Genomic DNA, 141,739 nt, shown 5'->3' with positions numbered 1-141,739 from the left:
TGCACGATATATATCAGCAGTCATTACTATAAAGTATATTCACATCTCAGCAAAATAATGTGCGTCATTGCACAAAAGAAACATCTCATGAAACTTTCAATAATGATTTTAATAATGAAAGAAATATATGAAAATATCATATAATGATCGAAAAATTAGAACAATCACGTCATATTGATCATCACAGATTACAATCAGTAACATTATTATATCATGATTGCAAAAATCAATAAAATAAATTAAGTTTTTTTATCAGTGATTCAGATTTGTGTGTGTCAGATTTGTCGCATTATTATCGATTATAAAGGAGATCGATTATATTACTTGATGAAGGATTATTTCATTTGTGCAAGTTATGTATTCGATAAATTGACACTTGTGCATATTTAAACAAGATATTTTTTCTAAGATTAATTAATTTAAAAAAAAAAATCTATCATTAATTATACTTAATATATTAATTATATTGTATTGTAATGTATATATTAAATATCAAAGTAATTAAAATATTACCTGTAAGATTATATTGTCATAAGCAATTAAAATCATATGTTTTATTATTGTATGTGTCTGTAATTAATTTTTATGAAAAAATAGAGAAAGTCTACTAAAATAAAATTATATATCAAAATATAATGTACATAATTATATATATATATTCTCTTTTTACAAAATAATTTAATTATATACACAAATATCGTTCTTTTAAGATAGTTTAACTTTTGATAATATTATATATCATAAAATAATTGCAAATATAAATTATATAAATAAGGTGAAAATTATAAAACAACATATGACAAACAATATTTGATCGAGTAGTAACTGATTTGCAATGCACTTATTTATCTTGCAATTTGTTTGCTCAGTCACTTCTTTCGCGATTGATTATCGGTATACCCGCAATAAAACAGACTTCCGTCTTGAATTTGAATTTCATGGCGGGGCTCCTCTCAGTGTCACTCCCAAGATCTAATAATAAAGAGATACTTTGTACGCGGAGAACTGCGGAAGGCAAGAGATATGTACTCTCTCTCGCCGGCGAGATGTACGTCTTCTCGCGATATCTGTCGCGCCGAATCTGCGTCGAGCATGTGGTCTGGCGGTGTTAAGATACAAATTGAAAACCATTTAGCAAATCTCCCCGTCGTTCCAAGTGTTAATAAATTCAGGTTTACGAGGGTCGGAGGGTTACGTGTTATGGATCCGTGCGCGCGCCGAGAAGCGCGTCGCTCTAACTTGCATAAAGGCGACCGCGCGTATCTACGATTCCTCTACGTATGGGATCCCCGCGGAATATTCTCCGAGGCATCGGGACGGATCTTTTTATCGCTCGATCGAGCGGAAATTCGCGTGCGGAATATAAGGTCGTGCAATTTGTTGAACCGAAGGTAACGCGTACGCGGAGAGAAACCGTTAATAAAGGCATGATGGAGAGGTGAAATTTTCAAGTAAGGATAGACGTGTTTTATATGTCGCTTCTGCGTTGCGTTATTTATGCCCTTCCCACGAATCGATTTTGTGAGATAGGAAAAATTGTGATAATTGTGAAAATTATACGCGTGATGCAACAGTAATATTTTCCAATCACAAAATATTCATCGATAACTGTCATGAAATAATTGCGATTATAGTTATTAATTTAATAAATATTATTTAAAAAATGCTAGATTAATTCTCTACATTTTTTTTTCAGAAAAATCGTATTTGTTTCTATCGTTTATGCCATTACTGATATTAAACGTGATGGAAACGATAATACAACAAGTGCGCTTGTTGTATCTTTCAAAGCAATATATCTCGAAATTATGCTGCTGTCACAAAAGCACATTGGATTGTTACTTCGCGACGGACGGTGGACGAAATTTACGCAAACGCTACGCTCTCCCGGAAAAGTCGATCGGCTCGCAATCAGCTTTCCGGCCAGCCGGCTGCTTTATCTCCCTCGGTTCCGGGCCGCGAAAGATACAGAATTTAATACAGCTTCTACGTTCAATAAACTCCGGCTGCGGCCGCACGTGTGCGCCGTACATACACGCCGCGTCTCGTGTCACGCTAAATTCTAACTCATCGTAGGAGAGTTGTACGCCGTAATCCCCCGTGTTACTGCCTCGACGCGAGTCCTTTGAGGGTGAAAACGTTACCGGGAGAGTAAAGGGAGGGCCGGCCACGCGCGTGCGAGACGAAGTAGAAGGCTATCGAGGCACGGTCGTAGTTTGCGGGAAATCTGTACATATAATACGACGTAATAGGAAAGAGGAGATTTCAGTCGGTATAATGCGGGGTGGAACATGGGAGGGGGGGGGAGGAGAAAGAGTGAACGTGTAAGAGGAGGCAGCGGGGCGAGGGAGGTATTATCTGCGACGAGGACATATACACGGGCAAACGTGTGCGAGGAGAATCGGGAGGAGGACTTCGAGAGGATAGGCAAGCGACTCAAAGGCAAATATGAAGTTTGGAAATTTGGATTAGGACCTTCTCTCATATACCGGGACACGACACGGGACACGGAAGGGGACGGTCCGTCGATGTCCCTTTTAGAATGCTCGCGAAGAGGAAGGCGGGAGTAATCATGTATGGATGTTGCGAGTTGAGGCTTTTCTACGTGGCAACCGACATCAAGCTGCTTAGACGACGATCGAGGCTGGAGTTGACTCGCGAGGATTGCCTAGATCATGCATTATAAACTATCTAATCGTGAATTGTATTCGCCAGACAGATGATTTTTTTTTTGATAAATTTTAGATAATTATTTTAAGAAGAAAAAAAAATTAAACTATAGATCGTTAAATTGTATGCAAATTATTTTTAGGATTTAAATTTTAATTACCAGTTTTAATAATTACAATTCTCAATTGCTATTGATAAAAATTTCAAGTGCGTAAGATTCTAGATAGGGATTATCAATAGAAATATAGAATAGAGGTACGAACATGTGAATAAGTAATAATATTTCTCTACTTTTATCTCGAGGAATCTGAATTATTACTCTTGAAATTACCTTCTACTACAAATGTAACTTGTAAAATTTATAATGTTATGATAATGAAAGAGCATGGTCGCGTATAGTATCCTCTAATGAATTATTCACTGTTCGCTTTACTTCTAAAAAAGCGACATATATATATATATACCTAATATAATTTACAATTATAACTAAAAAATTACAACAAACTATCTGATAAACGTAGGAATAAATTAAAAATTCTAATAAACTATACTATCTCCAAAAAGAGGGGAGAAACTCGACATATGAATAATGGGAGAATTACACGTGTATATTCCGTCATTTGAGATACATTAGAAAGAATTGAACTTGCGAGACGTAAGGGTGTAAAGGGTCAAATAAATTCTGCTCCGAGAACACTTCCGGGAAACGTGACGATCGCTTATCTCCGTCACCGGAGTGATTCAAATTCGAGAAGATAATGTGTCGGCACTATATACCTTCCTTCCCACACCGCGTAGTTACGTAAGTTGGAAACGCAGCCATCCTCTCCCCCGGTCCCCTCTCTTACCCCTTTCAGTTTCCGCATGGACGTAAGGCAGGGTAGACGCTGGCTTCGCGGGCGCCCTTGTACACCACTCGACAGTAGGATGCGTTATATATCACGGGGAGAGAAAACTTGCAGCATAGATAACCTACTTGAGGAGTTAGCCCGCGTACATGCAAATTTCTGAATTATTATGCCGCGCCGAGTACATTATGCGAGCTACCGCGCGCCCTCCGTCGCGTCGCCTCTCCCCGATCCTCCCCCTTCTCTCCCAGCCCGTCCTTTCCACCCCCTCATTTCACCCTGTCTCGCGCCGGCTCACGACGAGACGTTGCTGCAGTTATCTACCCCCGCCCACCTATCCTCGCCAATTGCACTTTGCAATTAATCTCCGATACCGCACGTGCGCCGGAATAAGGAGAGAACAGGGGAGAGGGAAGGAAAGAGAAAAGGGAACCGGCAAACTTCGAACCGAAAGTTGGCGAATGCGGCTTGTGCATCTTTTCGCTTTGCGTAAATACCTGTCAAGTCAATTTCGCAAAAAAAAAATTATTAATCAAGAAAAAATCTATTTCTTTCTTTCTTTCATAAAATGATTTAATTTATAAATATAATTATATAAATGTAATTAAAAGATAGCGAGATGTATTATACACTTTCGTGTTGCAGAATCGTATAATTACATTACTTTATATGTGCGATCATTGCAGCGCTGCGTTATATTATTATTAGAAATATTTCAATAAATTACAATTAAATAAAAATAAGCGAAAAAATTATTTACCATGACATATATTATTAATTACTTATTGTGCCACGAACGAGACTCTCTTGACCACTCTCTCAGAGCGTGTAATCCAATTATAATATTACAGCGAACGAAGAGGAGAAAAATTTATTCGACCGGAGCGCGCAGTTAATCGAATTTGCCGGACAGTTTCCGATATCGTAACGCAGGGCGCGTCATCGCAAGGGCGCATTCGTGAAAGAGTAGGTACAAGATATAAGACGCGAAGCTCTCTCTCTCTCTCTCTCTCTCTCTCTCTCTCTTTCTCTCTCTCTGGAAGAAAAGACTCTCCGCGTAACACTTTCTCCGATTAATTGCATTAATTGTCCCGGGGTAATATCAGTCGGCAATTAAGGCTGCGACGGCTAATTAAGTTCAAAACGGAGACATCGGTCCGAGCAGCACTAACTCCCACCCTCCCCTATAACCCTTCACCCTTTGTCCCTCTATCTGCCTGCGTGTCGTTCTATCGCTCACCGTCGTTCGCGATAGCGCACAAAGCTGCGGACTAACTGAATTTTCTTGAGCAGTTACAGGCGTCCATCAAAGATCCCGGTGATGGAAGGGCCCTCATAAGGGCCCTCTAAGGGTCCCGCTTGTGCTTCCTTTTCGCGACAATTAGATAGGGCTGTAATAAATTCTTCGCAAACTACCAATCATGTCAAAAAAAAAAATTGCAACGCTCGCAAATGGTTGCGCAATCTAAATCTTTTTTTTCAAAGAAGAAAGAAAAAATCACGTCGATCTGCCGCAAATACCGACGGCGACGTTTATGCAACGTTTTCAGCGTCGCTCTTCTCAGCGATGTGACATCAAAAGACTATAACGCAATTGTTCGAAGCGCGCGTTGCAAGACGCGGACGAAAAAGGGTAGGGAAATGAAGCGGAGAGAGAGGGAAAGGGCGCTCATCGGCGTGGAGCGTAGGATCGGCCCTGAGTATCCACCTCACCTATAGCTAAACGCATCTAGTCTGTATACTGGGTGTACGCGATAAGTAATTCACTTAGACCTCTATTGAGTTAACCCTTGCTGCTGCCGTGTCTCCATTTAGCCTCTGAAACCCGCTGTTCCGGTGGTACTCCCAACCTGCTTCTCCCTCTTTCTCGGTCCTCCCCATCCGCGTCTTCCATCGTGGGTTGTCGTTGGACGATATTAAAATTATCGAGGAGAACGCACGTATACTTCGAACACCCCTTACACAGGGATGCAGATGCAACGCGAGATGCGCGTCGCGTCTCGTTGCGGAAAAAGAGACCCATGATTCCGCGGTGATTAGAAATTTAAATATAACAAAAATGTTCCAGAGATAAAATAAGAAATTTAAATATAAGAATATAATTCAAAAATATATTTTGAAATTTGCACACGCGAATGCATTTTATGCAAAAATAAAACACGATGATTCTCTAACGATGTCTTTTTATAACTGTCAAAAAATTTTAATCGTAACGCAATTAATTTATGTTATTACATATTTAAATATTTATACATGATGGAACACATTTATATAGAACTGATAATTTCTCTAATGAAATATTACTTTTTAAAAAATCTTTTTATTTTTGTGCTATGTGCGAATATAAATAAAGATAATTATGTTTTCACAAATTCAAGTCTATTTTTTTACGTTATCAGTTCTTCAAAATTCTCCGCTTTAAATCATGAAATTGTCCGCTTTGATGGTTTCCTTGGCGAATGATTGATATCCGCTCGAATACGTAGAGTGGAGAACAGACAGATATGGAGGAAGGAAGGTAAAAGGTCAGGTCATATTGCGGATAGGCAAAGTAAGTATCTACCTCGTCGAAACGTCGGCGTAAGACCACTTAGAGCAAGGGTTCGTCTCTTTGGGAAAGCTTACGGCGGGCCCTCAAAGTGGCCATTACCAGCCGATGGTTGGCTCGTAGATGGTCAGTAAAATCGACGGCTAGCTCTTCTACGCTCTTCCCCTTCTCCGCTCTCGTTCCACGCTCTTACTCACTTCCGGTTAGCATTTCCCGGCGAACTTGTCCAATTAGATGTGTCAAGGGGTATCGAATAATTATGGCGGTTTATGGTGGCGGCCGCATGCTCTACGGTACTCGATTGATATTCCAGAAACTGTCTATTTTCTCGGTTTTCGATGAGATTCCAAAGATACATAACGATGTATGAAAGATGTAAACAAATCTACGCAAAAATTACTTATTTCATATGCATCTGAATTCGATCGTCGTTATATTTTTGAGAAACAGATTGATTCTCTTGTCAGAATCTTTCACGATCCATCCGATGACAGTTTCACGATGCGAAATGTTCAATGGACAACGCGTATCACATCTTGTCGCACATGGTCTACAAGATCAAAACTACGTTAACATACGCGAAGGGTTTGATAATTGACCTGTTACCTACCTACGTACATATATGCGAACATTTGACAGTTACTCGATAGTTGCCGCCTGCTAACGTCCTCCTGGTAAGCCTCGGGTGTTACAGTTGCTTCGTAGTCTCGTCATAGTAATAATGTTGTAGTCGCCTAGCTCTGTCATTGTTGTCAGAGTTTTGGTACTACTGCAGAATTGATGTTCGCGGAATTATGTCGCCGTCCGTTTGTTTATACAATTCAATGTAACTTTACATACGGTGAATTGATAATATTTTATTACAAAAAAACCTCGACAATGATCACAATATCCTCTAGATAAAAATACTTCTAGAAATAATGTAATTAAGATAACAAAGATAAAGAGAAAAGAGAAAGGCGTGTCAATTTATGTTTGCGTTCAAAAAAATAATAGTTTATGACATAGCGATAGCGTATGCAAACTACCTTTTAAGAGAGAGAGAGAGAGAGAGAGAGAAGAAGAGAAAGAGAGATAGCTTCTTTATTCGTTTGCCACTTCAATTACGGAACCGCAGAAAAATATCGCGGAACAAAATTAATACTGCAGGCTCATCGGAGCGGAGTTTTAAAAGGACGTCTGTAACGAGGAAGGGTATCGCTCGCCTCGCGGCAGGACACGTTTAAAGAATTAAAGTATCTAATGCGAAAGAAAGATCTTCGAAGCTGCCGTTTGAAAGCGAAGCATTGTCTGCTTAAGCCCGGCATTCAGTGACCTTTCTCTCTCTCTCCGCCGCGCGACCTGTCTCTCTTCCTCCTCGGATATAAATTGCGAAAGGTAGGATATAGAACGGGGGGTAGGATCGGTGGAGGGAGAAATAAGAAATTAAGAGAGAGTCTTAGGAGAGAATAAAGCTAAGAATTAAGGCGGCGGAGAGGCCACGGAGAAGAGGTGAGTAGAGGAGGAACGGACGGGGAATAAGAAGGACAGGACGGGACGCGGAGAACGGACGCGGAAGTAAAAGAGAGAACGCGAAATGAACTGAAACCACTGCTGTGGTGCTCGCTTTGGGGCTTAAGTCCTCGGAGGGATTCTTACTCGCGCGTCATTTAACAAAACAATTAGAAGTTAACCCCTTCCTGCGTCCGTCCCATTCTTTTCTTGCGAATCTACGTCCCAAATTAAGGAGATTTTTTTTAACCCCTTAGAGAAGGCATTTTTATTCACGCAAACTTACGTTCTTTCAATAATTCTTCATCGATATGTTGGCATATCAGTAGGTATTTCTCGCGTGTTAATCTGAAATACATAGTACAACGTGAGGAGAGAGAACTTTTGGAACAATATGAAGATAAAGTTTTATGCGAACTTTACACGAACGGTCCGGGGCAGTAATATGCTAAGTTGTACGGAGCACAAACTTTACGCGAACACCGAGAAGAGCCGTATTATTAATGAGATTCAGTAGTCCTTTTCCGAGTTTTGAAACTTAATCCTCAGAGTACCATCCGTGAAAACAATATAAGAATATTTTATTAGATTTTAATTGTGTCTGATTTCAAAAAGTCCAAAGACAATTCTCTTGCATTCTTATATACAACGTAATGCTATTATAAAATTTATAATTGATAACGAGCGCGAATCAGCCCGTTCAAATTTCTAAAAATAAACAGACTTGATAAATAAACTCGATCCAACAATTTTCAAAGATGTCAATCGGCGCTGTAGAAAAAGTTTCCTCTCCCACTGACTGACTTCCGTATCATTCCGCGAGTTTCGCCTTTCAAGATAAATAAATAAAATTCTACCATAAGGCAAAGACATCCGGCACCGCCACCCTCTCGCTGCGTGAGACCGCACGGGTGGAAACCACCCTCAATCTCATTGCTGACGGTCCCGTCACCCCCGTTCATCCCTTCCGCTCGTATTCGAGAATCGCGTTGAGCTTCAAGGAGACAAAATAAATATGCCATCCATGTTTCCCCGTCGCGGCCACCGTGAAATGTGCATAATCCTCAAACGAAGGCGCAGGAGGGGCGGTTCGAGGTCGGATAGAAGACCGGAAAATCTTCGTGGGGTGGGGGTGGCGGGGGGGAGGGAGGGGAAAGAGGTAGCTTTGGGCGAAAAGATTTCTACCAATTATCGACGGCTCGCCTTTTGATCTGCGTATACCGCCGCGACGCGTATGTTGATTCTTAAAACTCTTATTTCTATTTGAAAAACCCGCAGAGAGAAGGAAACTCCGACTGCCTACCCCATCCATACGATCCCTTTCTACCCATCATCGCGCTTTCGATTCGCGGTGAATATTCTGCCAAAGAGCGGTTATTTCTAGAGCAAAGAGAAGATGCTGGAATGCGTAAGATCCTCCGAAAAAAAACTCCTTTTGCATTTGTCCCTTTATCTCAAAAGTTTTTAAAATAGATTATATAAAGGAAAAGAAAATATTTTTTTTTACGTTCTCTATTGTAAATTCACCGTCGTATCACACATCGAATGTTTCGGGGTATTTTTACAAACAAAATTTGCAATAATTCCTTCGTATAAGGAAAATATGGATTAGTCATGATATATGATTAAAAAAAGAAATATATTTATTATTGATATATGTCAAAAGTTTTTTATATCAAAAATAAAAGAGTGTAAAAGTACAATATATGATACAATAATAATTATTCAATTCAGTTCATCTGTTGTAATATAATTTCTACAAACATTATTTTTAGTTAAAAAATATGCAGGTATAAGATAACTAATTTTTTGAGTGACTCTTGTAAAAAACATTTGTGTAAAAAATTAAAATATTTTATATAAAAATTTTTCCCTTTTTGATTGATACATAAGTGCAAAAAAAAAAAAAAAAAACTAGCTCGGCGTAATTTATGCAATCAATGAAAATGATCAATAATACTCTTCGTTTTTTATTAATAATGTGTCAAAGTGAACTTGCGCGTAGAAATCTTAGAAGTCGTAAAGACGATCGCGAAAGGAACGATTCATCAAGATCTGCGATTCATAAAAGACTTCTAATCCCGAATCGCGACGGCGCTTTGCACCGATGGGTAGAGTTGGGGTCGCGGCAACTTTGAGTAGCCATTGTAATGTTAAGCGTCCATCCCCTTTTCCCATCCCACCCTTCTCACCCCATGCCACTCACACTCTTCTTACGACCAAGTCTGTTATCTCGACGATGCTTTCACAACGGAAACCTCAGCCGTTCTCCTCATTTTCCACGAACGAGAGACTAAAACAATGACGAAGAAACGTAAAGATCGCGCTATTGTTATTGCGGTTATTAGCTAATGAATAATTCGCGCAAAACCATTACCGTCTATTAAGGTCGGAGGTTATTGCGCGACCGCTACTTAGTAGCATTCTCTTGCAACATAGTAGCCGTAATTAGTAATAATCCTATTGGAAAATAATCGGGTATGCAATTGCGAAACGCGATTGTTACGATTCGAATGGTCATATAAGATGTTGAATGAGATTTTTATAAAAAAGTTTTTAATATAAAAAAATGACAAAATAAAAGAAAAATATATCAGTTTATATAAAAAAATCTTAATAATTCAGTTCTTTTGATATCAAATTTCTCTTCTTCTTTCACATGAATAACTTTAAATGAATTATTATATTGTCGTTAATCACTTATCCAATCTCGAGAGGCGCATGATGATCGTTATACCGGACGGGTGGCGAAGGTCAACGAAGAGGAGACAAACCCTACGTAACGGACTGTTCATGCGAAAGCCACCGAGCTTTTTATCGATGTCACCCCGTTCGTCCGTCCGGTCCAGATTAATTTCATCATGAATGTTAGCCCAACACTCGAGATCCAACCGCGAGCAAACACCCTTCAACGCGCTCTATTAACAGTTTAAAGCGTATTACAGTCGCGTCAGGCTGCGCTTCGTACGCACGATCAACACCAACGAGTCATGATTCGTTCGTGAATAATGACTTTACCCGCGGACAAGGAAAATTTATAAGAAGACTTTTCATTGTTCAAAGCTAAATTAACATCGATATAATTTTAGCAAATTTAATTTTAAGTGAGATAGATAAAAAAGTATTTTTTTATTATTATCAAATATAATCGGGTTGTTTTGACATTTAAAGTCAATGCAATTTATTTGTCGATCAGTACTTGACTTAAATTTAATAAAAAAGGGAGAATAAATTTGAAAGAAATTTTGGCTGAAACAATAAAGTCACGAATGCAGCGATGAGAAATGGAATGACGATTTGAATAACGTTTTCAAAAAAAAAAAAAAAAAGCACATTACTAGCTTTCGATGGAAGCAGTCAATTAAATGTGTCTGGTAGACTGGAAGCTTTGAGTGTACGTTCCACGTTAGTAGTACAAACCAGAACCAAGGCAGACAGAGAGTAGACAGAGAGAAGGAGAGAGAAGCGGAGATCGAGGTATCGAAAGACAAGGTAAAAAAAAGATTCGAAGCACAAAATCTTCTTCTTCCTTCTTCCTTTTTCGGTGGAAATAAAACTGTTGTATCTACTAATAAAGGCGGAGTCTTACTTTTAAAAGCGCGCACTTCGCCCTCTCCATCTCTCTTCTTCCCTCCGTCTATCTCTCTTTTTCTCTTTCTTCTTCTTCGTCCTGCGTTAAAATAGGAGGGATTAGTTCCTATGGTAGCGCGGGGGCTTAAGCATTGATGAGGTTTTTAAATGGGTTCTCCTTTGACGACGGTAAGAGAACGCGAAAGGCGAATAAGGGTAGCTACGACAACGAGGGCAGAGCGAGAGAAAGGTAAAGGAGGGGAGGGGGAGATAGGGCTGAGGGGGCGGGCGATATTTACCGGGAGATTAAAAAATCGAGGGAAAAATTAAGTGTTACGGGGGCACGCCCCTGTCCTGGACTTAATTCTACGTAATCCTCTGCTAAGATCGCCGAACCTTTCTCCTCCCTCCCCCTCTTCTCCTCTTTCTCTTTTCTCTCTTGTCTCGTCATCTTTCTATTCCGCTTCAGGAAAGATCGATCGAGATTTTCATCCTCTTTTATGTAAGGATAGATTTTCTATCGCTCGTTAATCGTTCAGGATTATGCTTGTTCAAGAAAACGAGAGGATTTCTCGAGGAATCCGTAAAATTTTGCTTACAACGGTGAGTTGAATGACTGGAGGTTGAAGAAAATCACGAAGGTAGTCTCATGTTTGTCTCTGCTTCGATAGATGAGTAATAACCGGACGTTCTCTTTATGAAAGCGGAGAAAATAAAATTCCGCGCGACTAATACAGTACGGCCTTGCAAGAGGACTTTTTCCCAGCCCCGCGTCGCGCTCAAATAATGGAGCTTAATTACATGAAACCAAGTCGATATATTGGCGGTACAAATATTTAGAGGGCGAGCGGTGATCGTGAAGCGATGTTATTAGTAAATTAACTGACATCAAAGAAAATGCGAGCACTGGTCACTTACTCTGTTAATGGAAAGGTTGCATCTTCCTACAGCGATATACATATATGTATATGTTTTTATGTCTAGGTATTTACAGACATACAGTTACATGTATACATTGTGTACAGAAATATATTTTTAGATTTTATATTTCTATATATATGTTAAATTTTTTTTTATTCTCATTAAAGTTGTTAGATTCAGTTGTTTAGATTTTATAGATAAATTATTGAGCTTTATTTATATTATATTGCATAGATTTTTTATGCCTATGCGTATCCTACCAATAAGTAAATATATGAAATATATGTGTAAATAAAATTGTTTAATATAAAGAAAATTTACAAAGTAAAATTAATAGGCCAATAAAAAAGATTATAAATAATTTAAAACGCAATAATTTATAATACATATAATATAAAGAATTTTTATTAAATTTTTTTTTATTTCACTTGAATCAATATGTTTCAAACGCATGTTAGCTGGTTTGAAACAATCGAATCCCCCCGATGACTCTTTTACTTATTTATGCAGTAAGAATATTATAAATGACCGCAAGCTTTTCTCAAAATCGCAAATCGTAGCTGTCGTCGTTGACGAATGAACGCGTTAATGGTCTTCACTAAATCGTAATCTCCGAGATTGTCGACATTTAAGGGGATGAGATAACGCTTACGTTTCTCGACAGGAAGCTGAAAGATTCGCGCGTTTCCTCTTCTCCCCCTTTTTCCCTCCGTCTCATCTCTAGGAGCGACTCCACTTCGACCGGGTGTCCGTCGCGGAGGGTCTTAAGGGTGATTTTTTCTCGTTTCTTGGCCTCGCCGGACTAAATTTCGCGCGTTAAGCTCTCGGCGTAATCCCGCCCTTAATATTCAAAAACGTGATCGCCCTGCCAAGCGTGCCGAGGAACTAGCGCAGCTAGCTCGACGATAACGGGGGAGGGAGAGCTTTTCATATGCTAATTGGCATTCGTCATTTTCTTATGGCGCCGACTTAAGTGTGCTTAAGGCTGCTAACTCCTTCCTCGGCGTTAGAAAAGCTAGCTAGGCCTTGTCGGAGTACCCGTAATTGGACCTCTAGCGAGATTTGATCGGCGCTCACATGCCGATGAATCGGGCGAATACGAAATTCGTCATTCTTAGAAGCGTTCGGCAGCTCCAGTTTGGCGGAAATGATTCAATCGAGTTGTAAGATGGAATTTCATATCAACGAGTTTTTCGATTAGCTATCTTAACGCTTATATTACTATTTGTCTTGTGTTTAATTTTAAAATTTAGAGGTATATAAGCAGCACATAGAATCTATACTCTTTGCTTCAATTCTTTAATCAATTAATTTTTAAATATTTTATCAAATAATCCTCAAATTTAATTAACATTTGACTATCAAAAATATCCAAAATTTAAAAATATGTGTGCATTTGATAAAAGTTACAAAATTTTATAAGAGAAATTTATATATGCTCTCTGAGAAAAATAGTTTTTATATAAATTTAAATTAAAGAGAGGTCTCTCTCTCTCTCTCTCTCTCTCTCTCTCTAATTAAAACACATTATTGAACTGTACATCGCAAGCCATGTTCATAATAATAACATAAATATTTAAAATAAATATCTATTGTTAAAGGAATCATATCGTCTGATTGAAGGAATTGATCTGTCGCCAAACTGATCATTGAACAAAAGCAAGTGTCAAGATAAATTTAGTTGCACCCGTTTCCGAATATCGACAGTATTGTGATAAAGAACAAAAGCTTATGATTATCCATTTTACATTCAATACGAACAGCGCCTAGTCGAACCGACGCACACCTCCGTGCAATATATTGGTGTCGGTAACGCTATCCCTATATCTTGGCACGTATGTATTACATACTGTAATTTTATCGGAAGATATCTCGGCGGCATATCTGTTAAGAAGATAACAGCTCGTATTCGTTGTCGAGTAATGCCGCGCCTGTGCGTTGTAACGCTAACATTTCTAGCTCCGCAACGAGAGAGGTAAAAAGACGGAAGACAAGCCTTTCCCGAAGAATGAAATTTTACGCGAGATGTTGTCATCGTGCGAATGTGTCTTGTGAATGAAATATCAACGCGAGATCGATGAATGCGATTTTTTCATCGACAAAAAGTATACTAGGACGGAGCAAATCTGAGTAAACGTAAGTAGATATCTTTCCAGAATGCGATATTTCATCTTTCGTAATCTTATTTATTCTTTAAATAATTACATAATTATAATGAATATGTAGTTTTGTTATTATTTTATTTTTCATTAAGAATTTGATATATTAAAACTTTCATAATTCCAATAACAGAGAATGAGTCATGATGACACATAAGTCGATGTCAGACACATGTTATTTATGCCTTTCTTACGTATTTTTTACTTCTTTAATATCATAGATATATATAATGATTACGAATTAATAATGTAAAATTTAATACGAGTCATAAAGAATATATTCTTTTTAGAAAAAAAAAATTCTGTTAAGTAAAATACTTAACAGAATGAAGAATTGCACGTGGAAGACACTTTAATACATTTTGCTTTAATTAATAGGTGCACCATTTCGGGAAAAAAAATGACAGTCCGTTTTCCGGAAGTGATAAGAAGTGGATCGGAAGTGGAGGGTGGTTTGTCAGGACCGGCCAATCTAATACCCAGCCAGTCAATCGATTGCGGTTGCGGTCAGATGCAATGTCCAAAGTTGGCGAAATTTGCTACGCGAAAACTCTTCGTGGGATTGATTTGCTGGATTGGCGTGGTGCAAGCCGCATCGTATGCTTATTTTCGTGTGACAGGATCGACGATAGCTAGAAGATTTCTGATTGATCCTTATTTAATGGGTGCGGATTTATATATAATAGCAAACATTGCTATTACTATTTCTTTCAATCTTTATAATAATAATCGCGAAATTGTGAAGGTATTATTCATTAAAAATTATAAAATATTTATTAAATTTTATAAAACACTTTTATGCAAACCATCGCGCTTTAAATGTTTTGTATTCTTTATTTATATGTTACGTTATTTTTTTCACAAACTATAAATTTTACGATAGCAATAATATTTCTAAATTTGCCTGATATCCGTTATTTGAATGAACATTTGATACAGCAAAAATCTAATATTTATAATTTTTTAAATAACACTTATCTTTTTCAGAATGGATTCTTGTTGTAGCAGAATTGACGCCTTTTATCCTTGGATTAGTAGTAGCGTACTGGGGCGATAGAATACACAGAGCTTCATGGATAGGAGCTTTAACCCTTTTACAGAGCGTTTCGTTCTTCATATTGATAATACCTCATTTAACACATCGCGTTCGCGTGATTGAAGAAACGCTTAATGTCACTCACATGTCATTATATGCCGGTCAGTATGCTCGGGATGTAAAGCTCTAAAACAGAATATTTTTAAATATAATTATTTCTTTTCTGACATTACTGTATTACTTTTTATTAGCATCAATATTTTACATAAATTATCTTGCATTTAAATTATCTAGCATTTAATCTATAAGCAAATATAAAGTAATTTTTTTCACAATCAGTCAAAAATATATCTTGAATTTTTTTTTTTTTTTGTAGATGATAGTCCAGAATTATGCACTTCTGGATTGTCCAGGATTATCATAGAGGAGGAAGAACCTTGCTACTTTACTATGGCCATCCTGATTTTAGTATCGATTGTAACTGGAGCAGCAAATATATCATATTACGCCCTAGGAATTTCCTATTTGGACGATAATACAAAAATGAAGCACGTGACCGCCTTCATCGGTGTAATTGTCGCTGTAAAAATTATTGGAGTAGTTTTCGGATATTTTCTAGGCTGGGGATGTCTTGGGTAAGTTTGACATATTTTCGAATAAATAAATAATTATTATTGTAATGTATGCCTTAAAATTCTTCAAAATTGAATATACTTGTAAATTAATTGTATGTTATAATGTACAGAAAAAAATGCATATTTATTTTTTGACTTATCGATTCGTTTAGGATAGACGCGGAAAATTTCGACATCATAAAATCATATCAGGATCAAATCGGAGCATGGTGGCTTGGATTTCCGATCTTATCTATATTATTGGTGATCCCTGGTTTGTTACTCTCGTGGTTTCCCCGAAGATTACCCTCAGTGGTAATTAATTGGCTTTACATAAAACTGTATGATATAAAAATTATATATAAGAGTTAATATAAGTTAATATAATCTAATATAAATTCATATAAGCTTATCTTCTTTGTATTATATATTATAATATTACAATTATATATTAATTACCTCTTCTTATAAAAAATATTTTTCAGCTTATTTTATAATTATACTTACTTTATTTTAGGTTGTCGAGCAAGCTGCAGCTTCACTTTTTGATCAGTCTGCTATAAATAATCGAGCACCTCATCGAACGAGCGCTCAGAAGGTGGGTAGCTCCGATTTTTGGCCGTCATTCTGCAGATTGGTTACTAATAAAATTTTGATGTGCAACATCCTGGCGATGATATTATGTGCGATAGCGCTAATAAATTTTATGATGCACGAGGATATTTTCTTGGAATCCAGATTTCACGTACCAAGACCGACAGGAATGCTCCTTGGATTTAGCGATCCTCTGTCGTCTAGACTAATCACCAGTAAGATTAATCGAGGCTTCTCTTAATATGCATAAAGATAAAACGCTCTTTCAATGCGAGTTATTTCAATATCAGCTTGAATAAGATGTTACAAAACTCTGTAATGAAATAATAATTAATCATTAATATTTGGTACAGACAAAAAGAAATTAAAATTTGTTTTACAAAATTATATATTTAAAATGTAACATTATTAGAACTAAAATAATTCCTATGATTTGCTACAATTTACTGGCAAATGTAATATTTCACGTTTGATTCTAGCTATCATGAGACCCGTTCTGATTGGCCTAATTGTAATCATCAGTGGTTTAGTCTTAGCTAAAGCGAAGCCGCGGGCAAAGTTTATTATTAGTTACAGTCTCATCATCATAATTTTTACAGTGGCGATTATCATCGCGCTGATCTTCGTCACCTGCGATAAGCCGTCTATCGTTGGTTTGGATAAAGGCTCGTAAGTGCAGCTTAGATTTAACATCCATCATTTTAAGCTCTTAACAACAATAATAATATTATAAAAAAACAACGCGTTATCCTACATTTCGTTATATTAATTCAGTAATTAATACAAATTCATTACACAAATCTAATTGACTTACATTTTCGTATAGCAATGGACTGTTGAAATACTGCAACAAGAATTGTCGTTGCTCAAAAGATTCCGATTTTCGACCGGTTTGCGACAGCTCAGGAAAGTTCACATACTACAGTCCTTGTTATGCCGGCTGCGCCACAAACATTTATGTTGACAACGTCAAGATTTACAGTGGTTGTAGTTGCGTGGAGGAAATGACAGGATGGGGTAACGATCAAGCGAAGGACGGTCCGTGCGAATCAATTAAATGTCAGGCTGGCTGGATGCTTTTTGAAGTAATTGTGCTTGTATTTTTTATTGAAAATCAATATTTAATGTATTATACATTTTACACGGAAGTTTTTTCTCGCAAGCAATAAGATATCTAGATTCTAGATCAATCGTGATTCAAAGACTTTTCTTTTTTTTTTTTTTCATTTTTTTATTTTTTTTTTCTTTCAGTTTGGAACTTTGTTGGCGTATGCGTTAGTCGCTTCCACTTTTATAGGAGACTTATTGATCAATATAAGATCCGTCTACAAGCAAGACAAGGCCATCAGCATAGGTTTTTCGATGACATGGATCGCGATTTTTGTTTACCTTCCCGGCAAGATTCTCTACGAATACGTTTCGCGTGAGGCCTGCCGATACTGGGGTAATCAAAGAGCGATCTGCCATTTACACGATAGCGAAAAACTCGCCGATTATCTGTGCTACTTAACGATCCTATTCTTGTCCCTGTGTGTCTTATTCAAGATTATCCTTTGGTTTCTTTGTAAGAATTTACAGCTATACGAAGAAGTCGAAAGTAAAGAGGATCAAGAAAATGTGCTGCAAGAATTAATCGAACAATCAGCAATAACTGAACAACAGGAAACAATACAAGAAACAAGAAATACTAGTAAATATTTTTTTTTATAAAAATAAAATAATAAAAAAATATTATAATCATATTTTTTTAAATTAAAATTAAAATAATATTCGCAGATGACACAACAAGACAGGTGGAAGTGGTTATCGAAGCAGAATCAAGGATACTACCAGAAACAAGTGTGTCGGAAGATAATCCGTCAAAGGAGGATGAAAAAATGCAAAAGAACGTACCACTGAAATATGGCCCGTTGGGTCAGGGCGATCGCCGATCGACGGGCTCGAATCCCTCAACAAATCACAATTCGCGATCGATGATTCGAAATCTCGACTTCGAGGATGACAGCTCGAGCGACGAGAGTAAGAAAGAATCGAGTCCGCGGGTCGCTTATGCACCGCTGGAACTTGACTCCGACGTCGAGAGCGATCTGAGTAGCACCGGGCCGAGATCGAGGAAGCGTGTTCCGAGCAAAGATTACGATGAGAACGATCGTTCTTCATCCAAAAATTCCTCTATAAAACGCTGGTTTCCAAATCCTGATCACTACGAGGATCCATTACGAGCCAGGAGTTCTCGATTCAAAAAGTCGAACGGTTATCAGGATGGCTCCTCGAAAACAGGTAGTTTCGAGTTCTCGAAGAAGGGTCAAGAGAGCAACGTGTCCAAACAGGGTGACTTCAACGAAGTTGGCATACCGATAGTGGATCCATTTCCGGAAGGAAAGGGCAACTCTGGCGACACGATGCACTCGAAGGACGTCAAGTCGTTGATCGATCGATATGAGCAGAACGTGAGTCAGGAAACTCTGAATGAAGATCGGTTATCGGTGAAGTCGGCGGAGGACGTGAGGAGTCGACCGGAGAACAAGATGGGTATACCGCTAGTAGCTATGGTTCCTGGCAGGTCGTCCTCTCGAGGACGATCCTCTTCGGGCTTCGGCAGCTTGCCGGATGTGCAGAACAAGAATTATGATCTACATTCGGAGAGACACGCGACTCCAAGCCCAAAAAGTTCCGCTAAGGGAAGCAAACCAACGTATCAGACCGACTTGTGAAATAACGACGCGTGATCACTTTAATGCGATGATAACGCGTGACGCACATGATAGTGACGGGTGATTCCGCGAATATTTATAAACGCATAAATAATCTATTAATAGAATAAAGTGTTATCATTCTAATTTATATGCAGTGAAATAAGAGTTTCTAACGATACGGAACAAAAGTGTGCATATAATACTATCTCTTACATTTAAAATATAGAAAATATTCGATTTAATTTGATATTTAAATAGGTAAAATATTTGTCGCGATGTAAAAACAATGTTCTTTTTCTTTAATTACAAAACATCAATTGTAAATTATGATTATCATATGTATGTAGAATTGACATTCTGCCATTAACGAATATTCAGTTTCATCTGTAAATCTAAATATTTTTAGTAAAGAATAAAAATAGAGCCAGTTAATAAAATTTTTGTTTTGTGTTTCATGGCATATTCTATTCGTAAAACAAAATATATACATCTATATAATAATATCTATTAGAATGTGAGATTGTTCTTTTAAATATTTATTACAGAATTAAATCTTATCGTATTTTTCAATTTTATGAATTATTTCGTTCACTTGTTAATAATAACTTTTTGTTGTTTTATTGTAACATTTTACACATAGATTAAAATTCCTTATGAAATCATATTCCGAGAAATTTATATTTCAAACGGAGGTAACACACACATGTAACGCACATACACACGTGACCTGAAGCGGATAGATACGTATTTTTTTATCGTGAGTAGAGATAAATTACAGTGTTTCTCACTAATTTACTAATCCAATGTATAACCGTTATATGTACAATTATTTCACTTTATAGATGATTCACACTAACTAATGAATCATTAATTTCATCAACAGCGTAAGTGATGTATATCGGATTATTTCAAGTGATTTATAAATGAATCCAAACCAAAAGTCCATACTTATAACAATAGATTCACATCCGTTGTACAGCCGTTTACGATAAAATCAATCGCAATATAAGCTGAATTTAAAAAATAAAATGGTGATCGCTTCCCTTTTGCGAACATCATGGATGATCGGTTCTATCTAGGTTGCTATGAGCTTTAAATATCTAAGGAGGTGCTTAAGGTACTTGTAGAGTCTTTATTTGTCGATTCTCGCGTGCCTCGCGATCTTCGTTCGATCGAAGCTTTCCTTCGCACGCCTCGAAAGGGGTGAGCTTGATTATCAATAACCATTTTTCAAAGTGTCTCACCCGGCTCTTCGGCTATATCCTCCAGTTCGATTTCCTCGTCAAAGATCTTTACGCCTTTGACGAAATACCAGACACCTACGTCGAATAACGTGCCGATTGTTACGAAACCTGGAATGGCAAAGGGGAAACAATAATTGTAATAATGCACGAGTAAAATAATTGTATTTCTTGATTATTTTATAAGATACTCACTGGCTGCGGTAAAGTTTAGCAAGTACCTCAACGCCTCGCCGTTATACAGCCAGCAATTGCCCGTCCCTGAACACGTTTTACCCCATACGAGACAGGTTTTGTCTGTGAAAGATAAAATATTAATCAATCTGTAAATAAAAAAAAGATATTTACGATATGTTAACAGTAATTTGAATTAATAAAGGATTTCACGCTACTGAAAAAAAAAAAAAATAAATAAACGGAGAGTGCTTTCTTCTATCTTCGTATTTGTCATTTGATAACGTGCTATAAGATCTATCTCCGTAATGTCAGTTATTATCGCGTTTGAAAAATGAAGTTTTTATCACTAACCCAATATAAATCCAAACAAAATAGGCGACGGTATGAAGGCGAAAAGGCTCATTATCGTTAATCCGAAGCCCATGGCGACCGCCTTGTCCTTCTCCTCGACGCATCTTACGGAAACTAGAAAATTCGACGCTCTTCCAGTTGCGCCGCTGAATTTCAGAAGACACACTACCGCCAAGAAGATGTAGAACTTCTGCATGCAGTCGACCGGACACGAACCAGGAACTGCCGTTCCCAGAGTTTCCACGGTTGGTTCGGTCGTATCCAATGGAAGCTCAGTAGAGAACGGAAAGGTGACGTTGGCAAACGAATGCGTTAACGAGCGTGCCAACTTCGGTTTCACGCAACTGCAGTCCGTATAAACTTTGCTGCCGTTACTGTGAAGCTAAAGAAAGGATGCATATAAATTTAATATGCTCCTATACAAAAAATTCATCTCCGTATCATAGGGAATCTCGCCTCCAGAAGTTTTGCTAGTAATTTAAAAATTGCTAGCTAATAATAAAATAAACATAAGTAAATTCTCCTATTCTTTTTATAGCTCCCAGTTTTTTTCCCAAGGCGAGATTTTCCTACGCAGCGAGATTGCATACAGGGACGAACCTTGACGTTGCGACAGCCGGCGTGACACGCGGATATAAACGTTTGCCCGTATTCGGAGCACACGGGATTATAGGTGACGTAGTCGCAGTAGCACTGTTCGTTGCAGGGTAGGTGAGTTTTTAGGACGCCGTTCGGCTGAATGGCGATCTGGTTGTCGTTCGCCGAGCAACCGAGAAAGGCGTACGAGATCATTCCCAGTATCGATATAATGCCGATCATGACGTTCCACGCCGCCAGATATCTAGCTTTCGGCTTGTACTTGGAGATTATCAGGCCAGAGAGCAGGATCCCGAAGGCGCTGAACACCAGGCCGACCGTGCCGGTGATTAACGACGAAACGGACGCCGACTGTTTGTACTGGGTCTCGATGTACTTGGGCATGAAGATCCAGTAGGGCATGTAGCCCATAAAGTAGAAGACCGTGGCCAAATTGTTGCACATCAACGTCGTATTCGTCAGCAACCGTTTAAATGTGCTCAGCATGTCCGAGATTGACGTTGGTAACTCCGACTCTTGTTCGCCATCCTGCTTAATGCTGCTGCCCGACTTGTTGCGCTGCAGGGCGAAGACTTTGCGAGCTGCCGCTCGCGGCAAAGTCTTCGGAAAGAGAGCGATTATGCTCGCGAAAATAAAGAGGAGAATCGCCAAAATAATCCATCCTAGCCACCAAGCGCCTAGCCACCTTGAATATCACGAGATTATGTTAATTATGTAAAAAAAAGATATATTTTTTTAAGTAAATGAATCGTGTCTTGACAAATGATTTATTATTTTATTATATTAGTCAATTTTCTACGTACCTCGGATCTTGCATCGTGATAGTGGGAGTTAAAGTCGGACTGATGTAAAACTTTAGAGAGAACGAGGCCAGCCCATAACCGATGGCGGGTCCCAACATTCTCAGAAAGTACGAGAAACTGATCAGCGCCGGCGTTTTCGATTTCTGTATATTATCGTCCATGTAGGACACGCCGAGAGTGTAATAAAGGGAGCCACCCACTCCGGATACCAGCTGGGCTATGAAGAGGAGCACCTGCGGCGCAAAGTTCCCGTCTTCGGCTTTGCATTCCATTCCGCGATTCTCCTTTCCCATGCAGAGAGATTTCCGACGTTTGTCAAAAATCATGCTCGCATTTAATGTACCTTGTTTCGCCCTATATTCTTTGGTCAATGACAGGGCATCTTCGCCAGGCCCGTATAGAAAATGCGGTAGCATCGTTAGACAACAGAAAAGTACAACCTAATAAAATAAAAAGATTTAAATAACATTTTGATAACATGATTTTAACATTTAATCATTTTAAGCAACGATTTACGTCTAAGCCTAAACTAGTTTGGAAGAAACTATTCGAATTTATATTATACATAAATTTATATTTATTTTTTTTTTAAATTTATTCTTCTCATTTTAATTATTATTTTTTTATCATTTATTACACTTTAAATATCGCGATATGATATCAATTTGATGTAGGAGCTCCGTGAGCTTCGCGCAAGGCTTTTTTTACTATCCAAAGAATGGAGCTTAGCTAAGCATACGACGACGAGAGTACGATGGCAAGAGGCATGAATGAGCGTAGCTACGATTCTAACGCTTCCTAATTTAATTAAGAACCGACCAATCGGTGAGTTATGACGTCTATTCCGGCTCCGTTCCTAGGGGCGTGTGCCGACAGCTGACTTTTATTTCTTGCCGACATGCGATCGGTATGCATGACGCGCGCGATTGTTACGCGGTACAAATTAATCGCAAACATCGAAGAGTGTGGTAAAACTTACGGTATAAATACCGAAAGCGATCCATCGAGGCCTGTGACCCCTGCCTGCGTAATACGATAGAACGATGGATACAAAAAGCTGCGAGATGTCGTTACCCACTGTGATGAGACCTGTATAATGACAAGAAGCGAGCGTGTGTTTAGCAGACGATATATTACACATATACGATATAAATTTTTTCTTCTTGGCCGCGCGATGGTCAAAAATTGCATAGGGATTTGTTTAATAGTATCCACGTGATACCGTCACGTGTACGATGAATTTAATTTTATACTACTTTTGAAGAATTTTACATTGAATTACAGTGGAGAAATTGTGCTTTAACCGAGAAACATTTTGAATCAAAGTGATAAACTATATATGTATAATATTGCATACCACATAGCACATTTATCGTTCACAAAAAATTTAAGACGATCTATTTTTTCCAGAGTTATTCCTATTTCAATTTTCCATTTACTATGCTCGCAAAATATTCGTAAATTTATCAAAAAAAAAAAAAAAAAAAAATTATTTCTGTAGTTTTTATATAAGAATAATGCCTAATAAAATGTTTTGATAAATTTATCAATTTTCCAATATGTCATGAATTAAATTTATCATCGTCATAATATACAGTATCTAAGAATAATATTTATATTATTTTAATAATATTTATCAATTAATTTATCAATTAATTTTTAAAAAAATTTATGGGTTAAATTTATCATGCATAATATACAATGTTTAAGAGAAGAGAGTGTATAATATATACCCGTTGTTTTGGAGGGTATTTTAAATCTCTTCTCGATGGTGGTGATGGTGCCATTGAAGTAAGCGTAACTGGCGGAAAATATGCAGCCGAGGACACCGTAGAGAAAGACGTACGCTTTCTTGTTGGCGAACTTTTGCAAGATCCGGCCTCTGAAACACCAAATGCCGCACGAGGTATCATCGGTGATGGGCAGGTCCCTGAAGACATCCTCGAGGCCCTTGGGCGTCGTGGGCGACGACGGTCCCGTGGACGGCGTTGTCGGTACCCGTAGCAACTTCAGATTCTCCGGCCCGTTCTTCTCGTGGTTCGAGTTGTTCTTCATCTTCGACCTAGTCGTCGTCGTCGACGTGACAGCCCGTAACTGGCAAAGCACCTAAGCAGCACCCAGCGGCTCTGAGTCTCAATACTCAGTTGACCTCAATCACAAGTCTCACGATGATTTCGATATGATTTTGTCGTCCTCGCGACCCTTGGCATCGCTTCTCGCGTGCCGCACAAAGTCGTTTTTCGGATTGCTTCCTCGCGCACGAAAATCTACTCTTTCTCTTGCACTATTCCCGTCACTCTATCACGATCACGTGTTCTCCATGTTTCGGACGCATCCGGGCAACACCTACGCCGTGAGATCCGGGAGTTGACTGTGGCTGTGTGGCGCGTGCGGCTCGTTAATTTATCCTACGAGGATGCTCAATGAGTGACGATGGCGATGGAAGAAGTTAAACCTTGAATCGGACTGAAGACAATACGTTATGTATACAATATGTTTGTATAACAATTTCAATCTAAATGCCAGACGGTATTATCGGATTGTAAGTATTGGAACAATATATTATCAGAATAATATCTGTGTAATTGTGACTTTATTATAAAAAGAGAGATTTTAAAAATACAACTGTAACTTTAATTTGAATCATATTTTCCTCATTGATTATAATCATATGTATATTTTCTATATATCTGCATATCTGTATATCGTATATGTGTGTATTTTTAAATATATATATTAAAATTTTATCATCAAACAATGCTAGACATAAATCGTGTGAAAAATTTACGAAGTCACCTACTAATCCGAGGCAGACACCGATCAAGTCAAAATATATGGCGGCGAAGGTCTCTTAAAAAAAGAAAAAAAAAAAAAAATTGGACCACCGATTACCGATCGCTTCGCGGCCGCGAGTCGATGTGATGATTCCTTACGAAATATAGATTCGCGTCCGAAAACGAGCGATATTCTTCCGCAACTGAGATGCTTAAGCGCAACAGAGAGCAAGCCATGTTCTGTGCCCGTTGGAGGATCCCCACTTTGCGTCCCCGAGAAACCGATCGTATTAGAAAGAGAGAGAGATCCACGATGGTAAAAGATCTTCTTACACACACACACACACATACACATGACAGTCGCCTCACCTACATGATCCACCGTGTCGTTATCAAGCGGGTAAATTCTGTCTCTAGCAATCAGCCTATTCCCCCCCCCCCTTCGCTCTCTCTCTCTCTCTCTCTCTCTCTCTCTCTCTTTCTTTCTCTGGCTGGTCTTCTCTTCTTTTCTCGCTTGGACCGATCACAATTCTTTCGTTCCTCCTTCTACGACTAGGAACTCTAATCATCCACGAACATCGCCCGCTCGGCTCGTCTCTACCTGCACCTGCACGAATGACAAGAGTAGGGATGATATCAGTGGTTGACGCAGAAAAAGAGCAATTAATAGGGTCAGCACTCGGCGCCCCTATTGCGAAATCGGATGCTTGAATATCAAAGCATTGGAATGAAAGCGCTACTTTTATGAGCTACCGCGTAAATAATCGCTGTGACGTGATAGCCTAATTTATGGCTTAAAGCAAACTTTGCTCTCGAAGGATCACACTGTCAAATCACGATATTTATACATTTGGCACTCTTTGTGATACAAATTAATAAATTACTTGTCGCTAAACAAATATATTTACGAAAGACCTCTCTTCGGCAAAATAAGTGGTTACTTCTTTTCCGATGATAGTTATCGAACATTAATTATTGAACTCATTTTATCCAACACTATCGTTGCTGTTCTCACAGCAACGCTCGACTCTTGCAGAAATGGGAGACGCGAGATTAACGCGAAAGCACAACTTTCCAAGAGCGCCGTTCTACCTTCGAGCGGACGCCCGGCGTCCGTTTGAAGAAACGGGGCATCCCTACTCGGGACTATTCGCGATACATACGAAGACCGCGGCGAAGTCTTGGCTTTCGGTACGGCGTTGCCTAAGCTCGTTTCTAGTCAACCTCCGGGAGCAGAGGCACATTGTCGACCCATTATGATTTAATAGAGCCGACGTGATGTACACACGCGCGCACACATACAGGCACTCGCAGTCTAAACTCTTCCGTCTATTCCCGCGCATTGCTAATGGCACACATCAAACAGCTATGTCGCTAATAGCTGACGGGTAATTGCTCGAGCTTAATTTTTACTACTACGGCGGAATGGAGATCGATCTCCGCCGAGCGCCGCGTTACATTCGCAATCGTAGCTCAGCTGTTCTGAGCATTTTCCGGAAAACAATCAATTATTGTGAATATTTACAATATAAATTTGATCTTCAGATACAAAAACGCGAACATTGTCTTTTTCGCATTTCCTATACTTAATGACGTTTTTTCGTTATAAGTAAGAGATACCATTATCACAAGATAAATTTAAAAAAAAGAGAACAGAAAAAAAGAGAAGAAGAATCGACAATCACTCTTGTTATTTAAAATAATCTTAAATAAATAGAGCTAGCTATCTCATCTTGAAAAAGAACAGTGATAGTATGAAATGACGTTTGATACAAATTTTCTTATCACGACGGTGTGATTTATATCCATAAATGACTAACTAAACTTCTGTTGTATGCATGTCTTACTTAAACCACCAAATATGACGAGCGAAAACGAACAAATTTCTTAAATATTTATAAATCAAAGAATCTTCGAAAAAGAGAAAAAAGTCATAAACATTCCGTACGTGCGAAATCAACTTGTCAAATGATACTGATTCGTTGATTAATCTGCGACACGGCATTCGTATCGTGATTTGCAAAAGACGTTTTTCTGTGACAGTATTTACTTGCTTGCAAAACTGCCGAGACAAATGAAAAATTTACATCTACGATAAGAACATCATAAATACACTGGGTACACGCAAAATTCTTGGAATCTTCGATTTCTTCTGTTTGATACACGCAAATAAAATTCGCAGAAATACCTGATATCAATCTTTTGCCACCTTAAAAGCCATCGCTGAAGAAAATCCATTTCAAATTCTACTCTTCTCTTTAAATAGCTCGTAATTATTCGTGCGTAAATTAAATTTACTATCAATTATATTAAACGTACGTCATCTTCTCTATATCCTCGTGCATAAAACATTAATATTATTTACCGATTATCGCAAAATTATAGAACACGCTCCCTTTGCATTTCAAAATGATCGATTGCATTTCGATTGCATCTCACGGAAAAAAATTTCTGTCTTCAAAGAATATTTTTGTTAATGCAACTGTCAAGTGTTATTTAAGTGAGTAAAAATTAATACAAGAAGCCTAGATTCATCTTTCTCGCAGTGCATCATAGCCGTCAGATTTACGATACCTCGACGCGAATGACGTTGACCAGATATAATGTTGGCGAGACGTCTCTTATTACTGAAAAAAAAATCCAAAATCCGCTATGATTTATAAACTTTGTATTTGCACGATTTACGCAATCTAAAATGTATATCACTCGAAGGCTGCCATAATTTTGGCCACGTTTTAAAATTGAATTTTTCTTGTAGTAACTTTTAAGTCTTAACTCATCTACTAATATAATCATCGTTTTTATATATATATTTATTTGAAATTGCATACTTTTTAAGCGTTTCATAAATCATTTACATCAAACATATCGATAAATTTAGATCACCGTAAAGTGTAAATTGCTTTCTAAATATAATACAAAATTAATATCATAAATTTAAAAACCAGTGGTTTTGTGTAATCAGCACATATTTTTGATATACATATATTGTGTCAAATAGAATAAAAATTAATCTAGGTAAGATAGCGAAACAATTTTTGTTTCAATTAAGATGTTATCTAATTACGATGCCATTTCGCGAGACATGTATATAATTAGATTTGAGAACAATTAAATTGCTCTAGTTTAAACATTTGCTTTTTTTAATCCGAATAATCTTTTGAATATTATATTTCTAAACCGCACGTGCGAGACACGTGTGTTTCACACGATACCATGAATTAATTCTGTCTCAATTTCTCTGCAGTTGCGCGATGTCCGGCCTGAATTATCTGACAAGTTAACTTGTAAAATACAAGGTTACTGCACTAGTACATCGGCAAATTTCGTTAGGCGCTTCAGACGGTACAACCCACTTGCGTTTGTAAATTACGCAGTATTCGTAGCAAGAATCCCAGACGAGCAATATTAGAATCGTTATTATTACACTAATAAATAGCTAATAATCAAACAGTATTTTTCTCGATTATGGTATCTTTATACGCAATTAATTTTCTATGCTTACTTGCTCAAGTTTGCGTCGTTGTATTTTATCATACGACAAAAGAAACATTAATTTGTAAAAGAAACATGCTGTTATACATAGAAAATATAATATATTTCCATATTATGACTGCCCGTGTGCAATTTGAAGAAAAAGAGAATCACGATGCGGATCAAGACAACATGATCGATAGCAAAAACGGCGCTTGAAAGTGGTGGAAGGTGAGTAAACCGATTGCTTCCGGTCGCCTATATCACATATGCTTCTGTCCTTCTTTATCGAGCAGCGAGACTGCTCGATAAAGTACAGATCGGACTGTACCTCGACTTAGAAGACGTTGATGAGGTCTATATGAAAGATGGGTCAGGGTCATGCACAATGCAACCGTGTACACACAACAGCAAAACTTCCTATAATGCTAGATCGAGGCGCAAACAAGCAACAGCTTCCATTTCTTTTTTATTTTCTTATAATTAATAAAAATTTATCCTTATATATATATATATATATATATATATCTTTTTTTCACATCTCATTAAATATTTTAAAAATATTATTGCGTTAAAAATAAAATCTATAAAAAGAATAACAATTTATATATGAATATAAAGATTAAAATATTACAATAAAATAGTATTATAATATCACAGTCAAAAATATGAAATATAAAATTATGATTGCTATATCAAAAAATACAATTTTTTCCCTAAAATTTTTCTATGCGTATTTTTTTATATTAAATTATTTTAAATTATTAGTTATATATATAAAATTCATAGAAGATTTTTGTTGAATCTTGAGAAGATCGCAGCATCATCAGCATAGCAATGAATTCTTTATCCTCGTCAGAATTGCTAGCCATCTCGTAGACCTCATTTTTCTTTATTTGCGACAGAATAAGGTAGAACGCTTAATCGTAATGCCGAAGCGCATCCTCTAATGGTGTTCCGAAGGATGCGATCGATAGAGACGACCTGACGTCACGGAAACGTCGCGGAATTCATTACACGAGCCGAACCGCCTGCTTTAGCTGGGTGGGCTTAAAAATTAAAAGGCTCTCAAACAAAAACTCCCTTTTTACTTCCAGCCTCGTGGGATGTAATCCCTTCGCCCGGTGGTGCCCCGTCGACCCCCTCGAATTTCGACGGTGGCTTGAAAACAAAACCTCCAAGACTTTACCTCTATCTTCCATCTCAGTAGCTTATTCTTTCTCATTCTAAAGCCGAGGAGCGAGCATGGTCGATTTGCCGATGTACTTTTTCGAATAAACCCTTCCTTCTCTCGGCTATCATTACATTCTGCTTGCGGGAGATTTGGCGAATGATAAAGCAATAAAGGGTGAATATTTTATCGAAGCAACGAATCCGTTCGAGGTTGTTTGGCCAAGTTTAGCCAAGAATAAAAATTGGAAATAACATTAATAATTAATATAAGCACTTTTGATATATGTATGTAGAGAGAATTCTTTTACATAGAATTTAAATCAATATTTTTTTCTTTGTCAAACTTGTTTTTTATGATAAAAACTCAAGAAGATCAGAATTAAATTGTTGCGTTAAAAAATGACAGAATCTGATGGATGAAACACGAAAAGAAAGAATATGACGTCTTCTAACAAAAATATTTATAGTTTATTTACAAAGATGTAGGAACAAGCATGATTTTGAAATAAAAGTTTAACAACAAAATTGTAACAATTGTAACACAGCTTCCAGCTTTCGATTCCTTTAGAATCTTAAAAATGCAACAATTAAAATGCATTATGTCATTATTTACACAATTAGCTGTCATCTAATAGAATTATTGTTTTATTTATTAATTGTCGGGATGTTCAGCGTCAGTCAAAGTCGAAAAATCCGGAATATGTAAATTTCAGGTACCTAGAAAAATACACAAAACCCTACTTGACCGCAAGTGTTATAGATGACTATGCTCTATCCTCTGGTTTAAATTTCCATTCGCTTCTTTTTTCTTATCAATCGTGTTATTAATCGCGATATCTTCCTTCACCAACTCGCGCCTCTTGTCATTTTCCGCGGCGCCATATAGATCCAAATCCTTGCCGAGATAACAAACCACAGCATCGAATAGTACTCCTATCGTGGAAAATCCTACAACATGAATGCATTCTTTATGATTGAAAGCAAATGACACGAGAGACAATATTCGGACTCATTTGATCCGATAAGATAACTCCGATAATATGCGATATATAACCGCTATTTTTTTATATCTACGCGTTTTCTTTTTATCTAATCGACTGTCGGACAAATATAAGTAGTTAATAAAATATTAGGTCAATCACCCACTGATACCTACCGGCCGACGAGATGTTCACCAAGTATCGAAAATTTTCCCGGTGATGAAACCAACAGTTTCCCCTGGTTCCGCAGGATTCCTCCCATATTAAACAGGTCGAGTCGATGATGGCTCCGTAGATAATTGGTCCCGGAATTAGAGCCAGCAACGAAACCATCATTAGTGTGACGCCCTGAGCAAAACTCTTATCCCTCTTTTCAACGCTTCTGTAGTTCACCAAGACATTACCGATTTTGCCGGAGCAGGCTAGCGTATGGATCACACAAGTGAGCACCATGAAATACAAATATTGCCCTTTGCAGTCGCTGATGCACGGTCCCGCTCTGACCTTGTCGAAAACCGCGGGGAACGCTTGCGAATCAAGCAGATGCATCTGCTGCCCCGGAATAAAGGATGATTTACCGGAGCTAAGATACTCGAAGTGGCCACCGACTTGCTCCGATTCGCTTAACGGCAGGCAACTACAATTCCCGAACTGCTTGTCATCTAGAATCGTTCGACAACCCGCGTGGCAAGCGGAGAAAAAAGTCGTCTTTGACGGTTCATGACAAACTGGCGAATATTTCACACTCGCGCAATTGCAATCGGCGTTGCAACCAGCAGTCAAATTCATTCTACAAACAAATAAATCGCACATAAAAATATGCGATATTAGGGATGGGATGGGATTATTAGTTTGCGACTCTTTTACTTAGAAAATTGAATTGTGAAGATATATACTCACTGCATGGTTTCTAAATCTACGCCGCGAATTCCTGCGTCCGAGCATCCGAAAAACATGAAGGACACTTGTCCCGCGACGAAGCAAATGCCGACAAATACGTTCCACGCGAGGAGCGGCCTGGGACCCGGTTTAAACTTGCTGATTACTAATCCCGATAATAAGAATCCTAATACCATACCGATTAGTGATATGGGACCTGAGAAACGAGAAAACATAATTATGGCAAATGTTTTTAATTGAACGTATTTTTCCGCCGCAAAACTTGAAATCAATTATTTTCTGCAAACATTAAACAAGAAAATTACTTCACATTAAAATTTAATTTATTTCATAACATACATTAAAACCTCTTCTTTTTTGATAACGATTCTTGTTAAATGTTATCGCGCAAAAAGATACTTTATAAGAGATAGCTATCAAAGTAAAAGAAATTAATACAAACGTATATAGATTAACATATATACATACCTGTTATTACAGTGCCGGTAGCTGCGGATGTGCTGAATTGAACTTCAAGATATTTCGCTAAGAATGTGATATAGGCCGAAGCGCCGAGTATATAAAATACGGCGCTTAAATTATTGCAAGTTAGCAGCCAGTTAGTTAGTACTCGTTTCATGGCCTTTGGAAATTCACGAATGGTCGGTATGTATTCAGCCTCCAGAGGAATCGGCTTTGTGGGTTCCATCGGTATCGGTGGCTTCTGTTGCAGCATTAAATCCTGCCTCAAAGGTATTTCGCCATCCTGAAGCAAAATGTCTTCATTAATTTGATTTGTTGCTACTTAATTCTTAAAATTCTTTGCACGTAAATTATCTATTTATACTTTTAGTTTATAAATTAATCCTTAATATTTTTAGAAATTACAAAAAATTAATTAAGTTTTTCTTTTTCCAAGGAACCGCTTTCTTTATTTCTCTCATATAAATAAATATTTATTTATTGCGTCTTTAATAACGCAATAAATAAAGAATATATTTTTATGACAGAGATAACAATATGTCATATATGTTATTTCGCAGTTTGAAATTACGGGATACTAAACAAAATATTGGTCAATATTATATTGGATGATATTATATTTATTAAGTTAGAGTGTCTTAACGAGAAATACTCTTCACGTCATTGATAACAGAATTTTAATTTCAATTTTAATAATATTGTGATGTCTGAATAATTACCTCCTTGGGAGTATCCTCCGATTTAGGAAGATCACGTGGAAACATAGCGATCAAAACGGCGAACATACCCATTGTAACACCCAAAATGATCCATCCGAGCCACCACGCGCCTAACCATCGCGGATCCTTTTGCGTAATAACGGGATGGAGCTTTGGGTCTATGTATAAACTTAAACAAGCATAGCCCAACAGAAATCCGATCGCCGGACCCACGGTGCGTAAAGCAAAGGTAAAGCCTTACAAATATAAAATTAGGAACCTAATGTTAGATTTTATTTCTCTAAATTCTTATCAATAATGTCAACAATTATCGTATTGTAAAAGATTGATAGCTTATGTTGCAAAAAAAATGTACAATTTAAAAATATAATAATAATAAATATTTGTAAAAAATAATTTGTAAAATTTTCCAGATAAAATTACACGTGTGACGAAACTATTTTAAATATTTATATTTAAATTCACTTTGTTAGAATATTTCTTATCTGTTTCTTATCTGTTTCGATAATAAAATCATTATAACGTGTTATCGTGGTATTAAAAAACACTTTTTTGCATCTACAGGTAAAAATAAATTTAAATCTCAAGCATGACATATTTCTTTGTTAATTTAAGATTAATAAAGATTATCAATAACATAATAAATTTATCAATCGTTGATTCTCACCTAAGAGCATAGGTGTATTTTTCTTCTTCGTGTTGTCGTCCAGGTACGTCTGTCCCAGACCATAATAAAGAGTAGTCCCGATACCGAGAATAAATTGGGAGATGAAAACTAACAGTCGCGGGAGAAGACTGACGCTCAACATAGTTTCGGCGTCGCATTGTTCCGGTTGGTCCGTGTGTGAACAAATTGTGAGATCGTTCGGGATGCTTGTCATATTCAACAGGGTCTGATCCAGATACTCTTTCGTCAATGCCAAGGCATCCTTCCCGGGGCCGTATATGAAGTGCGGTAGGGCCAACACGAGACAGGACAATGCGCTCAAGCCGACTCCAACCGCGATCCATCTCGGCCGATGACTAGATCCTCCGTAGTAGGTCAAGATCAGAGACAAGATCTGCGAGATCTCGTTACCCGAAAGAATCAGCCCTAAATGAGAACAATTTTGATATATTGTTACATTTAGATGAATTAGTGTGAGATTTTTGTAGAAATTTCTTTATCAATCATTCTTCTTTCTAGTCTATCGCTTTTTGCGGTTGTCGAAATGGAAACTTGATATAATTCTAATCATTATTATCATTTTATAATAAAATAAGATGAAAATTCCCATTAATTTTTAATATAAAAAATATTAACATTGAGCAATTTTGATATCAGATATATATTAAACGTTTATATAATAAAATAATTAATTTATTATTTGCCTCGTTAAAATGTGCAACAACTGCGGCGTTAAGATACAATTGTAATTTGGGCTTATTTATTTAAAATATGAAAATCAATAGACATTATTGATATACAAAGTTTATGTATAAAGTAAATTTGAATTATCAAATTATATCGTTTTGTAACTTAAAGTAATATGTCAACGAAAAGGTTCAAATCTCAGAAGGCATCTAATTAAAAGGTAATATCTCATTAATGTGATTCGAAAATCTTGTCGAAGGTGAAAATGATATTCAATTTCACTGATGCAAATGACTTGCTCTTTTCAGTTCGTCACATGCTATATTGTAAACAAAGGATTACCTTATCATTTCGTTGTAATGCATAAACGTCAGTTATTAGTAGACAGTCATCTTCCGATCTTTTAATTTTAATCCTTTGAGCTCTTTATAGGAGTGTATTAAAAACTTGTGTATATGTGTGTGTATATGAATTCTCCACTAATTTATATTATATCGTCTTTTAACTATATATACTATTTGCATGTGAAAAAAGTTATCGTATTTGAAGAAGAAAAAGACAAATTTATTTTTTAAATCAATTACCGATAATGAATATTTGTTTATGTATATTTCTCTCGGAGAATTATTGAGATGTCTTTCCACACAAACGCGTTGACATCTCGAGCGTTCCGAATTCGTATATGTATAATACTCGTCTTCGCTTGTCAGTGCATGTACGGTGCTCGTTGTACGACAGATTTGTCACTTCTATGATTGCGACACGCTACTTACCTACTAGATAAACGCACACGGAAACGCCATTTGTGTGTGTGCACGAATATGAGTATAACCCGCGGATGCTCGGCTACTCGGCTTCGCCGGCAATGGAATCCGAGGCTGAAGGCGATTATAAGACGAGAGAGATGACGTTCAAAGTTCTGCTGTGTCGAGATAAAACGCGATTCTTCAAGCATAAATAATAATTGAAACTCCGAGCTTTTTTTCTTTAAACTGTAGTCTAGCACGATGCCTAAGATGAATTAATCTTCGATTAAAGTTTTAATCGCATAATCCGTAAATGTGTGATGTGTGTATCTTCATAATTCAACTGTCAAACGAAGCATAATCGAGCTCCTCGTGTCTCTTATAATATTTTACTGTACGTCAGTTATATGGGAATGAGACTCACCAGTCGTACGACTGGGTATCTTGAATCTCTTCTCGAGAGTCGTCAAGGTGACAACGATGTAAATGAAGGCCATCGCCTGGACGGTGCCTAGCAGACCGTAGACCGCGATGAAGTTTCTTGGGGTGGCCCGATTTCGCAACCATTTGGGATAAATCCCACATATCCCGCAGTCTTTACTCATACCGCCGGTCGCCTTAAAAAAGATTAATCGAAATTTTTTTTTTTATATAATTAATCGACTTGCGCTTATCAATAAATTAAAGAGACAGTCTATGTCTATGATATACTATTAACTATTTTTATATATTTAATCTATTATTTATATATCTTTATATATATCTAATCATGTTAATTAAATATATACTATTAGATTCCCTAGTTTTTATCTCAAAATTTTTGTCAGATCAATCATATTTTGTATGAATCAGCGGCTTCGGCAAAGAAGTTCCAAGGTATTAACTTTCGCGATAAAAGCATCGCAGATATCATTAATTAAGTCAATGCGCTATATAAAGTATAAGTGAGAGGGAGAATGGCATCGTTGCAGCGATAACGGAAGTCGATGATGACTTGCATCGTTGATCACAGCTCGTCTGAACAAGTATCGGATATCGGATAGCGCGTAAGAATGAAAAAAAAGAAGTTGAAAGACAGCAGTTGTTCGCGATTGTTTTCGAATCGTTTGTGCGGTCGATTGCCGCTCGCACGCATTCAGTTTCCAGCGTGCATACAATTTGCAGCGTGCACATTCGCGAAAGTTTGAAAAACACGGAACACGTGCGCGTCGCGATAAAGCCCGTTATCTTTCATCGTGTAAGTCACGTAATTATTAATACGTTAATATGAGGCTGTGATATAAATCTCGTTGCTCCGCAAATACATCAGTACTTAGCGACGATAGTAGCAATGACGTCTTTCTAATGCATACGTAACGTTACATAACTCATTTTTTTTTTAAGCAGAAGACACCGACCTAATCTCATTGATGTTTACAATGTAAGCATCCGCAAACAAATAGCGAACAAAACAATAAATCATAAAATGCATATATAGCAAAATTTTTTATTTATTGTATCCTTCAATTCCATTTAATTTATTCATTCTTTCTGCTGATTATTTTGTATATTAATGCGAACGAATCTATATAATTATCTTAAGATCACGAATATCTTTCTTTCTATATATTCTATAATTATAAGGTATTTATATCTATCAGTTATTAACAAGCTATTATGGATCTATAAAAATGTATGTAAGTTATAATCAATTTGTTTTAATGTAGATTAATTTAGAGATATTTATATAATAATATTAATAATACATAAAGAATAATAATATAAATATATTTTCTGAATTATCTGAAAAGAGAGAGATTGCAATCTACAAATCTAATTAAATTTATTAAACCAATAAATAATTCAAATAAACCTTGTACCTAGTGTTGTCAAGCAAAATGAAATACTTTGCATTTTTAATATAACAACACTGATAACATATATGTTTATTTGTTTTTAAACAAAAAAAGATAATCATAAAATCAATTTATTTAATAATTTATTTATTCGATCAATCTTATGCACTTTTTATTAAAAATATTACAAAACATTATAAATATTATAAATGTCATAATAATATCATTATATATAATAATATAATTAATTAGATATGCAATTTCGATAATCTTTAAAACTCAGTTTTATATATCATTGGAAACGCTATTCACTTTTTCGAGCAATTGTCTTCATTCTGTATGTATCTAGATGCAATTACTTATGTAATTGTGAATTATCTCAAGCACGAGTCTCATAGACTCAGACACGGACGCTAATATAAAGTTTGCCAATTATCATTTCCGTCTTGTAAAGATTCCTCGTAAAAATGTCCACAAAATTATATAAAATTCTATGATTATTTTATTTTGTAAAAGAAACAATTGTTTCAAAACCAAGAATGTTTTTATTGCAACATTTTTTCTTTTCTTTCATCTGTTTTTAAATATAATTATGTTTATGATACGAACGTGAGTTGATGTTACGCAATTATATAATAACAATTATAAAGAAAAGAAAAAAAAAATAATTGCATTTTTATTCATACATCAAAATGATTTATGTGCTATAAACATTAACGATTGATATTTTAATATTGAAAATAGTTATGGTGCATAGAATCGTTAAAATTTTTATAAAAATATTAAATATATTTAAGATATGTATTATCTCTCTCTCTCTCTCTCTTAATTTATGCGAATATGCTTCATCATCGTTTACGATAAATAAATAATCGTTACTCTCATTCTAAATTTAGAAGTAAATAGAAATTGTTGATGCGTTTCTACGATGCGTTATCCGTTATTTCTGGATAATGGCAAAAATGTAATAAAGTTAAATTTTATATTCTAAAAAAAAGTATCTCTTTGAAAAATGCTTCTTTTAAGCCCCGCATGAAACGTCATAAAGAAATATTTATATGATATGCAAAAATGTTCGATGTTGAAAGAAAAGGAAGTGCGTCAAGGATACACTCTCACCTTGATCTTGGACTTGTGGATACAGGAGAGACTTCCGGGCCGCGATTTCCACTAGATCGCGATCCTCCAGTCTTTTCCTCGCCAAGACGCCAAGACGGCTCCTGTCTACCGGGTTGCTTAGAAATCACCACCACGCGCCGCGGCCGCTCTAGTTTGCACGGATAAATGCCGGATAACTGAGCCTATTCGGTGTATGTCAATGGCAATGCTCCCCTACTATTTCTTTATCAAATCGAATGATAAGCGGAACGTCATTCAAAGGACACCGCCGATCAGACACCAGTGCTGACATCTTATTACCTACATCCCAAGTGATTTTACGCGGCTGAAACCGTAAGGTAGCGAATTCATATCGAACGGTTGGAATCTATGCTAAATAAAGTCTATAACAGCTGATTGTCTGTTTTGGGACAACACTCGCAACAAAAATCTGATAGAAAATTACATCGCTATATGAGAGTATTGATGGTAACTAATGTTACCATCAACTGGAATCGACATATATTTAAAGATCCATGTCGAATTACAAATAGAATATAAATTTTCCTGCGAAATCTTGTTAATAAAGTCGTCTTTAATCATCAGAGTATAATGTAGCGTTTTTTAAAAAAATGTATATTTCCTAGGCCTTACTAAAAGATTCATAATTTATATATAATTATTTACAGCCGAACCTTTTTTATACATTTAATATTTTATTATTTTATTAATAATTAAGCTTCTGTAAATCATGTATTTATATCAACTCAATTTAAATATATATATATATATATATATATATATATATATATATAAATGTTAAAAATTTATTAAAATCTATTATTGTAGAAGAGTGAGGGTCGCACGTTGAATAGAAATCTAAACTTATTATAAGATTAAGTTTATTGAATTACTAACAATTCAATTTATCTAGTTTTATTATTTACTATCTCATTATCAGTGCAATTTTCAGATATATCTGACAGATAGATTCTAGGAAATGAGAATTTTTTATCAATTTATTTATACTTATCTATCATCTATAACTGCGTATATAGTTCAATTGTCACTTTTCCTACTTTCATAATTTCATAACTCTTTTTCTCAATATTCCAATTTATTTATTATGTTATTTATTATGTTATTTTATTGTATAATTATTATTTTATTTTATCTATATCATCGTATTACGCGTTTATATCCGTATCATAGGGCAATGATAAATATGCTAAATACTCTTGTATAAAAGTCATTGCCATTTAAAGTATTATTTTGTTATTAATTCTAACGATTTTGTATGTTAAAATTTAACAGCATCACATACACAAAGGGTGCTGAAACAATAATATTGTAATAATATATTTTCTAAAGATTAATTAATCAAAATTTTTCTAATTTAAAAACATTGAAATTACAATAATCTTCGAGTAATTGAAACTAATTTCAACACTACATTGTACATTAAGACTTTTGACGATATAATTAATCTTTAAAAAACATTGTTAAAATTTTGTATTACAGTTGCTGGATACTCTGTATAAAGGATCCAGCCAAATCATCGTGCCATGTCATAGCTCAGTTATTTTTGTATAGTTGTTACGGTCCCGCGACGAGGGTAGCACTCCCTTTTGCTTGTTTTTGCGAATCATCGCGACGCTCTTTCTCGCGGCCGATCTCTCGCAAGGCTATTAGATTTATCTTTAGCCGCCAAACACGACGATGCCGAAATCTCTTCTGTCAGATGACGAAGCAAGTGTAGAACAACTTGAGCGTATATATATATATATATATAGATCCCGCTATTTAATATGATTAATAGATATTGTAATTATTGTGAAATGTAAAAAAAAATAGCAAATCTTTAAGCTTATATTACATTAAATTTTTTTTTTTTTTTTAATAAAGAAAATAAATGATATATCTGTTGTAAATGGTATTAAATGTATATATGTGAAAAGATATTAGATTCTTATATTGATAATTTTTATATTTGATCCTGTCGTCGTGTGTATCAAATTAATACACGAAGGGATATGTATAATTGACTGGCAAAAATACTGACGTCTTTCTCTTAATGATAATATATTTGTTTTCGGTTCTCGTGAATCTATCAATAGAGCTATTAATATTTTAATATTATTGAGGATATAACAGGCAATATATATATATTACAACCTATGTATAATTAATCCTATATACAATTAATTCTAGGAATATAGGATGTTCAAAAAGATGATCGTACCCGCGATGAGAGCACGTATTCTTGTGCCATCATCTGAGATTTTCTCTATTACCATCCTTTCTTCATTCGCAACGGAAGCTTTAGTGTGTTTTATAACAAATTCCTCAATCACGTTACGCTTACATTCTGTCTCTTCGTTAAGTACATGAACAATAATATTATATAATTAATAGCAATAATGATAATAATAATAATAATAATAATAATAATAATAATAATAAAACGTGATAATATCAATAATAATGTAATAATATAATAATAATAATAATAATAATAATAATAATAATAATAATAATAATAATAATAATAATAATAATAATTTATTTGCCTATTACGTTATGTAATAATTCTTACTAAACTAATCCGTCCCTAACGTCTTCTCTTTCTAACTTTTTACAAAGAATTTCGCTTTTGGTTTCCACCCTGCGTATTAACTTCTACTTACAAATCTAACAAACCGAGTTAACCCCATTTAAGGTTTGAAAGGGTTTGGGACTAGACAACCACGTTCCTCAACCCGATCCTAGTTGATTATGTTTTGATATTCCTTTAGCTCCTCACCCTTTCATTGAGCCTCACTCCTGTACGAGTTAGCGCGTCGAGCGTTGCACTAACAAATCGCTGACTAGTTTCTAATCATTACGGCTACTCTCGACTGTGCTAATTAAGGCACTGGATCATTAAGAGTAGACGAACGTACGAGTTTGAGAAAAGTCGATCAGGTGTCAGGAAATTATCGCAGTTCAATACGGTATAATTAGAGGCAATACTTAAAACGTACACAAAACGATGCGCGCCTTCATCGAAATAATTAATCGTTAAAAAAGATTTAATTTTTTTTGTCGAAAATAAGTATATATAAGAAGCATTAGATTCTTACAATTAAAACTGATTTACAAATCAGATCGATTCATTCGCTCCTCGGCATGTTCGCCTTGCTATAAAGTTAGTCGATGTTATATTTTGTCTAATACATTTAGTTGATTAATTAATGTGACAAGGCCTCAAAATAAGACACTTGATCGTTTCGCTCTAATGTGCGATTTTAAGGCCACTATGGCTAGATTAGATGCCTTCGATAACGTCTCGGCTTTTCTCTTTCTAAATTCACATTTCTTTTTGTGTGTGTGATTCTATCTCCCGATAAATCAGTTAACGTCTTAACTAGTAATATGCGTAATATGTTATAGCTTGTAATAAATATCGACGTATTTGTATATATATATAATATATACGTAAAAACATAGTCTGCTAATAAACAGAGAGCCGAAACAAGCAGTGCGAAATAAGAAAAAAGATATCGGTAAACAAGTACTTTGGAAGATACGTATACTTTGTTATTATAACGCATTCTCTCTATGTATAGATATACATCTACAGACGGTATTCACATAATCGTGTACCTCGAGAATAAAGAATTATAATTACAATAATTATAAGAACAATAATTATATAATTAGCATATGTGCATATATACTGACACACACACATACACATATATGTGCATATATGTGTATGCTAGTATCAATAAGAAATTTTTATTCAATAAAGAACTCCAAAAATATCGGCGTAAATGAGATTTTCTAACAGATTGCGATGTTTCCTTTTGAAGTACATTATTCAATGATAAAATCAAAGCTGAAATTGAAAAAAATTGCTAACTCGTTTCAATCTGACGAAGAAAATTAGAAAAAGAAAAATAATTATAATTTCGAGATGGATAAACAAAGAATTGGCACGATATAAAGCAAACATAAACAGCCGAATTGCAAATGTTGATGCGTTTTTTATTGCTTTAACAACAATCGATCGAACAGAATAAATAAATTTTCGGATAGACGTGTCTTGAGGAATCTTCGATCGATAAACGAGATAAAAAAAAAAGGATAGAAATGAATAGAAATCCCGTCCCAAAATCGTTTTTGAGAGAGAAAGTGCAAGCATTTAAGAATGATTAATCTTGCTGATAGTTTTCTGCGTAAATGAAACATCATTAAAGACGATAATAACAACAAAGAAATCGAATGTTTATTTTGTTTCTCAGGTATATTCAAAATATATTTTACTGTAGAGCTTTTACTATCTATTATTCCCATGCTACAAGCTGGTATAATTACGCGCTAAACGACTGTGAATACCGTCCTAAACATTATTCTAAAAATCGATTCATTACAGATTAATCGCAATCATAATTGCTTCCTTTTTTATTCGAAAACGCCTGAAAATGTAACCTAACAGCTTATGATACTACAAATCTTGTTTACCGCGTTAAGTTTTTAAGTTCTACTGAAAATTTACCTAAAAATTAAAACACGTTGCTCTCTCCGTGCATCTCTAAACCTGAATGTATAAATGATTCCGAAATTTATATTACTAGAACTTTCGTACTAATTTTATCGATATTTTAAGTTTATCGAATTCGCCTAACTTTGTCGAAGACAGATTGTGTCGCAGCTATGAGAGAGAAGATTCACGTGTATATCTGACAGTGTATTTGACTGACAGTTTTAAAATTGACTGTCAAAGAAGTCCGATTTTAGGAACCACCGACGGAAATGGATAGGAGCAAGGAATTAGTATGATTATGATCTCGATGAGCTTGAATCTTAAGAAAGTTAAATTTCAAGAATCATAACACGCGGTTACATTTAGATACACCACCTCTCATCTCGTAATATTTCGAAGTAGAAATCTTACAGAATAGCATTGTGCCCAAAAACCTATAACGGGCGTTTTCGCGCTTTTAACTCTTGAATGCGCTTTCAATTAACCCTCTTTTCGGCTCTCAAGTTCCGATTTGATTGAGAGTCATTTTCTCGAACGAGCTTATTCGAGTTCGCTATAAATAATCGTAATCGTAGCTCTCTAAAAATCGTAGAGTCTTTTCTCTAAAATTTCGCGAAATGTGTGATATTAGTGAAGAACAGGCCGATATATCGGCTTCATGAGAGAAATTGAAAGGAGGAAAAATTTAAAGTCAAAGAAGCAAAAAAGGAAGAATACAGATTATACAGACTTAGTGAAAGAAGTCGCGATTCGTCATTCTCGAGGGAGCTGCCACTTCGTCAGATCTTATCCTTTTCGCGGTTCTCGCGAAGATATTTCGATTGATTTGCAAGACACGATCGGGAACATAAAAGTCTCATGGAAATAGTTAAAATGAGAAAGCTTGCGAGCCGATTCTCCAAAGATGGCGAAAATGAGTGCATTTTATGCACTCCTCCATCTCCACTCCTCCCTCGCTTCATCTCTCACGTAAGAAGGCTCGGCTACAACTGTCTCTGTCTCTGTGATGGTCTAACATCAAAAGCGCTTTATTGCAATCTGGCCTCCTGAGGTGTCGTCTGATACGGCAGGCCTGGAAAAGCTGCCCCAGCTGCTGTTGCCGCCGCCGCCGCCGCTGCCGGCAGACCCGCAGCACCTGGCAATGTGGCGTAGGTGTACGGCGTTACGTAACCTGCCGCTGCATTAGCTGAAAGAAAAGACAAATTTCTTTTTTCACAAATAATGTATATGTATACTTATAATATTTAATTAAAATAAACTTTTATTTAAAAAATTTTGAATCTGAAAAATCGTCAAAGAATTTGTAGAGTTTAAATAAATGCAAGTTAAAATTACAATATATGTATATATATATATATATGAAAGATGTCCCAAAATTTCCTTTTAATAATAGATTTCTTGACCGAAATTTAGAGTGCATTTTTTATATAATAATAAAAATATTGAAAAATTTATTATTTATTGCAATTTTAATTTTTTAATTTTTTATATCATACATTTTTATATATAATTAGACTTCAAATTAAAATTTTATTAAACTTGATTTGATATTAACTGAGAAACATAGCTTTGGCTCTCCAAAATTTAATTCGCAAGAAGTCTTTTTTTTTTAATCGCTTATAATTCGAAAATCATTAATGACATTTTCTCCGCGACAAAATCGAGTCCATATTAATGAAAAAATCTGTCGTTAAAAGGATATTTGATAATTTTGGGACAGTCCAACTTTACATAAAGATATTGATAAATAATGAATTACAAAAGAAGCATATGCAAGCGATTTGTGCGCATTGTAAATCTTCTTATCTTGTGCCTTAGCTTTATTTGGGAGTGCCGTTTACTCGTCAATATGTAAAGCGGATGGTGCTCGTTGGCTACCATCGCTCATCGCGAGGCCGTCACGACACCGTCACCATCACCACAGACAGCGCAGACAGACTGACAATATGTATATAATGCATCAATGTCTAGTTCATGAAGCGCATGCAAGACTTTGTCCTATTCATTGTTCATCCACTATCGAACAGTGAAGCGCGCGAACGGTACAACTACAACGTAAACGATAATGTACGCAGTTATTAAAGCAAAAAATATGAATAAAAAAAAAAAAAATAAAATAAAAGAATATACAAAGTTATTAATAAGAAGTGAGATATTCTACTTCACAGAGAAGGCTGAGAGTTTTTCTTACGAGAAAGATATTAATGCTGATACGAGAGGATTGCAAAATATTCAATGAACGAAGTTGAGAGAAAGCGAGATGTGTGTCAACGCAAGAGAGAGAGAGATGTGTAACAGGGTTCCCACGAAGGATCCGTCAGGAAATGCCCAAGGCTCTTGGACAGGATAAACGACGCTTTATTGCATCCCCGCTTTTAAGTACCGGCACACACATATCTGACATCAAAATTATTTATTCCCCCTAAACCGCGCGTGTAATCCGACGATTGTAGCGGAGAAGATGTACGTCGGAAGTTGCACGTTTCCCCGATTCAATCCCCCTTCGCATTATCCGCGCGTACCCCCTCACCCTCTCCCCCTCTCCCCGTGTAAAAGACGAAAAAACCAGATCCTGTGAGAACCCCGCGAAATATTTATTAAGCACTATAGGAGCAGCCCCGAGATAGATGCAGCGCAATCCTCCCCTTTCCCTCCCCTCTTTCTCTTTCTCTCTTTCTCCTCTCTCCTTTCCCCCTATCTCTGGAGATTTTCTACCGTAATCACGCAGCACGGACGGCAGAAATTGCGGTAGGAGAGCTTTCTCCAGCCGTTGCTGATGCGCCAACGTCGCGGGACCGTTTTGCTGCTGCTGTTGCTGCTGTTGGTGGTGTTGGTGGTGATGGTGTAACGGGTAGTTGCTACCCTTACTCTGGACACTATTCAAACACGTACCAGCCGCGGCCGCGGTCGTGTACGGATACGCCTCGGCGAAGTTGTACGAGGTGCCCGGATAGGTCGCGGCGGCCGCCGCCGCGTTCTGGTACTCGTAGAACTGCGACGCCGCGGCGACGGCGGCTGCGTGGCTCAACTGCGTCGCCGGAAGCGGTACCAGACCACCTGGCGCCGCGGCCGCCAGGTAAGGTGACTGGTACACGTAGCCTGGTGGTACCCTGCAAAACGAGAATGACGGTCGGTTATGGATGCTGATGCGGTGCGGATCCAGCTACACTCGTAGATCCCATTGCGGCGAATGTGTTTGTGAATTTATTGCAACGCGCGTACTATCTGACGATAACGGCGAGATATTTTTATTCTCGCGAAGAGCGAAACAATAATAGATTTGATGACGTGATTATATCCAGAGGTGAGCGTGATAATAAATAAATCGAAATAGAGGAAATAAAAATATTTTCGTATCACTTCTACTATTGTATCATAAATGATTGAGATGAGATAATAATTCGTTCATATTCGTTAATTAAAATCCTATTTAAAATATTTTGCCAATTGTAAAAATAATTAGAATTAATTTTAGAATATTTAGAAATAAATATTTCAAATATATTCTCGTAATCAAGTAAAATAATTATTAAATGATTACTTTATAATTTGTATTTAAAATGTGCTTATCGCTGGAAGTAATTAAGTGCTCTATTCCACGTGAAATCTCTTTCACAATTTGACTGTATAAATGACCGTATCTATTTTGCACGAAAGCATCATCAATTGTAAATATTTTAGCAAATTTTGCTATATAAAATGTTGGTACGTAGATAAACAAAATGCGTCTAGTCCGCGAAGCAATAATTTACAAACAAAAACACCTAGCTTGGACCAATCGAGAGCCATCAGACAATGTTCGATGCCGCAACTTTTGAAGAAGGTGCGGCGAAATAAATCTGACAGGTTTCGTTCGGTTCAATATACTTTTCTCTTTTTATGGAAAATAATTTTATGGAAATCGGGAAGAAAAAATGGTGACGTAGCAATGTTACTTGTATCATGATGGTGCGTGTACATATATGTGTGAAGTTTTTTTTTTGTATAATATGTATTTGATGTAGAATTCGCGATGTCAATTATCATTTAGGATAAATATTTAAAAACTCGTGTTTCTCGATCGCGCGTAAATAAAGAGGATGATCATTAAATGTCTTGGGAATATCTTGAGCAGACGAACTTCTATTCGCGTGCATGCACCGTTCTTACATCGTCGATTCCTCGACTCGCAAAGCATGCTAGAAGTCTGTCGGAAACGCGTGACGAAAAACAAACTTTCTTTAATACGTGTCGCGTTACAAGAAAATTCCCGGCTCGACGGTCTTTCGCTCTCGAACAGCTCTCTACCAACACCAAAAGCACGCAACACCAAACGGCAGAGTTGAGCGAGGGACCGAGTTCTCTTCAATCGATCTTCGCGTAACAGATGAACGACCATAGCGGAAGATGCGCGTCTCTGTGTCTCGATATGCATCGATCGGTGTGCCAGAGAAAATAAGTAATAAGTATGCAACATATTTATATTTCGAGTTCCGAAGTAACATATCTATAAAAATCTTCACTCAATCGTATATTCTGGAAAATAAGATACACATCTATTTGTATAATGTATAATATTTATCCTTTTTTATATGTGTATATATTTCTTGTCAAGATGCGCGATCTCCTATGGTGAATTATTCTGTATATCAGGTGTATCGCGCTCTTTTTCTATAAGTCTTTAGTTGTAAATTTTTCCCAAATTGAGTCGATTTTTCCTCAACGCCAATTTAATTCAAGGCAACTTTCTAATTTTCGAGATTAAACGTCTGTATAATTAAACCGTAAATTAAAATTTTGCTGCACATAAATTTCATTTTAAATTAATTATGAATTTCAAAATTCGAATATTCGGAATTTTTATTATACAAAATAATATACCGATTATACAAAAAAAAAAAAAAAAAACAATTAAAACCGGTAATAAAAAAAGCTGCAGTCATCGTGTTAATAATATATTTCTCCCATTTTTCTTTTCATTACCAAAGTGCATTCAAATAAAATTTAAAGAGTATCCAAAGAATATTTTAAAAGAATATATCATATAAAATATCACTTTAATAAATTTTTTATACAGACACTGTATTTTTTACTTTGCAATAAAAAGTCACGAATCTCGCGTACAAGGTATAAGAAAAAATATTTCTCTTCAATATCAGTACACACAACAAATGTAAGTATATGTGTGAGTGTATTTTTGTCGAATATTTTGTGGGAGAAGAAAGGGAAGACGGGAAGTAAGTTGGCAAGTGTGAAAACAGTAAACGTTGCTCTCACTGTGGTATCAATAATAAGGCGAAAAACGTACGCAACAATCCAAGAAAAAAAGAAATCTTTCACGTGTTGGCAAAACAACAACAAACCAACGACAAACGTGTATGTAGGTGACTGCACGAAATATAAATACTTCTCGGCACACGGCACACGATTATCTAACACCAACGTTAGTACCTAAAATTCACAGATCTGAAGAAACGTCTCGAGTTCACTCTCTCCGACTTTTACAATCTTCGAATATACCGTAGAGTAGCTTAAAGCAAAGGATACATATGTATTTTTATAAGCACTTTATTGCAGATTTAGAGAGATAAACTCGATGGATTAAATATAAATTCAAAAAATAATTTTTATTAATTATTAAATTATAAAATATATGAAAAGTTAAAAGATAAAAACATTTATAGTCGCGCATATAATATTTAATAAAAATGTAATAAAAACGTGAGCAAAAATTAAAATAATCTTTCGAATTTTACTCAAATAAAAAAATATAAGAGAAAACACTATCGCGTCATACACTCTTTACAATCAAATACATGTGCATTTGCGCACATTATATTGTTTGATAAATTTGTTCGCATGATAAAGACAGATATTGTTGACTGCATCATGCATTCATGCATGTGTGCATCATTTGCGTCATATAATATTGTTTCAATCAATCAATAATATTCAATTTTGAATATGTCAAAATTATGTCGAAATATTGTCTTCTCTAACTCTGCGACAAAACGTAAAAAAAATACAGAATATCCTTTATTTTAAAGTACTCCAAAATATGTCAAAGTTTCAAGAAAATCGACGCGAGACGTCTCTAAACGCATCCTTGCAAGAAAGGAAGAAAAAAGATATTATCTCTCTCTCTCTCTCTCTCTCTCTCACGGCAGTGCCTCTGTCTCTCTTACACTTTTTCTCTTTTACTCTCTTTGCTTTTCTTTATTTCTTCTTAAATAATAACACGCGGAAGATGCCGACCTGGCGAACGTTCTTCAATCCCGTGAAATTTGTTCATCGATTCGAATTCTTTCTTATCGATGTGTACTCTGTGAATACATAAAAATACAGGTAAATTTGTTGTTCAACTTTATCGTATTCCGAAATTGATAATTTATTATACATGATATTATTATTATTTTTAATCATTTGAATATATATATATATATATATATATATATATATATATAATTTAAATAAACAATATACAATGATTGTTGTTCTTTGTCGTTAAAAATGTTTCACTTATAACATTTCAAAGTTTTAAAGATTAATCAAGTAGATTAATCAAATTTTCACAGAGAATCAAATGTAATTCATATGAGAGATGTAAAATTAAAATATTTATATATAAGGATAAATATCCGACCAAGTTTTGACAAATTATATTTTGAAGTCACACATACACATACACACTACGTCTTAATCGTAATTTTCTAATATAGTCTAATTTAATGGTATGGATATATTTAAGCAAACCTACTCTCGACATGCGATCCCAATAAACCGCACGCGTATGGAACGCGTAGCGTGCGTAGTAAATTATGAATTGAGAGCTAACGGATATTCAATGACCGATTAAACATCAACGGAATTCCACCAACGGAAGTATTTCGAGAGACACTGTAGGAACCCGGTCACTTTCCCGGAGACAGCCCTGAACTTTTTAACGGATCGATAATAGCCAGTGTGTCCAGTCTACGAAGGAAATCAATATGTCGTCCTGCGGCTTCGAACAACACAGGGCTCATCCGCCTATGTCGGATTGGTGCCCGCTGATCATTATCGCACAATCGCAAACAATCGAGAGCGCTTCGACACGCGTGTCGCACGTCGGCGCTTAATTCGCGAACGAGTGAGTCTCACGTTGCAACGGGGGAAGGGAAGAATGTCACAATGGACACGTAGAATCGACGACCTTGAATTGGAGCTGTCATCCAGGATGGATGAGCGCGCGATCGATGAACATTACACGAGGCGGGAAGGACGAAATTGATAAAGGTAGAAAAGACCGATATGTCCCCACATCGCGCTATAACGCCACGTCGCATTGCGGATGGACAGTACTTTCATCCGTGTTATTTGAAATGAGCGAGAATTCTTTTACTCCGGTTCTTTTACTCGCGACGATTTGCAGGAGGAAAGAAGAGAATCATCTTCGTGTCTGAAATTTTATATTGGATCGTGTAACGAAGATGATTGTTCTAGATGTGTGAAGATTGTTAGAGAGAATAAATATAATATTAATTATAATATTTTCTTACAATTAAATTTTTATTTGTATAAGATTTTTAAGGAAAATCCGCGAGTAACTTGATAGAAACGCGTTTGCGAAAGGAAAATAAAATGTGCAGCAAAAAAATCGAGAAATATAAAGAGAAAAAAATTTATGCAACGACGCTTGATACGTAGCTTTTTATTTTTCCTGTCGCAAATTATTTCGGCTCAGTCAAGTTTAAATTTTCGCAATTATTCGCAGCATCATCGGAATGTCCCGACGTTATTCTTAACCGAGACAAAGAGATTCGCAGAACAAAAAGAAAAATGAATAGAAACGCGTCATGTGTGATAAATAAAACGCGACATGTTGCATGACAACCGATCTATCTATACAAACACACGCGTGAAAATTAATACAAGAATTGTCAATTTTATTGACATCGAAGACAGTCAGCCACCTGCTGGAGTTTTCAATGCCAGAGGTATATAAATAAAGATTAGTTTTGACGTACGAGCGTTGTAAAAATATCTCACTTGTGTTTTCGTTTATTCCAGATTTTCGGGAATAATCTTAAGCTTAATTCTTACTAACTCAGTTTAAATTCACGAAAGTCAATCTTCTCTTTTGATAAAGAGAAGATTATTAAGATATTTGTTGGTAGGAACGTGTTTGAGAAAAAGTAAATACTTGCCCCCCTACGTGTATTAAATACTGGGCTAGCTATTTTCTTTGGTAAAATTTATGTAAGAAGAAGAATAGAAATGTATGTGAACTGTATATATTTCGGATAAACTTTTCAGGCGTTGTCCAAGAACAATCGACTTTATTTCAGCCTTTACATGAATTGTCATCTCTTTGAGGTTCAAAGCGGAAACTAATGCTTTCCTACTATTTCAATAGCTTCAAAAATATTAGACATATACATATGTCGATCGAATTCGAGTTCGAGATATTTGCGAGACGACATATATTTCCATTTCATAAAAACATAAAGCCGATTGTTTGAAAGTCTGTTAAGAAATGAACGACTAGCGGATCGTTACTTACGTCAGTAAGTAGTATAACAATTCGTTCCAAATAAAAGTATCAAATGTTTAAAAATTTGATTCTTAGACAAAATTAACTCCAAAATAATAAAATCAATAAATCTTGAATAATACATATCACTTGAAAACGGCAATTTTTGAGGAGAGTAACATCAATAGTTTAATTATCGCATTTAAAAAAAAAATCATTATTTTTTCCGGAAGGAATATTAACTTTTAACAATGTTCGACATTTTATAGTCTGGTAACACAAAGACTCTGGACACGAAGGACGACACGTGGTAACGTGCGAGCATGACGTACAGAGTCGCTCTTTCGTATAGCCTCTAGCTTTTCCATCGCCTTTTTTTGTTCTTCCATTTTCCATCGAATTTATCTGTCGGTCGCATCTCGGCCGAGGTACGTGCATTATGGATGGCTCGCGTGTCCTCAACCCCACTTTCCATTCTGTTCTCCTCGTTCCACGTGTGTTCCCAGACCGGCGCGTCCGTCCCCGACCAGTTGGCGATTTCCAATCCCAATTGCCCCCTTTCGTATTGAGTGACAGACAAGTATGCACGAGAAAATCTCATCCAACGCTAAAATCCACCTCGCGGAGAAATTATCGTGAAAAGACAAAGTGGAAAAAGTAAAAAAAGAAATTGAATTGTTTTTTTATTGCAAACACTTTTTTCGTGCTCTAGTGTAATTTCCATAATACGTGGAAAAATGCACGGCATTGCGCATTAATAACAGTAATATCTTTAAATATGTGGTGTCAAGGGAATGTTTATGAATTGTTGATGCCTATATATGGGCGAAAAAATGTCCTCTGCATGGCCTCGCGCATATCGTCTCGTGGGAATCGGTATAATTGACAGAAACCATATATAATGTTTCCGATTTCCATCAAAAATTATAAATTGCGCGAAAGAGATATGCGGTATTTTATAGCGACGTCCAAAATATCTTACAATCACGCAGCAATATTTTGATGTACATATAGTTATTTTTATGTGCTGATACAATAATCCACACGGTGCAAAAATAACAATAAATTTCGAACTTATCGTCGTTTTATGGAAAGATTATACTCGACAATGATTTTATTAAATTTTTTCTTATTTTTATGTATTTTTTGATGCTGACTCCAAAAATGAGGTCAGATTTTCTGCTAAGGCTATGTTTTTTGTAACCAACATATATATTTAAAAAATCACACTAGTTGAAATAAGTTTGATTTTGATTTCGTTAAGAAATTTATGAGATTCTAGATCTATTCACATTTAATGTGTGCGAAATAATATCCGTGGAATGTCATCCTTCGGTCTGTACCTTTCGTTCTTGAGACCTTCGTGCGGAAACGGGGCGGTTTTAATGCACGCATAATTTTCACAATAAAGAACCGCGTTGACGGCATGTCGCGACGCACGACCTTTTACAAGATCGATGTAACGTACGAACGGACGAAAAAAATATACCGCATCACGGCGATTTCCGTGAGAATAAATGCGCGTATTATTGTCGCTTCATAGCAATTTTTTAAAACCAAGAGAAAAAAAACATTTCGAAGAACGTCCAAATAAATAAAAATAATGGCAATTTTGTGAAAAGAAATTTTATTTTTGCTAAAAAAATTGAGCATGAGTGAAGCAATTAATCTTCACATATTACAATAGAATGGACATGACAATTGTAATGTAAAAATGGAATTAATTAGGTTTAAAGTCAATATCGATTATTTTCCCAATTATTGTCACAAAATGACATTGACGTATTGTTGCTCCTTATCGTTAGCAATTTCTTTCGCCTTCGTTAAAAAAAGTACCGCGTAGTAAAACGCTAACGAGAAAAACCGGCAGGTAAGAGATATTAAAATCGTCCCGTAGTCACGAAAAGGTCCCGGGTCGTCCCCTTATGACGGATCTAAGTGACCACCCTCGATTTCCGACGCAAAGTGGCCGCGCGCCGCGATTAGGATCTCCCGACTTTTCCCTACGTTGTGCCACGACATACGTAATGACGTAGTATATCCCAGAGGGTGAATCGCACCAACGGGGATTGTTCAATCAACTCCATTAATTCGTACGTGCGAGCCGCTACGACCCCTGCGATTATGGGGGCGATCGTTAACGATGAGGACGATGAAGCGGAAGCGCGTGTTAGCGGAGCGGAAGCCACCGAAACACCTCGCGCGACACGTTGTTACAACAAACGCGACACGAAAGATCCCGGATCTGGTAACCGATATTTTTGTTCCCTTTTTTACAGGAATGCCGACTATTGGCTTGTATGAGGCCGAATATCGAGCGTATATAAAAACATGTGAATCTGCATGAAGGAAAATTAATATAACAAATATAGAAGCGCTGTCGATAAAATGATAAGCACGTTGCTATTACATTATTACCCGTAAATTATTTTGCCTATCTATATTTTCTTTTTCAATAATACAATAACTCATATTAGATATTATAATTCCAAACACAATTCAGGGACAATTTTTGTAGAATTAAAATATGCGTGTTTGACATTTTTAAAGTTTGATTTATTTTTGCACAAGGAATCACCTCTCTTTTCCCTTAATATATGATTGGAACCTCAGTTTACCATAAAAAAAAAATACGTGAAAAATACGAGAACATCCTTCGCAAATTGACATTTTCATTTTGGCATTCATATACGCGCATCGGTTAACCTGGCGTAATCTTGCCATCATCTTCTTCCGTATACTCGCGTAAGTGTGTCACGGAATGCGACGCGGTCAGTTTTCACACGTGTGCAGCGGTGACACGTGATGCCCGGCAATCTGCGATCGCGCGGTTGTGCGTTTCCGTATGACGGACTGGACTCTTACATACACGTATATGTATATAATATGTATGTGTGCGTATGTCAATGCACATCATATGTGTCACTTGCGCGAAGCACTTTGCACGAGCATGGTGCGCGAGCGCGGATGTACATTATATATATATGTGTGTGTGTGTGTGTGGTGTGTGTGTGTGTGTGTGTGTGTGTACATTAGACGACGGAACTATGCGCAGTGCACGGATTGTGCGGGCGCCGGCGCCGTAGATAATCCAATGGGATGATCTGCCAATCCTTGGAAAGCAGACCAGACCAATGGTAACTGCGAAGGGTGGTGCTACTACTACACACAGACACACACACAGACACATACACAGACACATACACACGCGGCGATTTAATTGTTCTCGGTACGCACGTCGTTTCTCTCAAATATGCTAAAAATACGATTCGGCAGACGAGATACGTGACTGTGAAAGGAGAGAGACAAAAAAAGTTTTTTTGTTCTATAACTCGATTAAAACACCGGAAACGAATTCTCATAGATGCCCGATTGATAAAGCGATTATTTAACTATGATATATTGTCTGCAAATAAATTAGCTCATTTGTTTTTTAAATTAAAGGAATAATATACTCGATAATTAATTAGATAGTAAAATTAAAATTGTGCACGTGTCGGTTAAAATATATTATATCTAGAATAATAGTTCTAAAATTTCAGGAGATTACATCCCGGAATTGCGCTCGTTCTAAAATGCAAGCTTAAATGCGGCCTCAATGTATTTATGTAAATGCGATACAGAGCGCCTCGTGTCTCTCGCAAAGCGATATTACGACTTGCGTCAGAAGAGCGACAACGACAGGTGGATAGAAGCCGCGGGGGCAATGAAAATAGAAATGGACCTTTAACGCGCGCGTTCTGCACCCACGCGTTTCATCTCTCCGAAAAGATATGATCGTGTACCTTATTCCCGTTAACGAGACGGAAATGCTCCTCCGCAACGAAGTGGTACTCGACGTTTGAATCGATCGTTTCACAAAGACCGTGAGTCAACGTTTTTACGAATGAGTCAGAAACAGTAAATTTTTTTCCTAAGATAGCATTTAGTATCGCATAAAAGATATGTAGCTTGCAACGTGACGATTTATATTTTAGGAGCGTCTTATGTTTCCTGCGATACATCCATCGCTGAGTATATATACATATATATAAGGCAATTCGCAGAAGAACTTAATCGGAAAAAGTCGAAAAGCTAAATATCCACATATAATAATAATTATATAATAATATAAGATTTAAAAATACTGACGTACTGTTTAAACATCAATAAAAACATATGTAAAACGTCAAAAAGGTTAACTTTCTAATATTCTTCAAAAAAAAATTCCTAGAAATCATTGATTTTTTATTTTTGATATTGCTAGAATAGACTAGACTCTTATTAATTCACTCTCGATTTACAAGGTACAACGAACGAGTAACAGCGCGAGCGGAAGTGCCGAGTGAGAGCATAAATAAGCGTGGATCTTCAACATGGTCCGACGCGGTATCGTCCAAACGTGTAACTCGCGTTAGAATCCTCTCGACGGAGCCCTCGAATGAGCGGTGGCGGATAGCAAGAAGCTGACACGAGGGACAGGTGGTGCTAAATAAAGACTGGACCGTCGCCAGCGCGGCACCAACATGGCCGGCCGAGACGTCGTCGTCGTCGTCGTCGTTGTCGTCGTCGTCGTCGTCGTCGTCGTCGTCGTTCGCTTACGACACGGATTTATCAGAATCGTTTTCTGACATCTACCGCGACGTCCGCGGTGTTGGATTTCACTTCTCCACCTACATTTAGCTAATTCCACAACGCCCGCCGCGCTTTACGCATCTACGCCTATGCGTGACGCCACGCCAACGACACTGATGTGACTTTTGTTCGCTAAATTTTCGATTCATTTTGAATTAATTAATTGATGGTTTGTTTACTTGTGACGAAAAAATTTCTGCCATTGTTCCACATGCATTAGCCCGTCATTACGTCCTGCAGACGTGATGTCAATAAATTCGATTAAATTAGATCGCATCAATGAGAATGAGGTATTTTGAGCAAACATTATAGAATTAGTCTAAAAATTTAATCAATAACAATTTATGTATTTTTTTTTACGATAAATATGGATTTGAAATTTTCTCTCACTATGATTTTTTCTGTTTGTCACAATTTTCTTACGTTATAAACGTTGCAACAAATAAAATTAATTAATAGAGCTAAGAACTAATTAATCTGCCCGTGGAATTTCTGAAAAATTCTGATCCGCAACGTCGACCATGCTACTAGAATCGATTGGCCCCTTTGCATGGGGCCTTGCTGGATCGCACAAAAAACGAAGCCCTCCTCACGCGTGACGCACTTACATATTCACGCTTCTTTTACACGATTACGACACATTTCTCCGCGAGACGAGGAAAAAACTAAGACGTCTCCCGCGGTCCTTCATTAATAAACGAAAGAAAAAAAAAACGGGTCTCTCAGATTACTTCGTAAAAAAAAGGAAGGACGCCGCCACTCAAAGAGCGATAAAAAATCGAACTGTAAGAAGCGTTTCGTTAGGATCATACTTCTTCCCACAGTCGCGGAAACAACCGTGGATAATCTTGGAAAGACGTCACGCAATTGTTCGCAATAATAACGCCAACTTAGAGTTGGTCATGCTGCAAACTAATAATTACGCGATAAACACTCGAGTAAAATTAAAGAAAAAAAAAAAGAACAATTGCGGCATCATATTTCGTTATTATACGACAGAGAGCTATACCGTGTTATTTGAAAGTCCAAAAATCACCCACGTACAACACCAAAAAATACAACACCAATAGCGACACCAAGTGTAGTGTAAGCCTTCACCACACACACAAGGTTATTAATATATTATATATATATAGTGGTTAGCGGATCCTATACAAGTCTCGAGGCGGACATCCGTATTTTCATGAAAGAAGACACTTCGATCGACCTTATCGCATTCCAAGGAAGGAGTATATCTATTTAGCGTTCCTTTCATCCCGACCGGTATGTCAATTTTTCGCAAGATTAATTTTTTTTCATATAATTTTATTTCAAGCTCGCGCAAATTTTCCGCTCGATTGAGATATCGTAAATAAAAATCTCAATAATCCAGTAAAATTAATAACCTGTAAAGGAATAGCGGATTCTCGAGTAGCACACCTCAATTATTGATACGGGCGCTATTTTATGCGTTCGATGAGATTTTCGTGCGGCATTGAAGTATCCGCCGGGCCAAACGAGGTGAACCGCGATAGGATCGATCGTCGCGCGATCAAAAATTAATACGCACCGTTCGTGTCTCTCGACGCCGGTCGATTTCCGGCGAGGAGCCCAGGAGGAAGAGACTCATGCGCGGTTCGCGAGGAGAATCGCGGCCGTGTTCCTCTTTATTCATCCGAATTCCAACGCGCGTCTCTTCATCTCGCGGCTCTCCTCCATATGCTACTCGTACTCGTTTCTCGTTCTCGCGGAATCGCGAAAGGCGTTCGAAACGAGTAAGCGCGAGGCCTGCATGGTCTATGTACCTCGAAAGACTAAATATTTATAAGCAATGGCCGAACGGTTCTCTGGCGGATCGGAATGGATCAGATACGCCTCTTCCTTGGCTTGCGTTAATTTAACGAAGAAACCTACTCCGAAATTTATATGGCTCTTTATGCCGTTCATAATTCTTTAAATTAAAAAAAAAAAAAGAGAAAAATATAATCGGATGAGCTACGTTTCAAAAAATCAGCTTTTTCTACGAATCTCGTTAAAGTGTCTGATAAAGTACCTCGTTCGTTTCGACTACAAGATAAATAATCCGACATGAGAGGAAGCACTGCGAATCGAAAATTTGCATCTAAAATTGGAAAATGTTATTCTCGTTCCGTTTTAGCATTCCCGCCACCAAAGGCAAAACAAAATAGCAATTATAATAAACGAAGTATGATATACATACATGATGATCGAAAATAAATGAAATGCTAAAAGGTGCGAAGAAAGAAATTTTTCTTTATAATATAATAAAATTGTTTAAGAAAGACCTCATCTGAGAACAAATAAATAAGCAGATAAATGGATTTACTCGTTAATTTATAATTTCCAACTACTAATTTCAATAATAAGATATTGTAAATCGATAAAATAATTATATGATGTCATTATTTAATTAATTGAACAGCAATTAAAATATTGCTTAATTGAACATATATTTTTTTATTTCAAATTTAATTTTTATCAATGCACATCTCAAGTAAAAAAAAAAAAAATTACTCTAAAAAATTCATCTTTTTAATATAATTTTGAAAGACTTTATTAAAGTTAAGAGAATTTCATACGCAAATTATTTAATATTTAAAATATATCTTTTTTGTGGATTAGCAATAATACCTTATCTCCTGTGTCTTTGTTTTTCTGTATATTTATGATAATGAAAGATTAGACTTGAATATAATACTAGTATATCTCGACTTTTTACTTTATATGAACGGTAGTGTCGAATCGAAGAGGTATAAGCTATCGATGTTGTAATTTATTATATCACTCTTATTATTATCATCATTAAGATTATTCTAATTAAGAAAAAAGAGTGTAAAAGAGTAAAGATATAAAATAAAATAAAAAAATATTAAAAACCAGTAACAAACAATCGCAAATCTCTCAGCAACCGCACAATCATTATCATCACTTCACGTCAGTTTCACCAAGAAAGAAAAAAACACAATCAAAAAAGAAAAAGTACGTTAGGAAAAGAACAACAGGCCGATCCTCGGAAGATCTTTGCTATGTACTTTATGGAAAGAAACTTGTAGGTACTCATACGTGTAGGTTTCTGATACGTGTGCGTGTGCCGCTTTCTCTCTCATATTCCTTTCTTTCATCGATCGCTAATACATTTCTCCTTTTTTTTCCTGTCTCTTTCGCATTAATATAGAATCCTTAGAACGGCCCTTGGCCCTCTCAAAGATCTCGGAAAGAGGACTCTCTGCCTGTCTCCTTCTTACGCGCGCGCGCGTCAGGATGCTGAAACGTCATTAATATGCTGTCTTTACAAAAAAGTTCGTCAAATTATTCGACCGTGCGAATCTGTTAAGCCGAGTATCTTCTTAGTTTTCAAACGTTGCATCAATGACTATTAATTTCCATCACATTCCAATCCAATATTTCCGGGAAATTCTACGCGAAAGCGAAATGTGCTCGCCGTAAGGGTGATTCGAAAACTTTATCCGTCAACAATGTTTGCAAAACACACAAAAAATTCTCAGTTTTTCCGCGACAAATATCGATCGGTAAATTTGTATAAACGCCGCGAAAATAGCTCATCTATATCTGGTAAAAAAAAAACTATTCAAAAAAATAAAAAAATTATGCGGAAAAACGATTTCATTGACTCGCAGCGAGAGAATTTGGTAGTCAGTGACTACACGATCGCGCTACAAACGATTCTTCTTGACTTAGATTATTCTAACTACAGTTACGACATATGCGTTCTTAATATTCCTCGACAAAGCACATAAATGTGTACTCACCCATATTGGCCAGGAAGTACTGCTGGATAACCGGCCCGGATGCCTGTAGCGAACGGGAATGCTGAAAATCACAGACGTAATCGGTGAATCTCAGTTTTTAATAACTGATTCTTAAATTTTTATTTCTTTGTTATTATAATCGAGTTTTTTTAAAACATCTTTTTTCAACAAGAGATGCTAACATAAAATTATTAATAGAATCCTTTTCTTTTATATTTTATATTTTATATAAAATATCCGTCTGGAAAAATTTTGTTGGGAATAATGCAATTCCGCTATTTCTACAATATAGAAATAAGTTTAAAAATTGTTACTATGATTATTGACATTTCGACTTTCTCTTTAAAGAAAAAATAGTCAAAAAGATTACGAGTGAATAAAAAAATATATGATAATTTAAGAGCGCGTCCTCTTTTTTAAAAAATCTTTTATTACAAATACAAGTAGAAGTAGTGACAATGTGAACAATACATTTATAACCGCACGTAATTCATTGCACATCCAATCATGTAACATAATTTCGGTTCAAAGTTAGTAGAAAATTCCCAATAAAAATAATTCACATTTTTAGCTGAAAATCTGTGTCATGTGCCACCTTCTATGGCATATTTTATTCATTATCATGATCAATATAGAACCAATGTTCCGTTAAAGGAATCTTGCCGAATCAATATACGAAATTATTGTATTATAAAAACAGCGAACGTGATATTTCTCAAAGAGATAATTGAGCAATTATTCATCACGGACATTGATAATTCGTGCTTGCCGTATCGATGATTGAACAAATCATCCGATAAAGAAAAGACTTGCATTTGCTTCCTAAATACATTTGTGTGCGTTTTGTCATTATTCTTTACTTTTTTTTTTTGGTGTTATCGAAACTTTCTGCCTGTTAACGATTGTTTAATAATCGTGTGTGCGATTGCGGCAGACGTCAGATAGGAACAGACACGTGCGTAGAAGCTGACATGTAGGTATGTACGTGATGCGTGCACACAAACTGGGATACTGATGCACCGATGGCATGCTCGCTATCGGAGAGTGCATTACGGCGCGCAATAAACTTGAAATGGCCATGCAATCGAATATAATGATTCTTATCCTATAAAGAATATGTTTCACTTTTTCTGACATACTATAGCGCAATATAAATAAAATTATAAATCTTCTTTTTCAGAATTATAATTGATAAAATACTATCTATCTCCTTCAACAAAATTTAAAGTTCTCTATAAAGATCGATTAAATGAAAAAAAAAAAAATAATAAAAATAATTCAAATATTTCTGCAATTTCTTTATTTTAATTAAGATTAAATCGTGATATTTTTCAATAGAATAAAAATATTATTTAGAGAAAAGAAAATGCCAGATAATATGAAAAAGATTTAAAAATATATAGAGATAAGAATGGATGTAAGCGCAAAAAACGATTTTATTTTAGTGCAAGTATGATAATCTGCATCGGGAATAAATTAGAAGCAATTCTTATATCGGAGAAAAAAAAAACTAGACAATCCGGTACTAGGGTTAAGGCAATTTTAGACTTAAGTCTTGAAGCGCCAAGCTATGTTGGCTCAAAGCCATTAAGAGAATTCGAGGGAATGACTCAAGGAACACTTCACCATTTAGCTGATCGTCTTTCGGTCCTATTGACCTTTCCACAATATATATATCACAATATGATTGTATAAGAAAAATTTTATTGTTATTTATCTATTAGATGAAACTCTTTTTGGCAATATATCAAATTATTACTTTTATATTTTGAATATTATACAATACTTTTTCTTTTAACAAAAGTAAACGATTAACGCTTTGATTAAATGTTAACCTTTCATTAAATTTAGACGATTAATAATAAATAATTCGACGGAATTATTCTACGCCTTTCAAGATGCGTCGCATGACAACATATTGTGGCGACGAATGTATGTGAAGTTTCGGAGATTCTGGCAATATATCAAGCGGAAAACTTGTGACTGTGACGCAAATATCAAAAACAACGAGAACGAAATGCAAAGTACGACGTGACCCTAAACAAAAATGATGATCGCGACTCTAATATTAGAAGCGCGTAAATATATATTAATTCTAATCGCGAGTTAATCCGCATAGCAAAAAAGTTTAAAAATTCTGCACAAATATAATTAATTATAACAATTAAACGTAAAACGTTATTCTGTCGATACCAATTACATGATATAAAATTCAATTCGACTAATTGCAAAATGCGATTAAAAAAATTGTGCAATTAATCTAAAAATCTCGATATATTTTAGGAATCAGCTGTTATAGAACTAGAAAAAGAGGACAAAACAATACGAACAACGTTTTTTATCGACCAAATTAATTCATATAATTGAACGACGTTTCTATATAGAGTTTATAAAACAATCTTCGAAATAGTTGGATATGTTTCAGTATTAGGTCGGAAGAATAAATAGCTAGCACACACATTGTCACACAGTTACAAAAATGATAAAATGATAAAACTTACTCGTTTGCAAATTACCCCTGGGCTTAGCTCCGAGAATGGCCAAGTTGACGTTTGCCTTGCGACCATCGATGATGGGATTAGGGTCTTTGCATGCCCTCTCTGCCGCCGGTCTATCCCCCATAATTACCTGCATACAGATTGAATTTATCCTTCGATTAATCAAAAATGTGCTTACGTATTTTTTTATGTATTTTGTATAAATGTCATTCAAATATAGATAGTAAGCTTTCATTTCTATTTCCTGTTCAACGCATTTTGGAAAAAAAATTAATTGTAAATTATAATCCTAAATATAAGACGATAGGTCAAATTTCATGGTACGCATTCGTTACAAATATAAGACAGCGTTATTTGAGCGTTATCGTCAAGTATCTCGCGAACCAAGTGATACAGTCACCTTAGAATCTTTTGCCACATTCACTTTAAAATTTTAAAAAACTAGTTTCAAATAAATAATATTTTATAATAGGTTAAAAAAGTAGATTCATCACTACAATGTTATGGCATGTATATACAAAAATATATTTGCGCATAAATTTAGTTTTTTTTATACAAATATAAAAAAAGACTTCTAAGAACACGCATTATTTTGACTTGTGGGATACTTTTCGATAAACTTTTGTAAATAAAGAATTGTGTAAAATAAATTAATTTTCTAAAGATATGAAAAACCAATCTCTCATTTATATTTGAATAATCTAGTATTTTATCATCAAGATTTGTTTAATATCAATGCAAATGTTTTTTAAAATCGATAAGTTAAATAATCATAAAAAAAGAGAACGCTTTCACATCGCAACATTAATTCATCGAGAAACAATACGACAAATGACACTTATTTCCATATAATCAGCATACGTGACGATATGGATAATGTAAGTTATACGTGATACAAAAAAAAGTAGATATGAGTACTCATGGGAAATACGACTTACACACAATGCGAAAGAAAAGGCATTATTACGAGCGGAAAGGCTAAGCTTATTATGTGCATATATATATATATATATATATATATATATATATATATATATATATAAACAGATTGAATTTATGGTTTCGAACTATAAAATTACTATAGAGTCAACCCGTTTAACTAATTAATTCTATCGATCACTTTTTCCCATCTCAACAGTTCGATAAAAAAAGAATGTAATAACTTTTTATATGAACGAGCTACATCTATTCACTTGTAATTACTTACGAAGCCATAGCCTCTGCTTTTGCCGGTCTGTCTGTCCGTGATGACGACCGCTTCTTCGATATCTCCGTAAACGTTAAAATGTTCCCTGAGACTCTTGTCGGTAGTATGATAGGGCAAGCCACCGACGAACAGCTTCGTCCATGTCGTGTCTTTTTGTTGCGGCGTAGTACCCGCCAGGGCACCCAGCCCTTGCACCAGCTCGTCGGGCGCTGGGGCACCGACGGCGCCAACCGCGCCCACACCGAGACCAGCGGCTCCCGGCATCAGCATCCTCCAAATTTTGGCGAGATCGCCGCCGGACGGAACAACGACTTGCTCAATCTTGACACTTTCTTTGGTACCTCGGTCAATGTTAATCACGCCACAGGCCGTACAGCATTTAGACACGAAATCCTCTCTGCTCTGCAAACAGAAAGTCTGTATTAATATTAGATTAATAAGTAGAGAAAAATAAGAATATAAAACGTAACAAAAAAGTCTGAGTGAGTTCTACTGTTATCTCATTTTAGAATCATTGACAAAATCAATATTTAAATATATGTTTTTTAAAAGATATATATGTTTTTTAAAAGATAGAGTTGAAGTTGTATTTTTGTTCTTTTTTTTTTAGCAAAAGTTAATATAAAAAGAAAATTAATTATGGATATATTTTTCATCGAGAATAAGGAAATAATAAAATTTAATTTCTAAAATAAAAATATTACAACACTTCTTTATTTGCGACTTATTTGTTAAAAAACTCAATTTGAATTTAAATTGATTAAATTTAAAATTAATTTTTAATTTCTGTTAAAAATTTAGTTCTACCTTTTCAATTTTAAGAATAGAATTTTTTTATTCCATAAAATATGCAGCAGCAAAAACTTATTTTAAAATGAAACAAAATATTTTGAATGAAATCGATACGATATGTATTTTCGTCTATCGTGAATACTCCAGATTTAAATATCTGTATCCTACGTGAAAACATACGATGAGTGAAATCTACACACAGTATACCTATTTTTCTTTAATCTTACTGTGTAAAATAGACAACAGCAGAGTATATATGTATATATATCTCAGTTTTCTATTTTAATAAAAAGAATAATATTAAAATCTTCATCTCTTTATTTCATCTCTTCGCAAAAGCAAAGAGAAATTTAGTTTAACATAATCGAACAAGATCTCAATTATTTCTAATGTACGCTAGATGTTCTGAACAGAGTAATTGTACGTCACGTAATATATTAAGGAAGCTTCACTGAAATCGATATAAATAATCAAACATTCTTATTCATTTAATGATGCTTGATCTACATTGTGCCCTCAAAGTAGCATGTTTGTTACGGAAGAATTAATTTGTGTACCGCGCCCGTTGCTGTTTAATTCAACTGCGTCCAATTAAGGAGGCCGCACGCGTGCGGTTTAGAAAGCTTTGGTGAAAAGGTTCACTTCTCATCCCTAGGAGGGTGAAAGAACTGCTGCACTTGGTTATGCAGGATCGATACATAATGGACATATGTGTGCGTGTATGTGCGAGTTTCGTGCAATTACATTGCAACCAAATTGACACGCGTGCACTATAACGATGCGTGTGCGTTTTAATGCGTATGTTAGCGGTGCTACGCTACAATTGTGATCTGACGGCGGTAAACAAAGTGCTATCACTTTTCTCACCAAGAATTTTATTTTGCTGATTTGTAGGAATATACGCGTCTTCACTCGCGTTAACTTCAGTGAAAGGGGAATCATAATTGATTGAGTGAAATGGACGTGGAAATTCTTACGCAAAAAAGAGATATCGCCACTAGTTAGATGCCAAGCAAAACTTTAAAAAACAATTATAATAAATAATATAAAATTACATTAATTAACATGTAATCAACAAGTTGAATGCGTGTAATCAATAAAAAGATAACGTAATATAACTTTCAAATACAATTTAAAAGCGATAAACAAACAAAGAAAAAAATAAAATATTCTTTAAACATTTTTTTAAAAAAGTGTTTTTAAGCATAAAATAAATTTCTTTAGCATACATTTTCTATAAATATAAAACAGCGTGAAAATAATATTACCATTTATTACCAGATAAAAGAAAGAATTTTCGATTTTGTGAGAAAAATTTATTTTATGTTATATCCTAATTTCATAAATAGCAAAATTTTACTTCTAAACAAAATTTACAAAAATAGAACCAAGTGCGCGTGAGTAATCTGCTATCTAAAATAACATTGCCTACGTAATAAATCATGTCATGACGTGAGCTCAACCATAACATAGCGCAAACGATCTCTAAAAATGTTAAAATTATTGAAATGATAGATTTTTATAAAACATTAAATATAATATACGTTTAACACAATATAATTAATATACTTTTTCAAAATTTCTATCTAAAAATTCGAACGATCAGTTCAAACATCTTCTTATTAAATAAGCATTAAATATCATTAAAATATCATAGCGTTCGTTATAAAAAACATGCAGAAAAATCTATCGATAACATTCGAGAAAAGTGATCAATTTTTTAAATATTGTTTGTATAATATTTATCCTCACATATATAACAAAATAATAATTCATATAAAAATCAATCTAACGAAGAAAGTATACAAGATAAAAGAATAATCTTTTCAAAATATTATCAGCAATATGGTGATGCAACGCAGCATATACATGCGCACACACATATGTGTATACATCTGCGCTCGCTACTTCCTGCAGTCCACGCAGCACAAGAACTGATGGACGACGAAAGCGAATCGTCCTCTAGTTTCGTCTGACGCGCGTATTATTTTCGTCTATCTTCTCTGTCCGATTCGCTCGAATCGATGATGACTCCTCCAGGCACAAAGAGAACAAATAAATCTCCCCGTTCTCCTACTGCGCAAAAGTTGAACCCCTGTATCGGGGAAAATCCGATGGAACAACGACGGAAGAGCGAGAGAGGGCTTTACCCCAGAGTGCGACGAAGAAAGTTATATACGAGGGACAAGAAAAAGGGATAGGGAGGGAAAGAAGGAACCCTGACCTCCATCCAAGGCTCCCTCCTCTTCTTCTCTAAAGAAGGGTCTGAAAAGGGAGCCAGTTTTGCTCCTCGCTTAGAAAACGATTCGAGGGAACCAGGTAGTAGGGCATTTTTCGTATGGCTCGTCTTTCGAGTTTCTGCAATGCGTTCTATGGTGCCGATGGTAGAAGAGGGAAAGAAAGACAGCTCTTTTTCTCGTTTCTTTTTCTTCCTCCTTTCTCGTTTCATCGCAACGCGTTCCCATACGCGCTCTCGCTTCTGCTTGTCGGTGCGTATTATGCGCGTCGGGCCCTACGGCGAGGACAGAGGGGCCCCTCTGCTGCAACCCCCGCCTACTCTCCTTGCCCACCCCTCCTCCTGCCTTTTTCTACCGGTACTTCGACAGAACGATCGTCCGTCCGTTCCCGGTCGAGATCCCCCAAAACGACGGCGGCAGCTGCTGCAGAAAACCGGTGCAGCACGCCGTATAATCATATTGTTGTATTGCCATCACCGCCCTCTCCTCCTTCACCATCTTTCGTCCTAGACGTTCTAGTTCACGTTAAGCTTGTCGGAACATTTTCTCAACAAATAACTTAAAAATAATTTAGATTCTTAAGTGTAAACTTTATACATTATTTAATTTTCGAATGTCGATATATATTTATTCTAATTAAATGATACCGACATTTCGTGAAGCTAAAAGTGCTGAGAATAATAATTTTAAAATTAATGTTCTTGTTAAAGTGACACAATATATCGTTAGATTCAATAAATCAAAATGAAAACCTCGTTATCGATATTAAATTTCTAGAATATAAGATTTCTCTTCATCATCTATTTAAAAGCTCTTATTCTTTGACAGATCACGATTTATAATTCTATCTCTCTCTCTTATTAAAAAAAAAAAAAATCTTTTAACTTCATAATATAATTTTGTCTCGAATTCTGTGACTGTGCAGTGTCGACCAATCCTGGCATTGGCAGAAGTACTTTCAACCCTTCAGGTAGTAAGAGGTACCCGCTCGCAGAGGGTAGAAACAATAGCCGTATGCCGGCTGGTTCGTAAGCCGGCGGAAGCATACGGTAATCGGGTTCCTTCACGATCGCAAAACACGAAAATTTCGTCCGATTCTCAGCTGTGTTCGCCGACCGTATCCCACGAAACAAAGTGTCCTTCCGCGGTCTTGTTCGCGCGCAATAAAATTTATTTGCCTCGATAAAATAAATAAAATCATACAGATGAGTGTTGTTACGCGGTACGGAAGTTGTGCAGAATATCTCTCTGTCCCTCAAAAGGGAGAAAGAAAGAAAGAACGCTCGTGAAACGGTCTCCTGTTCTATGGAACACCCGTTGAGAGACACTGGTTTTTAATAGCCCACACGTGGACTGTGCAGACACCCCGTGGTGCACGAGAAGAATGTACTTCTCGGAGACGCGTTGCACTTAGGCGACAAATTCTCAGCGCTATGCGTAACGTCGGGACGTCGGGTCGTCGCGTCGTTGTCATCATCCTCGTCGTCGTCGTCTTTCAATCACATCAAGCGTGTGGCGTGCATTCGGCACTGGCCGATTGCCATGCGCTTTGCGAAAGTCACGAAAATATCCTCTCAGCCAAAGTCGCAGACAGGCCAGACTTTCGAAAAATACACGCGTGGCTTTCGTCGTATTTCGAGAAAAAATGTCAGCTATAAGCGAGAATTAATTACAGGCGCGAAAAGAGCATTAACCCGAAGACGTGCCTACGGTTTTTTAAGCATCATTACCGCGAAAATTCTCTCGCACGTATTGTTTCTTTTTATCATAAAAGAATCTCCGTATTGATTCCAAAAAAAAAAAACGAAATAAAAAAGATAACGTTCTTCTATTATATTGAAACTTATAAGCTTAATAATACATTTGATACAATTTTTTTAATCGTTTAGATTTTAATGTATTTTTAATTAAAAAATATATAGATTTTTATTTTTAATTATTCCAAATGTATATTTAATTAATGCTAATTGATTTTTGGGCGAATTTGATTCACCTGCTCGTAATTTTTTTTTTTTTTTTGTAACATTTATATATGTAACACGTCATTGTTAATTAAGTATCGAAACAACTGTTTCCTATAGAAGATAATCGGTACATTAATGTTATTCGCGTTTTTCCGCAAAACTTGCCACGGCGAGTTATGGTTATGCGACACAGCCTCGCCACGCAACCGATAACGTCATTATTAAATTGTTTGCATCTCGTGCAGGAACACTTGTTGAAGCACGATTGACAATAAGCGTGTATGTCTGCTAAAAGTTTATACTGCTGGCATTGACGATGTACGGATCGTCCGAAGAGCGTTATGCGCTACTTGCACGTTGATAGCGTGAAAATTGCATGGCTTGCTCTTTTTCTGCATCGAAGATATCGACTATGTAAGAAAATAGCACATTGTGAACCGCACGTTAATCTCTAGGGAAAGAAAGAATTATTTCGTTCCGTGCTATCGGAGAAATTAAAAAACTTGGGAAATTTCAAAATCTCTGCTACGTTCTCTTAACTAACTTTTTTTCTAGATATAAATATAATAAAATTTTATTTTCATGGATTTTATTAACATATTAGTTAAATATTAAAAAAAAAAAAATTACAAATATTATACATATACATTATATAATCTGACGTTTCTTTAAAACATAATATCGAAAAAGAATATTAGAAACAATATTTTTTGTAAAAAATTATTAATTAATAATTAATATTATCAAAATTATAAAAAAAGATCTGCCACAATGAGTGATCAAAAAAGCTTATATAATGATGCAAAGTAGATCCCATACTACATTGTATCGTTTACATTTTATAAAATTCTCAGAATTCGGCGAACTTCCGAAAGAACATCGTACATTAGCATAACTCGGTCTAGACTAATCCCGTTACCTCTCAAGATAAGGCAAACATAAAAATCGTAGCAAACTTTCGCGAGCAAATAACTTCCACATTCCTGTGCAAACTTACGAAGTTTCTTTTACGCGACTCTCGCGAAGAAGGAAAAAGCGATCGGGTAAGCCCTACATCACTGAAAATCCTGCTTGAAATGCTTCCAGGATACATCACCATATGGCTGGTGAATTTATGCTTTAAGCTAGTCAAAAAATCTAAAGTTTTTAAGCTTCGTAATTTTGATAAAGTTTCCATACCTGAGACTTGACTTTTTGTCACAACATTAATATGGGATATATTCACGAATATATACAATGAATATGATAAAATATCCTATAATAATCACGGATATTATTCTGAGCAGTTTTTCGGCGAGAGGCGCTATCACCTGCGTCCGTTTCCAGACGTACTGGCTCGGACGAAATCGCCGGGCACAACCGTCGGGGTTTATTAATAAACATCGGGGAACACGTGCCCGATCGTCGTGGCAGCCCTTTGTCGCGGCCACCGGGCCGTTGAACGGGGGTTGAGAGGGGACAGCTGAGTGAGAGAGTGAGAGAGAGAGAGAGAGAGAGAGAGAGAGAGAGAGAGAGAGAGAGGGAAAGAGAAGAAGCAGACGGTTTTATGAAAGCGGGCAAGATGGCCACACGAAGTTCCGCCGATGAGGATAAACAGAATTTCCTGCGCGCACAAATTTGCGCCATTCCACACACACATACATATTTATACACACATACAATCTGCCGAGGAAATCGGATTCAGTCGAGACGCCACGCCGCGCCGTTTCGTGCCGATTGATCGTATAGATCGCATCGGAGAGCAGGGATCCAGGGAAGCGCACGTTAATACCGTTCGCAAGACATCCAATTTTTTTTATCAATGCACTTCGATGTCACGATTATATCGGAGAGGAGAGAACGTTGAACGATTCTCTTTTCCCCGCCCCGGCGACATTATTTTCTCTTTACAATTGGAAAATTAATTTCCAAAAAATGTATCAGAGAGTTGACGATTATTGTTATCGCATCGGTCAATTAAATGGATTAAGATTGGTATTACGAATGTGCGATGTTTGCAATTTGTTCGCGATAGTTAAAAGACAAGGTTAAACTATAATAGTGAATTGCAATTTTGCATTCTTATATAACAAAACTATGCGCGAATGTTTTGTCCGTATCATAATTTTTAAAGCATATTATATCACTTTAGTTTTTATTTATACGTCTACTCTTTTCTATCTTTCATCGCTTTATTTCTTTTCGGTAAAAAAAATCGAGTCATAAATATGAAATTCAAATCAAATAGAAATGATAAATGTTTATCTCAATCATAAAATTGTGACATTAGTCATTCTATAAATAAAAAAAAAATATTTCTCATTTATATATAACTCAAGAATTATAAATTAAGCCACAATCGATCTTGTCGTCGCGCGCCTTTTTATAATTATAAAAACCGCGCGATGTGAAAACGCGTTAAGCGATACGCTGTAATGATAGCAATTAAGGAACGATGTTATCAACGTTAATGAGTCGCGCGACTCCAAAATTCATGCAGCGAGCGAAACGATAGCAGCTTTATACACGGTATGCATTAAATATGACGCGTGCTAACGCGCAAGAGCAATGACTTTTTTACGAGTTATCTTGCAATCAAGCGTGTGCTATTTTCGAAAGAAATAACGGTAAACCTAGTGCCAATCGAAAATAGATCGATCGAAGAGAAGAGGAACGTGCCGCGAATTAATTACTCCTGTAGAGGCAATTAGAAAATCGATCTAGGAAGAAGATTGGTACAGTTATCGATAGTGTGTCATTGCGTATTCGGAATATTTCTGTTATCTCGTTATAATAAAATATAATTTTTTTTAAGTCAATTTTTTTTTACTAGAAGTTTATGGAAGAATCAACACGTTAAAAAAGTTTACTCACCTATATTCACTCTCGTCGCGCTATGTATGTATGTGTCCGTACGTCGCACTACAATCGGCCGCCGTAATAATCCCAATGATGATACACAATCAGTATTACACAGCAAAATAAGAAGGGACCCACGTGATGATCTGACCCACGCACTTTGCGAGAGACGATCGCTCCACTCCGGTTGGAAAAGATACGCGCTCTGGGCACCTCTTTTTATTTGTACGAGTACGTGTTAGCGAATCACCATACGCTGAAACGGCGCTCTTCTTGTGACCGCGAGCGCGCGCGAAAAAAAACGCAACCGACACCGACGAAGGCCCACGTGCGAGTGCCTTCGAGTCGAGTTTGAGTTGTCGCGGCTACTGCGCGGCGCTTCAGTTTGCCAGCTGGCGCGTCTTCGAGCGTTTCGATTGGCTCGTTTCCGCCACGTGCGTGCGCAGGCAATCCTAATATACCTGGGAAGAGAAACGAGCGCTGAAATTCAAAAGAGGAATCGATCGACTGTTTTGACGGCTGGTGCTCGACGACGCTTGTTCAGCGACGAGGTGCTTCTCGCAAAGGAGTAATGACTTGTCAGATGATCGATTGTTTCAATCACCACGTATGCAGGTAGATTTACATGACAAGTATTCTGTATTCTCGCGGGCGAATTGTCTCGATTGTTTTACTCCCTTCAAGAATAGATTTTTTCTGATATAATAATATGTATGCTGACATTCTTTCGGTTTTTTATACTAATTAAAAAAGTGATTCAAAATTTTCACAGACAATTAATATTCCTGTTAAATACGAATTATAAATGCAAAGTTTACAAAGATAATCATGTTAACCAATTTATAAGAAATTAGAATTATTAAAATATACTAACGTAAAATTATGCTTATATAATGTTGCGAAAAAACATACAACATAAAAAAACATCTATAATATTTATCCAAGTATTATTTAAATTTTATTTTTGTCATAAAACAATTTTTCTTCCAGAAACTACATATTACAAATTAAAAACAAATATAAAAACATATTTATTAAAAAAAAAAAAAATTATTGTAGAAACAGTTATTAAAAGAATTTTATTATAGACTCGGAGAAATAAGTTTCTCTTTCTTTTGTCCTACAAGAATTTCTCTTACGAATGGATAACAAAGCGAAACGATCCCGTAGAATCTACGAAGCGAGGCGATGGTCTGCGAAGGAGCATCAGCTGTTCGAATTATTATCGTTGCAGACGACGGCAGATGTTCACTAAGCCTGAAACGCTCTCCCCCGAAAGCTTTGAACTCGCTGATCTTTTTTCTTTTGAGCCGGTGAAAAACTCGCGAGGAAAGCGCACCTTTACTACGAAGCCACGCTTCGCACGTGGCTTGAACATTAATATCACGCAGCATACGCAGGAAACGAATGCATATTACTTTGAATTATAGAATAAAAAATATTCGGCACCCCTACTATTATTCTCATCTTTTCATAAAATTGCATTAATGTTATCATATACTTTTGTACGTGTTTATATGTATATCGTTTAAATATATCGTATATTTATACTTTGTAATAACAAAATGTTAAACATATATATTTATAGTCTCATTAATTTATATCAAATTTATTTCAATACGATCATAATGTTTTAACTAACTATGTTTTGGATAAAAAATCCAACAGAATATTTTATTACATTGTTCTGTGTCTTAGACAAGATTATGTCGCATTAGTAAAAACTTATACAAGTTACAATCATCTTATAAAAATCATAAAAATCATAAAAATGATCATAGAAATAATCGTAAACAATTTTATTACGCAAACTTTCGAGGATAAGCAACCGAGGCAGCGATAATTCCTAGCTGTCCAGTTAAATTCCCTTTGATACCTTTGAGGATACGACAATGCGTTCGGGAACATCGCATTGTTCTCGAAACCTGCCGTTAGTTATGTGCGACGGAATATAGGATATCATCGTCCGTCCGCATCGTCCGCGTTCGAAGGAGACCCCATAGGTTCATGGCACGCGCTGCCAGCTGCCACACAGCTGTCTTTCCTCTGTCGTCCCCTATACACGAGGCCAGGGTTCTTACCCGACCGTGGTGCATTTACCACACCGAACGAACCGTTTCGCTTCTGTGTGCACGACGCACGTGCGTACGCGCGGCTCGACGATATTTTATTGGCATGAGCGTTGCGACGTGCGGAATGTCCTTTCGAATCCACGTATGTAAGAACGCGAATATAAAAAAAAATCTGGTACAAAAAGATCTATAAAAACGCTCCCAACAATTGCAGCAAATCGATATTCTAATCGCATAAAATTGCGACTATTGTTAACGACGCTGTTGTCAACTATTATTAATTATTTATTAAGTAACTTTGATCATGTGCAAAACATAATTAGATTTATTTCCGACCCACAATATTCAAATGTAAATTTTAATTATTGAAAATCTTTTTAATTTTTCCCATATTATAAAAAGTTCTTATCTCGCTTTTAGAAAAATATATATACATATGAATTTGAATATATTGCAAGACAGAGGGAAAGGGGGTAAAGAATTATATATATATCATATTTTTATATATCATATTTAAAGGCTGAATAGAGTTGCTCTTTCCCGCGCGAAATACATATGTTAAATTGCATATACAATGTTACTGGAAGACGACGCATGGGGCTTTACATTTGCGGTTTCCCATCCGGCTCGACCGGCGCAGCCTCGCAGGAAATAGTCCTGGAGAGTATCCTAGAGGATATAGGGCTATCGGGTTTCTCGTGGAAAAAAATGAGGTTGCCGGCGACAGAAAGTGGACAGGAGAAAGGGATATACGAGGAGATGTAAGTGCTCGCACGAAAAATAAAAAAGATAGGAAAGGGGGAAAAGCGAAGTGCACACGCCAAGGGCCGGAAATCCCAGGGCATTCAACTCTGACACCCGGTATATATTTAGATTTAAAGAGACCCGATTTCGTAGATATGTACATGACGCGATTAATTGACAGTTCGGGTCTTTAAAATAACGAATCTCATATTATTGCAAAATAATAGTCGAAAACATTTTTCAATCACGTCGTTAAAGTTATCGGATACTTATCAGATCTTTGATTTGAGATGCACAGCAATATATTAGATGCTATGAATAAAAAACCGCGCTATAAAGTTCACGAGATGACACATTGAAAGAAAGTCATACGGCAACCAAACCTATTCAATCACTTATACAATAACTAATTGGAAAATATATTTTAGATAAAATATATTTCTAAACGAAAAATATGCGCAGAATATTCATATAATGTACTTCGAAACGGATTTATTTACGATATGTTTGTGAGAAATAGACATTAAATTGGTCGGCCACGTGGCGTTTGATAATATCGTTTTTAAAGAAAGCTTGACACTTCCACGAAGGAAATCGATCATTTCCTATCTTTCGTGTTTATTGCACAATCGCGCACGCAATCGGTTCACCCACATATCTGCGCGTATGCACGCGCGAAAATCCACGGAATTGCCGGCAAATGTATATATTATATGATACATGTCATTGTATCATATTCTCCCTGCATCGTATATACACGCGCGTCACGCTGAGAGTATATTAACGATCGAGAGAAATTATTGCATGTAATCGCGATGTTTCGCGATTGACTTTCCGGCTTGTAAAGCCACCGTCTTTCGCACGTTTTTTTTAGGTCAAAGGCATTGAATTACATAATCACTGAATTATGTATCATATCTGAATATTTTTTATGCGTTTCCCGCATAAAAAATGTTCAGATTTTTTTGCAAATGCTTTTTACCTGTTTTTAAATATATATATTTTAGATATATCATATTAATCTATTTCGCAAATTTCTTTCTAATTATCACGTGCTGATTTCATATGAAATATAAATATGAACTATAAATATGATATTTTTATATGTAAATGGTATTTATATAACTTTTATAGAAAGAGAAAATGGTGATAAAACCGTCAGTGCGTGTTTTTTTTCTACGATTCCTCAACTTGTTGCCGCGAATTATATGTTGCATGCATAATTTAGATTGCAAGAATCTGCCAGCTGAAAAATTACGCGCGAAAGCTGCAAGCTACCGTCTTTAGAGACACAATACCAGCAGTGGCGGCCTTCTCGAAATAGACGAGGAGCCCAGCCCTCCAAACTCGTCCGAAAATAAAACAGGTTTCTTCCTTGCGAGCGATGACGTTCAATTGGTGGGCTCTGACAGAACAGTCATTTATTTATTTTTTGATATTCATTTCCGATTGTCATTGCCGTCATTGCTATTCACACCGTACAACAAATTTCGCATAATATTAGCAAATTATTTTATTGATTGGCTTGCGCAAAATCAAGCCCGAACAACTGTGCAATCCTGCAAGCAATTGTCCAAACATATTACATACGTACATTTGAAACCTGTAGTATCAAGAGCGTGAGTTTCTCATAATAGTCATTTTCGTAATGAAGTAATACTGTTATACGTTTCGCAGAGTTGTTTTCCATAATAATATCAGGGAATTTGATCGCAGAATTTAATACATATACTGTGCGTGATGTAATTTAAAGTTGATAGATTATACAATTTTCCAATTTCTTTTAATTACACACACATATATATATATATATATATATATATATATATATATATATGTAATTAAATAATTAGATAATATAAAGTTTAGTACTAATGATCAAAATGTATCATTATCAATTTATAAAGAATTATATACTTGTATAAAAAATCCAAATAAACATATTATATGGAAATTATTTAGATATTAATTATATTTAAATTGATAAAAAAGTAATAAATCAACATGCAATAAAATAAAACTAATAGTACAACAATGTTATAATAATTGACAGTATCAATGCACTAATGCTACAAATATTTTGTAAATAATTACTTTTTTTTTAGTTCGTACAATGAGATGCATGTCATGAAATATTATGCAAAATACATTTAAAAATTTATATAATCTTTATTCATATATATTTAGTAGAAAATAAGAATATGTATATATCGAAAGAGTAAAAACTTACATAGGAACTAATATATCAATTGTAGAAAAAATGTCACATATGTGTTTCTTAAAACTTGCACAAGTTAAATCCAAAAATTAATTAACGCAAATTAATAAATAACATGTTGTCAAAAATGCATGATAAATAGCAATATGTTTTAAGCATATAAATCTTTAAATTATAACTTGAGATTTCTTGTAGATCTTATTTATTTCATAGATTAAAATAATAAATCTGAAAATAATAAACGTATAATAAAAATTTTAATTTTTCACAAAATTACCAAGTATAAAAAATTTTGAATTGAAATTTAATGAAAGCGTGTAAATAACTTATGTCATAGGTTTAAAACCGTCATTGTATGGTGGCTGATATTCCGAATGATAAAATCGGTTAACATCCGTGCCGGCATATTCGTTTACTTGATCGGACGGGAATGGCCCAGAGAAGGGTGGATTGAAATGAGAGCTCGAGTAAACGTTATACTTGTCATTTTGATAAAAATTAGGTCGTTGCTCATATGGTAAATTGTAATTAATGTGATTATGATCATGCGCGTTCAAATCTGTCGTGAGATCCACGTGGTTTATGTTCTGCGGATACCCACCGTAATATTCTAGATAAGGCGGATGTTCCGTGTAATAAGGATAATAATGCGTTTTGTTTTTCGGTGGTCCGAAGATGATTTTAGATGGATCTATTGTCATAGCCATAGTTGTATTTTCTGTCACGGTCTGATTCCCGGCGATCATGTTTGCATCTCGAAAATTCAATGTTGCTCGCGAATCGTCGGCATCCACTTGGAGATCTTGATGCTCTCTGATCGATTGATTCAAGAAATTGCCATTTTTTCGCTGACCTTCTTTGCATCCGCGTATCTAATGAGTTTTGTCAATAATATACATTAAAATTTACACGTAATATGCTACATCAAATCAATACAATAAATAAATGTTTTCTTTCAACATGCTTTAAATAAGATACTGTATTTATTCATGAATATAATAAATTAATGATAACTATATTAATTAATGATAATATGATTAATTCCAGCTTGAAAAAAAATATTTAATTGGTTTAAAAAAATTTTTTTTAAACAAAACTATATTATATATATTTCGAAATGGAGATAAAAAAACACGTGAAGAAATATTTTTGTTAATAATAACATAATAAGAAATATGACAGATAAAACAACAATTAAGTTAACGATTGCGTAATATGTCGCATAAATTCCATATATAAACTAATACTTCAATACATACTTCAATACAGTTCATTATATCATTGTAAACCGAAATTAAATTACAGACGCATATGTCTAGCGATTCATATGTAAAAGTTATGGAAAAATAATGATAGACATAAGGAAACCTTAATCATATGAACATCTGTCGTACAACTATATGTCATTGTATGAACATTCAGTAAGGCGTTCTGTTTTTACATTAGTAGATTTCTAGTCATAAACTCGATGTCAAAGACGTACTTTACAAATCATCTTACAAGGAAGTTTTTAAAGCTCGTTTTATATGATTTTATTTAAATATCAGGATTAGCAATATAGAAAAAAATATCGTATTGTATTATCATAAATAGATATTATCATAAATAGATATTTCATACAATTAATTCTGTTTCGTACGAGTAATTGAATGCATTTTTGACTTCTGAGAAAGTACGATACTTATCGCTGAGTGAGATGCGAGATCGAGATAAAACGTTGCGTGGCTTTCTGCTCTAATTTCTATTTGTATATCGCAGCGCAATCTATTAAATTACTTACCTTCTCTTCCGCGTTCCGATCGACTTTGACTTGCAATTCTGTGCAATCGTCAGCCTCATCCTCGCCGTTGCCCGTCCTCTTGTTGTTCTTGGTTTTTTTCTCCTCGTCTAAATATTCTTCGTTATCTTCCGCCAGATCGATCAGCGGTTTATTTCCAAATAGACCGATCACTTGCGACGATAGATCGTTATGCGACGTCGTTTGAGGTTTCGCCAGATTGATCATCGGCGTGAATCCAATGGAACCGGGAAGGAAGAACGGATAAGGTAGCAGGGGATAAGGATTGTAATAGGCGGCGAGATAAGGTGAACCTTTGGAAGAACCTAGGTTTAAGCTAAAAGATGTCTGTGGCAGTTTGGCGATGGTCTTGGCAGTGGAGGACGCTGCGGTGGCTAATCCTCCGAAGCTGAGACCAGTTAGAAAGGCTAAACTATTCAGAAGTCGCGATTTTCTCCTATTCGTCTCATTGTCCAGAATATTTGACTCGTTATTATGCATCGACTTGCGCTTAGACATATCGGGATTTTTCCACAAGATCCCCTTCTCGATCGCATGAATATCGTTTCTTTCGACGAGTTTAGTATCTTCAGGTTTGGCAGTGATCGGAATTGTATCACCCAGTGTCTCTGCAAGAAGAAAAAGAGTCATTAAAATGAAATGAATCAAAAGATTGCAAAGATTGATAAAGAAAGCTAAAGTTGTTTACCACTGCAATATACGGCGACGGTTATTAAAACGATGATGAGGGAACCCATTGTTACCGCGTCGTGATCGGAACAAGAATGAGGTGACATCGCCTAGACTCTTCGACGAAATTAAAAAGCTGCGGGTCGTCCCGCATATTTGCTTTCGAGAAAGTGTGTTTCGTAGATATTGATTTGATAATTACATTAATCTCTAAGCTTTCTTCCGGGTCGTGACAGTTACACTGGAAAATGTGAGCTATCAATGCAGGACGCGCAAGATTATTTTTCATTGTACTAAACTCTTTTTAAAACTTTCATATTAGATTTTATGTGCGTGGAAAATGTATGCATATGTTTTATTAAAAAAATAAAACGGCGTAACAATAATGCATATCTTTGCACGGCACTTCCGATTGCGGAATAATTATATGAAATGATGTGCATTTTATTATGTGATAAGAGAAAGTAATATTCTGAAAAGTACGATCCCCCGACATTTACACGGAACCAAAACTATGCGCTTATCGTTATAACAATGCTATTTCCTATTATTGACATATATATATATATATATATATATATATATATATATATATATATATCTACGCACAATAATATAATCCTAAGATCGAAAGATAAAAGTAATAAAAAATTGTGATAAATTTCAATCGTTTAATTAATAATTAATTGAAGCTCGCATTTTGGAAAAATTTAAAGTTTCGGAATATATTTAACTCTAACAACGAGCATTGATAAATAATTATTATCCATAAGATCGAAAATAAAAGGATCATAATGAAATTTATAATTTTTATCTCCGTTTCGATTTTTATTTGCAATTATGAATGATAACATTATGATTAAAGATGTTTCGTCGCAGTACAATTTCGTTTATCAAAAGGTAATTAATAGTTAATTGTAAAAATCAGAGAATTATGTTCCAATACTAATCGCGATCTTTAGGATATTTAGGAATAGAATTCAACAATATAACGAAGCGTTTCATATCACTATTTTACTGCTATGCGAATGATAACAAGACCGTAACCCATAACATGTAAATAATAGAGCGCTATACATCGCCAAGGCCGAACACTGTTATTGATAATTTGTTGCCGAAATATTTTAAATACATGACATACATGAATATATATGTATATATTCATGCATGTCATGTTCGAAATATTAAATTATAAAAGTATTTTAAATTAGTTTAGTTGTTAGTTCATTTTAGATTAGTTATCTATAATATTCTTCATATTTTTATATTTATATTTTTATTGTTTTATTATTATTATTATATTTATTTGTAAATTATATATTATTTTATTTATTTATATATTTATATTAAATTAAATTAAATTAAAAGGTAGAGAGTGTTATTCTGAACAGAAAAGTCCTGTACCATTTTTTTTATAACGCTTAATAAAAGAGTTATTATTGAGTGAAGTCTGGCCTATCATCGCCGATCTTCAGCTGGGCGCACATCGGTGAGCCGTCATAAACATGTGAGCATTCACGCACACTATCAGGCGCGCGGCTTACCGTGCGTCCAGCTAAAGATCGGCGATGATTGGCCAGACTTCACTCAAAAATAACTTTTTTATTAAGCGTTATAGAAAAAAATGATACAGGATTTTTCTGTTGAAAATAACACTCTCTACCTTTCCTTAAAGAGTGTTGCGCGAATTTTCGGACACCCTGTATATACCGACGTAATAATTTTTGTTCTATATATATATTGATCATCTGTTCTATTTCGAGAGTGTACAAAGGATAACATAGTGCAGCTGTAAAGAGCAGACGTTGTGTTGACATCGCCATGTTGATTCCGGTAATTTCGTGGTATCAATCTGGCGGAAGCAGAATCGTTTCCTGACGGAAAATGATTGAACAAACGGAAACTGACATAACTTCGAGCGCGAATACAGCCGATTTGGAATTTGCGGCTCCGGAGAAACAGAAGGCCCGTGCATTTCTGCGCGAACGCTTTCTACGCGTTATTACCGGCATTGTTGGTAAGAAAATTCACGAATATGGTCTTTATTTTAATCAAATTTAAAATAATATTCGAATCGATTTCTATAATATTTTCGAGCATTGAAAATATGAACAATATATTGGGGTATAAAACTTCAACATGGTTTCTTGAAATTGTGTGAATGTAGCGCCATATCAAGACAAAGTCCATTCATTTAGTGTAATGCGTGTTTCATGATAAGAAATTAAAATTATTATTAATTATATCATAATCAGAAAATATCTAAAAAAGTGCACGTAAGAATATTTAATTATGCATTGATATTTGGACTTAAATTTAAGATTAATGCGTGATTTATTGATCCTTTTTAGATTGTAATTGTGATTGTACTGTATTTTAAATATTATTAAAGAAAAAGAATTAATAATATATATTATTAGCATGCCGAAATAAACGATTTCTTTTAGATTATGGTTTAGTATTTGTTTTGATTCAAATGTTGTAGGCAAACAAACGGAATTTTATTTACACGAAAACACTCGTGTGCTGGGTGAATTCAGGGGTTGCGATATGGAATGTTCTGAGATCTTTGTGAGGAATCTGAAAACACCAATGGGCACGATTCCGGAAGCTATTCTGCGAAGTGGTGATGTTATCTATTTGGATATAAGCAACATTAATATTGATTAATGAGAAAGGTATGTACGGAAAGCAGATAAAGGTTACAATATTATTGTGAAATATGTTGTTGTATAAGAAAAATGTATGTATTTTATTATTAAGTGCGTTTTTACAATCATTTACCAAATAATCGTCTTATTTTAATGGAGATTAAAAATTTTTAAATATCTAAGAGCGACGCATATTTAACATCGTATTTATTTCTGAAATAATGCGTCTTAAGTGATCAATTATTTCTTTAATATGCCTATTTTTTAATATCACTTGCTGTAACAAAACAAAGATTTTAATTTTTATTAGGATTTAATACAACAATGATATGTAATATATATTATATATATATATATATATATATATATATATATATATATATATATATATATATATATATATATATATATATATATATATAATAGTTTTATATAATATATCGATATTTTTCTTACCTCTATAACTTCCTTGTTCTCTTCGCAAATAAGTCTGTAAGCTTCCGAAGTCTTCTTCTCGTCAGATTTCATATCCCATTCCTCTTTCAATGGAATTAAACTTTCTATATGTGTATATTCCATACCTTGCAATTGGCAATTTTCATTACATTTTTCATATATTAATCTCAAACGTTTAAACATCATTTTTATTATTCTCAACTGCTCGAAAATCTTAATCTTTTTCTCATTTGCCATGTTTGCTCCTTGTGCTGTGCCTACATTATGAAAAAAATAATGCATTTACAAAAAAAATATTTATTTTGACATTTTAACTATTTAATTAAGAAGATAATTAGAAAACATTGCTATTGCATTATAAGAATTATACCATTAGGTGGTTGAAGCATTTTAAGAAATTGGAAGAGTTCTGAAGTACGGCTGACGATTTCTTGCACTGTTTCTTGTCCACATCTACATAAGCTGGCAGTATTGACTTCCTTAGTTTGCTGTTGCATTGGTGGTTGAGTAGGTGGAACAGGAGTTTGTGGTGTTGTCGCTTGATTGCCAGTTTGGTTATTTTGTTGAACCATAGCAGCCTGTTGCTGTTGTTGCAGTTGCAATTGTTGCTGCTGCATCTGCTGCATTTGTTGTTGCATCGCAATGGATTGTTGTTGTTGTTGCTGCTGTGCCAAAACTTGTTGAGAGTTTTGCATTCCCATGGTATTAGAACCAACATTACCAACACCTACTCCAACTCCTCCTACCCCCATACCAAATTGCTGAGAGTTTACCATATCTTAAACAAAAATTATTGATTGATTGATAGATATTTGTAATTTCTTTTAATTAAAAAATTTTTTTATATTTTAAACTTGCCCTCTGAATCTGTTGAATCATGCTCGGAATCACTCAATATAAGATCACTCATTGTACTATCACTCATTACTGTAACATCACTCATTGTGACAAAATTGTATATCTTAATTGTGAATCGTTCAGAAAATTTAGTGTATATAAAGATATTTATAATGGAAAAAAATAGATTGCAAAAACGTATGAAATCCTTTAGTTTTTACAATGATAAAAATCTATAAATTTGATTATTAGACACTTTTTAAATTTTAATGTAAAATTATTCCACCGCTACAAATACTTTTAAATAGTTGTGCTTATTACAAACAGCTGCTTATTATTAAATGTGATTGCTAATATTTGACTGAAGAGTTTGCTGTATATTTGGGGCTATTAAATTTTTTTGCAGAAAAAAACATTACAAAACATTACCATAGTATATAGGACAAAGTTAAGCATATCAATACACAATACACACACACAGACATAAATAATGAAAACAAATACAAAGATTATATTTAGAAATCATTCAATACTTACTGCCTTGTGATCCTATTAAACCAGATACCATTTGTCCACCACCAAATTGTGTACGCATAGCTGATTGCTGTACATTGGGAAATCCAGATAGGAAAGGATGTTGTTGCCCAGCCATGTCGATTTTATTTTAAAATAGTAAAATAGTCTCGTCGATCAATTAATATATATTCACTAAAACAGAAGCAATCTGTTGTATATAGATCTATTTTAATATATACATTATAGGTTAATTTTAAGGTTATATCACTCTGTATGCTTATAACATAATTTTTATTTGCAAATGACATTTCTTTTTTGCTAAGAGAAATTAATTTTTCGCAATTCTAAGCACACAAATTATATTTTGGAAAAGGTAACTTTTTTCATTACCTAATCCAATGACATAATTTTCTCATATCATTGAAATTATAATATTAATATTTTACCTTATTTTGTTGTTACAACAATATAAGCGATGTCACATTTATTTACGCGAATAATTCACATAAAAATCTATTCTTTGGTATGAGTGATTTATCAAACCATGAAACAAACATATGTTTTCTCGCGTGCAAGCGCTCAAGAAATTGTCGAGTGCATCGTTCACCGCATTTACACAGCGCAAGTAATGCAATTATTTATATATCATTGAACTTTTTGCATTTGTATACATTTTTCTTTCTTTTTTTATGATGAATGCAATATTAGGAATTTAATGGAATATATAAACATTATTTAACATAAACGATAATGTTGATATTTCATCGACATCGTATGACATGATACCGTACGCATAAAGCTACCTGCTACTGGTAATGTTGCATTTTTGTCACTGACTACATATACACAGAGAATTTTCTCTAATTTTAATTTTTGTTTTATATCCATTTAAAAAATATATTAAATTTTAATTTATAAAATGTGATGTTTTTTATATTTAATAAAAAAATTTTTAATATTATTATTAGCGAAATATTTTTCATTAGATTGAGATATATATCGAAATTGTTATTGTATTAGAGATGAGATTATTATTATATTTATATATTCAGCAGAAAAATAGAGTTAAAATTTTTGCAAAATTAATGCATGTGTGCTTTCAAAAATTAAATTTTCTTTGTATATGTATGTATAGATTTAATTAATATAAAATATATTATTGATATTTGTTTGCTAAACTATATCTTATTTGCTATTCATTAATTTTTTATTTTTATAAGATTACCAAATAATTTTTATCTAATTTTCTCTTCCCGATAACAGGATAAATATTGCGATTTAATCAGGAAAAATGTACTTTTTTTTTAATTTAATGTTTATGTTATTTGGCTTTGATTAATAGAATATTTAAAATCAATTCCTTGAGTATACATTCTCTGTTGTTTAGTGAAGAAACATAAGATCAAATTTCATGGGTACGGAAATAACGTCCGAAGAGGAGATAAGGTCAGTGCACAGGGAACTAAGGCACGAAACATAACAGTCCAATTTGTCATTTCCCGACACGTCTCCACATACGCCTTCATAGAGTTTTACTTTTTTCATCGCAGTCAGTGTCTCCTGCGACGCAATCGCAATCGTAAACGAGTGCTTGACTCTGCGTACCGCGGTTTCTTTTACAAAAATAATTTACAATTTATCGCGCTCGAAGAAAATCCCGTTTGGTTTCGTACAACAATGCCGATACGCTGGTTAATGATTTTTTTTGTCCTGACAATTTTTATTCTGATAGATAGCGATGGATTACCGGCAAATTATACAGAAACCCAACAGAGAGCAGAGGGTGATAGCGCGGATAACGTTAATTATCCAAACGAAGACTCTATTTCATTATCTGATGGCAGTGATTCTGGAGTATCAACAGACTCTCAAAGAATTTCAACTTGTTCGAATCATCAGGAGACGACTGGCCATCGGCGTAATGGAAATAAAGAAATGTCTGCTGAGAAGAATTATCAGGACTTAATCACTGCTTTGTCAAAGATCGCTAAAATCAAATCTTCTAAGGAAGATCCTGTCACTGAACGATGTTCAATGGAAAATGTATACAATGCGCAAAAGAAATCTACGTATTTGCAAAGCAGAATTTTTGCAAAAAATACCGGAGGACCGATATCTCTTGATACGAAATTAGTTTCCGAGGGCATTTTCAACAATGCACCGAATGATGCAACTCAGCGAGGAAACTTTCACTGTCGTGCCATACAAGACATTTACATACCAGAAATAAAAGAGAAGATTCCTTCGTATGCGTGTACATTTGGAGACAATACATTTATTCTCTCGAGTAAAAGATTTTTTCAAGATCGTAGGAGTAGCTTACACGTTAACATCGACAACGATACGCTTCGTAAATTAAACAGCTCTACCACATCTTCCACAAATAGCCAGTTCCACATTATTCCGGCTGTTTTAGTTTTAAAACCCTGGCACGAAAACTATGATATACGTAATCCACAAAACTTTACAGGATTTAATAAGAACATTTGGTGAATGATTGTAATCTCCTTTATCTTATAATATACCAGTGTAATTAATGATAACAAGGTTTATGAAATAATCAAGAATTAATCAATTAATGAAGCAGGCAAACTATAAGATATATAATATTTAAGAACATGATTGTAATCGACCGTTACAATTGAATAAAAATTTTGTACCATTAAATAAAATTTATTTTATGTCATTTTTTCGTGATATTTATATTAATTTTTTATAATATTGTATTTACGATATTATTTACATATACATATATGCATACAATTTGTTTTTATATTTTATAAATAATTTTGATGCGCGCGCAAAAAGATGACATATATGAATTTTTATTCATTATTGTGAATAATTGCAATAACGATTTTATTAGAAATACTTCTAAAATAACTTTACACGCACGAAGTTTGTATAATATAATTTATAATACAATACGTAAACAAACTTTACAAGCTTGAAAGCAATTAAAAAAATCTTAATATCCATTAAATATAATATCCATGAAATATTTTTTACGATAGCATAAACTCGTCGTAAATAATTTAAATTAAAATCATAAAAAGAATTCATAAATCACAAAAAAATGCTTTTTTTCTTTAAGTATGACTTCCACTGACTTCCACTGATTCGTGATTTGCTTTACGATATGCAAGGTGTTTATAATCAATTATATTTTTCTTTGATTATAAATTTCTTTAACGAATATAGATTTTTTATGACAATGTTTGTAGGAAGTTTAATTACAGTGCGATTATATCGAAAAGTAGATTTTAAAAGAATAAATTTAATTACAATTTTTAATACTAAAATTAAGACATTGAGACAAGTCTCTCCTTATAAACTTTTTTTTTGCCAAGAGAAATTTGAATTGTTCAAAGAATTCGGAAAATAAATGCGGATAGTCTAGTATCTGATATTATTATAACAAATGTATATATAAATTATGAATCTGTTATGATTTCATCGGATGGTTTTGTAGAGTCTTTTGTTTTATCTTCACCAGTTTCACTTTTGTTTGACAAATCAATAGGTGAAACTTTATCTACATTCGACAATATTGTGGCTGGACGTTGCTCCTTAATAGGCGGTTCTTTTTTACCAACTCCAGATGCAGTAATATTATCGTCCAAAGATTTCGAAAGCTCTGTGACTTGAGGAGTTTTTAGCAGATCCGTCTCCTTGATAAGCAGTTTTTCAACTTCCGATGTTGTATCTTCACCGGTTTCGCTTTTATCTGGCAAATCGATAGGCAAAACTTTATCTACATTCGCCAAAATCGTGGCTGGACGTTGCTCCTTAATGGGCGGTTCTTTTTTATCATTTTCAGATTCAGCATTGTCGTGATGATCCGAGGATTTTGAAAGATCTGTGACATCAACAATTTCCGGTAGATCTGTCAAAGATTCCTTGAGCATATCCTGCACTTTTATCGGCGCGACGAAATTGTGTGTCTTATCAGGTGATACTTCGGGATATTTAGAATTTGGGACGTAGAATTCATTTGGTTTGGTCTCTTCTTTTTCAACTTCGATCGCTAATTTTTCCAGCTCTTCTTTTTCCGCATCGGAAAGTGGGCTGACCTGAAAAAAATTAACACGTGAACTTTATTTATTTTATATAAAAATGATATTGTATATAATTTTTTGATAGCATTTTGTCTATATTTTTATATATTAATTATTGTTTTAAATTAGAAAAATAGATACAATGTATAATCTAAAAGAAATATTGTGTCCATTCATAAAAACAAAATATTAAATTTTTGACAGTTTTTTGTGATTAAATAAAGTGATCAATCTATTTCAGAGTTTGTGCTTTACAATGTAACATCGAAAAGAAGTTTGTTTATTTACACATCATAAACAGGCTTGTAAAATCCAATCATGCATAGGTAAAATCTTTGAATACGTCGCTGATTATCGACAAAGAGACAAACGACGTTAGGTGACTCACAAAGATTTCTCATTTAAATTATTTACGGATGTCAAACGAGATAAATGTGCAGAAATCAAAAATGCAATATATTCAAATTAGCTAATCCTTTTCTTGGAATTAACACGCTGTTTGTCGCGGATACAATTTACATGAAGTAATCTTTATTTTTAATGATAAAAGTGAGATGATGAATGTTTACTGAATCATCGATGAGATTTTATCCGCACATTGTAACAAACATTATTCGCATACTTTATCAAAACTTTTAGAAAATGAAATCATTTATAAAAATCATCTATGCATTTTTCTTCAAATATAATTTATGAAAATATATTTTAGTTCAATTACAATAATTATCGGATATTTTTGTAAACGTACTTTAAAAGCAGGCGGTGCCCAACTCTTCATCCTGGTTCTCCCTCGATAACGTCTACGTGATCTGCTCTCATTATCATCAGGTAATTCATAGATAGTTAGAAGTTTTGGTTTGTTAGGGTTCCCCGGTTCATCGTCATTAGCAGTAGCAAAAGAAAGACTCTTCGCTTTTCTAACACGCATTGGGTAAGCATGCTTTGTCTCTGATTCTTTCAAAAAATCATTTATATCTTCATCTTTATCAGACTCGTGAGCGAATGTGTGGTCTATCTTCTGCAAACTCTATACCGTATGACATGAAATTAACATTCTTGTGAATTGTTTCTTAATTTACGCGGTATTTATATTCTAAATAAATCGACTTTTTTTTTTTATTGTTATGAGCGATAACAGATATTTGTATTTTTCGTATTTAAATAATTTTTTATCTGATAATCATCACATTATTAATACCTTAACGGAATTTGACGTCTCTCCAAAAGCCTCGGCTAAATCAGGATTTATTTCGTCCAACGGTTCATCTCCATATCTTATATAAACAGGGACGTAACCCGGAATATTGGGTAAATATTGAAGAGGACTCGAATCTAAAAGAAATATTGAATATGCTAGTCGAGAATAAACGATGAAAAAAACGGCGTGTACACTTGATACGGATATGGTCGCGCTAGAAATACGCACTTGGCGAGCTTATTAGCTATGATAGCAATGCGGATATTTAATCGTATACATAGGGATTAACTAGACCAAGCGTTCACTTAGGTCCCATTTGCATAGATCGCAAGTAATAACTGCTAATTTAACTTAAATCACTTTTTTATTGCTTTTAAAAAAATTACTTTCGTTTTACTTTGTTTTAAGAGAGGAGAGAATAAATCATGTACATAAATTTATTTTTATAATTTTGCGCGTTCCCTTTCTTTATATCATTATAATATGAAATAACTCAAGTTTGATTTATAAAAATCTATTATTTTCAATATCTTCTTAAAAATTTATTTCTACACAATTTCTAATATATGATTATAAATTCTAATAACTATATATATGTCGGAAATTATCCGCTTCTTCGATGAAATAAATATTGAGGAAAACTCAACGAAAATTTGATTTAAAAATCCAGTTTAAAAAATCTTGATAAGTAAATTCGAATTCACTTTCGGGGAAAAATAAATTCCACATCTTAAAAATAAGATTTGCTTGCTGGAATTTTAATCCGAAGCTTGATTTAAATTCTTCAATTTTCATTTGTATATAAGCTTTGTTTCTTGGAACATTTGCCTTAATTCGGTTTGTGATAAATAATATTAAATGAAGAAATTTGCGTGAATATCACGGGACGTTCTATGTATAATTTATTATGTCCTTGAAATTTATTACTTATGATGTCTTTTAGCGGCGAATATCTTTAAAGCAGCGCATCCCGAATAATCGCGAATTATATACAATCACTGCACAACATCACTGATCCTCTAACATTATCGTGTCACACATCGATGCTCGTCCGGGCGGGAATTTTGAACGTCGGTCTTTTCTTTTACTCACAGGCATAATCAATGAGAGGTACCAGGAATATCAGGAGGGAGATGGCCCTGGTACCACACAGCGTCCCGCCAACCTGCATCTTTGAACGGTACTGGGGCCCCGGAACACGGGGCTCTCTCCTTTATATGTACGGTCCCCTACCCTCTGGCTGATACCGTGGAGAGGCCCCTCGGGGTTAGCAGCGGATTCAGGAACGCTGTTCCGTTAATATCGGCGCAAAAAATCGAGCTCTTCTTTACTTTCGGCAATCGAGCCGAACGAGAGCAATTTGTCACGATTCCTGCCTTTTATAATGATGATAGGCTTCGCGCGATCGATCGTCGCATTTTACATATATCGTATAAAGTTATCTCAAACATTATGCGCGCGAGCATATCTTCTTATCTTCTTTTTTTAAGGTAAATGTTCCGTTCTTGCCTTATTTTGATACTTTAAATATTGGCCTGTTAATAAAGTGACGTTTTAAAGTCTGGCAACGTAGACAATTTTTCGTGCATCATAATTTTCTACATAATATAATAATATAAATTGTGGAATGTAATTGCTTACATATACTGCTTAAGTACGCAACTTGTAAGTTGCTCGTGGTTTAATATCTTGCATTGTTTCTTTCTATTTGGCATTGTGCAATCAATTTAAGAACGCATTTTAAAGATTGAAGGTCATGATCGATGAATATATAATAAGATCCGATCAATCATTGATAGTTATCTACACGATGAACTCGTCGGTAGTATTTTTTGCGTGCATTCCATCGCATGCTTATATATTCTGCATGTTTAATTAAAGTATATAATATTACATGATTTGAAAATTTACTTTAAAATCGTCCATCGTCTTTGTTAAATATAGAAAGAACGTTTTCAAACCTCCGTTAGTGACAACGAACTTTTGATTCGTAAAAGACGATGGCACACGCCAGACAGGTGACAGGCCTCCTTTCCTTTCCGCGATGATGAAGCAAATGAGATTTTGTCAGTAATCGTCTTGCAGTAATGAAGCATTCTCTGAAATATGACAACGTAACGACGACAAACGATAAACGATGTTAATTGAGATTGGCATAAAAACGTTCTCATTTACCTCCTCCAGGAGATTCAGGCTGTTAAAGCTCAATTTTTTTTTTATGACCGAGCTACCGTTAACCATATTGCTTCTTCTGTTCCCCGTCAAGCTTCATCTTTCGAAGTCTCATGTATCCGTGTCATTATGGCTGATGCCGTTCAGCTGATTGACTGCGTTTCATAATGCCACGAGAGTATTTGTAGATATTCTTTTTACGAGACACCCTCGTCCCGGATGATGAAATGCATTTACATTTCTGTATTCTTTTATTACTGAAATATTCTCTCGTTTTGTTTCCCACGAGACGAAATATTACGCTGTTTCGCAATAAACGTCTGTTTGTTCCTTTGATTCGATGTATATATATCGGTTATCTATCTTGCATTGCAAAATAATTTAATTAAGCAACGTGGCGCAAGTGAGCTGTCATAAGCGCGTGGATCGCATAATATTTTTATGTAAACTGCGCTTTAATAAGATACTTTCTATGATAAAAAAAATATTAATACCTCGTTTAATAAATGAATAAACTATAGGCTAGGTAAAGCATGGTAATTTCTGATTTTATAGCCGTAGATCTGAGATTTGTTTGTGCCCGCTGGCGAGATCGAAGAAGAATGCAATCATTTCTGTGTAAATGCGTTATCGTGAAGAATATAATTTATAGATAAATACCCGTCGAGATATGCGTAGAAATTAATATGAAAATATTATTCGCTATTTATGTGTATATTATAAATTAAGAATCCGCTGCATATTTTTTTACATCTCGAAATGAGGATATTGAATGATATGACTAGTTATTGCTAAATAAAAATATTTTATCATTAGATCAGTGAGCTAACAATTACATTTAAATAAAATAACTAAAATAATAACTTAATAATAGATAACCACATGAGACGGAAGAAATGTTTTACATCTAAAGATTTTTTTGTGAGAAGTTTGTAATAAGCATATTACTATTTAATTTAAATATTTCTCATATTTAAGAAAATTAGCCATAAGTAAACAATTTTCTATAATTACTCGCAAAGCGAAATGGTGAAATCTCTATTTCTTTCTTTTCTTTCTTCTTTCTTTTTAACATCATCTTATCGCGACGCGCGTAAGTCTTGAAAGTATTGACGTATCCTGGAGGAAAGGTCAGGATCACTATTCGACCCTCAGTCTCGCGTGCTCACGCGTTTCTTCGTACAGATGATGACAGGATGCGAGAATCGGCTATCATCTTCGCTTCCTCGCGTGATAGTATCCAAGGGAGACTTAAAATTACGTCACTTTCCATTTTACACCATTTCTATTAGTTTACCTTGATGAGCTGCAAAACGAGTCATTTCTTCAGCATAATGAGTAATACTTTATCCACTTTTTTGAAATAAGTATCAGTCGATCGTATCGATAGATTTTACAAAAAGAAGTTTCTAACTCATTAACATAATTGTTTATGTAGCATTCAATTTTTTTTCTTATTAAATATTTAAATATTTTACAAAATAAAATTATTATATATAATTGTGTATATATATATATATATATATATATATTTTTTTATTGTGGTTATTTATTAATTTAATATTATAATGATCGAACAATGGAAAGAAAATGAATATGAACGTAAGGAACGATAAGATATTGTTTGTTAATAAAATTTACTGAGGCAAAAATACATTTTTATCATTGAATAATCTATCATAATATACGAGAGTCTAACATTTTATGATAATCTTAATTTACAGTCAAAATTTTCAAGACGAGATAGAGGCCTTCTATAAGGCTATAAGATAGAAAAAAAAAAATAGAAATTATGTCATTTCTTATTTTGTGTCATAATAGTCATTTAATCATAATACATCATAGTTGATTGCCATCTCTTTTCCGTTTGATCGAATCAAAGTAGGGAAGATAATACCTGTAGCCATGTAGAATACGTGTACATATATTGTCAGATATACATCCGTGTGTGTGATCTCGTCTATTAAATCTATTTATCTATTAAATGTATTCTCTGATTTACTAGCTCACGCTAATGCATGTAGACAATAGATTTTAGATAGGATATAATGGTGCAATCATATATTCAACAACGAAATATATAGAGTGTTATTATACAAGAAAAAATTTGAGAAGAAACAAAAAAATTCATATATATTCTACATTGTACAAAAAATATAAAATATAGAATAATTGTATTGAATATATTTTTATCTAGGCATCTAATTATGATTGAAATGATTGCGTGTTATATATAAATAATAAAATAAAACTGCAGGATATCGAATAAATACGCATAATTAAAATAAAAAACGCATAACTATAATAATAAAAAATAGATATAATTGTTAGCATCACGAGCACGTAATAAGTGATTTGTTTCGAAATTATTGATACTCAGAATTAAAATGGAATCGCAGTCGCACGATTGAACACGTGACGTGTTATCATCGAAGCAATGATTGTTAGTCCGCGCTCGTGTTCACCGATTCTCATGCAGCTCATGGGTATTACGGTGCGACTAGAGACTAGATCAATTGCAATTCTGCCAAGCAGGATGGCTCTATTGTAATATAGGCCAAATGGGATTATTGACAAAGGTCACCGATTCTATATCTGACATTCGATGCTTGACACACTCTTGTCAATTTTTTCTCCTTTTTCATCATAAACGTCATTTTTCATGACACGTCCATCTTCGGAAACTCTGCAACGATGACCTCGATCTTTCTCGTAACATTCATAAAGTAGCACGCGCAAAACGGTCGAGTAGACAGTTATTGCACGCAGATCGGTTAGCATGGAATTCCCGTTTAGAGTCGTCGAAATCGTTGCTTGTGCGTATGCAAATGTGCGGTGGAAATGTTTTTCCACCAAGCGTCAAGCGACGCGAACGAGCGCCGTCCCGAGAAAAGGAGAAAGCTCATCGACGTCGTCGCTCGTACGTTGCACCGCGGTACCAACGGGCTTTTCTATGCAGATTCCAGTCGTACGCGACGCAACCGGTTCCTTTTACGATCCCCCGAGACTCCCGGGGGATTAAATTAAAGCCTGGTTGTGTGCTCTCTAATCGCCGGCAATCTTGAGTCACACACGGTATCGAGTCGTAGAAAACGCGACGCGATATTTCATCCCGTCCAATTGCCATCGTTATTACGATTATTACCGATGTTGGACGGACACTAACAGGTGATTTCGTTTAAGAGACTAGACTTGCTCTCTTAATGAAGCACATACGTCACTTGATGTATTCCGTATCTTATGTAGACACGCATCGTACTGTGCTAAAATAGAAACGTGTCTAATATTACGCTATTAATACTCAACTACTAATCAGTATAAATTTAGATAATATAACTATTAAGAGAAGTTCTAATATTTAATCTCAGTAAATAAATTAGATTATAACTTACTTAAAGAACATCAACTTTAAATAAACTTTAATCAAATTCAAATATCTCAGCAGCAAACAATTTTATCTTTTATTATCTGTCCCTAAATTCAAAAACAAATAATATAATATAAAATAATAATTATAAAAAAGATACCTGATATTTCGTTGCTCAAATAATAATTAAGTATATATTTGTATATATACATATGTATATAAAGATACTATAATACATAGTAGATAACTAAATATGTATATTGATTTGATATATATGTATAAATACACGTGGATTTAATTCAAAATATTTTTAATATTTATAAAATATCTGCATTTTCTAGAAAAAATATATTTTGCACAAATTTTATTCTTCCACGTTCATGTCTAAAGGAAATGTCTATTGATATTTTTCCTTTGATTTCCTGTTCACATGTATAATGATAAGATGAGTCTCTAAAAGTTAGATGATATTATTTTCGAATTAGTATCGATGAAGCGAATCAAACGTGACTCAATGCGTGACGAGCGCAAAGGTTAATGGCGATTACACACTTTATCTTTTATTTTGTATTTCGAATGAAATTAAACAACTTACTTTATCCATTCACTTGCCCCGACGTAATTTACGGTAACACTATTTAACCGATAGCATTAATCTATCCTATCGTTACAAAAAATAAGAGAACGAAATAATAGATTAGGTTACGCATTATAACAGACAGTGATTAATGTTTGAAATGGTCGATTATATTTGCTTTACAACACTATGTGGTTTATTGAAAGCAATAAAAACTAGATAAATTCTATCGGTAAATATCTCTCACGATATCTTCGTGAAATATTTATGCAAAGTAAAGATCCTTGTATTTGTATGTGATAGTGCGCGATCTCATTGACAACACAATATAAATTCGTGATTATTTTATTAATACATTTTATATTTTAATCTTTACTTTAATATTTTCTCCTTGTAGTCGCACGAATCCGGTTTTTGCCGTGTCGACTTTCTTATCAATCTCGATGAATTAGCTAGTATATTGAGTTATAATTAGAGGTTATTATTAACCTGTCATGATCATTTTTAATGTTAAATTAACGATGCTTTGACGTTTTAATATAAGATTTGAGGCAGAATAAATTATTGATTGAATCTATATTCTCTTTTCATTATGTAGATCAGTAGATTGATCAGTATTATCTTGATCTCTATTGATCAATAAGTTTATGTAATATATGATTTTTTATGAATAATTATTTATTAATTTTCAATAAATAATATGTGATTGATCGTATAAATATAGAATAAGTTGATGTGTATCTGTTCATTGTCTGTTTCATTTCATCATGTTTTTTAATTAACGCTGATGCAGCATGAAAAAGATATTATGATAACATTTTTGTTTCATCTCATTATACAAATATGACAAGACATTTTGAATCAGAAATACATGTCGCTTGATGAGATCCCGTCGTATTATTTAAATATCTCCAATACCTCTTAGTATCTAATAATAAGATGCGCATTGAAATTTGGCATGCACATGGGAATTTCTGGCGCTCCTGGAGTGCTCGTCGAGGAATCAAGAGACAGGAGATACTTTACTTGTCCGAGTGAGTTTTTATGATCTGCCGCTGGTACGCCCAGTTTTTCCTAGTAGTAAAGCGACTCGTCCGCGACAAAGTCCACAAGTTTGCCGGTCAATGACCAGAAAATACGCGTGAATGTGCCAACTTTATATTAGAAGAAGAAACCTGAGTGTCTTGATTCTACGACGGTACGATCGATCGGACTCGATGAGCATTCGATGACCCGCAGACCCACATTTTCTTTGAAGACCGCCATCATTTTACATGTACACATACACACACAATGCATCCATTTTACAATTCAGCTATTAGGTGGAGTCTCAATATTTTAATGGAAACTGCAATTCTACAGAAAATTTATGAATAATAGATTTTTCTTTTAATTTAAGCGGATGTATTTATGTTTTTAATACACATTTTTTCTTATTATTCTTTTTTTACATGCTTATTTCCATTGCTTGTTTTTTTATTTTTTTCTGAATCAAACTTTCCTTGCGGCAGATCTTGACCTTAATTTTAATAATAATTTTCTAATATAGAATCTTAGAAAAAGAAAGGGATAGTTAAGTTGTGGATAAGATAGATAAAGAAAATTCTAAAGATTATAAGATCGCGAGATCGTACGACGCATAATTGTTGTTAGCTACGGCCGTGAAATCGACAGGAAAAAATGACAAGTCGCTGACGCGCGTGACAAATCAGCGAATAAATCACTTTAATCATGAAAAGCGAATTGTCCTCGTATCGCTCGGAATGCGATATGCTTACTCTTAGTGGTTAATCATAAGGTCGCGCCGATAAAATCATCTAATCATCAATTCGAATTCGAAGCATCGACTTGTTCGAATCCACTGCCCTCAAATACCGGTTTCGCGTTTCTCAACAATCCATTCTGCGCCGGTATATATCTTTTTTTTTTTCTTCTGTCCAGTGCGGAAAGGTGATGAGAGGAATATCGAAACTTTACCGTTACAAGTTCACCCGACGTTCTCGCGCCGTAATTATTGTTGCCACTCGCCGTTGCAGACAGTCGGGCCGACGCGTCGTTGAAATGATTCCGCGCGGATGCTGCGATACCGCTCTCGTATACCGGTCGTATTTATAGAGAGGCCAGTTATATAGAAGGTTGTAGCGCCTAGATCCGGATTGAAACGCGGGTGAGTTACTTATGATGCTGATCTCGCGAAACGAGAAAAAAAAAGCGGAAAATAGACGAGTAAGATTACAACGCCGTCGTCGCTGTCCGTTGCAATGGTGTTTATAGTGAATTACAACGGACCGATAATGCGGAACAGGTTCTGCGTGATAAGATAGAACGAATCCGAGCATGCATTACGGCTCGCGAAATATTAGGGAAATGATACTTTATCGCTCGCTAGCACTTGACGAATCCTCTATTTTTCTCACACGTTTTACGAGTTTTTTATTCCTCAAATTTGATTTTGATTTGAAAAAATATCATTTTTAAATATATTTAAATCTGAATTGTGGTAATGTTAAAATATTGTGTAGCGTAAATATAGATAAGAAGTTAATAATTAATGAGGCATGAAGATTCTTCTGTGAGAAAATTTTCTGATTTTGCGGATTTACGAATTAATAAAAAATAAAATAATAATGATAGTGTACATGTGCGCATGGATGAGTGATTATCTTGTTATCGTAAATGAAACTTTATCAAGAAACGTAAGAATTAATGAATCATTAAAATCACGAGAAAAATACAAGTCCAATCCATTATTTTACAGCGCATCTTTTGAAGATTCATGAATAATTAATCATCAACTCATAATTATCTCTAGGAATACGTGCCAATTAACGGCGAATAAATTGTACGTTCTCTGTTAGAGCTAAACTTATTTTTTTTTATTTACTCACAGCTAACACGCGCCAATACAAATGTGTGTTGTATAAACAAATGCGTTACATTACAAATATTTTGAGAATATTATTGAGTGTTATAGTGTTTGTTTGTGGTTTGTTTGCGAAATATTTGAAGAATTTTATATATTTTAGACGGGTATTGAAGATGAAGGCAGCATAAATCATTAATGGCAATACGTTTATGTGATTCTGCATGCGCTGTTTATTTCTTTCCCCTAAAAAAATAGCGTTTTAATTGATGTAAATATAAGCTGTCGATAATAAGAATTATCTTAGGTATAATACTTACCAACTTCCAGAAGAAGATTGAGCCGAAGCAGAAGATTGGGACCACGAACCTCCACCGCCTCCACCACTAAAGATACAAAACATTTTATTAAAATTAGTAAAAAAAAAAATCGAGTGGAAGAGAATGGATATAAAATATAGTGATTTCTAAACATATATCTTATCGAGATTGTTTTAATTAGATTAATTTGCTTTGTTGTCTAATATTATATGGTTTTTTAATTATTTATCACTATATTTAAAAAAAACAATATTATATCAATACCCGCAAGTACTACAGCCGCCTCCGCTTGGATAATATCCGCCGCCGCCGCCACCTTTACGATAATGGCCTGCGCCTCCTGTAATAGGTACGACTACAACCGGTACTGCTATATACCCTAAACAAAGCATCCCCTTCTTAAGCGTGATGAGATTTAGCAATAGCAATGTGTTAATATCTATTCCGATGATGAAATATTCCAAATTATTTAGTTATAATTTTGTTAATGTTATACCTGATTATTTGCAAATTTCAGCTGAGAAATGTCAGGCGAGCAGAAAATGTATTATTATTAGTATCTTATTGTTATTAGTATTTTTCTATTATTTTTTTATGTAAATAATTTATTTAATATTATTTTTTTTTAATTAGGAAGAGGTAATAATTGTTCAAGCATTTTCTGTTGTTTTTGATAATTCCGCCAATGAATTTTTGAATTTTTTTTACTTGTTTTTAGTCGTTATCTTTAAATGAGTTTCTTTACGATGCAAACATGTACAATTTATATAACTTATTTTTCCAATTAAGATTACATGCAAAAATATAAGAGATTATACAACTAGCTATCAAATTTGGAAAATCTAGGAAGAAATCAGCGAAATCGAAGAGAGATCGTATTTCAATTCTTAGAATCATGCAAAGCAAATAGTTTTGTTCCGCAATAGTCAACGCAATATTTTGATGCAAATATTAGATAATTATTATTGCCGATATGTGACGTAGTTATTGTAATACGTAGGCAAAAGATCCGCGTATATTATATGTAGTTAGAATCATCTTATCATACAAGGGTACCTCAGAAAACCATCGGATTTTATTATAACTGTAATTTTTTTTGATCAATATGTGGAAGTACTTTTTTTTTAATGAAACTCAAAAGAAATAATTATATTTCTTATATTTTTTAGAAGGCTTATATTTTCAGACAATAATTACTAGAAAATTCATTTTTATCGAGAAAGGATTCCATATTCGTCAAAAAATTTATAGTGAAAAGAGTTTGCGGCTCGATTTTAGATATTCTTTGATATAAATAAATTTTATTAATGGATAAATTTGTTCATTAATTGTTATCTATGACTTAGGATTAAACTCACCACCACCACCACCACTAGGAGGATAATAATTTCCTCCACCACAAGTGGGACAGGAACCACCTCCGCTCGGATACCCACCTCCTCCGTATCCTCCTCCGTATCCACCTCCTCTACACGTTTTACAGTAGAGAGTTCTCTTCTGCCGATCTTTTCTCTCGTGAATCGGTATCGAAGCCGATTCTATCATTTTCTGCGCCTTTTCCTTTTCCAAATTCATTTTGAGCACTTTTGATTTATCGTTTATTTTGATCTTGTCAACCATAATACCTTGACTTTCCAATTCAGCCGCGAATTCGTCGAGGTCGGTAGGTGAGTGTCTTTCTCTTTCTTCGTCATCATCTTCTACTACTAGAAGAACAGTTGCCAATGGTTCTGCAAAGATACGCTTTTCATTAAAGATTTTTCTAGGAATTATTTTAATGATATTTACTCTTGTTAATTTAATATGTTATTTTTATCATGTATTAAAATATATAAAAAATTTGTGAAAAGAAAATGTGCTAAAATATGTAAAGAAAATGACGTCAAATTTTATTTATTACTAAAAGAAATCTTGACATATAACTTTATATACATCGTTCACTGATCATACTTACCTAATATGTCAGGAACATTTTCAATAATTTCATTTTCAAACATTTCCTCTGACGTACTGCCGCTGTTATTTTTTACAGCGTACAAGTTAATTATGTAAACTGTGGCATGATGTTCTTTCTCAAGCGGGGGTGGTTGTAAGTCGGTCGACAACGTGTGTTCTTTATGTGTATTCGCCGGGTCTAGCAATCGTGTTAAAAATTGAATCGATCATTATGTGAACAGAAATAGACAGATTACATCGATCGGCATGAAGCATAAAGAATTTTAAATTGATTGCGATTAAATTTGTTTTCCAGCACATGCATCCTGACATCACTGTTATTTTCGGAGATGTCTTGTCTGCTGCATGCAAAATAAATTACAGACTTCGCGTAGCTGTCTCTTAGATTTTTCAAAGCGGTATTTAAAGTAACGACGCATAAACAACTACTTAAGCAATAAAAAAAGTATTAAAAATATTTTATATTTTTTATTTTAAACAATTTTCTATTTTATAAACAATAGTAAGATACAATAAAATATTGTGAGAATATCACAAAAATGTATATCACTTTTTTCGTTAAAGGCTTATCAAAAAATTATGGAATGCAAGATTTTAATAATAATTTTAGGAATTTATGTGGATTAATTAAAAACATATTAATGTAAGCAATAAATTTATATTTATATTTATCTTTGCAATCATACGCTTTATTTTTATTACTTATTTGAAAAATAAATTACTATTTATTTAAATTGCAATTAAAATTTAATATTTAATAATAGAAATGCATTTGTTATATGTCTAAATCATTAATTATAAACAGAAATAATTTTACAATGCAATTGAATTGTACTGTACTGTTAAGTTTGTTTAAAAGTTAAAAAAAATTAAAATATGATTATTTTTTTACAGGGTATAATATACGAAATTAATTTTATCAAATATATTTATAAATATTTTATAAATATAAAATAAAAATGTCTGCAATATTATGTATATTCTATATTTTGGAATAATCTAATTTCTTACCTGGTATAGCAGTCGGCAACCCTGAAAGGGTCGCGACAAGTGAAAAAAGGAGCACTATTCCAAGAGTACGAACTACCATCGTGAAAGGTGTTCGGTGGATGCACTGCATGCCAATCTTTTAATCTTGCCGCTTTTATAGTCATCGATACGATACGCGTTTGATCCTGATGTAATTATGTAACGCCAGCCACCTCCATCGCTTTTTACTGCACATCTAACGCCGCGCCGCGCCGAGCAATGCTAATTTTTTAAATTTTCCGAGGGAATTCCCGACACATATATAGTGCATACACGATCGATCTGAAATACTTCTCTTCGAGAGTAAAGTGCATGCCAAGGCGCGCGAGAATAAAATTAAAGTGAAGATTGAAAATAAGAAAACTTTGTATTCTTTATAATTCAATATGTATATAATTTCTATGTACAAATTTATCTTGTGGTTTTTCAGAAGTGTTATATCATAATAACATTTAAAAAATTCATCAAAATTTTCAAAATCATAATATTAATAATAATATTAAACCAATAAATTTTAATATTATTACGCACGTGCGCGACAACAAATCATAGGAAATTAATAATCACCTAATCAATTATTTTTTATTACATCTAAGGTGTTGCTAAGTCATGAGGAAATGATGGAAACAGTATGAAAAAATAGGAGAGAGAGAGAGAGAGAGAGAGAGAGAGAGAGAATAAGATGATTTAATCTTCATTAAGAACTGAAATCTTTTAATAAATGACTTCCGAGAAATATAAACCGGTGATGTACCGGTTTCGGAATAGCGTTATTATGCATAATGAAGCATACATGTTGTTGTTGTTCATCAGTTTGTCATTAACCTTAATAATAACTTTTATTATTCTGTTTTATTATGTTATGTTATTTCTATCGTACATTTTCTGATACGATATCTATATATAATTATTCAAAATGTTTATTGCATTACTTGGACTAATAGTAGAATGAATTCCCCGACATCGAGGTATATTACTGGAATTAAATAGTTTCCATACATTAAACACGGAACGATGCTGGTTCATTCGAAGAATTTCCTAACTTGATCATATGTATACAGTCAGATAATTAGCGCTGAGAGATCTTCATATTATCTCTCGTCATATTTAATGGATCTGTTCGCATACAAAATATATCAAGAATATTATTGTAAAATGCAAATCTCTGCCTATTTATAATATTATTTAAAAATTTATAATATTATTTTATATCATTATAATATTATTATTATATCAACTTTTTTGCTTCTGTTCTTTTCATTTCTTTTAATTCAAAAATTATTGATTTATTAATTTTGAAACAATGCATTTTTATTTTTATTATTAATTTATATTAACTCAAATATCTTTTTTTTTTAAATATATAATTTGCATATTTTAACTTGACATTGATTTTAATTGTATATACGTCGCAGTTGTTAATTCCTATAGTGATTAACACTGCGGTTTGAAATAACGATCAAGTTTCATATGCAAATCCAGTTAATAATTTCTGCTCGCTTCTCAACGCCGTAAACAGCACTCGTATGTGCTGCATTCGCCGATCATATTATTGCGCACCAAGTTTATGTGTATAAATTTTTGCATTCCCTATCACATCCATCATGTATATATCATTTTGCTTTTTAAAAATAAAATACGAGTTTCTGAGTATTTTAAGTGAATGATGCAATAATATATTAACTAACATTATATTTATTCGAGATGCAATTTACAATAAAAAATTACGCTAATATGTGTTTTTATACATAATGATAATCGTATAATAATGATAATGAGTTTCATATGTGATGAAAATCGATAATTGTATTTAACAATTTATCCATATATACTTTTTCTTTCTCTCTCTCTCTCTCTCTCTCTCTCTCTCTCTCTCTCTTTTCATATATATATATATATACAAACTAACAGCCTTGCATTGCAAAATATTATTGATGTTTGCTTGTCATTCTTATCGGTGATTTTGTCGATGTATACATATTATATATGTATACATGCTATATAACGTACGAATGAAATACTTCTTTTAATAATTTGTTTTACTTACGTCAATCGATAACATGATGCACGCGTTTGCGGACGGAATTGATTAAATTTACTAAGAAAATGTTACAGCATGCAGATTTGATTTTTCTAAGACGGTCCATAATTACTTGCGGCTATAGTTAGTGAGAACATCTGATGTATCATATGATCGGTTTACTATAACTAAATGCGTAACTAAAACCACACGAATCGCCGACAACATATATCACCTTTTTGTTGAGAATGCAGAAGAATAATGCGGAGTTCGTTTAGCCTTGGTTAATCAAGGTACATCAGATCCAGAAATTACAATCGCTCTCTGATGGAAAGCCATAACAAAAATCCCTCTAAAAGGAGATACCAATTTGACGAAAAGGATCTATTAATCAATTAATGCACCATAAAGTTTGTAAGCATCTAGCATAACGTGAGATATTCTATTTTTTAAGTATACATTTCTTAATTTTATATACTTTCTACGCGTATAAAAATTAGTACAATTGATACATATATAATTAAGATATGAGTGATTATAAAGCCCCATAATTAACTTATGAATACAATTCATGTGAAGATAATTTTATATTATTATAATTATTTTTTGCATTAATTATGTAGAAATCTATATAATTGCTATGATGTGTAGTACGCAGAAATTTTTCAAAACGAATTTACTTCGAACGAATGAAAGAGCAATGTCATGCTCGTTTGTAGATTGTTCTCACGATCCCAACTGATATCGACGATTGTCTGGTATACTCATTTAAGTGAGCATACACAAAAAAATCATAAAATGCAGACAATTATTAAAATGGCGGATTCGTAATCATTATTGGATATTATATGTATATTATTGCAAAAATAATATTTAATAGGACATGAATCTCTAACTTTACTTCAGTAAAAGAAATTAATATATTTTTTCAAATTTTATAAATTTGAAGAATATAAAGTACTTACATATACACATACACACACACACACATACATACATATATATATATATATATATATATATATATATATATATATATAATGTGTATAATAATATTTACTCTTTTATTAATTCTAAAATTTTATTGTGACAATAGTATTGCGTGATCGTTCAAAATTTTTACAAAATCATGATATACCAAATATACATGATATACAAAATTTCATCGTTATAACTTTGAAATTTTAAAAGTTTTAATTTGACGATCTTTTTTTGTTCAGCTCAAATATTAGCGTTCGAAGAAATAGGTATATATATCTCGAAGAAGTTAGGCGATATTGTGTATATTTGCTCATGAGCGTACAATTATCTTATAGCTTCTTGAAAATTAACTGCGTTAAAATATCGAGGGAATTTTCTTGCGTTGCATATCTTGCTATCAACAACTTAATTATCCAGCGCGGTTTTAAAAACTTTGCATCAATTCTAAAAAAAAGAAAATGATACGCAGTGCTGATTATTGGTCATTATATTAATTTTTAGATCTTATTAAGCGTATTTGTCACTTGTCATAACATTATTAGATTTGGCGCGTTATCAAATAGAAAAAAAATATCAAATAAAATTATCAAATAAATTATCAAATTAAATATTAAATAAAAAAAATCGATATGATAGCCTCAACCTTCTGCCCCTTGAATAAACGTCGGTTCATTCTACGTTAATTGCAGCGTACGAATAATCGAATCTCTCGGATAATCCCCGACCGGTTTCGCGATAATTATTTTCGCCGTAGGTTTTTGTGAGTCAAACTGAGATGATCGGTGAGTCAGTCAGTGCCGAGACCTTGAATCGCATGATGTATTTCAGGCTTCTCACAGATTCGCCGTTGATTCGATTACAGGTTCCTCATCGATGACTCTCTGAGATCTCGTATTTCTTAATTTTTAAGATAATAATATTTTTAAAGAGAGATATCAAATGATATCCCGTTTTATAGATAAACATGCTACTATTTTATTCGTTTTAAATTTTTTGAAAAGTTTAAATTTTTTTATTTATATATTTCGCAATCGTGTAAAGATAAGCGCAACATTCTTCAAAGAAATCGAATTCTTGGAAAAATAGTTGCTATTTATTTAAATAGTATAATCTATACATGTGATTAGTAACCGCTGCCATCATATGTCTTAATGACATATAAATGAAAAAGAAACAATATAAACTATCTATTGTAATCTTATCAAAAATTAATCCCGAAATTCATCTAATCGATAAATAATTTTCAAGAATTAAATGAGATGTATTTACCATTATTAGAAAGATGATATATTTTATCACTTTCAGATAAACATTTGACACTTTTAAATTAAACTTCAGACAAACTTTTGTCAATTATAGATTTTTATGTATTGCATTATTAGCAGTATATTATTATTAATTTAGCATTTTTAAACAAGCTACATTTATATTTTTTTATTGGAAGGATTACTAGATTTTTATTAACAATATGTACCAATGTTCCTGGTTGTAACAATAAGCATCTCAACTCACGTACCATCAGCTGATATTGTTGCTGAAGATTTCTGACGCTGTGGATACGACAGGTTCTTCATTCCATAAGCATAAGCCATAAGTTATTCAAACCATCAACTCTTTCAAAGATGTCGCGAGAAGTTCGAGATCATATTCTGACCTTCAAGATTCTCCGCATTACTGACCTTCACCTATTTTTTGAGGCAAGTGACGTGATAAACATATAAATATTTATGACAATTGTTATACTAATTAAGTATTCGCACGGAAACCAAATTCGAAGATACAAAGCTCATATTTCTTTCAATAAACAATTTATTTATTATTCAATATTTAATAAATAATGACTTGAACGTTTATGTGACAGGCATTTTATAAAATATGAATTATGGATATAGGCGCAGAAATGTAACAGCTTTATTATTTGTGTGCACATGAACAGAAAATATTTAGAGTTCTCAATATTTCACTTCTACATTTTTACTTTCTTCGGATATTTTCTAAATGGAGAATGTAATAATCCAACGTTTATTAAATTTCTCATAGAAAACTAAAGGTTTATTAAATTATTTTCTTTTGATTCCTTTGATCTTGCATTATGCGAAGTTTACATTTTCACATTACAACTTATCTTCTCGCGAATCATTTTCCGGGAAACACGATGAGGGGCACAGAATTTTAAAGTGAGAGAAGGAATAATAAATGACATCATGAATCGCACGCATGGTAATTACTAACGTAACTCAATTGGTGCTGTCATTTGTAGCCACTTCCGACATTTCATCCTTTTTTTGTCATGGAAAATATAAATAGTAACATAAATTGAAGCTGAACAGAAAAAATTAATTTAAAATAAATTTTTGCAAAAAAGAATATATATACAGTTATTGAAAATTTAAGAAAATATCGATTATTATATAATATCGATATTATCAAATCTAAAGTTTTATGATTTATTATTGATGAAAAATATTGCAGAGAAGAGAAGCGTACAAGATATAAATTTAATCGATCGCTGAGATTGATTACACAATGAAAAGAAAAATATCTATAATGAACAAAAATTAAACTGATATAAAATAAATTGTATAAATAATTAATTTTTTTTAACATTTCTTTTCGTTTTTATCATAAAACGTCGAAGAATTCGCCAATAGTCTCCGCGAGATCAGATAATATATCACTGTCGGGTTGTCTTCGCTCAGAATCTTTGCTTCCGACGTATTGCAATGGTATAATCTGACTTTGCGCACTCCCACCTTTAGGGAAGAATTCTTCTTCGGACGACGCGATTGCTTGAGCGTTGACCCGTGTCATGGAATTCCCACCTTGGCGTCCCGAGGTCGATGTACCCTTGGAATTGTCTTCACCGAAAGAACCACTAGAAACATGTTTGGAAGATGCACTTTCCCAACTTTGAGAGTTCCGTGAAGTATATTCCTGACGATTGACGAGGACAATAAAACTCGTAAGACTTAGTTGTCCTGAGAAACCGGATCACCGGCCGAAAAACCGTAAAAGGAAGAGCTCGAACTTACACGAAGGTTCGTCGATTCACGAGTTCGATCATTCCATGAGTCGCGCGGTTGATGTTCGATTGTTAGACCTGGCCGGGAAAATATTCGGCGATCAGGTTGCCATTTGTGGATATGAATCGTCGGCTTTTCTTCTCGTCTGGATGAGCCATACGCATCGATATGCAATGTCGGTCGTGCTCCATCATATGGTTTCCGAATGATCAACGTAGGTCGATTAAAACGTTGATCTGAAATATTGAATTTTTAATCTTGAATTGAGAAATTTTAAACTTCAACTATTACTTTAATAGTAAATGTTAAAATTTTTATAATAATATATAAAAAGTGCTTTATAAATAATAATTATCTGGTTTTAAAAAAATTTTTTAATTTTTTTACTGTATAAATAACTTATATGATAAGAATTCGAGATAATAAAAGAAGAATATGTGTAATTGATAATTGCACTTGCCATTGTGCCCATTGCTTGGACCAACATTGTTCCATATCGGTCGATACGGATGTTGCGCACTGACTGCATCAGTTTGCGAGAAGAATTGTTCTCGATTACCACCGGTTGCAGAGGATTGCGAGGCACCAACGGAAGACGCAGCACCGGTAATCGCACGTCCATTTTCAACTATTCCAAAAGAAGTTGCAGTTGCTTGACCGAAACTGTGCGAATGGCTTTCGGTTTTGACATTGCTACCGTCGCTATAAGCTTTCGCGCCTGCCGTAGAGATTCCTGATAATCCTGCGGCAACAGACGCAGATTTACTCACGGAAACGGGAGATCTGCAAAATAATAATTGTCTTTTATCTATTTATTCTTATAACAATGCGCAGAAGCAAAATTATCAATAAAATGTTATTAAAAATTTCTAATGAAAATATATCTAACTTCTAATATAATTTCTGAACAATTTATATTTTTTTATTATTTTTATTTGTGACATGTTTTCAGTGAATATTATAAATAAATTTTAAATTATTTTATACTCACCCATCAATTCCATACCTTGTAGGATGATTGTAATTGTTACTTTCCGAGAGGCTAATACCGTCGAGACTTGCGCCCAGACTGACAGAATGCGCATTGTTGCGCCCTGCATTTAAACTGACAGTCGCCGTGACAGGGTTGAAGGAGAGGAATCGCGTCTCGGATTCTTCATCACTTGACGTTTTGACGACTGACTCCGGCGTTAATTCCGGTGGCGTGTTTCGTCGTCGTTCGTGCTCGTCTATTCAATGAAAAGTGTTTTTTCAAGCTAGAAACTAGGAGGCGAAGAGAGAAAGTATTCTCTCTTTCTTTCTCTCGTGTATTTTAATCAATTGTTTCTATAATTTGTATAATTCAGTTGTGAGGAGAAATTGAGACTGAAAAAACAGCATTTCCCTAAATTTCCAAAATATAACACTTTTATTAGGTAATATATAATAATAAATGTTCGATTTTGGGTAATTATTTTTCTTTTTCTTTTGCTTTTGTTCTCTATTTTTCTCTCTCTTTGAAGTATTATAGAACCTTGATTATATCAATTTATTAAATAAAATAGGAGAAACGATATCTTATAACAGATTATAAAAGTTTTGACATATATTTGGATGGATGACGATATATCGTTGAATAGTTTTAACAAACATATTACGTTTGTTTATGTACTCGTTTCACATAAGATTGCAATCAGATAAATATTGTTGACTATTTATTTGTCTGCTGATGAATCATTATTCTGTTAATTACAGTTTCACTTATTCTACATTGTTATGCAGCTCTATTATTTTTCCTAGAACCATGTAGACGGATGTGCGACGAGTGTAAGCACGCTTGCACGAAAACTATATTTGTTATGCATTAATTATAAGTTTTATATATATATATATATATTAATTTAGCAAGAAACTTGTAGTGCTTTAGATAATTACCTTTTTTGTACATATTTTATTTCTTTTCACGTTTATTGAAAAAAAAAACAATATTAAAATGCTCTTCATAATTATATTTTGCAGTAAAGTCAGAATATATTCCATGCTTGCATTACTAAAATTGTGTTAATTCATTAAAATCAAATTTTATTAATTAGTCAAGTATCAAATTTTTAGATATTGAAGTATCACAGAAGATATAAAAGTAACTTTTTAAGAATCTTGGAATTTTATACTATGTGATTTATATTCGTTTGATGCAGAGATTATAAAAATCCCATCAATATCGTAACGAAGACATATTGAATATACATATATATATATATATATATATATATATCCACTACACAAGTTTAAAAGTTTGAAAAGAATATTTCCAGCTAATCTAGCACTCACAATATAACATTCGTCGCACATAAATTCATTGCTCGAGGTCGTCAATATCGACACGAACTGCGTGACGCTTATATTCTTTTAACTTTCAGAGGTATTTCTCTCACCTGCTCGTACAAACGATAGTACAAATGTTAGCAGGAGGATGCTACCGATGTTCTTCGCCATGTCTAAAAACGTTCTGACTTGATCATGGCAATGCTCTGCCCTTTTTTAATAACTATGCACGACCTTAGAATAGTTATTACAATGCAGGACGCGTTCATCTACGTGATACTTCTCAGGTGAATCGTTGGCGCGATGACGCGAATCATGAGAGAGAAATGTGATTCTCAATGATCAACAGGTATCAAGGATCAATAAATAAGACTTTGGATTATTTAATATTTAATGTATACCTCGTTAAGGTGGGATGGATTATAATGATTTGGAGAATGTCGAGTCAACTTTTATAAGCAAGTTGAATTTTTGTTAATCTTTCGTAACAATAATTCTCTCTTATCATAATAGATCTTGTTTTGTAAAATCTTAAGATATTTATTATAAAAATGATCGGAATTATAAGGATAAATTGTACAACGATTATTTAATAATCAACACATAACTATTTATATTTCAATATAAGATTTGTAAAATTAAATAAATATTTTAAAAACAATTTAGTTAATATATAAAAATATATATAACTATTTATAATCTGCGATCGAAAAAAATAACTTGAGAAAATATTTTTCTTTTCCATTTTAAATACCATTTTGCTTATCTGTGTTTGATATAAGCATTTAATCTAAAGAACTCCAGTAATGTATTTATAATTATGAATAAGGAAATCGAGAAAAATTTTTGGAGATAATTTTTATCCAACTTATTTTTGAAAAAAAAAAAAATACAAGAACTATTTGAAATTAAAAATAAAATTAAATGCTTATATTTAAAAACTCGAAATATTTCAATACAGAAATTTATAATGTTATTGATTTCTTAACTTATTACTATTACTTTAATTTATCTCCTGAATTTAGATTCATTTGCGTTTGTAAATGTAATATTCTCTTCCGATGTTTTTATTATTTCGGATTCTCTAGTCGATGATTCAACTTGATCCTTTGGCTTAATGGATACTATTTCCTCCTTATCAGTATTTGGTGGCGTAATCGCATTCTCATCTTTATCAATTTTTATTGGTATGAGCGTATCTTTCTTGTCTTGTTGTTCAACAGGTTTTTTTTCTGTGTCATTTTTAATTGACATCGGCTTTTGAATAGCTGTCAATTCAATCGGTTTTGGGATAGTTTGAGTTACATTTTCTTGTGTTTTGTTATTTGATGTAATTTCAGATATATGCAATGGATCTTTTTTATCATCAGGCTTATTTTTTTTGTCGTCATTTTCAACTGGCGCAGGCTTTTGAGTGCTCGTCAATTTATTCGGCGTAGGAGCGTGCATCGATTTGTTGGGCTTGGGAGTTGTTAGAATCACATTTGAAACAGTAGTCCCTAATGCTGGTGATGGAACCTTTTTATCTTTTTTGCTTTTTGTTTTTGAACCTATAATAAATCAAATATTAAATTAGCACATATTTATTTTTAACCAATAAATATATGTTATATATATATTAGAATATTATATGTGCGCTTCAAAAATTTACTCTCGACGAACTCCTTTAAACGTTCGGTAAGGTGGTTGTAGCTTGTTTCCAAAAGCTCAAATTTCTTTGTGATATAAGATAGAACATCACTGTATACATCCTTTAAATATGGTAATATCGAAAATGTCGATTTCGGTGTCAGCAAACGGAATTCAAACGAATTTCTGATTGGTTTTTCCGTAAATGGTGCCTGAGCTATTATAAGCAAATCATCTTCTGCGTTGTTATATTGAGGATAACCTACATTATAACACATATTTACATTAATTCTCTTTTTCAAAGATTTTGAAACTTCTATTAAATTTTTGTTGAAAAAAAAGATTAATCAAAAAATCTTTAAAATCTTTAAAAAAACAATGTTTAAAACGTTGCAGTTTAAGTTTGTATTTTATGTATCGATATTTAATTAATACAATTAATATTTAATTAATTACTTATATATATTTAATTAATTACTTATAATACTTATATTTAATTAATTAATTATATACTTAGTGTTTAATACATTATTAATATTTAACATATTAAAGCAATAAGTGGTTCATGTAATATAAGAGCGGATTAAGGAATAAATTTTACATTTTTATAATCTTTATTTCAAATAATTATTACAATTTAAGTTTTAGCGGATGAATCAAAATTTAACTTTGAAATTGGATTGAATAGAATTCTCTCACTGAAAATCTGCTAAAATAATCAAAGTAATCCGAGAATTTACGCTGAAAGACACGTACGTACCGAGATGTTTTAACGAAGAGATTAAGAGAGTGAACAACATACCGAGATATCAGGAAAAAAAATATTTCAGCTCAAATATTGTAAATAAGAAATTGTAGCGAGTGCAAATATGCAATCTGGAATATTTTTTCATACTTCGCAATAACAGTATGATTCAAACATTTCACTAATCTTCGAATGTAGTTTGATTAGATTTTCAAATTAAATGTAGTTAAAGAAAAGTTATTAATTATTGCATTAATGTTATTAATTTACAGTTAATATATTTTTATTAACATTGAAAAATTATAAATGCTTTATCAGTTGCTGTTACGTAAAGGTTTTATTTTCTTTTTCTTCTATGCCACGAGGATTTAATTTGTCGAGTTCCGTAAATCTTATCAGATACAATAGGTGTTATTAATCTTTTTTAAAACGAAGAAGAAAATCGAGAAATAATTAAAAAAATAATTTTCTATTTCCGCTTGTAACATTCCCCGAGGAATATTAGTCATCAATACATTTACTATTCTAGTCAATAAACATGATCATATAAATCATATAGAACTAATTATACATATGCAATTGATCATTTATCTATCGACAATCTGTTCATCTATGGTTTATCAAAAATGCATATACGTTCTACGTTTTGCGTTTTATTTGCGCTGTTATATGATTCGCAATACTCATTCATTAAGTGAATACTTTATTTGGTAAAATAATACTTTGTTACCGTAAACTCAAAAATATTTTGCTCGCATATTAATTAACAATTAGGGAAATTTTTTTTTTTCATTATTGTCAAAATAATGTTCAAACAATTAAACTTACAATCGTTTTAATTTATTAAAACAATTAATTTATACACATATCAATTTTTCATATATTATCAAATTTTATTTTTATTATTTCTTTTATTATTATATATAAAACCAGCATATACTAATGAAAGAAAAATAATTTATGAAATATATGACAGTTACCTTTCACCTCTTCATATTGTACAATGGCAAATATTGTCAACAAAAGAATCCATTTCATATTTATATTTAAAAATTTCTCGAGCTACAAGTAAACAAAACAGGACCTTAAAACAAAGACAATCCTCACTGAACCTTCTCGTCAGATGCGTTCAACTTATATAAGGTCAGAGGAACATAGGTATTGTGATAAAAAGCTTATCGCCAGCACATTAACAATAAGTCTATATCATAGTCCACTCTTCGTTACTTTGATTCTTACTGTGTTCGCTAATGCATTCCAGCCTCTTCGTAAAGATTTAAAGGGAAAAGAGCAAAGTATCATTCACTACTAATGGGTTCGAAAAGGATTAGGCAAGCTTCCTTTGGAATTTCCGGAGACATTTGAAAGATTCCTCAAAATAAAGACAGAAAGAATGTACGATAATTTCCTATTTTCACGGGTGCGCCTCGTGTGAATTATATGTATAATATTGAGAGAAGCAATACACACACACACACAATAAATCTGTTGCGAAATATTTTGCGTAACAAAGCTTGCACTTTTCGCTGTGAACGTTTGCCGCTGCTAGCGGCGGATATCCGGCAAAGAAAATCGTGATGCACTTTAATTATTCGAGTTAATCTTCGATTAATGTTTCACACGCGAATGAGACTGAATATACGAAGTTCAATAATCTTTGAAAGAAGATTGTCACGTCGTCCAATCATTAATAATGATGAGTCATAAGATCTAAATGACTATATGAAATATATTCTGAGTCAAACGATTAAGCACAGTTAAACACACTGACATTGAACTTGAAGCGCAGACATAAAATAAAAAATATTTTTGAATATAAGTGTACTTCTGACTTTGTATTTATAATTAAAATTACTACCATAGTATATTGATAAATTAAAAAATATTATATATATATATATATATACATATTTAAAATATTTTTTATTATAATAATTATATATTTAAATTTTATTATATCTAGAAATCAATTTATTTTTTCATGTTTTTTTACTTTATCTTTAATTTGCAAGCATTATTAACCGATACTATTTGTCTTATATACAAACAAATAAAAATTTATTGATGTTTTAAGTATTAAAACATACATATATATACTATATATATATATATATATATATATATATATACATACTATAAATAATTTTAGTATTGAATAGAGAGATCAAATTATTTATAAAATGCATGCATATATAGTTCCAATAATCAGGTTTACTTTGCTGGACCTCGAACACGAAGTGTGGCATTTTACTTTCGAGAACACAATAGAGCGATCAAGAAGAAGCGGCTGTCGGATTATATTGCGCAGAAGGTAATCAAGTTTGATGGGTATTTCCCGAACAGCCCCGCATCAATCAATTATCTGAAGAAGAAAAAAATTTGCCCAACACAAGAACGATCGATGGTATGTGAAAGATTTTCAAACACTTCAGTTTATAATGGTTTACGTTCAAAAATCTTACTTAAAGTTTGTTGAGCAATTTAATATTTTTTTTTTTTTTTAAAGAGATCGATATTTGCTATGAAATAAAATGTTGGCAAGCGATCGCGAAATTGTTGAATAACGAAAATTAATATTAATAATAATTATTTTGCAATAAAAATATATTATATTATTTTTCCGCACTTTTATTCTCAGAAAGATAAGTGGAAAGAAAATTATGTATAATCGCTACGTGTCTCCGAGGAAACAGAAAATAAATTCATTGCTTAAATTCGTCTGGACGATAATAAACGTCACGCTACAACTGTATAAACAAAAATACAAATTTTCGCAGCATGAATAACACATCGGCACGTCGCTATACTCGTCGAGCGATATTAACATCGATTTCTCTAACATTTTTGTCGCACCATTTTTTACTTGAACGGAATATTTTTATTATTTATTAAGAAAACGTGTGTGCTTGAGTCACGTCGTGCCGTGACTAAACGGATAATGACACAAAAGACAGCGCATCGCGTTAAAACATTTTACTTGCGTTGACTATAATTCGTTTAAATGATACGGTTGCATTGTAGAAATTCTGTGAATGCAGCTAAGAAGGTACTAATTTGATGAAGCTGTTATCCAATAATCAATCGTTTGCAGAATTAGCCTGATCGATTGATTGGAAAATCCGCGTTTGAGCCCCGAGCGCGCGGCTTTAAGGGGGCCATAGAATGTCGGAGTAATCGCAATTATCCTGGATCGATCAACAGCCTAACAGGATGTGGAAACCGGTCGCGATCATTTTCCCGTGCGCGACAGACCATTGTTACTCATAAACAATTACGCACACGTTTGTCTATTAATGATAATACTAGGTGAAATATCGACAATTGAAAATGATATTCGATTAAGATAAATATAGATAAATATAAATATTAAAAAGGAGAATCTAAAATTAACTTGTAATCACATTATAGAAAATGCGAGAGGTTACGGAAGGGAAATATTATTGCATCTCTAAAAATATTAGAGATGTTATAAGAAGCGATACGTTATTATCTAGATCTATATAATAGACATTTCTAAGGTATTTCTCTTTTTAATTATAGATACTAAAAGATAAAATGAAAAGAACATATTAGTTATTTATTTCAATGTCGTAATATTAATAGAGTTCGAGATATGATTTATTACGGTATTATATGACGAAACTCATTGTTCATTGTTCATTAAATCACTAACGCGGATTTTACAAATATTAAGAAATTATAAAAAGATAAGTTATAAAAAAATGATAAATATATTTTCTTTATTGATTCAATAATCCATAAGAAATATATATATTTGAAATATTCTACATATACATAACGATAAGATAAATCTATAACAGAATGTTACAGAAAGATTATTTGCTCTTCTCATTTGTTGCAATTCTACAAATTAATAAAAGCGATAAAAAAATTTTTATAAATGCAAGTGCTCACCAAGAGCTTGCGTGAATAAAGCTGTGTATCATTTCTGGTTTTTCCCTTTACACAAAAAAAAATCTGTGATGATTTTGTCCTATCACTTCTATTACTAATAAATCTTACGATTGCATATCAATAATCAAGAGAAAAATCTTTCCGCCTTCGTTTTACTTACGTCGCTATATTATCGCAGGGTTATCATAGTGTGGAGAATTGCTATCGTGTAGTTTCTACAAATAAAAATAGTGTAACGAGAATTGGGATTGTGTTATATAAAACCAACTTGGAGCAAAATCATTGCCAAGGTCTGAACAATTCCATTCCATTAAGGAAAGGCAGAGTTCACACCGTAAATAGGACAGAAATGTTGGGACGCAGAATCATACAAAGAAAAAAATATCAATCCTGTTATAATCAATATTCTGTTTTCCCTGGTTTCCTCTATTAAATACATTTACAATTTAAAATCTTGAAAAATATTTTTATTTTTTAAGAACGGCGAAGTTTTTTCTGACTGAATTTAGAAACGTATAGCCATCACAATTACGAGTTAATATTATATAATCTGGTCAAAAGAATAAGAAGGAAATAAATTCTTGTAATTGACGTCACAAAACATATAAAATTTTTTTATTTTTATTTTCTAAAGCTTAAGCTTTAAAAACATAATTCTAGATATATTCTAGAGATTAAGCTTTAAAACATTATTTTATTATCGCAAAAATTCAGTGATTTAATAAATATGTATTCTAATGTCAAAGTCAAATAATACTATATAATTTTAAATAATATTTATATAATCATTTATATAATTAATTTAATTTACAGTTTTCATTATATTAACGTTAAAAAATTATTAACACAAATTTCATCAAAACGATATAATAATAAAGTTATTGTGTATAAATATAGATTTTGCTATAAGAAACCAAACACAAGTTTTGGAAATTCATCCTGTATGGATTACGCCTGTGATTCTTATCGATGACATGACGTACAATTTTTTTCGGAGTTTTCACGAACGTACTGTCGTAACGAAGAGGTAATGAAGTGCCGATACAAGCGAACGCTATATAAGATGATCGCGCTACCAGCTGAGTCAGTCATTCTCCCGCGGACTGCGACAACATCAGAATCATTTCGGTCTTTACGCGCACGGTGGTGATATAAACACAACAAGTAATAACAAACATAATCGTCTCCCGATCTTTCCGCATTGAGTTCCTTTTTCGACGATCGATCAGAAAGATGGATACTAAAATCTTCGCGCTGCTTGTTCTCGTCGGCGTCCTAGGATCCTTTATGGAGGCTCAAGCGACCTACTTCGGTTATCCTCATGCTTATGGAAGTGAGTAGTAATCAAAAGATTCGTATTTTTTTTTCACTATTAGCATCGTAATTTAATAATCCTCTATTTGTTTATTAATATGATAATAAATGTTCAAGCATATCAAGTATATTTAAATATTAATCATTTAGCATGTATAATTAAAAGTAAAAATTAAATAACAATTTTTTAATATAATTATGTCTATTTCGGTGAGCTTCTTTTCTCCTATTTCTTTTTATAAATGCCATCTTCACAATATCCCTCTGTTTATTAACCTTTATAGGATAGAATATAAAACATGAACGAGTCGTATATCAACAAGAAATATACTAGGATGTGACTAAAAACAGTCATAAGTTTGTAACGCGATAATGCTTTTATTTGTTTCTTTCGCATTTTTTATCGGATAATTTTTTTGCAATTGCGGATATGGCATAATATGTAAATGAATCTGAGTTCTACAATATTGTGATTGTTAATTGAATAGAAATACATAATCTGAAAGGAAACATTGGTTGCATACATAAAAATTAAATTCACGATAAGTTACGTAATGACAACGTCGTATATTTAACTAGAAATAGCTGACGCGGGGATTTCAGGATAATTACGAAATTAGCGAACGCGGCAAAATCCCACGACAAATTCGATAATACACCTTATATACAAATGATTTCACGATTTTTAATCAATGTCTCTCGATGAAGAAAAATACCATCAGAGTGCTGATTTTCTTTTTGCACATTGGACATTGAGTAATTATGCAATTAGGAAAGATTCTTGGAAAAATTAATAACGCAGATTGTGCGACAATTATCTATTTATGTTTCTTATATCTATTTATGTTATTTTTGTCGCTACAAAAGATTGTTATCGGGATTTAAAATCTTTGTTTTCCGTAAAAACATGGCAGTTATTCTTTGTCAAGTTACTAAATAAGCCTTCTTTAATAATTTGTGATAATTTGTAATAAATTTTATGAAAATCTTTATACAAATATATTAAATTGACGCAACATAAAGTTACACATTAATTATCTGTTGCTCTTTTTTAAAATTTATTATACGTAATATTTTTATTAATTGAAAAAAATAATGTAAATTTAAACGATATTATATTATCTTATTCTTGTGGAATTTTGTTAAATATTTATTTATACTTTTTATCTATACTTTTAAATTCATCGTATATTTTTATAACTGACGAAACCATGTTTCTCGCACCGGTTTCTCCATGAAAAAGTACTTGCTGTTTGAAACGCAATAAATTTTCGTATCGTTAATTCGTTGCGCATTGTTAAATCACCTTGATTGTTAAAGGCGTGAGCGATATTAATCGCTTTAATTGATTAACCAAGATTAATATCCGCATATGCGCTTCCCGTAATGCAGCACGCTGTACACTAGCCAAATGAAGATAATTTGATGTTAGCGGACCGTGACCGCATTTTGTTCTTTACCTTGACCCACGGGAGATACTTTCTTCTTATTTCCTTTTCATTATCTCTCATGCATGACACGAGCATCTTTATCAGATTGAAAAATACATGTAGAATTAATTAAATTATAAAAAAATATCCTCATTATGATATTTAAATATGCAAGAAAAATTTATCGATCAAATATTTTATATAGAAACATTGCATTTTTTATATGTGTTTAATATAATATGTTTACTGACATATATTTCTATATTCTTTTTTATTAATAAAATTGTCAAATAAAGAAAAGGTAAGTAAAAGCCATTTCAGGATCTGTATTTAATTGTAAAAATTGGTGACGCATTGTATATATACGTAGAAATTAATTTACTTTCTGCACGTGATTTTTAACATAAATATATGTTATCGAAACAGAAATGTTGCAAGTTGCAAGTACGTGATTTATCAAATTAACGTGACGGCTTCAACAGGTACATAATATCACGTGATATTACACATACGCATAATTAGTAATCATTAATTTTTATCCACGATTTAATGTTAAAAAAAAAAAATAATTAAGCAATAAACAAATTTTTTTTGCAAATTTTATCGGCGAGTTTCTTACAACTTGATAGAATGGTGATTAGTATTATATTTATGTAATCGATTTAAGATTTGATTTCTCTACGCTTGCGTAGATTTTTAGATTGTATATCTCCTTTGTGATTTCTAAATATCGTTCCCCACAAATATGTTAATGTTCTATTATTATAAAAGTTAGCTATTATATGTTTATATGCTATTATATATTAACTGTTATATGATATTTAGAAATTATATGTTTGAATAACATATACATATAAAAATATTATTTGTGTGTGTGTCAATATTGTGATCAATAACACTTGTTGAATGTTATGTATTACCTGTTATATGTGTGCGTTAAACATTTATATTTAAATATATGACTTAAATATTTAATATTTAAATCATATATTTGAATAATTAGATTTTTATCTGCGTTACATCGTGATTACACAGTTGTGATTAGTAATTAGTTTTGGCACGTTTCCGTTGGATTTTTGGTGATGGAATTCCGAGAAGTAGTTCCGCATGTTGAGACTAACAACGGCATATCAAGTAGCAGCTGAGATAATCATCAACCTCATACAAGCTATCTCGGTAACAACAATCGATAAAGAGTTATTCTTTTGTTCTCGTTTTTCCATCGAAGATGGACGACTAGGCGGACCAACGTCGGTCAATTTCGTCGGGATGTCCAGGTCAAAACGAGAAATCGGTGAGACTACCACCAGTCAAGCGACTACAATGACCCCCTCGTCGACAAATCCTACAACCACACCATCATCGACCACATCATTGTCATCGACTACACCATCACCCACCACATCGCCAACGTCGCCTACGACCACCCCATCCACCAGTCCAATCACCACACCCACTACCACGGAGGCGACGTCTCCTACGACTACTCCGACATCCACTTCCGCTACCACTCCCTCGACCACTTCCGCTACTACTCCGTCCACCACAGATCCTAGCATGACAACTTCAGAAAGCACGAAATCAACGTCTAAGCCGAAGAAATCGACAGACAACGATGTTCTGTCGCGCTCGAATTTCGATGAATCCGAGCCCGAAGATTCCTCTAAGAAACCTGGATCATCGTCCAAGAGTGACAAGATGCCAACTCCTGGACCATATTATGGCCCAGGCGTTTCCGGAACCGGCTTTGGCAGCTTTGGTCCAGGTTTCGATCCCTATAATGGTTATCCCGGATTCAACTCTATACCAGGTCCCGGCCCGAACTACGCGTGGACCGGTACGAACAATGGACCAGGATACGCGTCCGCGGGCGCGTCAGCTGGGAGTTTTGCAGGAGGATATCCGGGATATCCTGGAGCAGGGTATCCTGGAGCGGGGTATCCTGGAGCGGGGTATTCTGGAGCGGGGTATCCTGGAGCGGGGTATTCTGGAGCGAGGTATCCGGGAGCGGGATATCCAATGAGAAGGCAACCTACACCTACGACTACTGAGTCACCATCTGTCAATAATCGAGGAGGATTTCAGGATAATTCACCGAACCAGAACACACCAAATTACGGCAGAATAGGTACGAGCATGAGCCCCTAAGTCCAAGGGTGAAGACGGACGGAAGGATTGTGGAGAATATTGAATAAATTCTCTTCGGGGTTGCATGCTGCGGTTTGGAAATTTTTCGATAAAAGATTGAAACGGTGGAGAAGATACGTATCTCGAATCTGTTTGGTGAAGTCGTGCTCACGTTCCTTTAGAGATGCATGATACTTTGTCGAAGATAAAATTTTGTCTTTTGTATGAAGCGACTAATGTCGTATGGTGTAATTTATTACATTTATTTATTTATTTATTTGTACTTTTTTACATTTGTATATTTATATATTTATTTATTTATTTATTTAGATATATGTGTATGCATGTATTTTATATATTAATTTGTTTATTTATTTATTTATTTATTTAGATATATATATATATGTATATATATAAATATGTATACTTACACATGATGTTTACACATGAAATCTTATGATTTATAGTGTAATCGCATGTACGTTGCATGACTTTCACGCCGTGTGTGCGTTAGATTCCAAAATCGTTAGCCGAGTCTTATTGTATGTTTCGTTTTTCGCAGATCCCTATAACGCAGGACCTGGATTTTTTTTCCCCGGACAATTCCCTACCTTCAATGATCCTACTTTTGACATGATCAGACAGATTCAGGCGCAAATCGAGGCTCAGCATCAAGCGTAAGTCTATCTGTAATATAAATTTGCTGCAGTTTTTTCTTTTCCAACGGTCTCTCTTTCTCTCTCAATTCTAATTTACTTTATTTATGAAATCATTTATATTTATTGTTACATAAATGTTTTTTTAACATTTAACAAAAATTTTAACTGCAAAGGAATCGTCTAACAAATTATTTTTGATACATATAATATAATAAAAATTAAATATTCTAAGAGTGTTTCTAAAGATAATATAAAAAACTAATTCAAGAGAGAATTTTTTCTTTTTTTCTTTTTTGGAAGATTTTATTTTATATAAAAGAATTATATCTGATTTATTAATGATTAATAACTATAAAATTTTCTATTATACATATTATATGTATATATTTACTGTTTTTAGTAATGATTTGTGCGTACAATTTTGATTCAAAAATTGATAAATCTTTTATGCAAATGCAATGTTACGAATCAGTTGCTTGATTTTCGAATATTTTTATGAACCGGGACTCACGACCGACATAAATTTTTTTTTAAAATGATGTGAACGAGGATTTGTGTTGCGCAGTAACATGGAAGCCCACAATCGTTTGGCCAGCGAGGCCGCTAATTACGGTAGTGGAAGTTATGGTGGTGGCGGACCACAGGTTGCGAGTGCCAGCATTGGTTTAGGTCCAGATGGCGGTTATCAAATAGGCCAGATCAGTCCTGTAAGTCCCTTACATTTCTCTTGAGTTACGAACGAAATTTTTACTTCAGCAATTTTGCAATTTTGATAAATGATAGTACACGCGAATTATCTTTTATTTTAATTCATCTTATTTTATGTATATAATCAGTAAAAAAAAGTGCAATATTTCTGTGAAAAATATCATCATTATTTTTTTTTTATCGGCTATCTCTCGTAGGTTGCGCCAGGAATAGAGTCCAGATTCGCTGATGATCTTCCCGCTCCATCTGGTAATTCTTTTGGAGTGTTCGCCAGTTCCAGCTCTTCCAGCAGGACTGGTCCGGATGGCAGACCAATCGGCCATAAGACGTCTATCACTGGTGTGAACGATAACGGAAAGATTTCTTACCGTACGGTGCACGATTAACTATGCTTTTGATTGTGTTTTCAACACATCTTATTTTTAACTATTATTTTACTATCGTCTATTTTGTGTATGTTATACAATACCATGATAGAGATAAATTTTTATGATTTAAAGTCTTAATCCGCGATTTAGGATTCAAGACTTAAATATTTTCTCAAGATTACCATATACTCAAAAAAATACTCAAGTTTCTTAAAACTAATAGATTTTTTTCTATGAAAAATTTTATAAATTTTTCTGTGATTATTAACTATGTTGACAGTTTGATCTTGACTATCTGCTTGCGAAAGATTAACTTAAGATTTATTTGTTGTACAATAAAAAGTTTTAATAAGTTTTCTTACGTTGATATTAAATTATGTTTTACTCGAGCAATATAGAGCAATTAAATTAACGATTATATGCGTATATTCTGTATTCATGCTTACACGCTTAAATGAGATATATAAATATTATTTTTTGATTACATGTATAAATTAATATTATATTTTTTTGATTATATGTATAAATTAAACTCATGACACTTTTATATAATGATTTTACTTATTATATGGCAATGAAATCGAATTTAATTACATGTGAGTCAATATCATTTTTATACGACAATATTTATACGATTAAAAAATAATTTCAAATTTAATCAATCATCTCATGATTCCGTATCGTCACTGAGTCTGGTTCTGCTAAGTGGTGGTTCAATCTTATCATCCACTATGGGTTTGTCTCGCGACCACGTTTTATGGCCTCGAAATTCTACATTGCCACCATCTCCATGGTAGCTCCAATACGATCGCGGTCGTTGAAAAGGCCGTCGATGATGATACCAGGGTTCGCCGTATCCTTGATAATTCGTGTGAATCTAAAAGTATATTTCCTACATATTATAATATATTGCAAAAAGAAACTTTCATTGCCCAGATTAATTATTATAAAATACAGACATTTAAATCTCTTTCGTACAATGGAACAAACAAATTTTGTCACCTGTGGAATATTTTCGCGACGTGAATATAATGGATTCGGCGAGCTTATTGGATGAGAAATTGGTTTTTCTTCGTTATCCACACGAATACCTCGGAAACTTTCGATTACTGGAATATCATCGATTTTAGCATCCTCTTTAGGTTTTGTATTCGTGATAATGCTAAGATGCACCTCGGTTATAATATTTCCTTTCCCGTCTGGTTTCGAAGAAACGGTTACGTCACATACAGAATCTTCGCAAGAATCTTTGCAAGAATTTTTGTGTGGTAGACTATCATTGCTGTTTATAACGATTTGAATGTTATTGATAATCTGTGGCCGTTTAGTTGAATTATCCTATAAAACATTTTAATTTTTAAAAGACAGAAATAATTTCAAATGTCGGTATATTGCATGGTTATTAATTTTCTTCTTTGTTATAAAAATTGTTGAATATGAAATAATTATTACAATTTTCATAATTATTTATGAAATCTCTGGAAAAATCCTTAATAAAACACGAAATTTGTTTTAATGTTTTAAATGTGAAAAAATGTTAAAATAAAAATACATAATATTTATTGTCATAATTATTTAATGATTCAACTTATTAATCTGTTATTCGTAAATCTAATATGGCGTACTTTTCTTGCGTGAAACTATTTTGATAACAATAAACATTCTAATTGACTTATTGGATAAAATCCTGGAACAAAAATGATGGATTTAAACTTGTAAAACTTTTTGACACGACGTACGCGAAGTTTTCTATAAATCTATAACAAGCTGATTTACGAACTCGTCCATCAAATCAGTAATTCAATATTGATTGATATGTTTGTATCATTGGCATTATAATAAATCTTGCAATTTTCGTGCAAATAAAAAAGTTTTTTGCGACAAATCAGTCTATCAGTTAATATGATATACAATTTTATAAAACTAAATATCAATTTGTAATTTGTAAAATCATTTCTTTACGACATTTATTACTAACCTGCGAAAGATAAACTCTTCTTTTTCTTGGTTCATTTGATTTTACAAGCTCGCTTCCGTGATGCCAGCTAATTGTCGACGGTTTAGACGCACGCGAAATTGATCCCACTGGATCAGCAGATTCATTCACAATCGCGACCGTATCGAAGGTCGCGTTGCTCAATGCCTCTTCATTTTCGTCGGAATCCAAGTCGACCTTCGATGAAACTTTTACGTTCGCCGTGCTAAATTTATTAAACGTCACGATCGCGAAGCAAGCGGCGAGGATTGTCCTCGTTCGCATCTTCATCGTTCAATCGCGAGTACACGGGGGATACTGATTTTTCGAAAACATTCCTATCGCTATGTAAGACATTTCAAGGAAGGGATAAATACTCGAGCCGGATGTGCATATAGTAATGACAATCATTATCGAAGAAAATTGCTGAGTGACCTCCGTGAATCCGACTCGTAAAGCGTAACAAGGATGGACATTGACAAAAGAGGACAACGAATATATTATATTTTTTCTCAAAGAACCTCAGACGAGTGATTTTAATTGTTTTCTGAGATCGATATCGCAAGATGCATCGATAAGCTTGTAAAAGATATAAATAAAAGACCATTATGTGTAAATAAGATTATTATTAATGGAAAAAGTTGAAGCGAAATAGGAATTTTTTATTCTGTTAATTAATATTTATATCTTCTTGGAAGAGAACAAATTATATATATTATTTTTAAAAAAAGTATTTTGTTATCAATTTATCTTCTAATATATATTTCAGGGAGAATGTTACATAAGCAACATTAATCAATAAAAACGGCTAATAAATGCACATTACTTATCGCTAGCTCTTGAAGAGTAGAGTACAGTTACTTTCGCGCCGAACAAAGCTTCGCTGTAATAATGGCTCATTGTGAATGGTTTGCAGAGGGTACGATGAATGCTCATGAATGACGTTATCTCATGCCCGTTACGATGAGTAAAGAGCTCGCTCTAAAAATGCACCCCGTTGTGGACCGTTGCAGCCAGCACATCAACTCTAAAGCAATTTCGAATCCTGTCACCCCCTCGACGTTTAGTTAAAATCTCAGGCGCAAACAAAGGGATCTTCATTGAAATTCATCAAAAGGGACTTGTTGCCCCTTTCAGCCCTATAGGATCCTCTTTTCCCGATCCATTCTTAAAGTTTCCTTCATTATTACAACATTACAAGATTACCTCCTTCGTATTGTGTAAACATTTATTAAAGGCGATATAAAGAGTGTCAGTAATGAATAAATTGCCCTAACGGTGTCACCCTTCTCTTTGTATGCCTCACTAAATGATTCACCCACGCCAACAGACGTTAACCGTTCGTGCCGCTGAATATTGGCGAGTGCACTTAAGTCGTTCGTGCCAAAGATGCAATTATACAGCGGATTGTCAGGCGATCACAGGATGTTGCGCGTTACGTAAATCCTTTTCGTAAGATCGGTGTTGCGGATCGTCACGGTCGCACCGTCATGACGCGGAATCCTCGTTAAGACACGTGTATCCCGCTGTGAATATCGAAAGAAAATCCTTATCTCGCGAAGAGACGCGCCAGCAATTAATTCGTATTCTGATTCTTCGCATTTTCTCGCAAAAGAATGGTCATTGATAACGTTTTACGCATCGTAAAATTGCATTTCAACGAGCTTCCGTCTCTCTCTCGAGCGATTAAATCCCCCCTCCAGATAGATCATTCTCGTTCGACTATATAAATATATATATATATATATATATCTCCTTTTTTTCACACGCGCGCGTATGTATATGTATATTTTACCAGCTTCCGGCTTCTCAGGCACCCTCTCGCGCATTCATCGCTGATGGAGCGTAGAAAACGGAGTGCCTAATGTAGCGTACCTAATCGGACTCGCATTATTGGGGAATCATCCGGAGACGACAGTGTAAATATGCTGGAAATTAATGTTCTGGCAGCAACGAGCAGCAAGACCGTTTCTGCTCCCATGGAACGTGCTTCATGAGGCATCATTATTCCTGGATACCGAACGGCGCGCGTGTAGCAGCGCGAATAAACAACGTAAATTCCGGATAAAATGGTTTATGGCTGAGAAAAACGGGAAGAGAGAAAGGCTTAATATAGCACACCTAAAAGCGCATTGGCGTGCCTCGATAACGGCTCGTGGTACATTCAAGTCTGACATATACTTCTGTTTTATAAAACACACATGTATTATTTATAAACGTAGAAATATTATACATAGAGATTCCTCTCATAAAATACGTAAATTATAGCAAGTAGAAACATAAATTTCGAATAAAAATGCTACAAGTTTAAACAAACGATTAATATTGTAATACATATAAAGTATCAAATTTACGTGCGATATATCCTGTCAAGAAAAATGTTTTTAATTTTTGTGGACCTCGCAGTAAAATTATTAATAAGAATACTGATATAAATTTTAATAGAATATCTATCAGAGAAATTTCTGCTCATTTATCACATGGATTACTTTTATCTAATTGATTAATTATTTATGATTAAGAAATATATTTTTTTTAATGAAGCAAACTTAATATATACATAAAGAAATATATCCACAAAAAATGAAAGACAAATGAAAATATATTCTATAATATTTATTTTAAACAAGAGCAACCGTTAATGTTCTCACGACACTCGTACTACAACTGTCGTATGAATTATAAGACTCATTTACGATGTGACATGTGGCTTTGACGAACGATTTCCGAGAAAACCGAAACTCTTTCCGTTCACGCCCTTCCTTTCGCCGAAGGAAGGATCGCCAGAAATAACCGGCGAATGACTTGAAACCCCTAGAAAGAACGACATTTACGGCTGTTTTAATAAAGTCAATGTCGGGGGATGGATGCAGACAAAAGCAACAACGCTATCTATGGTATAGATAGAAATTTATTGTGCTCGTAACGCTCGGACGAGATATTTGTACATTTATAAGTTTCTTACGCTACACATTAATTATGTACACGGGATCTTTTTATCTAGGCGTGACGCACGGCTCGTATACTCGATAACTCGTATATGCCGACACATTATGTAAATACATACTATGTACAAAAATATAAAAAAAAAAAAGTAAACATATTGGCACACACACGAAACATACTCACGTAGGCAAGCAAAGCGCATATCACATGGCTCAAATTCGCCGAGAGGCCAGCTCCGTTTCGCTACAAGCAGTACGGGTTTCCGAAAACGGGAGTTGTGGCAGTGCACGATGACGTATGTTCGCCGGTTTTGGTAATCATGTGCGATATCACACCGAGCGAGCGCCAGATACGTGGCGCAACGCGCGATAGGTGAGAATTCAGTCTTAATTTTTACAGTATGAATAATTCACGCAATTTTCTACACGTTGTGCTCAGTCCTTACACAGGATGTCTTGTAAAACTAGACATCACTGCTAAAAATACATTCCTGAGACTAATTATAGAATTATGATATATTTGTTTTGTGAGCTTTTATAAAAATTTTTTACACATTTACAAAATGCTTCTTTTTATAAAACGCCGAATTACAGGCAGGAGTTTTAAAAGAGTCTGTAAAAAGATTAAATTTACTTTTCGATATAACCACAATAAAAAATTGCAGATTTATTTCAATTTTTTAATTTTTTCTAAATTATACTTTCTGCATTTTATATTTGATATTATTGATATTAGTCTTAATAAAATTCTTTCAATGCTTTATACAAATTATCGCATAATAATAAATTCTATTTTGTTTTAAATTCGATTTTGGCCGATAGTTATTCCTTAAACTACACTTAATTGAATAATTTTTGAACAGAAATGCAATATATTACATTAGATATTCTACATACAATTGCTATAAAAATGCTAAAATTGCGAGTACTTAAATGATAGTATAGTATATACAAAAGCGCTTTCTCCTATATTGGCATCTCTTGATATTATTCCTCCGATAAAAATTTCGATATGCTCAGAAATTAAATAGAGACATCTTAACAAAATCCAGTCCTATTTTACAATCACGCTCAATTAAACATATCGCGTTAATTGCGTGTGAAAATCTTGCAAGCAGATAATCAATTGACTAAATGTCGGTCTCTCTTCCGCTGACATGGCCCAGCAATACGCCATTACCGCGAATAGCTCGTCAGGACAGTTTATCGGCTGCGCTAATCTATAACCGTCTCTGAGATAGGATGCCATTTCAAAAGGATCCACTTCTACATAAGGCTGCTGCGCCAACGTCGTTAGCTCCCATAATAAAACCCCAAATGCCCACTGAAATGAAATTACACGATAAAGGAATGACGAATGTGTCATAAATTATTTAAAAATTGCTATTACAAAATTACTAAAATTTGTAAAAATTTTTTATTAAAAGAGAAAAGAAATTTATTAATAAATTTAGAACGCGATACATTGCCGGGAGAAAAATATTTAGATAAACGAAGAGATTTAATATTCTTTTTTTTCTCTTTAACAAAAAGTTTTTGCATCTATCTCTCTTAGTATATATATATAACTTACCACGTCAGAAGCTGTAGTGAAGGTCTTACTGAGTAAACTTTCTATCGCCAGCCACTTGATAGGGCGATTCTCGTTATCGCCGAGGCAGTGATAATCTTGCGGAAACAAATCTCTAGCCAAGGCATTATCCGTAATCTGTACTCTCAAGTCATCATCAACTCTAAGCAGGAAAAAATTTAATGAATTTATGACGATAATTTTGTGTGTGTATATGTGTAACGGAGAAGCATAAACCGCAGAGTAATTTTATTAGTTAAGTATTTTCTCGAAGTGGTAATCAACTAGATACCAATTAAAATTTTACGGTAAGACACCGTCTATTAAGTCTACGCGCGCAATTAATTCGGTATATAACGAGACGGTATTCGTATATTTCGCTTCGTACAAGTTTATAATAAAATACGAAGTTGACCAAGTTATGTTGAAAGTGATATATCTGATACTATATAGAGATTTTTTAAAAATTAAATTTTAAAAAATTTAAAAATGAAATGTAAAATTAAATTATTGGATATAAAGTGTCTATCTTAATGAAGGTTTTTACAATATCCGTCGGAAAAGCAATGTATAATGATTTTCTGTTCTTACGTACACACAATTCCTGGCAGCCAAGTCTCTATGAACGAGCCTCTTTCTGTGAAGATATTGTACACCTTTGGCGGCTTGAAGTGCCATTTCGACGACTTCCTGCGTGGTGAGAGCTCTTGGAGGTCCTTCGCTACTTAACTTGCACCTTAGCAAGAATCTCTTCATGTTTCTATAGCCCGTGTGCGGGTAAAGTAGAAACGGTGCGCTTCTGTCTTCGATGGAGACACCGAGAACCGGAAGTAATGCTGGATGACTGAGCCCGTAGAGGGCCAAGCCTTCTCGGAGGAGAAGAGCCACCTTTGCAAATCAAAAGGGTCATATTTCAACATCTTGATTATCTCGAGAAAAAAAAAAAATGTCTTTCTAAAATACTAAACGAAATATGCTCTACCTCGCTAATTTAAAAAGTGTATACAACTGCCAATATATTCGATTATTTAATTTTTAAAATAATTATTTATCCTATATTTTGTTTATTAAGTCCAAGTGAATAAAATTCATAGAGAAAATAAAGTTAACCTACTTGTGATTGAGATGCGTGCTCGGCAGCAGTTTTCACAAGTACGTCCCTCGGAGATAAAGTACCCTCTTCGTGATAACTACCTCTATACACACGTCCAAATGTTCCTTCCATTTCGATACTAAGAAGACGTACTCTGCATCTGTAATAAAGAAAGAAGAAATTATTTTAATCAATTATATACTTTGTCATATATTTACATGGCACGTATGATACTTATAAGACGAGAAATCGAAGAAATTTTAATTTTTATATATTTATTATGACAAATATTAATTTTTCAGTCCAATTATTTTTTATTCATATTTAAAATACAAAATAAACACCTTTGTACAGTAATTTCCTGAATTCTTTCGTGCAGTTCTCTGCTAGGACGATCATCGAGTCTTCTATAGGACGATCCTGAGGCAGCGGACGCAGGTGGCGGTGTTTCCGGCGATAAAAAGGTTTGTGCAGGTCCCACTCCGGCGCCTCTTTCCATGCTGCATGCTGAGCTGAGACCCCTGGATTCTCTGGAATTCATATATATATAATACGCGATAAAAATATAAATTTTTAAAATAAATGCAAATTTCCAAAATAAAATTTCCAAGATCCAAGAACAATTCATATGCTTACTGAAGGGGATCTCGATGTCTTGTGGTTTTCTTGTTGCGCACATAATACATCATCACCAGGACGAAAATAGCCGCGATGACTGCACACGCGCAACCAATCGCCGCGTAAAAGATCTGGCCGCCGGTAGTGGAGCCGGAGACAGCGACTAGGACCTCCTCGGGTTCGACGTAGCTCTTGTCCTTCAAACAGATCTTTTTCCGCCTGAATTCTAGATGAGTGGTGTTCTTCCGCGACAGCGAGACGTTTATTCGGAGAGTTAAGTCGATCTCCGCGTCGTAGGGTCCGCAGTGCAATGATAAGGCCCACGTCTGCAGACCAGCGAGAGGTATATCGCCGGCTTGAGAGATGTTCAGGGAACTACTTAGCGCCGTAGGATTGCTGATATCCACGGACATCGTGTACGGCAGCTGAAAGCATCGAGTATTCCGGTGTCTAATAGTTGATTATCGAGATGTTTCACTCACGAAAGATTTAGAGAAACGCAAGAATACGTAAAAGATTGAGAAGAGAAGTGCGCATATATATATATATATATATATATATATATATATATATATATATATATACACATATACACAAGCATTCGACTATAGTACGGACTATACTAATCTAAGGAAGTCGAAGAACAAATGTCGAAGACATTTAAGAGATTTAACCGGCAGTCTCATTCCGTCATAATCTCAAGAGAACGTTGAACCTTTCTATGTAATCTCGAATGCATACCTCTCGGAAGACAATTTGCGCTCAGTGAGAGCAAAGTGAGTCCGGAGGACCGACTGTGCGAGAACAAGATTGGAGGGAAAACGGCGAGGAGGAGAGGCCAGTGGTACAAGGCAGAGCTAGACGCGAACTCGCAGCACTGATTACTAGCTCGCAGTGATGATCGGTTCTCTCGGTTGGCCGCGAAGAGGATACCCTAGTCAACCCTACCGACTACTCCTATATATCTGCCGCTCTCCTGCGGTCTTTTACGGTCGCGAAGATCGCGGCTATGCGGCCAGCCAAGCAGTTTCCTCCAAATGGACTAGCGAATTCCACTTAAGAATCTAGATAGACGAGAGATGAGATTTCTCTATTGAATAACTTCTAATCAGTGACACTTTATCATATACGTTACAATAAATTATAAATGCGAGGATAAGATATTGGTTTTATTAATAGTAGAGAAAATATAAGAAAAAAAAGATTTGTAATTATACAATTACAATTAAAATATAAAATGCCTTCGATATCATATTTGCATTTTCTTTAGCGATAGGAACTGTGTAACTACTTTTGACAGATGGCACGATAAGCATATCGTGATGAATGTGACATCCTTGAAAAAACCTCTTTGCGCGTCACGACTACAATTATATTATATATCTGTCGCGAAGAGGATGTCAATTCTCGTACGTATTCTTTACGCGTAGAAGTTCTTTCCATATTTTCATTGCGACTACAATGCAGCTCCCGCTTCCTCTCGTTAATTTACGAATCCGCCATATGGTTCATCCTCAATGGACAATGGGCATTGCGTGATGAGTGAGGGAAGGAAAATTGCTACTCGAGCTATACAAATATCCGCGCGATGTCCGATCGAAATTGAATGTGTCGTAAAGCCGTCACGAGGATTCCCCGATAATTCGACGTGTACAATTGTTCGCGTCCGGAACCGCTTTATCGAGACACAATCCCTGCGCAGGGATTTGACGGACAGGCCGCTGGGTTTAAGTGCCATTCAAGCCAACTCGGTTTTGCCGCGCGAAGGTGACGGATGTCCTTGCGTCGCTCGTCTCTTCCTCGTCATCTCCTTCTCTCCTCTTTCCACCGGTCCATCCCTCTTCCCGCTATACTCGTTGCTCGAGACAACCGGGGAAGAAGAAGTGGATGGACCACTTTGTCCCGCTCCTCCTGGAGATCCGTTCATTTTTTTTTTTTCGCGCATCGTCGACGAGTCAATCGGACACCCCGCCGCATTCTGCCCACTTTTCGCCGCCACTTAGTCAATGTACCACGGATGTCGACGGCGAGCAGAAGCTGTTTGCGACGCTTCGCCGATGACTCACGGACGAGAACAAGAAAAGGAACAGAGAAAGAGAGAGAGAGATAGTCTGGTTTCGATCCCGATTTTATATCCCGCATGAATATACAGCCGCGCGATTCTCACCGTCATAACTATCGCGCGGTCGCGTCGGCCGCGTCGTTACATTAAGAGTAACATAAAATTAATTCGCGCGGTAGGACGCTTACTGGTTATTTATTCGAGATAAAAAATGACAGAAGTCGATCGGCCAGCTCTCGGTAACTTTAATGAACGTAGACGATTAAAATGGGGAGACGATAAAAAGACACAAGGAGATGATAAAAGGAATACGAGAAGAAAATATCTCTAATTAATAAAAAAAGAAACAAAATCTGAATCAATTGTTTTCTGAAAAATGGATAGGTATATCTAAAATATTTTCTGTAACTCCGCTCTAAAATATGCTTCATTCGTTATTTATCGGTCTACGCCAGTCCTAAGAAATGGAACCTGAGAAATGGAAAGAAACGATATGCCTCGATAATTCTGATAAGTACCTCCACACCACAGAGACACGAGAAAAACATGAATATAAAGATCGACTAAAGGTTTAGTCGAACGGTGTATTCGCTGAACCTTGAAAAACGCTCGCCGAGACTCCGTCAGAGAGTCACGAGAATCGTCTTCGAAGTGTCTTACGGATAGTGACGCGGATTCCTACGTTAACGAGCAATTTCAGCGTTTCTCATTGTCAGCCGCAAGTAACTTTAATCCCGGCGCGAGAAAGCGCGAGGAATGGCGAAGAGAGGAGAGTAGCAGAAAAATTACGGGAACGCAAATAAGAAGTACTCATAGAGGTACTCGTCGAGAATATCTTGTGCGCGTAAATATCTTATGCCCGCGTAATTCTTGTTCTCGACACACCGTTATATTTATGTTCATTTTATTACGCTTTCAAATCTTTTCACGTTATAAATCTTAACGAAAGTCAAGTTAGACACCTTCGATTCTAACAATATTTTACGTGCTTTTAAGCTTTTTGCTTTAAAGAGAAATTTGTACAATCATGTAAATTAATTTGTTAGGCTTTCAATGTACATATATTCTTTAATAATTGCGTATTTCACCTTCTCATGGACTTTTAAACTTTTATTACAACTTTATTAGTTTTTTATATTGTGTGTATGTGTGCGTATAAGTTTCTGCGCTTTTTATGCATGTAGAAGAAAAGAAAATTAATGTTCGCATTATTTTTCTGCAAGAACTTACCGGTTTACCGGCGAGATTTTCCCACGTAAAGTGGAGTTTGTGAAGCTGCGCCGGTACGGGAACAATGAATTTCACGGCATACTGATTTATAACGCCCTCCTTGACATAAAATAATTCTGCATTTGATACTCCTAGAACAAACAAGTTCAACATTTTATTCATTATCAGATCTGAAGAATATAACTTATATAACAATTTATTTCAATTTTTTAAACATATTTAAATATAATTATATAAATTGCCATGTGTATATATATTTTTGTCAATTTCTCTTAATTTAATATAATATACACTTAAATTTCTGAAATTTATTAAATTAATAGCATTAGTCAACGCGTTTAAAAAAAGATATATTTATTTGTTTGCCAGTTTTTCGCCTTAAATGCAGTATTTCAGTGCATGAAAACTATTTGATTCACGAATGGATGTGACTCATTCGGCTTCATTCATATTATGATTAACATAGCGTGCGTTTATCTCACAAATCTACGAGAGCGATGCGTGCCGTGTCTCCTGCATTAAAAGCTTGATTCGTATATATCAAATGTCACGAAAACTTGAGAAATATTCAAACATAAAATTATACGGAGTGTCTTAGAAGAAATTATCATCGTTATCAATAGCAGATATAAAGGCTTGAAAAATTTAAATTGCAGATGAGAAAGTTGGAAATATTTTAATAAAGTAGGAAGGTAAAGAGACAGTAATTTTAAATTTGCATGAAGAATCTATTATGTCTGCTTAGTTCAGACTAATTTTTCAAATATAAATTAAATGAGATGGAACATGAAACATAGATCTTCTCTCTTCTCTTCTTATATTTGTCTTCGTTTATTCTAAGAAAAACAGGAAACAAATCTGGAATTAAATTTTCAGTTGTGTTTTCGCTCCAATAATTTACAATGAATTTGCTCTCTTCCAGCTGCGAATATCAAATCAAAATTATTAAAAAGTTTAATTTTTCTCTCATAAAATATACTATTGTTTTCAAAATTATTTATTCGAAGAAGCTAATAATTATATATTTACAACATATATCATAATCACATTTTTGACGCATTAAATTTCTCAAAGGAATAAAAAAATTTGTCCATTTAATTATCTTTAAGCACACGAATAATTAACACCTGCAGAGATATTAAAGAAATACTTGACAGAAACAGAGCAACAAATTGCCGCGTGATGCGCATTCGCTTCGCTAAATTCTCGCCCGTCCCTTCGGACTCACACTTAACACACATTATGCTACCGGACGACCCGACCGAAGCGGAGGTTGAGAGCTACAAGATTACGTGGGCGAGAAGGTGGAGTATCGAATAAGAATCCCACCGTAAAGAAGAGACCGGGACACGGACGCGCGTCGTGTTAGTCTCTCGGAGAAGAGGGAGTCTGTCCTTTGCGGCTGTATCTGATAGCGTGTGCTTAACGAGGCACGAGTCGGATTTTTAAGTCACCCGAAGACAATGCACGCCACCCTGCCCCCGCGGTCGTGTCTTTGCTTTCAGTTCGCCCGCTTCGGCGTCCCCCTCCCGTCCCCACGGCCCTCCGGGCCTTTACCGGTTTTCTGCATCAGATATCGTATATACTCACGACCTCGATCCGAGGTTTCTATGGCCTGGGTTCCTCTCGCTCCTGTCCGTCCCATGCGAGGATCCCCGTCGTGGCGATCGTCGTAAAAAGCACGAGGGACGGAATCAGCCGCGCGCGCGAATTTCCCTTCGAAAATAATTATCCCGATTTCTGAAAAGCCTAGGAAAAATCTACTCGGACTACCTGCTGCAAAAATCTATCTCTCTCCGAAATCACAAAAGTGACATGAAAGAAGGTAACGTAGGCCAACGGCAGATGTGCTCGATGCCTTTGAATACAGCGGATACGGCGAACACGATCGTAAACGGCAAACAACGTTGTTACATTTCCTTTTAGATATTCTGCTGCTTTACGAATAATATACGACTCAATCCCAGAAGGATAAAGATCCGACTAGACAGTAATTAATTGCGCCTCGGTATGTTCCTATGTAGATAATCCAATTCGTGCGTATATATTCTCCGTCTCGGGGGAGCCTTTCGTGATCGTTAATCCGAAGCAGAGAGTCCACTCTACTCCCGCGCGTCGGAAGGTAAAGTATAATCCTTCCGGCATCAAAGATAACTTTACCTCATTGCCCCCTGCATCGTCGATGACGCTCCGACTATGACCTCGTTATCGCGGCTTGCCTTTCGCCTCTTATCCAACCGAGAAGGGTGGCATCAGCCTCTTCGGCACTCTTCCCGCGCGATTATGCGAGAACTTTGTGAGCGGGTGGAAGCAGGTCGGGTACCAAAGGTTCTTTGATGTCCGCTGTGCCTACCACTCGCGATCCAGAAAGCGACAGAGAGAAGTGCAAGCCGGCGGCAAAGGAGGAGGGACTTAAAAGCGAAAGAGAGGGGAAAAAAGCCCTTTCAGTAAAGGCGTCGACCCTTGCAACTGCTTCCAGACACAATTGTCACGAGGGATTCTGCCAGGGCACCTTCTTTCGCAGGATTCGCACCTATCGCGTCCTACAAACTACCGATTACTGTATCCGCTGAACCGAATAGCGAATTATTGCCACTTTTGTGAGAGAAAATTGTAGATATAAGAAGCAAGAAAAGTTTCTAGACCACCGGCAAATTTGGCTAGTAAATATTTGTACACGTAATAGTATATATATATATATATCTCTTTTATATCTTTTATATATTTTTTTTCTCTTGTATCTCTTTCTTCTTCTCTTTCTTCTTCTTTTACTTGACGAGAAAAAATATTACAATTAAAAAATAATATACAATTAAGAGAACTATCACTGATTCGAATAATAAAATTTGAAAATTTATATTATAATTTAAATATCTTTCAAAAGACTCACTAAAATTTAAAATTATTTAATTTCTAATGCAATAAAAATAGATTTAAAATCGCATTTAATAATTAAATTAATAAAGTATCTTGATATTAAAAGAAAATTTCATATTTTTATTCATTATAAGATAAGTCATCCTAAAATAATAAAGTCATATATTAATTAAAAATGTCTTGAAAATTTAATTCCAAACATTTTTTATCAGAATGTAAAACTCCTTGTAACTATATCCAAAATGTTGAAACACTTTCTCTTTAGCGCACAAAAAACAAGATTAACAATTAAACTGACAATGAGTAGAAAGTGAAAGAAGACAAACGACAAATATATAAAAAAAAAAATATTATAGAACTCAAAAGGCTCCTCGCGCAAATATACGATATCATAAATACTTGACGCTGTTCGATGCAAAGCAACTCTCGCTGCGGCAAAGTCTCCAGCTTGCTCAACTATTGTCTAGAGACGCAATAATTCTAAAGGAATACTTTTTACTTTTGTTAAAAGGGCCGAATAGGCTTATAAAGAAAAATAGCGAGGTACGAGTGCAGCCGGAGAAATTTCACACGCCACGGTATTCTGTGCTGTCAAAATACGGCATTAAGCCACGTTGACGAGTAGAGGTCGTCGAATAATAGAGCAGACACTAGGGGGTGAGGATAAGACGTGTTCAAGACAGTAAAGTATTATTAGAATAAAGGCTTCTATGCAATCTCTCTGAACGAATTTAAGGAGATTGAGAAGATTTTTCAGATAATAGCATCTTAATATAATGAATCTCCTTAATATTGAATCGTCTTGATGATAAGAATCTCTTTTATTTATAATAAAATTAAAAATTATAGCTTTAAAATCTATCACTTTGAATAATTAACAAATAAAAAAAGTTAAAAAAGTAAATATTTGTAAAGATATCTGCAGAATTCTCGCATTGATCAAAATTGACAGATCTGCAAAGAATTAAAAAACAAGGAAAGAAAATATTGATTTTGTATAAAATTTCTTATGTATAAATTTTATAACAAAATTTTTCAAAACAAGAATTTCTTTCTATATATAATTTTGTACCCTTTGCATTATTTTAAACATCAATTTATTAAATGTGAATGTTGACAAATATAATTTAAAAAATCCAGAGAAATCTTACATGCTCATGACTTTTTAATTGGCATCTCCACAGCAAGTTCAGAGAATAATCGTCCTTATGAGACGAATGTAAAAACGAACATCGAATGAATGAAACGAACGATTGTATGCATCGTGCGAAGGCGCGAAACGGTCCGCGAAATTCTGCGGTGTCCCCTGCTGTCAAAATACGGTATTGAACGAGGTTGACGGGTGCAGTTTCGGCTGAGGTTGGTAAAAGACGTGGAGTAAAAGACCAGATCCCGAAGCGAGATCGTGCAGAGTCGCCTTCAACGGGGACCTACCACCACCAGTGTGAATCAGGGGGTTCTTTGGGTATGAAACCCGACACCTTCCGAATATGAAATCCGGTACGCGTATAACGAGATCCTCCCGTGGTGAAGCGAGGTTCTTAAAAGCCGGGGACCTGAAATCGGGAAGGCGACGAAGGGGACGCGAGAAAATAGAGAAAGAGAAAAATAAAAACGCTAAAGGATGGAGACGCACAGGTCGAAGGGACAGGAAATATTGGATTTACGCGACGCCTACTCACAATACCGGCGTGCACGATTTTCGTTCGATTCCCGTTCCATGCCATAGCGTCTTATGCATCAATAGCGTGAACGAACGACAGGTGAAGGAGGAGAATGCAATGTCTTGAATGAATCTGCGAACGAGTGCAACGAGATCACGCAGGGGTTAATCTGCGATAGAAATATGGAGCATTTCGAGAAGAATGGCGAGATTTTCGAGAAAAAAAATTATCCTCTATAAAAAAGTTAATAAATAATATAAAATAATAAATACAAATAGTATTATACAATTTTACAATTATGGAAATGTTACTTGCACGTTATTTTGTTCTTTCTTTTTTTTTAATTTTAGTAGATTTTAATAGAGAAATGTTACTTCGCGATGATGGTGATGCCTGTTTTACGTGGATTCTGTTTCGCACGAGGGTAGCTCGCAATTGCATCTATCACGCGCGAGTGACGGAAAAAGCAGTAAATCTCGATATTCCGAATCCGAATGCGGAGTTGGGTCGCTCCGTGTTCCTTCAGCGTGCAACGAACGACTAGCGAGCGGTTGATTTACGACAAATTCCGCCCCGCGAGATTCGCGCGGCGTAGTTTTCTGAGGAAATTCCGGCGCTCCAAAAATGATCCGCGCGAGCGGGGTTAACGACCAGATCTCACCGTCAGCTGGCATATACTCGCCGATATCTCGGCTCGCTGCCCCGAGAGATCTAATAACGCGCTCGCGCTTGTGTGCGCGTACATACGCCACTGTGTATACGTGACTGTACGTACACAGGTGCATAAGTGTTGCCGCGAGGGATATTTTTCACTTTCGCCCATTACGAGCAAACGACGTGGGTGTCTATATAGGGTGTCCTCAGAAACCACGCCCTTTATTGCGGATCTTTTATGCAAATAAATCGAACAAATTTTTCTCATTGCAAAGTAACTACTTTCAGTATTGAAGATCTTGGCAAGATATATTTTTATTAGATTTGAACATCATTTTATAATTTAGTTGTAAATTGTGTAGATTTAATTTATATTTAATTAAATATATAATTTATAACTGCCATTATCTAGTCTGCAGAAAAAATACGTGACTTCTGAGACAGCCCACGTGTGTGTGATACACACGCACTCGTGCCCGCATCTCGTAGATTCTCGTCCCCACGTGTGCATACATATAATGCAGAAGGTTGGCTGCTTAGCATATATCGAACGGCCTTTCTTCCCTCCCGCTATGCCGACAGGAGTCTCCTGAATAACCCATAAGTCCTGGACAAGTTCTGAGCGTCGTTTGTACACTCTCTCCCGCTCTCTTCCCTACCTTCTCGGTCAACGCCGAGTCCTTCCTCTCTGTCTTTCAGCCTCCTTTCCTCCCTTCATCCCCCACCGCTATACATGACTCCCTCGATTCCTTTCCTCGGGCCATAGGTTAAATCCAGGAAGGCGTAACTTCGCGCGACACCAGTTATAATTCACTCCGAAATAACGTCAGTGAGAAGAGCAAAGACGAGGTGCTCACAAAATAAAAAGGGAGGAGACCGGAGGGAAGGGGAAAAGGATCGGGGTTAGGCTGCCGTTTTTGGGATCCACATTTGTCAGGTCTTACGAAGCTGTTTTACGAGTTTCGACTCCGGAAGGATTAAGAAAAAAATTCGACAGCCGTGTCTCTTTACATTGAAATCCCGTTTGTCAATCGTAAAATATTGATGGATTTATAAGGTTAAAAAAAAAAGTTCCATGTGCGCATGCAATATTTTTCATCGGTAAAAACTCATTCTTTTCCAAAATTAATTTTAATTAAATTCGGTGAGTGAAATTAAATATTCCATTGATATAAAAGTTCGCGCCGTCTCGGCGTTATTTTTCCGATAATAAATGAATTTTTTCTTTTCAAAAAAAATCCCACGCGTGCATACGGCAACTTGTTATATTTCATATTTGCGGGGCAATATTTGCACGTTTCGCGAACGTTATTCATCATTAAATCACGAGTCATCCATTATGATCAGAAATCCATTTCTGCTTCGGTTATATTCAGAAGTGGCGAGTATCCGCGAGAACAAAGCGCATTCGCGGCGCCGAATAGACCTCGGGCGAGTCCTGCGAGCGATGCATCATACTGTGGTTTAGGTTTATTTGTCGAGGAGGGGGAGGAGAGAATAGTAGCGAAATGGGAACCAAAGCAAACGCCAGGACGTGATTCTCCGTCATTGGGAGCTAAAATAATATTGTTCCCGAGGCGTTCCCGGCCCCTCGCGCATTCGCACGAGATGCGATTGCACAGTACATCGTTATATCGGACACCGGCCGTCGAGGCGACTAAACAGGGGTTGACAGATGGGTAGGTTGATTGAGACGTCGTCGCAGCATCGGGGACGACATATGGCAGCACTAGCTAGCAATCAGAACTCGGACATGAAGAGGATTACGTGACGACTGGATTTATCGTCATGCAGAATCGAGCCTCTCTCTCTCTCTCTCTCTCTCTCTCCCTCTTTCTGTCCCGTTCTTATACGTTTGCGCGCAACCGAAGGTGCTCGTTAAGAGACCGCGAGGATGTCGAGAGTCGAAGGAAGGGACCACGTGATCCTTTTAAATCCGTCTCGAACGACTTCCTACGGATTTAATCTGTCGAACTGTCGGCTGCGTCACGTCGCGCGATTATTCTGCTTTATTTCCTGATTGCATAAAAAGGACGCTTTCCAATTGTACGAGAGATCCTTTTTTCGTTGATACGGTTTCATTAGCGACATTCAACCTTTCAAATCCAAGTCTTTTGACGTAGGATTATTATAATAATATTATATTTGATCAATACGTTATATTTGATATTATATTTAATCAATATTGAATGATACGATTTCTATATTTTCGGTAATAAATGCACATACAAAATCTAAAAATTATTATTATTATATACATATTTTATATATATGTATGTATATACATAAATTTTTATTTTAATGCAAATATAAAATATATTTTATGCTTTTATAATAAGCAATAATAAAATTTAATTTGCGTTACATAAAGTTGACATTAAATATTATTCTCAAATTAAGATGTAAAGTTAGATGCAAAATACGAATTATTTTTTTAAAAAAGTTTCTGCTTTCTTCGTTCGCAATTCGCGTCAAGAAAGATGTTTAAATATTTCTGGTCTTTTCATGAAAAAACTGATTTATGAATACACATCGCAAACATCTCCCTTCGTGACGCTTCCGAAGGAATCAATCTTCTTGAAAGACTCTTCGGTGGCAGCAACGAGCGATTATCATGCGCGATTTATCACTGTAGTTTGCCGAGAAACGATTCCTACAAGACTCTTAAAAAGAGAAAATGACGGAAAAAGAGAGAGAGAGAAAGAAAAACATATACGATGGACGTAAGAAAAAGTGGACGACGTCCCCCGTTGTGGGGTCCGAAGAAACCCGAACGAGATGGCATCTACAGACCGCAGGCATCGAAATTTTAAAGGGATCTCTCGACGTGTTTCTCTTCCTGGCGCCGATGGGCCGATAACTGAAGGGACACGCTCAGAATTCCATCTGCTGTCAGAATGACATGGAACACGACAGGACACTCGAAACGCAAAACTTTGGTAATGCATGGACCGTTCGATGAGTTCTATTTTTATTAAGACGCGCAGTAGATGATGAGTCATCAAGAGAATTACTCGATGGGACGGAATGTTTGATTAAAAAAGAAAAAAAGATATGTTAATACATACCGAAATATTTTTTCAGAGCCGACAGTCCTAAATCATAATTCTTTTGCGGACACGACGGCTGTATTAAAGCGAATGTCAAGATACAATATCCAGATAAGAACAGACGCAGTTGTAGGCGATGATTACGTTTGTATAATTCATATTATATATAACATATTATTTTAAACTAAATTTTTATCACTACACGTCAAGTATAACACAAAAGAATAAATCATTCCGCGTCTTTTAGAGGACAAAAGAAAAGTTATTTTTTCAAAATAAATTTTTTTAAAATAACTTTTTTTTTTTTTTTTAAGAAAGGTAAGGAATGATTTAGTGGGCTGTTTGTCAGAAACTGTTTGCGGGTCCCAGAAAGCAGGTTCGCGCTGTGTTTTTGTCGAGTCACCCTTCATAAGGGCCTCGATGGTCACTCTTCGTATCGAATAGACGTTAAAAAAATATTTTCTTTCGGTAGGATTGTGGTTTTAGTACCGGAGTAAATGCGACATT

The 141,739-nt window shown here is 34.6% G+C and overlaps 15 protein-coding genes and 1 long non-coding RNA gene across 33 annotated transcripts in view; 4 read left to right on the top strand and 12 right to left on the bottom strand.

The window, feature by feature from the left end:
* The first annotated feature begins 14,005 nt into the window (after nucleotides 1-14,005).
* LOC126853633 (solute carrier organic anion transporter family member 1A5) lies at nucleotides 14,006-19,522 on the top strand. The gene is made up of 10 exons (XM_050599507.1): nucleotides 14,006-14,184; nucleotides 14,586-14,872; nucleotides 15,195-15,404; nucleotides 15,620-15,878; nucleotides 16,031-16,172; nucleotides 16,375-16,666; nucleotides 16,931-17,120; nucleotides 17,278-17,536; nucleotides 17,703-18,141; nucleotides 18,228-19,522. Exons 2-10 carry the CDS (start codon nucleotides 14,608-14,610, stop codon nucleotides 19,163-19,165), a joined length of 2,994 nt encoding a protein of 997 aa, XP_050455464.1. The 5' UTR covers nucleotides 14,006-14,184; nucleotides 14,586-14,607; the 3' UTR covers nucleotides 19,166-19,522.
* On the bottom strand, nucleotides 15,283-18,492 carry LOC126853747 (uncharacterized). Its single transcript, XR_007687992.1, has 6 exons — nucleotides 18,345-18,492; nucleotides 17,266-17,391; nucleotides 16,607-16,764; nucleotides 16,365-16,484; nucleotides 15,680-16,196; nucleotides 15,283-15,429 (listed from the first exon to the last, which is right to left on the bottom strand). It is a non-coding gene; the product is annotated as an uncharacterized LOC126853747 (long non-coding RNA).
* A 217-nt stretch (nucleotides 19,523-19,739) lies between the features above and the next one.
* LOC126853645 (solute carrier organic anion transporter family member 74D-like) lies at nucleotides 19,740-25,281 on the bottom strand. Of its 2 annotated transcripts, XM_050599536.1 has the most exons (8): nucleotides 25,117-25,281; nucleotides 24,050-24,782; nucleotides 23,296-23,405; nucleotides 22,317-22,756; nucleotides 21,517-22,198; nucleotides 20,917-21,298; nucleotides 20,584-20,685; nucleotides 19,740-20,499 (listed from the first exon to the last, which is right to left on the bottom strand). In XM_050599536.1, exons 2-8 carry the CDS (start codon nucleotides 24,369-24,371, stop codon nucleotides 20,378-20,380), a joined length of 2,160 nt encoding a protein of 719 aa, XP_050455493.1. In that variant the 5' UTR covers nucleotides 24,372-24,782; nucleotides 25,117-25,281; the 3' UTR covers nucleotides 19,740-20,377. The 2 variants fall into 2 exon arrangements, with proteins under 2 accessions (XP_050455493.1, XP_050455494.1); XM_050599537.1 differs by lacking the exons at nucleotides 23,296-23,405; nucleotides 25,117-25,281 and having other exon boundaries at nucleotides 24,050-24,387.
* A 4,902-nt stretch (nucleotides 25,282-30,183) lies between these two features.
* On the bottom strand, nucleotides 30,184-38,043 carry LOC126853647 (solute carrier organic anion transporter family member 74D). 2 transcript variants are annotated; one of them, XM_050599538.1, is made up of 8 exons: nucleotides 37,853-38,043; nucleotides 35,323-35,515; nucleotides 33,466-33,891; nucleotides 32,799-33,034; nucleotides 32,086-32,362; nucleotides 31,618-31,813; nucleotides 30,894-31,507; nucleotides 30,184-30,685 (listed from the first exon to the last, which is right to left on the bottom strand). In XM_050599538.1, exons 2-8 carry the CDS (start codon nucleotides 35,501-35,503, stop codon nucleotides 30,492-30,494), a joined length of 2,124 nt encoding a protein of 707 aa, XP_050455495.1. In that variant the 5' UTR covers nucleotides 35,504-35,515; nucleotides 37,853-38,043; the 3' UTR covers nucleotides 30,184-30,491. The 2 variants fall into 2 exon arrangements, with proteins under 2 accessions (XP_050455495.1, XP_050455496.1); XM_050599539.1 differs by lacking the exon at nucleotides 35,323-35,515.
* A 1,853-nt stretch (nucleotides 38,044-39,896) lies between these two features.
* On the bottom strand, nucleotides 39,897-70,933 carry LOC126853700 (RNA-binding protein 24-A-like). 4 transcript variants are annotated; one of them, XM_050599699.1, is made up of 6 exons: nucleotides 70,786-70,933; nucleotides 62,940-63,341; nucleotides 61,736-61,862; nucleotides 59,235-59,295; nucleotides 45,075-45,469; nucleotides 39,897-43,545 (listed from the first exon to the last, which is right to left on the bottom strand). In XM_050599699.1, the coding sequence occupies exons 2-6, from the start codon at nucleotides 63,207-63,209 to the stop codon at nucleotides 43,388-43,390; spliced, it is 1,011 nt and encodes a 336-aa protein (XP_050455656.1). In that variant the 5' UTR covers nucleotides 63,210-63,341; nucleotides 70,786-70,933; the 3' UTR covers nucleotides 39,897-43,387. The 4 variants fall into 4 exon arrangements, with proteins under 4 accessions (XP_050455656.1, XP_050455657.1, XP_050455655.1 ...); XM_050599700.1 differs by having other exon boundaries at nucleotides 62,940-63,336; nucleotides 70,786-70,923; XM_050599698.1 differs by lacking the exon at nucleotides 70,786-70,933 and adding an exon at nucleotides 69,112-69,249 and having other exon boundaries at nucleotides 62,940-63,336.
* A 4,827-nt stretch (nucleotides 70,934-75,760) lies between these two features.
* LOC126853690 (uncharacterized) lies at nucleotides 75,761-78,378 on the bottom strand. The gene is made up of 3 exons (XM_050599683.1): nucleotides 78,291-78,378; nucleotides 77,585-78,210; nucleotides 75,761-76,676 (listed from the first exon to the last, which is right to left on the bottom strand). The coding sequence occupies exons 1-3, from the start codon at nucleotides 78,376-78,378 to the stop codon at nucleotides 76,131-76,133; spliced, it is 1,260 nt and encodes a 419-aa protein (XP_050455640.1). The 3' UTR covers nucleotides 75,761-76,130.
* Nucleotides 78,379-80,036: 1,658 nt separating this feature from the next.
* Nucleotides 80,037-84,545, top strand: LOC126853741 (gem-associated protein 7-like). 2 transcript variants are annotated; one of them, XR_007687991.1, is made up of 4 exons: nucleotides 80,038-80,288; nucleotides 80,757-80,949; nucleotides 84,119-84,177; nucleotides 84,464-84,545. XR_007687991.1 is itself a non-coding variant. In XM_050599773.1 (3 exons), exons 1-2 carry the CDS (start codon nucleotides 80,156-80,158, stop codon nucleotides 80,939-80,941), a joined length of 318 nt encoding a protein of 105 aa, XP_050455730.1. In that variant the 5' UTR covers nucleotides 80,037-80,155; the 3' UTR covers nucleotides 80,942-80,949; nucleotides 84,119-84,252. The 2 variants fall into 2 exon arrangements, 1 of the variants encoding a protein (XP_050455730.1); XM_050599773.1 differs by lacking the exon at nucleotides 84,464-84,545 and having other exon boundaries at nucleotides 80,037-80,288; nucleotides 84,119-84,252.
* LOC126853713 (mediator of RNA polymerase II transcription subunit 30) lies at nucleotides 80,997-83,602 on the bottom strand. 2 transcript variants are annotated; one of them, XM_050599717.1, is made up of 5 exons: nucleotides 83,178-83,602; nucleotides 82,753-82,923; nucleotides 81,749-82,156; nucleotides 81,379-81,635; nucleotides 80,997-81,199 (listed from the first exon to the last, which is right to left on the bottom strand). In XM_050599717.1, the coding sequence occupies exons 2-5, from the start codon at nucleotides 82,865-82,867 to the stop codon at nucleotides 81,101-81,103; spliced, it is 879 nt and encodes a 292-aa protein (XP_050455674.1). In that variant the 5' UTR covers nucleotides 82,868-82,923; nucleotides 83,178-83,602; the 3' UTR covers nucleotides 80,997-81,100. The 2 variants fall into 2 exon arrangements, with proteins under 2 accessions (XP_050455674.1, XP_050455675.1); XM_050599718.1 differs by lacking the exons at nucleotides 82,753-82,923; nucleotides 83,178-83,602 and adding an exon at nucleotides 82,237-82,744.
* On the top strand, nucleotides 84,394-85,992 carry LOC126853719 (uncharacterized). The gene has a single exon (XM_050599731.1). It carries the CDS (start codon nucleotides 84,409-84,411, stop codon nucleotides 85,222-85,224), a length of 816 nt encoding a protein of 271 aa, XP_050455688.1. The 5' UTR covers nucleotides 84,394-84,408; the 3' UTR covers nucleotides 85,225-85,992.
* LOC126853694 (uncharacterized) lies at nucleotides 85,989-89,221 on the bottom strand. Its single transcript, XM_050599687.1, has 4 exons — nucleotides 89,080-89,221; nucleotides 87,988-88,121; nucleotides 87,538-87,816; nucleotides 85,989-86,804 (listed from the first exon to the last, which is right to left on the bottom strand). The coding sequence occupies exons 1-4, from the start codon at nucleotides 89,156-89,158 to the stop codon at nucleotides 86,166-86,168; spliced, it is 1,131 nt and encodes a 376-aa protein (XP_050455644.1). The 5' UTR covers nucleotides 89,159-89,221; the 3' UTR covers nucleotides 85,989-86,165.
* A 7,729-nt stretch (nucleotides 89,222-96,950) lies between these two features.
* Nucleotides 96,951-100,421, bottom strand: LOC126853716 (uncharacterized). Of its 6 annotated transcripts, none has more exons than XM_050599720.1 (6): nucleotides 100,254-100,421; nucleotides 99,241-99,420; nucleotides 98,645-99,016; nucleotides 97,551-97,665; nucleotides 97,287-97,352; nucleotides 96,951-97,212 (listed from the first exon to the last, which is right to left on the bottom strand). In XM_050599720.1, the coding sequence occupies exons 1-6, from the start codon at nucleotides 100,360-100,362 to the stop codon at nucleotides 97,200-97,202; spliced, it is 855 nt and encodes a 284-aa protein (XP_050455677.1). In that variant the 5' UTR covers nucleotides 100,363-100,421; the 3' UTR covers nucleotides 96,951-97,199. The 6 variants fall into 6 exon arrangements, with proteins under 6 accessions (XP_050455677.1, XP_050455678.1, XP_050455680.1 ...); XM_050599721.1 differs by having other exon boundaries at nucleotides 97,551-97,641; XM_050599723.1 differs by having other exon boundaries at nucleotides 98,723-99,016.
* Nucleotides 100,422-105,125: 4,704 nt separating this feature from the next.
* On the bottom strand, nucleotides 105,126-108,782 carry LOC126853745 (uncharacterized). The gene is made up of 5 exons (XM_050599776.1): nucleotides 108,710-108,782; nucleotides 107,287-107,524; nucleotides 106,756-107,078; nucleotides 106,305-106,531; nucleotides 105,126-106,206 (listed from the first exon to the last, which is right to left on the bottom strand). The coding sequence occupies exons 1-5, from the start codon at nucleotides 108,768-108,770 to the stop codon at nucleotides 105,895-105,897; spliced, it is 1,161 nt and encodes a 386-aa protein (XP_050455733.1). The 5' UTR covers nucleotides 108,771-108,782; the 3' UTR covers nucleotides 105,126-105,894.
* Nucleotides 108,783-109,607: 825 nt separating this feature from the next.
* Nucleotides 109,608-112,520, bottom strand: LOC126853592 (uncharacterized). The gene is made up of 4 exons (XM_050599439.1): nucleotides 112,213-112,520; nucleotides 111,954-112,035; nucleotides 110,251-110,490; nucleotides 109,608-110,149 (listed from the first exon to the last, which is right to left on the bottom strand). The coding sequence occupies exons 1-4, from the start codon at nucleotides 112,273-112,275 to the stop codon at nucleotides 109,608-109,610; spliced, it is 927 nt and encodes a 308-aa protein (XP_050455396.1). The 5' UTR covers nucleotides 112,276-112,520.
* A 3,441-nt stretch (nucleotides 112,521-115,961) lies between these two features.
* Nucleotides 115,962-121,851, top strand: LOC126853675 (nuclear pore complex protein DDB_G0274915-like). Of its 4 annotated transcripts, none has more exons than XM_050599649.1 (6): nucleotides 115,962-116,221; nucleotides 118,861-119,554; nucleotides 119,630-119,760; nucleotides 120,322-120,436; nucleotides 120,984-121,125; nucleotides 121,324-121,851. In XM_050599649.1, exons 1-6 carry the CDS (start codon nucleotides 116,122-116,124, stop codon nucleotides 121,510-121,512), a joined length of 1,371 nt encoding a protein of 456 aa, XP_050455606.1. In that variant the 5' UTR covers nucleotides 115,962-116,121; the 3' UTR covers nucleotides 121,513-121,851. The 4 variants fall into 4 exon arrangements, with proteins under 4 accessions (XP_050455606.1, XP_050455605.1, XP_050455604.1 ...); XM_050599648.1 differs by having other exon boundaries at nucleotides 118,861-119,584; XM_050599647.1 differs by having other exon boundaries at nucleotides 118,861-119,599.
* Nucleotides 121,852-121,886: 35 nt separating this feature from the next.
* LOC126853717 (uncharacterized) lies at nucleotides 121,887-125,053 on the bottom strand. Of its 2 annotated transcripts, XM_050599728.1 has the most exons (3): nucleotides 123,473-125,053; nucleotides 122,497-122,832; nucleotides 121,887-122,371 (listed from the first exon to the last, which is right to left on the bottom strand). In XM_050599728.1, exons 1-3 carry the CDS (start codon nucleotides 123,758-123,760, stop codon nucleotides 122,162-122,164), a joined length of 834 nt encoding a protein of 277 aa, XP_050455685.1. In that variant the 5' UTR covers nucleotides 123,761-125,053; the 3' UTR covers nucleotides 121,887-122,161. The 2 variants fall into 2 exon arrangements, with proteins under 2 accessions (XP_050455685.1, XP_050455684.1); XM_050599727.1 differs by having other exon boundaries at nucleotides 121,887-122,832; nucleotides 123,473-125,048.
* A 1,309-nt stretch (nucleotides 125,054-126,362) lies between these two features.
* The window catches only part of LOC126853668 (tyrosine-protein kinase Dnt-like), a 172,259-nt gene continuing 156,882 nt past the window's right edge, over nucleotides 126,363-141,739 (bottom strand). Inside the window, exons 2-8 of one of the 2 annotated variants that reach the window (XM_050599635.1) lie at nucleotides 132,988-133,118; nucleotides 129,714-130,120; nucleotides 129,422-129,607; nucleotides 129,099-129,237; nucleotides 128,580-128,872; nucleotides 127,988-128,147; nucleotides 126,363-127,738 (exon numbers count right to left, since the gene is read on the bottom strand). In XM_050599635.1, the coding sequence (XP_050455592.1) occupies nucleotides 127,490-127,738; nucleotides 127,988-128,147; nucleotides 128,580-128,872; nucleotides 129,099-129,237; nucleotides 129,422-129,607; nucleotides 129,714-130,120; nucleotides 132,988-133,118 (1,565 nt within the window). In that variant the 3' untranslated portion in view covers nucleotides 126,363-127,489. Of the gene's footprint in view, nucleotides 127,739-127,987; nucleotides 128,148-128,579; nucleotides 128,873-129,098; nucleotides 129,238-129,421; nucleotides 129,608-129,713; nucleotides 130,797-132,987; nucleotides 133,119-141,739 lie in introns of both variants that reach the window. The other variant, XM_050599636.1, reaches the window with a different exon arrangement.

This window comes from Cataglyphis hispanica, chromosome 12 (assembly GCF_021464435.1).
Source record: "Cataglyphis hispanica isolate Lineage 1 chromosome 12, ULB_Chis1_1.0, whole genome shotgun sequence".
Lineage (NCBI taxonomy): Eukaryota > Metazoa > Arthropoda > Insecta > Hymenoptera > Formicidae > Cataglyphis > Cataglyphis hispanica.
The sequence above is the reverse complement of the archived record's forward strand: the minus strand, read 5'-3'. Positions and strand labels throughout refer to the sequence as shown.

Excerpts from the sequence above, each read along its gene's own strand:
- LOC126853700 (XM_050599699.1), bottom strand. The coding sequence starts at position 63,209 with ATGCTGATGCCGGGAGCCGCTGGTCTCGGTGTGGGCGCGGTTGGCGCC. Across the intron at positions 61,863-62,939 it reads AAAGCAGAGGCTATGGCTTC|GTAATTATGGGGGATAGACC; the intron begins GTAAGTAATTAC and ends ATCTGTATGCAG. Across the intron at positions 45,470-59,234 it reads GTACTTCCTGGCCAATATGG|GGTACCACCAGGCTACGTGT; the intron begins GTGAGTACACAT and ends CTCGTTTTGCAG.
- LOC126853675 (XM_050599646.1), top strand. The coding sequence starts at position 116,122 with ATGGATACTAAAATCTTCGCGCTGCTTGTTCTCGTCGGCGTCCTAGGA. Across the intron at positions 119,761-120,321 it reads ACCAAATTACGGCAGAATAG|ATCCCTATAACGCAGGACCT; the intron begins GTACGAGCATGA and ends CGTTTTTCGCAG. Across the intron at positions 121,126-121,323 it reads AAATAGGCCAGATCAGTCCT|GTTGCGCCAGGAATAGAGTC; the intron begins GTAAGTCCCTTA and ends TATCTCTCGTAG.
- LOC126853647 (XM_050599538.1), bottom strand. The coding sequence starts at position 35,503 with ATGAGTAAAGACTGCGGGATATGTGGGATTTATCCCAAATGGTTGCGA. Across the intron at positions 33,035-33,465 it reads AAATACACCTATGCTCTTAG|GCTTTACCTTTGCTTTACGC; the intron begins GTGAGAATCAAC and ends TATATTTGTAAG. Across the intron at positions 30,686-30,893 it reads GGTGAACATCTCGTCGGCCG|GATTTTCCACGATAGGAGTA; the intron begins GTAGGTATCAGT and ends TTCATGTTGTAG.
- LOC126853716 (XM_050599720.1), bottom strand. The coding sequence starts at position 100,362 with ATGCAGTGCATCCACCGAACACCTTTCACGATGGTAGTTCGTACTCTT. Across the intron at positions 99,017-99,240 it reads AAATGTTCCTGACATATTAG|AACCATTGGCAACTGTTCTT; the intron begins GTAAGTATGATC and ends GTATCTTTGCAG. Across the intron at positions 97,666-98,644 it reads TCCTAGTGGTGGTGGTGGTG|GGTATATAGCAGTACCGGTT; the intron begins GTGAGTTTAATC and ends TGCTTTGTTTAG.
- LOC126853645 (XM_050599536.1), bottom strand. The coding sequence starts at position 24,371 with ATGAAGAACAACTCGAACCACGAGAAGAACGGGCCGGAGAATCTGAAG. Across the intron at positions 23,406-24,049 it reads AATACCCTCCAAAACAACGG|GTCTCATCACAGTGGGTAAC; the intron begins GTATATATTATA and ends GTCATTATACAG. Across the intron at positions 20,686-20,916 it reads TTTGTTTGGATTTATATTGG|ACAAAACCTGTCTCGTATGG; the intron begins GTTAGTGATAAA and ends TATCTTTCACAG.
- LOC126853713 (XM_050599717.1), bottom strand. The coding sequence starts at position 82,867 with ATGGCTGGGCAACAACATCCTTTCCTATCTGGATTTCCCAATGTACAG. Across the intron at positions 81,636-81,748 it reads AATGCTTCAACCACCTAATG|GCACAGCACAAGGAGCAAAC; the intron begins GTATAATTCTTA and ends TTCATAATGTAG. Across the intron at positions 81,200-81,378 it reads AGAACAAGGAAGTTATAGAG|CAAGTGATATTAAAAAATAG; the intron begins GTAAGAAAAATA and ends GTTTTGTTACAG.
- LOC126853719 (XM_050599731.1), top strand. The coding sequence starts at position 84,409 with ATGCCGATACGCTGGTTAATGATTTTTTTTGTCCTGACAATTTTTATT.
- LOC126853717 (XM_050599727.1), bottom strand. The coding sequence starts at position 123,760 with ATGAAGATGCGAACGAGGACAATCCTCGCCGCTTGCTTCGCGATCGTG. Across the intron at positions 122,833-123,472 it reads GAAGAGTTTATCTTTCGCAG|GATAATTCAACTAAACGGCC; the intron begins GTTAGTAATAAA and ends AATGTTTTATAG.
- LOC126853694 (XM_050599687.1), bottom strand. The coding sequence starts at position 89,158 with ATGCAGGTTGGCGGGACGCTGTGTGGTACCAGGGCCATCTCCCTCCTG. Across the intron at positions 88,122-89,079 it reads ACCTCTCATTGATTATGCCT|ATTCGAGTCCTCTTCAATAT; the intron begins GTGAGTAAAAGA and ends TATTTCTTTTAG. Across the intron at positions 87,817-87,987 it reads AGACGTCAAATTCCGTTAAG|AGTTTGCAGAAGATAGACCA; the intron begins GTATTAATAATG and ends CATACGGTATAG.
- LOC126853633 (XM_050599507.1), top strand. The coding sequence starts at position 14,608 with ATGACAGTCCGTTTTCCGGAAGTGATAAGAAGTGGATCGGAAGTGGAG. Across the intron at positions 17,537-17,702 it reads CTGGCTGGATGCTTTTTGAA|TTTGGAACTTTGTTGGCGTA; the intron begins GTAATTGTGCTT and ends TTTTTCTTTCAG. Across the intron at positions 18,142-18,227 it reads ACAAGAAACAAGAAATACTA|ATGACACAACAAGACAGGTG; the intron begins GTAAATATTTTT and ends TAATATTCGCAG.
- LOC126853592 (XM_050599439.1), bottom strand. The coding sequence starts at position 112,275 with ATGATACTTTGCTCTTTTCCCTTTAAATCTTTACGAAGAGGCTGGAAT. Across the intron at positions 112,036-112,212 it reads GGAATGCATTAGCGAACACA|CTCGAGAAATTTTTAAATAT; the intron begins GTAAGAATCAAA and ends GTTTACTTGTAG. Across the intron at positions 110,150-110,250 it reads TTTAAAGGAGTTCGTCGAGA|GTTCAAAAACAAAAAGCAAA; the intron begins GTAAATTTTTGA and ends GATTTATTATAG.
- LOC126853745 (XM_050599776.1), bottom strand. The coding sequence starts at position 108,770 with ATGGCGAAGAACATCGGTAGCATCCTCCTGCTAACATTTGTACTATCG. Across the intron at positions 107,079-107,286 it reads ACAAGGTATGGAATTGATGG|ATCTCCCGTTTCCGTGAGTA; the intron begins GTGAGTATAAAA and ends ATTATTTTGCAG. Across the intron at positions 106,207-106,304 it reads GTGAATCGACGAACCTTCGT|GAATATACTTCACGGAACTC; the intron begins GTAAGTTCGAGC and ends GTCAATCGTCAG.
- LOC126853741 (XM_050599773.1), top strand. The coding sequence starts at position 80,156 with ATGATTGAACAAACGGAAACTGACATAACTTCGAGCGCGAATACAGCC. Across the intron at positions 80,289-80,756 it reads CGTTATTACCGGCATTGTTG|GCAAACAAACGGAATTTTAT; the intron begins GTAAGAAAATTC and ends CAAATGTTGTAG.
- LOC126853690 (XM_050599683.1), bottom strand. The coding sequence starts at position 78,378 with ATGTCACCTCATTCTTGTTCCGATCACGACGCGGTAACAATGGGTTCC. Across the intron at positions 78,211-78,290 it reads CGTCGCCGTATATTGCAGTG|AGACACTGGGTGATACAATT; the intron begins GTAAACAACTTT and ends TTCTTCTTGCAG. Across the intron at positions 76,677-77,584 it reads ATCGGAACGCGGAAGAGAAG|ATACGCGGATGCAAAGAAGG; the intron begins GTAAGTAATTTA and ends AAAACTCATTAG.